The sequence below is a fragment of the Mesoplodon bidens genome (assembly GCF_964165515.1).
Source record: "Mesoplodon bidens genome assembly, chromosome: 5".
In the NCBI taxonomy this organism is placed as follows: Eukaryota; Metazoa; Chordata; class Mammalia; order Artiodactyla; family Ziphiidae; genus Mesoplodon; species Mesoplodon bidens.
In genome coordinates, this window is record NC_138161.1 from 97897090 (window position 1) to 98041268 (window position 144179).

Consider the following 144179-nt stretch of genomic DNA (forward strand, 5'->3'; position numbering starts at 1 on the left):
TTTCTTTCCTTTCTTTCCTCAATTTACCCCAGGCAGTAAGCTGCACAGCCTGTGTTTTTAAATTAATACATCACATGAGAGTAATGTTGAAATTGAGAAGAACCAGTTAATAATTAAAGTTGGCTCACTCCTTCAATGAAAAATGAAGAACGTAGACAGGACTCTGCCTAAATAAAAATATTTTATATGTGTACATGTATTTGTGGGTGTACACATCGGCATGTTTTTTTATGTACGTGTGTATGTGATAACATTCTAGGATACATAAGATAGAAAAGTAGAACATGATGCAAAGAAGCAAAACTACAAATGCATGATGATACTCATCAAAAGCTCAGATTAAATGTGATTTAAAGAACAACTGCAAGGGTACAATCTGTTTGGTAATCGTGTGTAAGGAAATAAAACATAGAGAAAGATTTGTGGGATTTAAGACATAACCCCCTCCCAGAATGTGCAAGTGCATGCACATTCACAATTAAAGAATTACTGGAATTAATATTAATCTTTTGGTTTCCTTTTCTCTTTAGTACTAACCCAATTCTATCTTGAGATTTTTATTCATGAAGAAAAAAATATCTCCATGTTTATGGACCATACTCCTCCCACCGAAGCACAATATGAGATTGGTCCAAAAATAAAGTTGCAGATTTGCATTCTGTAGTAATTAAAAAAGAAACTTCCTGTATACTAGTAGCATTTCCCAGTAGGTATAGTCAATTTCCCACAGCAATAGAAGATATAATTATACTGATGTAAATCACAGCCAGATGCCTGGGAGGGATTGGCCTTTCACCTTCTTTAATTCATTGAAAGATCTTATCTTTTTGACAGGTACTGTCAGGCAGAGCAAGGGGCTGGGAGGCAGGATATTTTTCTGGTAACTAATTTGCTTGGAGGAAAAAAAAAGTATTTATTGCAAACACTCAAAAGCAGTGAGATAATCCAGGTTTAGCAGAAAATTCTCTACCTCGTTTTTTTGGCCGCCTAGTAATTGTCCTCGTGTGTTCTGCCCTCCCTCTCTCTCTGTCCCTAGGTCCTCTCATTCTCTTTCTCCCCCCTAAACCACTAGCCATTCCTTTGGACCTCATGTTTCCAAAATATTTGTGAAGAAATATGTATATATTTACACACACATGTATTTTTTCACCTTTCCTTAGAATGAATCCTTGTTGCCAGCTTTTGTGCTTTACATTGTTTGTACAGAAACATCAACACTGGGAAAAGCCAGCATTCTGGGAAGGACGTTCTACCCCAGCAGGTCTGACTTATTTTCACAGTTGCTTCCTGGTTTGCTGCTTTTGTTCAAGAGTCATTTCCTTTTGGACAAAACCACCTAGAGTATAAGGTTGGATCTAGGATTGCGTGAGAGTCAAAGCAGCTCCAGTGACTGATGGGAGTTGGTGCTGAGAACCCAAGAAGCAGAAGGAGATGTAACACCCAACTGGAAATGAAAAGATGCCTGAAGTTTGGTAGTTTCTCTTACCCTCCCCTACATTCCTTTTATTTTTGTGGCAAAACTTGAAACAAAGCTATAGTAAAAGTGCTTTTCATTTGGTGGGTGGTGGAGATTCTGACTCAGGCTTTGCAAACATGACATTGCTTGAACCCCAACATGAATGCTCCCACAGGATTCTGGAAAAACAAAGCTGCTTGCTCCATCGTGTAGCATTGGTCCCCTCGGGAATTCCAGTAGAGCTGGGGAGGCGGCCGCACAGGTGCAGGTCTTCTGAGGCACTTGAATGGAATCGCCAGAGTTCAAAGGGGTTTTGAACTTTAGATCTAAGCTTTCTTGGTTGCATTTAGCCTATTTGGATCTCAGGTTTAGGTTTGGACCTACTAAAGTAGAAATTTCCAACTCTCTCATTAATATTTTTAAATTATTTTTAGAAACTAGATTATGTTAGTAAAAAATTGGAAGCATCTAGTACCCAATATAGGGGATTATTAAATAAATTATAATATGTCCATACAATGGAATAGTTCATAGCTATTAAAAATGATGCAGTAGGGCTTCCCTGGTGGCACAGTGGTTGAGAGTCTGCCTGCCGATGCAGGGGACACGGGTTCGTGCCCCGGTCCGGGAAGATCCCACATGCCGCAGAGTGGCTGGGCCTGTGAGCCATGGCCGCTGAGCCTGCGCGTCCGGAGCCTGTGCTCTGCAACGGGAGAGGCCACAACAGTGAGAGGCCTGTGTACCACAAACACACACACACACACACACACACAAAAGATGCAGTAAAAAAAAAATGATGCAGTAGAAGATAATGGAAAAGTTTCATATGTTGTTATGTGAAAAAAAGATTATAAAACTGTGGTACAATATTATCCCGTTTTGGGGAAAAATGGAAAGATAAAGTAGAGAAAAAAGTAGATACATATAGAAGAATTGGAAGATCAATTCCAAAACGTTAAAATGCTAGCATTAGTTACCTATGGGTTGTGGGATAGCAGGAAATTTAATTTTCTTCTTTCTTTTAATCTAAATTAAAAAATATATATATTTATTTATTTAGGCTGCGCTGGGTCTTAGTTGCGGCACTCGGGATCTTTGCTGAAGCATGTGGACTTCTTAGTTGCAGCATGCAGGCTCTTAGTTGTGGCATCTAGTTCCCCGACCAGGGATCGAACCCGAGCCCCCTGCATTGGGAGCATGGAGTCTTACCCACTGGACCACCAGGGAAGTCCCCTGTTTATCTGAATTTTAAGATACAGAGAATATGTGTTACTTTGGTAGTAATAATAATGATAATAATATAATTTAAGAAAAGAAACTGATTATTTGGTGCTCTTAGAGCTTCTCATTTTTGTGTTTGGCACTTGGCACCAATTGAACAAAAATAACAAACCTTGTGGCATAATTGTGGAAAGATCAAATGACAGGAAGTACCCAGAAATTCCCTTAGAAAGCCATAGCCTTTGGGCCTGAATATGTTGAGCATCCATGCTCCTTCCCAGTCCCAAGTCCACATGATGGTAAATGAATACATTGGCTGGGTACTGGCATATACATGGGGGTTTGAAGTTTCATAAGCCAGGGTGAAACTGACTTTATCACAGAAAGAAAATATTTTAGCCAAATACTTGTTGCTGATGAATGTTCTGAGGATGCAAAAATTCTAGCCCAAATGTTCGAGGTTAAATAGGTCACTTATTCCCAGTCAACACGCTAGTCTCTTTTAGTGTTCAGAGGCATTGTGTAGAGACTTTGACAACTCTTTGCTCTACAGATGGCAGCAGGTGAATGGACAGTTGGGCTGCAGATCCTATGGCTGAGTGGCAATGTTTTAGGTAAGCCATGGAACCGTGAATGCAGGGCTCCCTAGTGCCCAATGGCCAAGTGAGCTCTCATCTGACATCTTTGGTCAGCAAGGCCTTTGGCCTCACTAGACTAAGAGGCAGGCTATTATTTACTCATGGATCTCTGTGGGCCAGGCATCCCACATGCCCTGTCTCATCTCTGCACAAACTCTGCAAGGTGGGCGTGATTATCCTTCCTCTTACAGATGAGGAAACTGAGGCTCAGAGATCATAAGTCATTAGGCCTGAAACTTGCAGTGCATAAGAACCCAGATCTGTCTGACTGAAAACCTGTTGCCCATTCAATCTCCAAGACCATGATTTCATTGTATACACAGTTCCCCAGCCTTACTTGATTATTTTCAAGTGACCTATTCAAATCCAGATACTAGTTTATATTATAATGTTATGCCGACCCTTTCATGTTCTTCCTTCTTTCCTCTTTCCTTTCATCCATGCCATTTTCTTTATTTCTCTCTTTTTTAATCTTTTAAACACAGAGAAACAACATTTAAATTTAAGGAAAAGCAACAGGAGATTTCATTCATTGTGCTCTACTCTGTAGCCTACCAAAGCTATCTTTTGCTCTACATATTTAAAAAGTTATGCAGCTATAGCTTTTCTCTTTAAACCCAGGTTATCGTATTAAACTTTCACTCTACTAATGGGAGAAGTGGAAGAGGGAAAGTAGCATATATTGATACCATTTATCAAAAAAAAACCCCTCTTATTAAGGAAGATTTTAAAACAAATACAAATAGAATAGTATAATGAATGCCCATGTACCCATCACCACACAGCTTCAACTCATGAACACTCTTATTTCACCTAAATCCTCCATTCCCCCCTCCCATATTATTTTGAAGCAAATCCCAGGCATCATACTATTTCATCCATAAATAATTAAGCATGTATCTCAAAAAAATAAAGCCTCAAAACACACAGTACCATTATCATACCTTTAAAAATTAACAATAATTCTTTAATATCATCAAATACCTAGTCAGTATAATTTGCAATTTTCTCACAAATTTCCTATCATTTTTATAGCTTATTGAAATCAGTGACCAAATGCAGTTCACACATGATTTTTTGATATGTTTTTTGTCTCTTTAATCTATATGTCTCCCTCTCTTTCTCTCTCTCTTCACATGATATGCTTTATTTGTTGAAGAAATAAGACTGTTTGGCCTGTGGAATTTTTCACAGTCTGAATTTTGTGGATTGTATCCCTGTCATGTACCTAACATATTCCTCTACCTTCTGTCTGTATTTCTTATGAATTGGTATTTGGATCTAGAGGCTTGGTCAGATTCAAGGACTTTGGGGACAGGTCACTGGAGTAAGGGTCAGGAGACAGGCTTGGTTCAAGCCCTGGCTCAGCCACTTTCCAAGAGGGACTCCAGACAAAACTGGAATCTCTCTGAGCCTTAGGTACTCCATTTGTCAAGTGGCGTTGGCTACACCCTCGCCATGTCTCCAGGACTGTTGTGAAAATCAAATAAGATAATGCCAGTGTTTTTATATCTTTACAGCTCTATTCAAATGAAAAATATTTCAGTTGATATTTATTTCTTTTACTTGTGAAAGATAGCATAGTTAAGAAAAATTTAAAAATTATGTATCATACCTTCTTAACATCTTATTTTTTATTTTTGCATAATTTTCTGGTCATTCTTCACATAACAAAATTTTACAGACTTGAAATCATGTTAGGATACCATTTTATATTTTGTATTTGTAGTTTAATAATTTTTAAATTAATATGGTTCTGGGTCGCTGCATTATCTTTATAATTACTGTTTGTTACAACCATGGTTGAACATTTAAGTGATTTCACGTTTACATATGAAACTGCCACAAACAACTTTGTGTATGAATTATTTCCTTAGAATAAACCCCTGGGGTGTGATGACTGGGTGAAAATATATGGGCATTTTTATGGCTCTTAATAGATTTTGCCATATTGCTTTCCAAAGGCTAGTAACAACAAACCTGACACCGGCAATGTATGTGTATTGTTTAAAGTGATTATTTTATTTTATTTTATTTTTTTTGTGGTACGCGGGCCTCTCACTGCTGTGACCTCTCCCGTTGCAGAGCACAGGCTCCGGACGCGCAGGCTCAGCGGCCATGGCTCACGGGCCCAGCCGCTCCGCGGCATGTGGGATCTTCCCCAACCGGGGCACGAACCCGTGTCCTCTGCATCGGCAGGCGGACTCTCAACCATTGCGCCACCAGGGAAGCCCAAAGTGATTATTTTAAATAAATTATTCACCAGCCATATGTGAAGGCATGTCCCAGCATCCTTGTCTGCAAGGACCTTCCATTTCTGACTCATTCATTCATAAGAAATAAGTAAATAAAACAAGAAGACTGTGTATGATGAATAAACAAGAGTTCTATTAATTAAGATTCTAGAAAAGCCAGTGTGTTTTTGTTGCATGTAATGCTTGTTGGCCTGTTTGATTTTATAGATTTGTTGGTATTTTTGCAAATTTTCTGGAACATACAGAGAACCAATATATTCTACATTATCTGAATCTTTTATAAAAACATATATAGAAATAGGACTTTTTTCTCATCCTATTTTTCAGGAACTTTTTTTTTTTTTTTACACCAATCAAAATATTTTTTTATTTTGTTTTGTTTTGGGGCTGTCCGTTAGGTAGGTTATGTTTCAAAAGCAAGACTGAACTCTGAGTAGATATTAATATGTATGTATACTTTCAAATTATGGAATTATAATAGCATCCATCTACTGTTCATCTATAGATTGTTTAGCTTTCAAAGCTCTTTTATGTGTTTTTCTCATTTGACCCTCACAACATTGCCTGGGGTAGGTCAGGATGGCCTTATCATTTCAGTTTGACTGATGAGGAGACTGAGGTACAAGGAAACTTTCCTGAGATTGTTCCCCTTCTCAGGGCTGCCACCGCCTCCTGGCTCTTTTTTTTTTTTTTGCAGTACGCGGGCCTCTCACTGTTGTGGAGCGCAAGCTCCGGACGCGCAGGCTCAGCGGCCATGGCTCACGGGCCCAGCTGCTCCGCAGCACGTGGGATCTTCCCAGACCGGGGCACGAACCCATGTCCCCTGCATTGGCAGGCGGACTCTCAACCACTGCGCCACCAGGGAAACCCCCTCCTGGCTCTTTTTACCCAATTGTACAGTCTTTAAAAATGCTCTTTCATATCAGTACTGTGCTTTTCAACTAGCATTTAAAAGATATATGGCTATATAGAATTAGCTTGTCTTTTTTTTTTGGCTGCATTGGGTCTTCATTGCTTAGCACGGGCTGTCTCTAGTTGTGTCAAGTGGGGGCTATTCTTCGTTGCGGTGCACCAGCTTCTCATAGCGGTGGCTTCTCTTATTGTGGAGCACAGGCTCTATACATGCAGGCTTCAGTAGTTGTGGCATGTGGGCTCAGTAGTTGTGGCTCGTGGGCTCTAGAGCGCAGGCTCAGTAGTTGTGGCGCACTGGCTTAGCTGCTCTGTGGAACATGGGATCTTCTTGGACCAGGGATGGAACCCGTATCCCCTGCACTGGCAGGTGGATTCTTAACCACTGCACCACCAGGGAAGTCCCTAGCTTGTCTTTTAAAAATGCTCTCTTGCAAAATGGCGTTGGCTTTTTCTTTACAACAGTAGTGGGATGAAGGGAGTTCTTTAGTTAATGTCATAGCCATAGCTGTCATGTGCTGAGTGGCTGGTAAGTGTTAGGCACTTTTTACTGTTTTAATCCCCATCACAACTCTGTGAAGAGGGTGGTGTTATCACTCATGATGTTACAGGGGAGAAAACAGCAATTCACAGAAGTAAAGAACTTTTCCAATTTCGTGGAGCTAGGAGGTGACAGAGCTAGAACTTGAACCCAAACTCATTCAATTTGAATCAAAGGATCTTTCATCTGTTCCACACAATTTTCCTGAAGGATCACTTTTCAAATAGTTAATAAAGCATACTTTAATTTTTTCATATTATAAAAGAAATATATCTTTACAAAACAGCATTTGGAAACATAGAAAATTCTATTTACACAGTGCCAGGCTATGCTTCTTCATGCAGAGTACCAAATCTAAGATATTGTAAAGACATATTTAATTAGCTGTCATCCCAGAGATGAAAGCATGGAGTTTAAGCCTCCAGTCAGCAATTTTTTGTCCCCTAAAAGTCTAACTTTCTGTAAAGCTTAAAGGTTTAACTCATTAAATCCCACCTACCTGGCTTATGTACTCTCCAGTTTCCGGTCTTGTACTTTTAAAATTTGTTCACTTGGGAAGGAAGCAAACACAACAAAAAGAAATCAAGCCCTGACTTGGTACAGTAGCTAACAGAGCGTCTTAAATCAACACAGCCGGCGTAACTTGTACCGCTTCAAGTAACTATTTTTGTCTCTAGCATTTCACATTGTCTCTACTACCAAAACTTCCTGATACTCAGAGGTGAAACAATGGGAGGGTCAGATGTTTATTGGTATAAGGCTCACCTTCAGCTTATGAAAAGAAGATGCAATTTACAGTGCTGTCTCTTAGACCTCCAGTGTCACATCCTTTCTTTTGACTACATTAAAGTCGTAGCAGAAAGCATTCCTCGAGACACAACAGAGCAACTTAGCAGCCGCCCCAGAGTTGGAGTTGGTATTAGGTTACCGTTCTGCATTTTTTCCATCTCTTGACCTGTGTACAGGAAAGTTGGGACAAGGTCAGGGAAAGTGTGGAATTGTTATCAGCTCTACTGAGGCCACACCTGAATGAAAAGTTTGGTGCTGAAACAAGATCGAACTTGAGTGCTATTTGGAACTTAAAACAGTAAACGTCACCATAGAAAGGAGACTGCCTCATAGAGTTGTTTTAAAGGGGACCAAAGCCCAACCTGAGCAATTAATTTCAGTTTGGCTGACATCACTTGCAGGCCCAGTGCGTGCAGTTTTTGTGCTGCACACTCCAGGGTGTGCCTGCACAGCCCAGACTGTGGCCACAACTGAGCATCCCTGAACTTAGCAGCTCGTGTCCTGGCCACACACACTCTGGTAGAATACTACTTGTTATCACCCAGATTCCCATCAGAAAGAGATCGCTCCTGTTCTAGGAAACAAATTCCATACGGCAAAAGCTTGAGACAGCATAATTAACCTATATCCTGTTCTGTCCCCTGACCCTGGCGATATACAGATCTTCTTTAACATTTTGCTCATGTTCTAGCTGCTGGCATGCTGACTCGTTTAATGAAATTCATATCTGGTCTAAGGAGCTGTCATTAGATGAAAATTATTACTGAGCCTGCAAGCAACTCTCAGATGATTTCGAGAACCTCCAGAATTAATTATGTTTAGAGACACTGCCAGCTACATTTAGGGGTCAATCTGTTTCTTCTCATTTCAATTAAATTGAATTTAGCAAACATTCATTGCATTCCTACTGTGTGCCAAGCACTGTGGTTACAGAAATGAATGGGATGTGGTTTGTGCCCTAAGGAGTTCTTGACCTAGCAAGTTTTGGAGTCTCTCATTCTCCCTGGCTTCTCTTACAGCCATATTCTATTTCCTCCACCCCCAACCCCTCATTGCTTTTTGGGGGAGGGGGGTGGTGCTGTTTCTCTTCTTTACACCACATGTGGGTGTGTTTTCTTCCTTCTGCTGAGGATAAACTCTCCCAGACCCTGTTCCTAACTCTGCTGTAGTCTTCCTAGTTTGAGGGCTATAACCACTTTGGAAGGATGAGCCTGTGCATCTGGATTGGAAAATGAGGTCAGTTGTCATTATCAGAGAAGTGGAGCCAATAGCTTGGTGAACCACGGGTTTGTCAGGGGAAATAATCCTTATGCTGCGTTTTTTGAGTTATGGGAAAAAAGTGGCTGTGATTTGAATTCCTCTCAAGCATTTGTAGGAAAGGAAGAAAATATGCAGAAGACTCTAGTCTTTTCATTCCTGTCTCCCATTTAGAAGATTCCCCAAGTCATCTCAAACCATTCTCTGGCCTGGCTAAAGATGGCTCTTTAGAAGTTTTAATTGAAAATTTGTCTTGGGTTTTTCAGTTTAGACCTATAGATGAGAGTCTACATTTTAAGGCACAATTCAAAATGAACAATTTGCCTTGTAAACAGGCATATTTTTCAGCTTCATATGACTAATGGCACATGAAGGGAGTCTAGTAATCACATAATTAGTTCCCCATTACTAAGAAATCATTTTCGGAGTCCATGAGATGTGGTTTGCAATAACTTCTGTGGTTCTGCACCAACAACCTAAACTTTGGATGCCCACATTTGAAGACAAAGGCGCAATTTTCAATGATAGAGCTGCGGGGAATTCTTCTCACTAGGAGACAAAGTTTGGTTTAACTCATTTTCTTTGTGTTTTGTTTAGAATCCAACACTTGGATCAGATTCATGAAAAAACTTCCTAGAGGATTTGTAAACTTTTCAGAGATCTTACATTCTTCTGGAGTTCATATACTTGTCTAGATTCCATGCTGAGTTTGAGAATTTGATGGATCATATATCATTTGTAAAGTTTCCTCTGCTTGTAAACCATGATTCCAAAAATCATGGGCTACATTTATTTTCTTAAAACAAACGAAAAGGAAGTAACTGTGAGCAGTATTTTTACATTTGAAAATAATTCCTGGAATGTTTGAGATTTTAGTAAGAGAAACTCAAGTGATTCTATATAACAAGTAAACTGAAAAGGATTTTTCCTACCTAGTGTTAACCTTTAGATGATTAGCAAAAAGTTGATAATTTTTGAAGCTGAGTGATGGATATTTGAGTTTCTAATCTCTAATTTATGCTTGAAATTTTCTACAATAAAAAGTTACATATAAAATTTCAAAGAAAAAAAGCTAATAAAAAATCAAAAGTAAATTAGAAAGAAAGAGAGAGAGAAGGAGAGAGAGAGGGTTATTAACCCTTTGCAATGATGTGGTTAAAATACCATATCTCTGGAGTCATTAAGTCAGTGAAAAATAATAATAGTTAATAATAATGGTCCCTTATAGAATACTTAATATGTACTCAGACCTTAAGAACATTATCACATCTAATCTCCACAACCACCCTTTGACATACATATTTATAAATCATATAAAATATTTATATTTAAAAAAATGTAAGTACCAAGGCTTAAAGAATTTATTCGACTTGCTCCGGGTCATACATTAATAAATGTCAGATTATCTGCCACCAGAGCCCAGGCCCCAAAGCACAGGGCTATTTGATAATTGCCTCCTAAAGGGTGAAGAAGCTTGGGTGGGAAATAACTTCATTTAGAGTTGTAAAGGTACATTTCTGTAAAGCTATCCACCAAAGTGCAGTGGAAACACTTTGGGGCTAGACTGACCTCACCTTGAATCCCACCTCTGTAGTTTATGGCTGTGTGACCTCAGGCAGGACTGAGCATCTCTGGGCCCTAGTTTCCTAACCTGTAAAACAGAGCACATAGTAGGCACTCAGTACAGCAGAGCTGTATCATTTTCGTTTGTCTGCTCTCTTCATATCTGGCTCTGTTCTAGTGAGTGTCCAACTGATCCAGCTTTTCTTAGAAGAGGCCGTATTAGATGGACTTCAGAATAGTTTTTAGCAATAAGAAGAGGCTGAAAGCTGACCTCGTTTTGCAGTAATAGAATATGGAGTTTAGGTCTACATGAAATTTACTTCATCAGCCTGACCTCTGAACTTTTTTTTTAAACCACACACACAGGGATATTTTTATAATTGCCTGTGGCCACAATGGTGAATCATCTTATGACTGAGTCATCTCTCCAGGACTGGGAGAAAGATGAGTAAGGGCTCATCAGGGCTGATTCCAGCATTCCTCAGAAGTCTGGAAGTTCTTTGGGTTGATTTGATTATTTTCCTATTCTCCCTATGAGGCAGAGATAATCTTGGGGACAGAATTGCGTAGTCTGGGTTACCTACTCAGAGGCTAAGTGTGCTTAGGCTTACTGTTCCAATGGGGAAAAAAATTTAAAATTGCTTAAGTCAATGAAACACTAGATTAGCTATACAAGTTGTTTGAAAGAAATAACTAATTTAATCAAAACAATAACTCAGTAACCCCTATAGTCCAGACAAGGGATAGTAAAAATTAACTTAATATTCTTAAGTGTGTCATAATATGCTGAATGGATAAGAGCACACACAAAAAGAGCATACAAAAGACAGAGGATGAAAGTTTCTAAGTGCACCCTGCATGTATCTACAGCATCATGAATCACTTGACTTTTCTTCCTCTACCACTATCCCTCCTCCTCCCCATTTAGGACTGTGTTATTTGACTATGAGCTCTTAAATATCTAACTATACAAGGGTTCTCCTCAAACTCAGCCTTAGAGGCATAGAAGAACTCATTATTATGAAACAAAAAAATTTTCATGCACTTTGTTGGGCAGGCTTTCTTCCCATATAAAGAAAGCAAGACCATTTCCAAGTGCTGAAGTTAATTTCAGCTCCAAAGGTTGGTTTATCATACTGTGGATATAGCTGATGGTAATAGGTCAAGTACTCAATTAAGTTTGGGATGTCCCAGATAAAGAAGCTGGTGAAAGAATTTTTTCATTTAAAACTTTTTTTTCCATTAGGAAGCCTTTCCTATGCTGTCATTATACTATAAAACAGCTTCTTATGCACACCTTCACTGTTAGACATTGACAGGGTAAGAAAGGAGACAAAATATTATCAAGTACAAGCAAATGGTGCCTCAATTTTTATTCAGCATTTTAAAAATTTCAATCTTTCTGAGAAGGGAAACTTTAGCTACTTTGCAGAAACTGCTCTAGTTTGTAAATTAACTACCTAATATATTTTGTGTTTGAAGCGTGGTTTAGTAATTTTTTTCCTTGATCAAATTCCCTTTAACATCACTGGGAGTTATATCTGAATAATTACTTTAGAACTGGGCCCAACATAGATTTCTGAATTGGCAAATTCTAGATACCGGGTGAATAGTTTTGGTGTCTGTGTGTCAGGTGGGGGGAGGGAGAGGTGAAACCTCATAGCTTCAGGAACTAACACACATTTTATTTCTGTCCTCCATTCGGTGGGACTTCCACAGAATACAAGGAAACTACCTTGTGGAGGCTACATGTTGTTATACGGAAAAGTGACATTGATGTGTGCAAAATCCTGAGAACTATCCTGAAAATCTATTTTCAGAATAAACAGCCCTTTAGTCAGCTGTCCTTCCGATACAGGTGGTCTCCCAGGCAGCTTTTTCTGTGTGAACAAATGAACAAGTGGAGGAATCTGACTGTTCCATTAGTGAATAAGCTGCTTTTGCGGAAAAATGCAAACTGGATTAAGGCTGGATTTTCTAAGAAAGAGGATAGGATCTAAGACCTGGAGACTGGTATTTGGTTTTGACGTTCACAATCCCCTTTTAGCGATTGGCCCAATAGATGACAGTAGATCTGGAAAGGAAGTCTAGCCAGTTCTAGCCCCCTTGAGAGGAGGCCCTGAACCTGGTACCAGGGAAGCCTGGATGGGCTTGAGGGTTAAGTGTTGGGCAGGGCTGGACCAGGGCAAAATTGTGAAGAAAAGAAAGCTTGATTTTTCAGATGCACTATCACCCCCATTGCAGGCATCCTGTAACGTGGGGTTACCACAGCTCTCATTTCCTACCTGAGCCTAGATTACTTGGTTGGGATCCAGATGTCAAAAGAAACAAGAAAATAGTAAAACAATAAAACCCAACAATTTATGTGTTCACTTGTGATTATAAAGATAATAGATACTAATTGCAGAATACTTGGAATATTCATTAAGGAATAAAGACAATGAATTACTCTCCATCCATCACTCAGAGATAAATGACTTATTAGATTTTCTGATTATTGTATTTCAATTATATGTCCTACACATTTTCGGTAGGAGTGGGGGCATTACAGTTGACCATTAAGATTATTTTCTACTCTTCTCCCCATCAAGATTTATTCGTTGTATATCACATTCCTTTAAGATCTTGTTGAACGCCAGAGGTACAGTCAGTTCTGTTGTAATGTGATCTATGTGCACTCCTGAGAGTATCCATGCTCTGCGTAATTGCACAATAAAAACCATAGAACTTATGGGAAAATGGGATTAAAGGGACAGCATTCAAAAGCTGTCAGTGATACATAAAAAGATAAGAACTTAATAAAAGTTTTACCATGTCAAATGGTTATGAAATTCATAAATACTACAATACATATGGCACTTTATTTTGAAAAAGAGCTGGTGTCTACTTGAGGAAGTGGACACTGGAAGGGTTGCCTCTTGTGAGTTACTGTGAAGTGCCAGAAGGAGGGTTTTCTGAAGTCAACAAAAAGTTGTAATACTAGGATGTGAATGGGTGTAGCTCACTGTCCTCAGTTTGTGATCCAAAGATGACAGTTAAGTGATCATTCATGGCTTTAAATCTTGGAGCATGGTTTTCTACCTTTGACATGCAGATCTTTCCAGGCATTTGTTTATAATAAAAACTTTCATCAAAATTAATAATCTAACGTATAACTTCCTTCAATTAATTTTTGTATGATGGCTAAAAATTCTTTTGTAGCTTTCTCATTTCCTTGTAGTTTCACTGGACAGCTAAAAGCTTTGGAACATTGTACTGATGTTTAAAACAACTGAAACAGCCACTACTAGCATAAAAAGGAACCACTTTTGCAGGGTTTGGTGATTTCCATTTGAGGTCTTCAAATGTATGTGGTACTTTCCTTTGTGTGTGCACTGCTTGGCATTTTGAATCAGGACTCTTAGACAGGTTTGGGATGTTGAATGGGTGTTTGTATAGAAAAGCTCATAAGTGTGAAAGAATAGTAAACAACCTCATAGGATAACACATGTGATGAATTCAGGTAGTCGATAGTTTGAGATGTGTGTATTTTGTGTATTCCTACCTTGTTGGTTCAGTGGGATGCAGTTTTCTGTGTTCACCTAGTGTTTCTTGCAGAAAAAACTGTGTGAAAACAAATGTGAAATTTGATTATGCTCAAACTATTCCCTAACATAACAATGGTATAGGAATAAATTTGTGTTGTCAAAACAAATGTTATAGCAAATTTAACTGTAGTCTGACAAACACATTCCATGGCAAGCCATGACCAGGTGGCAGAGATCCATGAAATTTTATCTACATTTCCGAAATCCATAAAGCTCTGAGAACTAAAAGGTCTTTTGTTTGTTTGTTTTTGGCCACACGTCATAGCACCCGGGATCTTAGTTCCCTGACCAGGGATCGAACCCATGCCCCCTGCAGTGGAAGCACAGAGTCTTAACCACCGGACCACCAGGGAAGTCTCTATTTGCTTGCTTTTGTGATTCAGTTTAGGAAAAACTTGATCCGACTTAGCTTCATTTGTCACCTGGCTTAAACTGATGTGAGTCTCTTCATTTATTTCACTTAGTATAAATATTTATACATTTTGTTGCAGAAATATTTTTGCATCTGATAATTAGATGCTATCTTAGACCCCGCTGGAGATTTAAATAATACATGGAATAAGCAGCCTTCTAATATCCCCCAAATTCGTTTTTTTTTTTTTTTTTTTTTGCTTTTTGTTTTAGTTTTGCTTTTTTGGCCACACCGCTCGGCACGCAGGATCTTAGTTCCCCGACCAGGGATCAAACATGTGCCCCTTGTAGTGGAAGCTCGGAGTCCTAACCACTGGACCGCCAGGGAATTCCAATATCCCCCAAATTCTGAATTCTTAAACACATATGGACCCAAGACTGTGGATCTGCAAGGGCCAAAATTGTGTGACTCATTTTAGGTGACACATTCCCTTTTTAACAGGGACCTTCAGGGCTGTTACCCTTAGGGGTGACCGACGCAGGCAGGCTGGTGGGGAGCCGCTGAGACGGACCACTTCCTCCCTCGTTGGAGCTGTCTTCTTGGCTCCACGACCAGTCGTTCTCCTAGTCCTCTTCTTCCACTGCCACTGCTCTTTCCTTAGATTTCCCTGAGCGTCTCTCTTCCTCTGCCCGTCAACGAAATCAGCGTTTCTAAGGGCGTGGTCCACAGTCCATCCACATCTAAATTGTCCAGCAAAATGCGAACCCCCAGGCCTCAAGTCAGACTTTCTAAATGAGAAACTCATAGGATGGGGCCCTGTACGTTTTAACAGTTTCCCCCATTATTCAGATGTACTTTTAAGTTTGGAGTCAGCTAAGTGAAATAAATGTATTCCTCAATATCCTTCCCTATATTCACCTCCTAGTCTCACTTTGGTTTCACTCAATCAATGGCCACACATATGCTTGCAACGTGACCGTATATCGCACAGTAGCGCATAATGTCTTTATTTCTACTTCTGGGCTTGAGACTCTAATATGCAGCTGCTAACTCATATATCCAAGGGGCATTACGAAATCAGCATATTTAAAACTGGGCTCATCCGGACTTCCCTGGTGGCGCAGTGGTTGAGAGTCCGCCTGCCGATGCAGGAGACACGGGTTCGTGCCCCGGTCCGGGAAGATCCCACATGCCGCGGAGTGGCTAAGCCCGTGAGCCATGGCCGCTGAGCCTGCGCGTCCGGAGCCTGTGCTCCGCAACGGGAGAGGCCACAACAGTGAGAGGCCCGCGTACCGCAAAAAAACAAACAAAAAAACCCAACTGGGCTCATCCTCTTACATTTCAATGAAAGGAGCCACAATCATCTGGGTTTCCCTGTCAAAACTCACAGCTCATCTTTGATTGTTCTCTCACTCTCGTCTTCCACACCTTATCTCCACTTTCAAAGTAGATGTCCAGTCTTTCCACTTTTCTCCTCCCCTTAGCCTAGTCCACCATCATTTCTTGCCTAGACTCCTGGAGCAGCGTGATTGTTCCCATCCCTGCCTAATCCAGTCTCCATAACGGAGCCCGATGGAGCTTTCTAAAATACAAATGGAACATGTTGCTCCCAGCTTAAAAACATTGAAGAACGTCCCATTATCACTCACCAGAACTCAAACTCTATCCAGGCCTGCAAGACTCGGCAAGGCCTTCCAGCTTCATCTCCACGGGCCCTGTGTCCTGTGATACCCTCTCTCCCCACTCTTTTATTTAGGTCTCCCTGACACGTGCTCCTGGGGTTACCCCCTACTTCCCTCTCTGAGCACTCTTCCTGCTGAACATAATTACTTACTTAATTATCCATTTCCTCCATCATCAGACTCTAAGCTCCATGATAGCAGGACCCTGCCTGTCTTGCTTATTGTTGAGCACTCCCATGGAAAGCACTGATGAACAAATGAATAAATGAGTTATTTTGGCATGTGTGGTTGTGAAGGCAGAGGTGGGGCCTTTTATGCTTCTCAAGCAATACCAGTGAGGATGGCTGGCTAGTTCAATTTAGTTCAAGACAACTCAATTTAACAAACAGTTATTATTGAGTATTTATTATGCTCTATTGGGCATGTCAGAGTTAGAGAAGACAAGGCCTCTGCCCTCAAAGACCACTGCCCTAACCTAACCTGTCACTTGCTGGCATCCTGCTGTTTGTGGACAGATGGCCCAGGATCACAATGCCACTGATGCCCTGACTTCAGAAGCTGCCTGATGCCTCTACTCCTCCCTTGGTCCCCTATCTGACTCCACTTCAGGTGTTTGCCCAAACTATGCCTGAATTTGCCACATTCATTAGCATGAGAAAAGAACTGTATAATGACTGAGTCCTCTAAAGGAATTCCGGTCCCCCACTGCTATATGCCCTTGGCCACGGGGAGACAAGCAATTTCTACAAAAGACTGCATTTTATAACAGAAGTTACAGCAGAAGGCAGAGTCAGGCAGAAATCTCAATTCCATCATTTGCCAGTTGACCTTGGGCAAATCTTGATTTTTTTCATGCATAAATAGAGATAATAATAGTCACCTTATAAGTTTTTGTGATTATTCATGCTATTAAAAAATAACAATGTCTAAGATTGAGGGCTGACTACATGCTGGGCATTGTCCTAAGGGCTGACCTCACTTAATCTTTGCAATAATCCTAAGAGGTAGATACTAATATATTCATGCTACAGGTGAGGGTGGTGAGGCTTAAGTAACTTTCCTGTGCTAACAGTGAGCAAGTAGAAGGGCTAGAATTTCATCCAGGCAGCCTGGCCCCAGAGTTCATGCCCTTACGCACTACACTACCTCCTCAGGTTGAGGTTAATTGAAGATATGGATAAAATTTCTATTCTCTTATTGGGGAAAAAATAGCAAAATATTTTAAAAAGGGATTTAATTTATCTTTAATTTTCTTGTTTTCCAAGGTCCTGAGAGAATGCCATGAAAAGCACATTTTCTTATTCCATGGAATAAATAGGTTCTATTAAAAATAACATACCATCCTTCATGTTATTTTTCACTTTAGCTTTTTCTCCCTGCTTCACTGATATATAACTGTTGTGTGTAGTTGGACCACATGTGTCCTGATCTCACAGATGCCCAGCCATTTTGACAGTTGGGTGGAGTAATGGGCATACTGGGGAGAGGTGGGGGGGCAAACATACATCCTTTAGTTACTTGTTAAAGGAGCTGGCTAGTTTAGCAGTCATGATAATTCTAAAGCCTAGTGGCTGTCTTCAATCCAAACTTTTGCTCTATTTAATATATTATCATTTTGATTACATGGTATAACTGAAGTAATTTTACACCATGATAAGAGTTTTGTCTAAGTACTTGCAGGCAGTTACTATAAAGGAACATGATAGTTTACAGTGTGGTCACAGGGAAGTTATACTGTTTTTTAAAAAAATCATTTTATTCGTTCACAAACACACAGTATCTACTATTTGCTAATAATATCTAGATTCTAAGAATTTGAGGATGCAAAGGGTATATTACTGATGGAAAGTGGCTAATATCCATTAATCTAAGGTGTTCCTGTAGCCTTACTTCTGTGGGCTTTGAGCTTTTTTGTACAACTATAGGGCTTCACTGTGATGAGACACATTTAAGGGAGATAAATATTTGGGCCAATGGTCTATCTATAGCATATATTTGACCTCACTGGAGGTCAAATAACCAAATTTCTTAGTGACACCTGGGTCAAGGTAACTGAGGCCACCTACCTACATATTTATATTGTATTCTTTCAAGGAAAGATTGGGTATAGTAGCAGAAATATAAGTAAATATGCTGTAAGTTTATAAAATTATGTGTATTTACATATTGATGCTCATTAAAGCCTAGATTAAAATATGATTTATTGTGAATAGGTCCATCAGCAAGAGGTACCTTTTGTGAAATAGCTGCAGCATCTAAAGAGGTTAAACACTTTAAGATTCATATTTAGGCATCAACCTATTCGAAGGCAGATTCTTTTTTTTTTTAACATCTTTATTGGAGTATAATTGCTTTACTCTTTTTTTTTTAATATTTATTTATTTGGCTGTGCTGGGTCTTAGTTGTGGCATGTGGGATCTAGTTCCCTGACCAGGGATCAAACGCAGACCCCCTGCATTCGGAGCACAGAGTCTTAACCACTGGACCACCAGGAAAGTCCCTAAAGGCAGATGTTGAAGTATAGATATAAGTCCTTAAAAAGGAATGTGAAAACACATGTGCATTAAATAAATAAGATTGCAAATCTAGTGAGATTAGACTGAGCATTTAGAGAAACTGACATTAAAGGAACATAGGCAATCTATTAACTCAGAATATGGATAGAAATATCTCTTAAGTGGTGTTATGGGCTGATTGTGTTCCCCCCAAATTCATATGTTTAACTCCTAACTCCCAGTACATCAGAATATGACTGTATTTGGAGATATGGGCTTTAAAAAGGTAGCTAAGTTAAAATAAGTTCGTTAGGGCTATGACTAGTGTCCTCATAAGAGGAGATCATAATACAGACATGTACAGAGGCGAGACCATGTGAAGACAAAGGGAGAAGGCCATCTACAAGCCAAGGAGAGCGGCCTCAGAAGAAACCAACCCTTGATCTCAGACTTCTAGCCTCCAGAATTCTGAGAAATAAATTTCTATTTTTTAAGCTACCCAGTCTGTAGTACTTTGTAATGGCAGCCCTAGCAAATTAATACAAATAGTTTTACCACTTCTGACTCTTTGACACTCTTGCTTTTGTTTTTGAAGACACAAGCATTGTTTCAACTTCTTGTACTTGATTTGTCTCTGAATATGACACGACTCAGAATAACTGACAAGCCACAAGAGTTTCATTTCTGTATGAGTCAGGTTTGTTACTGAGAGACCTTGTATGTATCTTCAAGTTTATCTTTAAATGGGAACAGAGAAAGTATGCTTATTATGTTTGAATATGGCGAGAGATCAGAGAGCACAGTCAATCCAAATCATCTTGATTGGTTGAATGAGGAGCTGAACTGAAGTAAAGTTCAAAAGAGATAAATATAAGTTCTTGAACTTGGACTTTAAAATGTCAATTTCACAAGTATAAGGGAGGGGAAATGTTGTTAAACAGTAGTGTGTATTGAAAGCTCATTATGAGTCAACTGAATAATGAGAATGTCTCCAAATCCAGTGTGCTTATAAGCCATCATTTATGGGATCCTTATTTTCAGGGGTGCCTGGTGAGCTGCCTCATGAAGTAGTGAGTTTCCCATTGCTGAAGGTGTCCAAGGAATGGCCCACTGACCAATTCTCAGGGATATGGTAGAGGACACATAGTTAACATGAAGACACACCCGTGGTTGAAGTTAAACACACTAATTGTTGCCTGAGGAATTGAAGACTACATGCCTCCACATAATTCTGAGTTTTTACTATAACTATCTTTTAAATATTAGTACTTAGGAAGACTCACGGAAGGAAATAGAGATAGCCCTGAAAGCCAATGACACCAATATTAATTTGTTTTTATCTCCATTTATTTACATCTTCCCTTGAGAGAAATCATTTCTTTAAACATGGGTTTGGAAATAGTGGTCTTTGGCTGTATTGAGAGCCTGTCCAGTTTGACAACTTCAGATATTGATTGAATTTGATTTATTCTGAAGTTAATATCTTAAATGGGGATATGTTAATCTTGGTTTTATCTCTAACCTCTGTTGCTTTTAAGATAACCAGAAAGAGATTAGTCTATAAAACATGAGTTTACCTGTGTAGACTAGTGAAATCTTATGCTGGGAAAAGTCCCCATTTTAATAAGCTTTAAACAAAAAATTCCACCTTAGGTGCTAATTAGAATCTAAATTCAGGTGTTAACCGCTTTGACTGAAAGTGCATGTTGAGTAATTGCAGGAAAGGGGCCAATTTCAGGCACAGCAGTAATTACTGAATTAGTAGAAAAGTTCAAGTAGGGCTTCAGATTTCAGATCATTACTGAGCTTTTTGAGGAACAGCTAATCCTGGAGTGATTGGGCTTCTCACACCTGTGTGTGTGCGCTTGTGTATGTGTGTGTGTGTCTGTGAGTGTGAGTGAGTGTGAAGGGAGTCCACTTAAATTTCAAAGAAATAACCTTACAAATGACCACAGAATTAGGTATTAATATTTCTTGATACTTAAAAATATAATTTTAAAAACCTCTGAATGACCTTTGATACTTTTCCTTTTTACTTCAAATAAAGGGAAAAGGAAAGCAGAATCTGGTTTATCTGATAAAATGGCTTCATTTTTAAAGTTTAGTTTCTTGCATTATTTACTTCTTACAGTCCTGGGAATTAGCCTTTAATATGCCAGAGAGTATCCACCTCTGATATGTACTGTACATATGGGGCCTCATTGAATTTGGTTCTTGCTGAGGGTTGAGTAAGCTCTCAAACCAACAGCAGTGACAGTTTCCAATGACATAGAAGAGGAAAACATATGTGAGACTGCAGCTGCCTTGTGTGTTGGTACACAGTGTGCTGTGCAGTCATGATGTTGTCTTCCCAACAAAATCTAATGGCCCTAAGGAGAAACAAGATCCATACAGAGAAATCAACCCAAATCTTCAGGGCATAAAGTAGCTTATGTTCTCCTTCATTATGGTGACTATTTCTTCACCTCTGAGTGTAATTTCAAGTGTTAGCTCTGATTTATAAAGTGCTAAATGGTCTATAGTCTTGTAAAGAGCTTCTTGCTTCCTCTAGGAACTATGATGAATTATTAAGCACCTGTTCACTGACCTCAAAAGTAAAACTGTGGAAATCTGGAGTACTGAAATTCCTTATGGGCATTTTTCAAGGAGCCTTTCAAATGGAGAGCCAAGTAGACACCATCGTTGAAGCACACATTATTTTCTAGTGTTTACAGTGTGTGATGTAAAGAAACATGCAGTAGGCTTCATGCCCTAATGAAGGGTTCACAACTGAATACGTTATAAACATGTGTAGAGTGAAATAGGAACACCAAATAGAAAAGATCACATAAAACTCCAATAAGCTTAGCTATTCATCAGTGTAGAACTAGATAAATATATCATGGATACTGTGCACCCATTCAGAAGAATTAGGGAGATCTGGATATACTGGTATGTAAAGAGCCTCAAGATATAGTTTTTTAGATTAAAAAAAAGCAAAATAATAGATATAGAATTATTTTACTTTTATAATTTTTTAGAAGAAAAGGATATCTATAAATATACGTGTATATTTAAATAAGCATACTTTTAAAAAAAGTCCTACAAGAAATAGGATATAAGTTACTTTTTGGGAGATGGACTGGCGATAATTGTAAGAGGTTAGGAATGTGTGAGTAAAGGAAGAACTGGCTTTATTTATACTTTCTGGCTTGTTTTGATTTTTTTTTTTTACCATTTATATATATTCAGTCTACATTTAAGATATAAGTCAATGTTTAAAAAGGCATACAAGATGCAGACTGTGATTGAAAGTAAAATAAGGTGGCGCATTATTCCTTATCAGATGAATGTTATAGGCAGTGAGCATCACAGAAATTCAAGGGAGAAAGAGATCACTAGATGAGTTTCTGAAGTATTACTATAATATTAATTCCATTTATGGAACTGCCAAGACCATATTTGATATATTTCCATCCATTGCAGTTAATGTCCTTACTGAAGCTCAATTTATCCTGTCTTCAGCCAGTAGAAACCTCTTCAAGTTGGCTCCTGAGTCCTTCTGATAAAACCTCAGTAATCTTTGATAGCATCTGTGTTTTCTGGTATGACAAGATATTTCAGGATCATCTTATATATTTTCTACACCAGTCAAGGAATTGAGAATCTCCAGAGAGCATTGGTCCATTTTAGTGGGACATGGTATTTAGAGAGCATGGTCTAGACACTAGTGGTGCTTATTGCTACTGGGTCAGTCATTTTTTCTAGGCCTTTTCAGGATATGTATATTTGAGATAAAATATACATGTGTTCATACTGATACTTGCAATTCAGATGTTTTTCTCAACCATATTGATCTTACATATTTATCTCTTTATTCATACTGAAAATTCCAGTTTTCAAATACACCAGCATAATCATACAAATAGTCTCAGAATAACAATAGCACCAGTGCTATTACTATTGTAATATAATTGGTGAAAACCACTGTCCTTAGAGTAGATCCTGCTAAGAACATATAGTCAAACAATTGTGCTGTAAGAGTCATTTGGAATAGTTTCTCTCTGTGAGGTTATTCCTTCAACTGTCTATACACTGAAGTTCATTTGTTTCATTTTACTTTTGAGTTTTTTAGAGATTGCATTTTAAAATTTAATTTGGTTGGTGATTGTATAAAATGTTAACTTGGTTCCAAAGTCAAGTCTATAAAACAATATATATTCAAAAAATGTCTAGCTATTATATCCCTTGCCCTAAAGGTAATCTTAAAAAATTTTTAAGTTATGATTTTTCTTTCCCTTTGTTTTATTTTTAATATAATAAAATAGGTATTCTCAGAGAAATGTAAGCATTTAACTTATATCATGGAGATCACAAGTAGTAAGATCATAGTAGTAAGTAAAGATATCCTTTATCTCTTTTCATAGCATCTTTCATGACTTTTTGTCTTCTCTGAAGTTGATAATAATCAATTTCCATTTAACTGTTTTTTTTTTTTTAGTTGGTTTACTTTTCTATATTTTTAACACTAATTTATCTTCACACACTCCCCGGTTGTCTAAATCTTTTGTCAATATATTTAAGCACATCAGGTACTCAGTCAAGTTCATAGTCTTGGATTCATTCTCCCAGAGTCTGCTGCCTGCTCTAATTTACATGGATAATTCCCCTGGCCTTCTGCACAACTGCCATCTCACAATCTCCCTTCACCATCATCCTGGGAATTTTCTCCTTTTATTGAGCAAAATCACCTGCTTACTTGTTCATCTGTCACCTTCTTTCTTGCTTTACTCCCTCATTTTAACTCATAGTTAAACTCCTTTAGCTTGATAGCATGATGAGGTTCATAATTCTTATTTACTCTGATTCATCTACCATCACCCAAAGATGGGGATGTCACTGGAGCATCATTCAGATGACTTGTTCTTACCCAGTGTGTCCCATAATATGCTTTCATATGGCTCTTAAATCATGTAATGTATAAATGTGCCACAACCTGATTTGGATTCTATCCTTACTCAAGAAGGCCATGACTTAAGGCTGTCTCCATGACAATTAACTAGAGAATCATCTTCTCCAAGTTCAGATAGCTCCTTTGCCTACTACAGAGCAGCTTCTGATATAACAGAAGCAAAGTCTTTCAACAGACTGAAAAAACTTGAAAACTGTTTTATGTACATAGTCGAAGCATGAAACACAGCCTAAACAAAGGCTTGACTTTGTCCGAAGACCTCAGAGCCTGATGGTTTGCATTAGATTATATAGGTAAAATAAAATTCCCAGGATGAATTTAAAATAATGAGGGGTATAAGCTACTTATGATTAAAGCAAGCAAGCAAACAAACAAACAAATAACACTAACAAAATCATTGTTAAATGAGAGACGCATGCATGCATGGATACAGCAGAAAAAAGAGAAAAGCAATTCACTGGCAGGCTTTTGGTTATGTATTTCAGTAATGTACAGGGTTTGTGGTTTATAACATCATCAGAGTTGTACAATAGCATTATATCCCTGAGAGTTGTGCAGTTATCTCTCCCTTTCTCTTTCTTTTCTTTGCATACAATGGGGGATCTAAGCCTGGATCCATGCCCTACCCAGGACATTTCCTCTTTGTGGCATGTGAGCCGTTACCAACGCTAAGATTTACTGCTTTGGGGATCGGTTCAGAACAAATGTTCCAAACAGCCGTCTGCCTCAGGCAAGGTAATTTTGGACAAATTCAACAAGACTTCAAAGGAAGCCACCTACTACAATGCCTAAGGAGGATAAAGACCTGATTTAAATGAATGTATTGCAATTAGTGGGTATTTACTTTATATGTTGCCAAGTTCTGATAACTTTCTCTAACCCTCAGGGAAATAATATATATGTCTACTTCTGGTGAGCTGAAGAAATGGGATATGTGCATCCCAGAGAGACAGGTGTTGAGAATATACACAGATCTAAAGGAGAGAAAAGACAAAAAGTCCATGAAAGCTGGAGACAAAGAATAGATGCAATGCTTGTTTTGGAGAAAAAAAATAGTGAGTGTAAGTAGTGTTCTCCAGCAACCCCCTCCCTGAAAAAGAGACAGACCTTTTTTTTTTTCAAAATTCTGTCTTCTTTGAAAACAGCTTGAATTAACTAAGGAAAGTAAGAAGGAGGCAACATTTAATACAGATAAATATGGAAAAGCCATGTATCAATTAAAGGAATCTTGGACCACCAAGCTGATTTAGGTACATCCTGAAGTGCTGTGAGTTTAATCCAATCATTCAGCATGAAGCATTCCAGCAGAAGAGGAAATTAAGGATTAAACGGTGGTGGAAGAATGAGAAAGTAAGACGCTGGATGTGGAGTCTGAGTGGACTTTAATCAAATCAAGCCAGAAACAGACCAAAATGGAAACCTGATCGCCCAGTGTTCTCATATTCATGCCTAGAGTTTCATTCCAGATCTTACATTTGAAAGTGAGGTTTAGCGTAAGAATTGTTACAGGGAAAGACCAGAGTGTTCTCTTAGCATTTCTCATAGAAAGAATGAATATTAAGAGAGACAGCCCCAAATTTAGTCAAGAAGTGCTGTCTAGAGACTTCTATATGGGGGTGAGGGGTGAGCAGAGAAGGAGCTACATGCCAAATCCTTCCCTAATCTGACCTCTTTTTGCCCCAAAAAGATCCCAAAGAAAAGGAAAAGCAAAATACACTCACCCTAATCTGTGTTCCTGTGTATTTCAACAGTACACAACTGAGCAAATAATCTTTCACTGAAAAATCGAATCCAAGGACACAGGTTAAAAGCAGGTCTAAAATTAGTAGAAATCCGTTAATCAATAAGACTGCCTTACTCAGATTTAAAAACCTGATTTATCTGGATAATTGACAATCTTCCCTTCTATTTAGAGTCATAGCCATATACCCCCATTGTGTATAACACCAATCTCTACCTGAATTTTGGACTCAAACAAAATCATATTTTGATATTGAAAACTTATCTGACAGATGAAAACACTTTCTAAAACTAGCCTGTACAAAAAAACCCCTCAAATATCCTTTTGATAATGTTATCTTTTGCTATCTAAAACACATTTCCCCATCTTTCTCACTGTATTTGATATTCTGTGAACCAGCAGAATGTTTTATGGTCGGTGGCATATTTTCTTCTTGCTGTCCTTCAGCATTCTAGTCGGGATGCTTTGCCATTGCCCCTGTATTCCTGAGATTTTAGAGACAATTACTATCTGATTACCAGTGTTTTGAGGAAGGGGGGAAAGAAAGAGAAACTCATTTAGGGATGGCAAGTGAGACTTCTGATGGCCTTGAGACTATTTTAATCAATCTTAAACCTTCCTGACGTGCTAATGTTTGAAATGAAGGTATCTTTTAGGTGTGTGGCCTGGCGTGTTTCTCCCCTGCTATTTACTTTAGCGGCTTGTCTGTCTGAAAGTTATGATACCACAAAGCCTCCTCAGGGTCTCGGGGCAAGATGCAGCGTGCAGACTATGAGAAATAGCCCCCCAGGGCTGGCCTTCTAAGCCACTGCAGCTAGAACTGTGGTGGTGCCAGCAGGTAAGCCTTCAAGGGAACAAGGAGGGGGGTGGCTCAGGTGAACGCAGCCTGGCTTCACATGGATGTCTGGAGCAATTAGACAACTTCCATCCTAAAAGGCTGTCCTTAGGAAAGATAAAGGGAACTCCGTTGTTAAGTGACTACTGTCATGTTCTGAAATGCCGTGGGATGCAAATTTTTCATTTCCTGGACCTGCTGTTCCACCTAAATCAGATTTTGCTCAACAAGCTTGTTAACGTCAATCCCAGTGATTGGTGGCTTTTAAGTAAGGAAACTTTCTAATTTTTAAAAACACATTAGCAAAGGAATTTATTCTCAGATAAGACAGAGTGAAGTGGCAGTGTAAACAGAGTGACCTAAAGGGAACCAGCCTTTAAACCGCACACACACACACAGGAAAATAAGAGATTTGAAATAACCAATTTCTTTACTCTGGTGGTCATACTTTGGCAAAAATATTTTTGCCTGCATCATTCCTAAAACAATTACTTCTAACAAAATTTAAATTGTTTATTTCCCTTTGACAGTCTATATTTTTTATTTTATACACAATACACAAATATAGTATTACTGTGAAAGATTCAGCAAATACTTCCATTCCCACCCTTCCCAATTCTCCCACTTCACACACAATCGTGCACTCTGTCTTTCCTTCTCTAAGAAGTAAGTGGCTACTGTCAGAAGTTTTCTCTGTATTTTATGAATTTCCTTTCACATTTACCTACAAATATAAATTCTTTGGAGGTATTAGAAATAAACATAAATAGAAATAAAATATGTCTCTGTGTAGTTTTCCTTAGCGTGGGGTTATCACAGCTCCCCTACCTATTCCTCTATTGATGGACACTGAGGCTGTCTCATTTTTCTTTTTTTCTATCACAGTTAAACTTCAAACTTTTTTTTCCCTTACATAAGGGGTAATGTATTTCTAGCTAAAATTTCTAACAAGTTAGAAATATTGAGTCAAAGATGTCAATTTTGCTATCCATTTCAAATAAAACCCATCTTTTAATTAATAAATCAATTACTAGCATATATTGTATATCTATTATGTGCATGGGGCTTTAGGCAAGACATAAACTTGAGGCAAATCTTAGTAGGACATAGAATGATTCCCATTTAGGGCCTAAGCCTTTTCAGACAAAACTTCTTTTTAACTAATCTTGATTTCTTTGGTCACAAAACTAACCTCTAAAGTAATTAAAGGATATAGGTCTTTGCCGTAAAGCTGACTGAGGCTACTTCATTATAATATAACAATTTTCAATTTAGGACTTTGTGCTATGTTTGCACTGCAAGTTTGTGACTGACTTTTTAAAAAAAGATTTATTATTTATTTATTCATTTATTTTATTTATTTTTGGCTGCGTCATATCTTAGTTGAAGCATGCAGGATCTTTTGTTGTGGCGCACGGGCTTCTCCCTAGTTGCGGTGCGCAGGTTTTCTCTCTCTAGTTGTGGCGTGCAGGCTCCAGGGTGCGTAGGCTCTGTAGTTTGTGGCGTGTGGGCTCTAGCTGAGGCACACGAACTCAGCAGTTGTGGCACGCAGGTTTATCTGCCCTGCGGCATGGGGGATCCCAGTTCCCTGACCAGGGATCAAACCCATGTCCTCAGCATTGTAAGGCGGACTCTTTACCACTGGACCACCAGGGAAATCCCCTGTGATTGACTTTTGATGATGTGATTTCAAAGGACTGGTGTCTGTTTTTGCCTGGGGATTCCCAGCCCCTAAATATCTAGCTATCCCTGATATATCCAGGTAGCCCAATTCCGAAAAAATACCTGGTGATGCACTTCAGGGCTGGGGGACAGGACTCGGACAGCCCAGCCACAATGCCCAGCAGGCTCTGAGGTGAGGTTAGCAGGGCAGGCATGAGTCTGATGGCTTCTCTCCAAGACAGCCCAATGTGACAGGACACTAACTCTGGGTGACATAACTTGCCTGTAGCTAGTGAGCAGTAGAGCTGGGACTTGAATTCAGGTACTTTGACACCTGAGCCTTAGCATTTAACCACTAGGTTATCCTGCAACTCTTACTACAACATTGCTGTCAGTACAAAAAGGATTCAGAGGAGAGAGTGTTTGCTGTGGGCTAGGATTGCCTGTAGGGCTTTCAGGTAGAATCTGAGAATTAAATGGTTTAGGTTTGGGTTATGAGGAGGAAGAAAAAACAGTATAAATGAAGATATGGGAAGAGAAAAGCAAAAAGCAAAAGATTAACAACAGTAACAACCATAATAATAGCAATAAATTAACATTACAGATCATTTTACTATGGGCTGGGACTTTGCTAAGTGATCCGTAGGAAACATTTTATTTAACTCTTAGTAAATTCTGATGAGATACAATTCCATTTTATAAATGGGGAAATGCAATTTAATGATATTAACTAAGCTGATCAAAGCCATGGAGCTGATAAAAAGATGTAGCTCAGTAAGTGGACTGATGGAGGGATAAGGTACTCATAGATGGGAGGGCACCATGGGATGGGAGGGGAAGAGCATAGGGACAGTCAGTGGAGGGCCTTGAATGATCATTCCTGTAGGCAGTGGGGAACCCTTGAACACATTCTGAGCACTGGAGTGACATGATGAAAATGGATGTATAATAAAATTCTATTTTTTTTTTTTTTTTTTTTTGCGGTACGTGGGCCTCTCACTGTTGTGGCCTCTCCCATTGCAGAGCACAGGCTCCGGACACGCAGGCTCAGCGGCCGTGGCTCACGGGCTTAGCCACTCCGTGGCATGTGGGATCTTCCCGGACCGGGGCACGAACCCGTGTCCCCTGCATCAGCAGGCGGACTCTCAACCACTGCGCCACCAGGGAAGCTCCCAGGCAATTTTTATACAGTACGAACTTCAGTTTCAAGCTCTGGCTGGATTAGAGAAATATATGTATTTAACATATATTATCTTTACAGCAACTTAAACTGTAAAAAAAGGGGCATCTCCAAGAAAGTGTAAACATACTGCTGTTGCATGAGTCAGGTTGAAACTGCTTTGCAAGTTTGGTCTCCGTCCTTGCACGCTTTAATGTCTCATTGCTATTTTGTTTCTCCTGGCAGAGGCTCCATCCTCTACCTGCTGAACTCTTCTTCCTCTTTGAAAGCCTAGTTTAAACGCCCCTTCCTCTAAGGAGACTTTTCCTGTTTCCCCTTCAGTGTCTCCAAACTGGCCAGAATCAGTCCTTCTCATCTTTTGCTCCCATAATGCTTTGTTCATACCTCTGTTTTAATACATCATTGTGCTCTTTTTGTTTGTTTGTTTTTTGGTCACGCTGCTCAGCTCGTGGGATTTTAGTTCCCCAAGCAGGGATTGAACCTGGGCCCTGCCAGTGAAAGCACCGAGTCCTAACCATTGGACCACCAGGGAATTTCTCATCATTGAGCTTTTCTGGTGAAACATATGGCTTAAACCATTTGGGCTGCTATAACAAAATACCATAGACCGGGTGGCTTGTAAACAACAAACATTTATTTCTCATAGTTCTGGAGGCTGGAAGTCCAAGATCAGGTTGCCAGCATGGTTGAGGGAGGACCCTCTTCCAGGATGCAGACTTCTTATTTTACCCTCACATGGTGGAAAGGAGGAAGGCAGCTCTCTGTGGCTCTTTTATAAGGGCACCAATTCCATTCATAAGGGTTCTACCATCATGACCTAAACACCACTCAAATGCCCCACCTCCTAATACTATCAGCTTGAGGGTTAGAATTCAGCACGTGAATTTGGCAGGACACGAACATTGAATCTATAGCAGTGTATATGGGTCTATCTTGGCTGCAAGGTGGAGTTTCCCAAGGCCTGGGGAGGGTTATTATTTATCTTTGTATCCTCAGTATCTGGTACAATCCATGATGTAGAGTAGGGACTCCTGAACTTTGACATTTTCAGGCCCTTCTATTCAGCATCACCAGCTGTAAATACATTTAAGTCCTTTTTGTTCTCAGTGGCTGCTAAGCTGAATCTGCGATGATTCATAGCAAACAGGTTGTCCTTTGTGAATGGACTCTATTGGCTGGGTGGTTTCCCAGCATCCTCAGCCCATTGTTAAACCCATGAGAAGGCACTGTGGGTGGGGTGGGAAGAGACTCTTGAGGCAGATGCAGTACTCAAACTCTCTCTCTCTCCATACTGTTACTAAGCAGAGTGGCTTTCTTCTCACCCCATTGGTCTTCCAAACCCAAATGTGTTTAATCACCTACAAGTACCACTCATTAACTGCCCCTAAAAACAATAATTAGGTACCACATTTTAATGTGAAGTGATCCATGTTACTATTGTTTCCTCCGTATAGTGACTCTCCCACTGCTGGTATTGTGACAGCTAAATAAAAGGCCAGTAATATATGGGTTTCTGTTTTTTGTTTTTTTTACCTTGAGGAAACAAAGACTCCCCTGATGAAATGAGATACTAGGAATCTCAAAAGAGCCAAACAGAACAATACGTATTCTTTTAAAAATATTATTATTATAAAGCCACCAAGAAGGAATTATTCAGCAATAATAAATGGGAGACTGGTTATTGTTAGAGCTTATATCCCATCATGGGAAGAGAAACCAAGCTGTTCAAGGCAACCCGTAAGGGGTGGGTGACCACAAATGCACACAGTTTGCTGGAGTCGACACAGTCTCCCAAAGAAGACAGACATTAAAAAGCCACAAAGATGCTAATAAGACTTGGCCAATGCACCTTTTCAACAAAGCTCTTTGGTATTGAACTGAATTCTTTAAAACTTTTCTTTAATATGGCTTTTTTAAGCTATTTTTAATTTTTATATGTTTTTTAAGGTTACTTTCCATTTACAGTTATTATTACAAAATATTGGCCATATTCCCTGTGTTGTACAATATATCCTTGAGCCTATCTTACATCCAATAGTTTGTACCTCCTACTCCCCCATCCCTATATTCCCCCCTCCCCCCACTGTTAACCACTAGATTGGGCTCTGTATCTGGGAGTCTGCTTCTTTTTTGTTATAGTCACTACTTTGTTGTATTTTTTAGATTCCACGCATAAGTGATATCATACAATATTTGTCTTTCTCTGTCTGACTTATTTCACTTGGCATAATGCCCTCCAAGTCCATCCATGTAGCTGCAAATGGCAAAGTTTTCTTCTTTTTCATGGCTGAGTAGTATTCCATCATATATATATATATATCACATCTTCCTTATCCATTCCTCTGTTGATGGACACTTAGGTTGTTTCCATGTCTTGGCTATTGTACATAATGCTGCTGTGAACATTGGGGTGCATGTATCTTTTTGAATTAGTGTCATTGTTTTTTTCAAATATATACCCAGGAGTGGAATTGCTGGGACATATGGTAGTTCTATTTTTAGTTAAACTGAATTTTTTAAAAGAAGTAAACCTCATTATTAAAAAAGTGTTCTGTCAAGTGTTGCTCTGTACAATGTGACTTTAGGAGCCCTCACTGAAGACCTGTCTACCCTAGTTTCCCAGGAACTTCTCCATTTCTTGGTTGGAAGGTGTGCAATATGTCAGCACCAAGATTCTAATTCATTGGCCTGAGGGATACTCCCCCCCACTCCCCACCCAATGGTCTTCCTCCTAACTGCCATGGAAAGCTCAGGGCAACACAACAGACCTCTCACCATCTGATTGGCCTGGTGCCCAGGAGCACCATGGGAGAGAATTTGAATGCTCTTGGCACTTGAGATACAGACCTTGACAGTTGTAACTGATGGACTGGCTGCGGCACTGCTGAGGAACGTCACATTCCTGAGAGTAAAATCACCCAAAGTAAGGAGTTTTGCATGATAGACTGGACTGAGCAGCAGGGATTGTTGCTGGAAAGGTGGTGTTTCTGAGGATGGGCCTTTGAACCCACCTGGTCCCCATCCCCTGAGAGGGCTGTGTGCTTTGTGAATGAGAAGATTATGGAATAAAACTGAAAACCAAGACAGAACAAATATTGTTTGGGGTCCCAGCCACTTGAGAGAGTTGGGCACTAGTAAAGAAAATGTTTCCTTGTTGGGTAGAGAGAGGTGTTAGGACTGGAGATTAGGAGGCAGGGGATGAGGAAGGAGAGGTGGTGGTGGGGAGAACAGATCCAACAGGGTCACTGGAGGTCACAGGTGGGTAAGTGCTCCCCCATGGGTCTCTCTCAGGTTCTGAGCATCACATAATCAGGCACTGCTCTGAGATCTGTGGGCATCTTTCAGAATCAAGAGAAGGTTCTTAATTTTAAAGAGAGAATAACCCACGCAAAAGATGGGACATAATGACCAACAGTACAGGACAGTGACATCTTGAAACTGTACCAACAATGAAAGCACTAGGAATTCAGAGGAAGAAGGGATTTCTGGGAAGGTGATTAGAGGAGGCTTAGTAGAAAAGTTTAAAAGAGAGACAACATTCAGGTAAGTTGGAGGAAGAAATAACTGGGGCAAGAAACCTTCCTAAGAGCTGAGATGTACCTTGAGTCTGTCAGCAACTTCGAGTACCTTTGGTATCCCATCTACTGTAACTATACATTGCGCTTACTTTCGGTTTTTCAGTATCTTCTCCAGCTTTCTAGATATTATTATGAGGGGCCCTGACTAACTGGAGAGACTCATACAGAAACCCCTGTCCCCAGCACAGCTACTTCATTACCATGTTCCCCCCACCCCTGAGGAGAATCATCACTAGGCCTTAGAAAAAAGAGAAAACCAAAAGGCCATCAACAACAAATTGAAAATTGAAGTTGAAAGGCAAGTCTTCAGATTTGGAGGAAGAGTTGTATCTAGTCCTTAAAGGGAATGAACTGTCTGAGGCAGCAAACACCAGTTAATAAATGAATTTTGTCAATGTGGCTATATGAATAATTCACATGAGCACATATTTTACTACCCGAGATGAACACCTTTACCCTGGTTCGCTTTTGGCTCAAGGTACAAGGTTGCAGTAAAATGGAAAATACAAAATAATTACAAGGTTAAGAGAATTTTCAGATAGGTGCTCACCCCGACCCTGACCCCACTGCAAAAGAGGATGAGTGCAACGTGCCCTGGAGAGCTGATGCTGCAGGCAGGCTAACTCTGTTCTTCCACTCAACCCGGGAGAAGGGTTTACTATGCAATGAAAATAATTTTCTCCCAATGCCTTCATTGCCCTTTGGCACCAAGTGAAGGGGTAAGAAGGAAGGGGCCAGGTACATGGCTTGACAGGTCCCCTGTTCCCAGGCAGCCCGAGTGGGTGGCCACATTGTCTTGTGCTGGAAGTCTGCTTTCTCCTGAATGATCCTAGCTCGCTCTCAGTTCAACATGAACTCACTGCTCTTTGCCAGTCTTTTTTTTTTTTTTTTTGCGGTACGCGGGCCTCTCACTATTGTGGCCTCTCCTGTTGCGGAGCACAGGCTCCGGACGCGTGCAGGCCCAGCGGCCATGGCTCACGGGCCTAGCCACTCCGTGGCACGTGGAATCTTCCCGGACCGGGGCACGAACCCGTGTCCCCTGCATCGGCAGGCGGACTCTCAACCACTGCGCCACCAGGGAAGCCCCTCTTTGCCAGTCTTTCAGTTCCCTTGAAGGGGCAGGTGGATAGAAGCCTGCCCTGCTAAGGCAAATCCTGACTTCTAATAGTGCCCCCTTCTTGGCTGTGCTTCTGAATCTGGAGATGCTGTTAGGTGGGATTTTTAAATTTTGGCTTCATGTTTGGTCCAAATGTCATTTTTGAAAGGAAAGTGTTTCTTCGGTGTTATTATTTATAATACCACTACCACTATCCCAACTCTATCTCTCCCTACTAAAGATCAGCCCCAAGCAGGCTTCTGGGGTTTCAGGCCACTAGTTTATTAACACCAGTGACACTGCCAATATTAAACTTCAAGTTATGTTCATTTATTTCATACTCTTCTTTCCTTCCTTTTCTTTTCCTCCTCCCTCCCTCCCTCCCTTCCTTCCCTTCTTCCTTTTTTTTTTTTTTTTTTCTTTTTTTACAGCCCATAGTTACCTCATGCCTGCATTCTCCTGAGCATTTTCCTGTGACACTCAGCCTGAGGGGAGTATGTTCCTATGAGATCAAGACATTTAGAGGTAGATGTGGCCTGTCACCTGGACCTCCTGGCCCTGAGTCATTTCAGGTGGGCTACCATATGAACTGTAGGTTTTAGGAGGATCTTTGCTTTTCTACTCTAGTTGCTCCATGACCTAGCTTCTCATCCTCACTTTACAGCCCTTCAGCCTTTTACGTCCATTGCCTGATGGTCAGATGTAGAACCCCAGGGATCAGAGAGGAATTAAACCCTTCTCCCCCTACGCCCCTCTCCTCCAGGGAGATCATCAAAAGCCAATGGAGAACTGTGTCCTAGGAATAACCTTAGACTTTCTGAAAATCGTGGGGTTCAAGGACTTTAAGAGGGGTGGCTAGTGATTTTTCTGGAACTCTTTTCCCCTCAGGGCTTTTAGGAGATAGGCTGAGTGAAATGTGTGCTTGTCTCTGCGAGTGCATGGAGCCTACTGCCACAGACTTCAGGCTCTGTAGAGAACCATTGGCCAGGGGATAGGTTGTTAAAATGTTAAGTGAAACAGGCAGTTGAACATGCAGTGAGTTCACTTACAAAAGGAGGAATATGTGTAGGTAAAAGATCTGAAGTACACTGAAATATTCACATCTGCGTGTGAGGTTATAGTTGATAGTTTTCTTCTTTGTTTTTTTTACACTTCCCAACCCACAAAGAGCATGTGTTAATTTTTATCAATAGAAGGTTAAAGAAAAAGCCTTTAAGAAGAAATAATGTAGGGGTAGGAATAGTGCTTCTTTCATTTCATCCTTGTGGTTAATGAATCCTACAATGGACACCTGGCCTTGCACCTGGGTCGTGATTTTTTTTTTTTTAATGTTGAGCCTTCTTTTAATTTATTTATTTTTATTTCTGGCTGTGTTGGGTCTTCGTTTCTGCGCAAGGGCCTTCTCTAGTTGTGGCAAGCGGGGGCCACTCTTCATCGCGGTGCGCGGGCCCCTCACTGTCGTGGCCTCTCTTGTTGCGGAGCGCAGGCTCCAGACACGCAGGCTCAGTAGTTGTGGCTCACGGGCCCAGCTGCTCCGTGGCATGTGGGATCTTCCCAGACCAGGACTCAAACCCGTGTCCCCTGCATTAGCAGGCAGACTCCCAACCACCGTGCCACCAGGGAAGCCCCTGGGTCATGATTTACCAACGTGGAGTCTGAGGTCTGCTCTAGTGCTCCTGGGGCAACAGAAACAGTGGTGTCTTGGAGATCTGGAAATGAATCCCTAACTTATGGAGTCCTGGGGCTTGTCATGGCAATCAAGTTATGCGGCCCTCTTAGTCATTTCAATAACAGAATCATAAAGTTTTTTATTTTATTTTATTTTATTTTTTAAATTTATTTATGGCTGCGTTGGGTCTTTGTTGCTGTGCGCGGACTTCTCTAGTTGCGGCGAGCGGGGGCTGCTCTTCCTTGTGGTGCCGGCTTCTCACTGTGGTGGTTTCTCTTGTTGCGGAGCATGGGCTCTAGGCGCGCGGGCTTCAGTAGTTGTGGCAAACAGGCTTAGTTGCTCTGCGGCATGTGGAATCTTCCCAGACCAGGGCTCGAACCCAAGTCCCCTGCATTGGCAGGCGGATTCTCAACCACTGCGCCACCAGGGAAGTCCCAGAATCATAAAGTTTTAGACCTAGAAGGATCTTAAGGAAACATCTGATTTTTTCATTTTTGTGGGAGAACCCAGATGAGAGTTTGATAGTAATAATATCTACTTTTTAGTAATCATTTATTATGTGCCAGGAATTATACTAGGTACTTTTCATAAATGAATCTTTAATCACACCATCAAAGTAAGTATTATCACTACCTTGATTTTATAGACAAAGAAGTTGAGACATATAGATTATTCCAAATTATCTAATTGGAGTCCAAGGCTGATTTTGAACTCATGTTTGTCTGGTTCTAAAATGGGCTCTTACTATGCACAATTCTGCCTCTTTATTTCTAGCATGGGCTACGTGATTTCCAGTCGTAGAGCTTTGCCTCTTGTCTCCACATTGAAAACTCAGGTCTGCTTTAACCTGTGTGGGCTGAGCAGATCAACCCCCAAATGGCATTCCCGCTGCTGGGGTAGCCTGTGTGGTCACGAAGAAGCCCACTCTGTAGTTTAAAGGCCCATGTTTGCTCTTCTTCAAAGCTATGTGGCCACAGGCCTTCAGCTTGAGCTTAGACTTGCTTTCCTTTACTCACTCACTTCCCTTTCACTGTGAGAGCTTCCATTCACGTGCTGTGGGAAGGCCCAGGTAGAGTGAGGGTGTGGTGGACAGGAGCTTGTAAACATCGGCCCAGCCACAGGAGGAAGATGGGAGGGAAGCCTCAGGCTGTAGCACCTGAGGCCTCTGCTAGTGGTGGCTCAAGCTACCCCCTCCTGACCCCTTCTGCCCTCCAGCTGTGGGAAGGCTGGGCTGACCTGATCTTTGGGGAAGAGAGGATTGAGGGCAGAGAGGTACCTTCTCTTTTAGAGAGAAGTAAAGACTCTCAAATCATGAATGGGACCAATTTAAGAGTAAGTTCTCCACGTTTCAGCCTGGCCAGAGGCATCTGGTTAATCAACTACAGTATTCAAAACAAGGGTGATGGTGTGTGCTATATGTGGCTGAAGACTTTTCCAGGGATTATAACACAATAACGTATGGATAAAACACCAACTGCACTAAATATAATTAAACCTTTCTTTGATGATTCAGAAAGCCTTTAGAATCCTATAGTGCCTCAGGGTCACCATTAGGCTTATCATCACCCTTGATGAGGCAGGCAGCTGAATAAAAATGCCAGAATTAAAGTTAGAGGCTTCATTCCCACTCTGCCTACCTGGGTGGCCTTGGGCAGGTGACTTGACCTCTTGAGCTTCACAGTCCCCTCAGAATAGGGGTGGCAACATTACATCATAGAGTTGTCATAGTAGAAACCCGTGTGTAAAGAATACTGCTGCCATTGTTATCATTACTAGTAAGCTACCAGGATGCCTAACTGCTGGCCAAGAGAGAATTCTATCGAATGTTTTCTTCTAACACATTTCAAAGTAATTTACTCTCGTCTCCTTTTAAGAAAAAAATGGCTTCCCAACAGCAGGGATTGCTGAGAAGTTATATTTACTCAAGGGCTAGTAAGAACATTTAAACAGTGTTTTTAAACTGTAAAAATGGTATATAAGAAAGCTGAGATAAACCCACACATATACGGTCACCTTATTTTTGATAAAGGAGGCAAGAATATACAATGGAGAAAAGACAGCCTCTTCAATAAGTGGCGTTGGGAAAACTGGACAGCTACATGTAAAAGAATGAAATTAGAACACTCCCTAACACCATACACAAAAATAAACTCAAAATGGATTAGAGACCTAAATGTAAGGCCAGACACCATCAAACTCTTAGAGGAAAACATAGGCAGAACACTCTATGACATAAATTACAGCAAGATCCTTTTTGACCCACCTCCTAGAGAATGGAAATAAAAACAAAAATAAACAAATGGGACCTAATGAAACTTAAAAGCTTTTGCACAGCAAAGAAACTATAAATAAGATGAAAAACCAACCCTCATAATGGGAGAAAATATTTGCAAACGAAGCAACTGAAGAAGGATTAATCTCCAAAATATATAAGCAGCTCATGCAGCTCCATATCACAAAAACAAACAACCCAATCCAAAAATAAGCAGAAGACCTAAATAGACATTTCTCCAAAGAAGCTATATAGATTGCCAACAAACACATGAAAGGATGCTCAACATCACTAATCATTAGAGAAATGCAAATCAAAACTACAATGAGATATCATCTCACACCGGCCAGAGTGGCCATCATCAAAATATCTAGAAACAATAAATGCTGGAGAGGGTGTGGAGAAAAGGGAACACTCTTGCACTGCTGGTGGGAATGTAAATTGATACAGCCACTATGGAGAACAGTACGGAGGTACCTTAAAAAACTAAAACTAGAGCTACCATATGACCCAGCACTCCCACTACTGGGCATATACCCTGAGAAAACCATAATTCAAAAAGAGTCATGTACCACAATGTTCATTGCAGCTCTATTTACAATAGCCAGGACATGGAAGCAACCTAAGTGTCCATCAACGGATGAATGGATAAAGAAGATGTGGCACATATATACAATGGAATATTACTCAGCCATAAAATGAAATGAAATTGAGTTATTTGTAGTGAGGTGGGTGGACCTAGAGACTCATACAGAGTGAAGTAAGTGAGAAAGAGAAAAACAAAAGCCATATGCTAACACATATACATGGAATCTAAAAAAAAAAAAAAAAGGTTCTGAAGAACGTAGGGGCAGGACAGGAATAAACACACAGATGTAGAGAATGGACTTGAGGACACGGGGAGGGGGAAGGGTAAGCTGGGATGAAGTGAGAGAGTGGCATAGGCTTATATATACTACCAAATGTAAAATAGATAGCTAGTGGAAGCAGCCACAGAGCACAGGGATATCAGCTTGGTGCTTTGTGACCACCTAGAGGGGTGGGATAGGGAGGGTAGGAGGGAGATGCAAGAGGGAGGAGATATGGGGATGTATGTATATGTATAGCTGATTCACTTTGTTATAAAGCAGAAACTAACACACCATTGTAAAGCAATTATACTCCAATGAAGATGTTAAAAAAATTACATATTTTGAAATAAAAATGAAAAAGTTACAATATTACAGAAGAGAACTTATTAAAAAAATAAAAGTCCCCTTCTACCCTTATTGTCTCAGTCTCCCCAGGGCTCAGCCTGATGTAGCTTAGTGTGTGTGTGCATGTGTGTATGTGTGTTAGATTTAAATTACACTAGTCATTATCATTCTATGACTTTGTTTTTTTTCCACTTAACATATTTTTGAGATCTTTTTATTCTTTTTTATAGCTGCATCTGCATGGCCTTTTGTAATATGGATGAGTTTTATCTTGTTTAACCATTGCCCTGTTGATGAACATTAAGTTATTCCTAGTTTTTCTATGGCAAACAATGCTGCAGTAAGCACAGGATGGCAAGTTTATGGATCGACTCAGATATGGCCACTGAGTAATTTTTTATTACCTCAGATTGTCTTAACCCATACTTCCTAAAGCATATTTTTCCTGAGCAAAGTCTCATGAAAGAGATAACACTGAATATGAACAAAGCAAGTGATTTGCTGATTTCTAAAGAAATCTATACACTTGTGTACCTATCACCACAACTGAGATTTACAGCATTTACATTAACCCCCAAAAGTTCCTTCTTGAACTTCTTTGTGGTACATACTTACTCCAGCTCTAGGAAACCACTGATATGATTTCTGTCTCTAAAGTTTTGCCTTATCCAGAAATTTCATATAAATGGAATCCGAATATGTAGCCTTTTGTGTCTGGCTTCTTTCACTTAACAAAATATTTTTTGAGGTTCAGGCATGTTGGTGGACCTATCAGTTGTTGCTGTGTAGTGTTCCATTACATAGATGTACCCATTTTTTTTGTTCATTTAGATTATTTCCAGCTGGAGGCTATTTTCAGATTTTGCCTGTTATGAATAATGATACTGTGATCATTTGTGTAAAAGTTTTTGTATGGACATATATTTTTATTTCTCTTGGGTAAATACCTAGGAGTGGAATTACTGGGTCTTATGATAGGTATATGTTTAACTTTTTTTTTTTTTTTTGCAGTACACGGGCCTCTCACTGTTGTCGCCTCTCCCGTTGCGGAGCACAGGCTCCAGACGCGCAGGCTCAGCAGCCAAGGCTCACGGGCCCAGCCGCTCCACGGCATGTGGAATCTTCCCGGACCAGGGCACGGACCTGTGTCCCCTGCATCGTCAGGCGGACTCTCAACCACTGTGCCACCAGGCAAGCCCTGTTAAACTTTTTAAAAAAACTGTCAAATTATTTCCAGAAGTGGTTATTTCATTTTACGTTCCTACCAGCAGTGTATGAGGGTTCCTTTTCCTCCACTTCCTCACCAACACTTGGTATTATCAGTCTTTTTTTGTTATAGCTATTCTAGTGGTTGTATAGTGGTAGCATACTGTCATTTTAATTTGCATTTTCCTAGTAACTAATGATGTTGGGCACAATAAAGCCACTCATATGTGTTCTAAATGCCTAATTAAATCTTTTGTCAATTTTTTTTACCAGGCCATTTCATTTGCCTTTTATTGTTGTAATCTTTCTAGATTCTGACTATAAACCTTATATATATATATATATATATATATATATATATATATATGTTCATATATTTATATATATATGATTTGCAAATAGTTTCTCCCAATCTGTGGCTTATCTTTTCATGTTTTTTAGTTGTGATTTTTTTCTTTTTTTAATAAATTTATTTATTTATTTATTTGTTTTTGGCTGTGTTGGGTCTCCGTTGCTGCGTGTGGGCTTTCCCTAGTTGTGGCGAGCAGGGGCTACTCTTCATTGAAGTGCACAGGCTTCTCACTGTGGTGGCTTCTCTTGTTACGGAGCACCGGCTCTGGGCACGTGGGGCTCAGTATTTGTGGCTCACAGGCTCTAGAGTGCAGGCTCAGTAGTTGTGGCACACGGGCTTAGTTTCTCCACGGCATGTGGGATCTTCCCAGACCAGGGATCGAACCATGTCCCCTGCATTGGCAGGCAGATTCTTAACCACTGCGCCACCAGGGAAGTCCCTAGTTGTGATTTTTGAAGAACAAAAGTATTTAATTTTGATGAAGTCTAAATTAGTTAAGCTTTTCTATTATGGATTATGCTTTGGGTGTCATATCTAAGATACCTTTGCTTAACTCACAGTCACAAAGATTTTAGATTATGTTTTCTTCTAGAAGTTTTATAAAAACAAGGTGATTTTTAAGGTATTTCAAAGATTTAGATGAAGTTATGTTCTCTATAGGCCCTTCCTAAGCTAAAATCAATGGGTCCATGGAGTTAAGTCTACACAGGAGGTCTTTCGTACCTTTTCCAGGGTAGTTTTCACAGGTTGGCTAGATTGTATACCCACAGAATCAACTAATGTGTCCCTAGTTACTGACCCCGCAAAATCTTTTCCCAAGGAAAAATGTGAGATCATGCTCATTTAGAAGGATATGGAAAGGTTTCCTTTGAGGAGGTCATATTTATTTCCTTTACCATAAATAGAATGTTCTTGGTGTGTCATTTCATTTAGTAAGTGTAGGGCACTATCTCTTAAAACCGAAGCAGTAGGGCAATATCTCTTAAAATCAAAGCAGTAAAGAGTCATTTCTGGGCTTCCCTGGTGGTGCAGTGGTTGAGAGTCCGCCTGCCGATGCAGGGGACACGGGTTCATGCCCCGGTCTGGGAAGATCCCACATGCCGCGGAGCGGCTAGGCCCGTGAGCCATGGCCGCTGAGCCTGCGCGTCCAGAGCCTGTGCTCCGCAACAGGAGAGGCCACAACAGTGAGAGGCCCGCGTACCACAAAAAAAAAAAATAGTCATTTCGTATTACTAATGGTTTTGACATGGGCATATTTCTTCTTGCTTCTCTTTATTCCTAGTTACTCATTTTATTTCTCAAGTAATCAGGCAATTATTGATTAGATTTTAACAAAGTTCTTTGATCATGTCTCTGTGTGTGTGTGTGAGTGTGTGTGTGCGCACATGCACACATGTGCACACTGAAGGATTGCATTGCTCTTGATTATTGGGAGAACTTAAATCTCATTTCTTTCAAACCTTCATTGATCATAGCATATATAGGTCCTCATTCCTTACTTGAAACACTCAGAGCCAGGAATGGTTTAAAATGTGTAGTTTTTTTTTAATCTTAAAGAGATACTACAATGAATATTCTGAATGAATAGAATTTCTCCAGTCAAGATGACTAGTAATATTTTATAATATGGACATATTAATATTTTGAAACATACTGAATATTTACAATATGTGAAATAATAAAGACCATAAATAGCTTCAATCAGTTCAGGTTTTCTACCACTTGAATTCACGTCTGGTTAGTTTTGGGGGCAAATGAGTTGTAAGCCTTTCCATTTAGAGCATTTGTGGATTCTGAACTGAGAGTAAGGGCTAGTAGATTTGTATTGCCTTTCCTGGGAGCTCGCTACAGCAGCTGGTCCTGTGGACCCCCGAGTTCCTTAGCCTCAGTTGACCACTCCTGGTTCTGCATTTGGGGCTGCTGTGAGTGGCTGTCCCATTCCAGGAGACACAGGGAAGCATGGACTTTGGTGAGTTTTGGTGAGGCTTTCAGCCTGAAAGAGTTTTCAAAATGAACATTTTAAAGAGAGCTAATTTCCATCGTATACAATGCTTTGGTTTAGATTGCTTTCTAGGTGTAAGGTATTTTGCCATTCAAAATCAATATATGCTTTAAAAATGCTTCCTCATCCCCACTAATTCTAGGGCACTAATTCTATCTGCCTCAGTGCACAGGGTCTCAGAGGCAGATGCCCAATAAGGATCCGTTATCTAGGGGGCCCAGATTCCTGGCTTGGGGTGAAAGTATATTCTATAAAATGGAATTAAATCAAGCTGTGATATACTTGAATCCCACTGAGAGCTAGATTATATGGTCAATGGCAGCTCAGAGGCACGTTTTAATCACTGAGCACTGTGGTGCTGACCTGACGGCGCTTGTGGAAACTGTTGGCCCACGTTCCTGGGGAAAATGAGAACCTCCTTGGTACCCACAACTTCTTTTTTCATGAAGAGGAAGCAGCTTAGCCATTTGTCTAATGGTACTTTATGAAAAATTACAGAAGTAGTACACACTCGTCATAAAATATTTACACAAGTAATTATATGTTCCCTAAGCATATAGAGTAAAAACGTGAAAGCCCTTCAATGCCACATTCCCACCCCATTCCTGCCACCCTCTTCAAGAGGTCACCGCTGACAGTAATTGGGTGTGTGTCACTCTAGGCCTTTTCCTTTCTAACAAAGTATGTGCACATGCAAACACACTTGCACAGTCATATTTAGAAACAAATGGATTGTACTCTTCAAATTGTCCTGTAACTTGCTTTTCTTAACCATCTATCAGAGACATCTTCTCTTGACACTACTATCCTTTTGATGGCTGCAGAGCATTACCAAGAAGATATTTAATTGGTCCCATAGTGAAAAACAAGTAGGCAATCTTTTGGGGTGTTACAAACTGTGTTTCAGTGACATTTCTTATTCATATATTTTTGTGCATATATGTATTTTTATAAAATAGATAGTGAAACTTTCATGGTTTTTGGTTTATCTCCAAGGTTTTCCTCCCAACAATTGCTTTAAGTCTGAATTTCAGCATTCTCCTCTGTCCGTCTACTGTTTATGGAGAAAGCCATTGGGGCACTGCTTTGCCATTGGGCAAAGTCATCTTTGCTGGACACATGGGTGTTTCTTGGGATGAGGATGTGGGAGGTTCAAAGAGGAGGATTGCTTATGTTACAACTTTGGATACTTTTGATTTTGCCTGCTAGTTTAATGTCATTTAAAAAAATCTTCTCCCAGATATAGGACAGGTCAGATAAGATAAGCGCTTACCTTCACCTGTGTAAATTGTTACAAACTTTTTGCAGAGCTCTTGACAATATCTACTGAAATGTAAAATTTCTCAAAGTAAAAAATCTTTCTTCCACGCATTTCCTCCAGTCACCTGGCTTCTAGAGGAGCATTTTGTATCTCTCAATACAAATTAACCTCAGATTGGAGTCAAAGAGAAGGTATAGAGAAACTTAAAAAGTTTTTAGTCCTTTAGGTAAGGTCAAAGCTGACTGACTTGTTTAGGAAAAAAATCTGTAATCTTGGTCTCATTAGTCTTATGTTCTAAATGCTGAGCTTATTAGCCTGGACAGGAGCTTCTGATTGTTCACAAACCAGCAAACCTTCAGAGGTCTTGCCCTCTGCTTTAAAATATTTGAGCAGCATTTGAATCTGGTGGTTGGGTTCTGAGGAGGCTGTGACTGTGCTGGGGACCTCCCCAAGGTAGTCCAGAAGCAAGTCAGAGCCAAAGGCCAGGAGGGAGAGGGGGACTGAAGTATCAGGAGACCAGACACAAACAGCCTGGGCTCCAGGCAGGTAAGTGGACAAGTGTGCATGTCCAGGTTAGCTTAAAGGATCAGAGGTCCATGGGGAAAATATACTCCCAACATTTAACTCAACCAGTGAAAAAGCTAAGAGAACTCAAGTCACTCCCAAGCAATAGAACACCTGGGTATTTCTGTGTGACCAAAAAAACCTTTCAGGCTTTAATAAAGCTTTTGGCTGATTTTATGTTGTAGTGTAGAAAAATGATCAATTAGAAGAAGGATTGACAGAGAAAAGTGAGTTATATCCATGTTTTTCTTTCAGTGAACACTTTGTTTTTCCTCTTTCTCCATGACGTGATATTTTATTAATTGCTGTTTGCCCTGTGTTTATTTATTTATTTTATTTTATTTTTTGGCTGCCTTGGGTCTTCCTTGCTGCTTGAGGGCTTCTCTAGTTGCCGTGAGTGGTAGCTACTCTTCGTTGTGGTGCATGGCTTCTCATAGTGGTTTCTTCTCTTGTTGTGGAGTATGGGATCTAGGCATGTGGGCTTCAGTAGTTGTGGTGTGTAGGCTCAGCAGTTGTGGCTCGTGGGCTCTAGAGCACAGGCTCAGTAGTTATGGCGCACAGGCTTAATTGCTCTGCGGCCTCTGGGATCTTCCCGGACCAGGGCTTGAACCCGTGTCCCCTGCATTGGCAGGCGGATTCTTAACCACTGCACCACCAGGGAAGCCCCTGCCCTGGGTTTATTTATATATACAGTACAAGCACAAATTAATTTATATATATAGTAACCTGATTACATTTTAATTTTTCAATTACTTCAATTAAAAAAATTTACTTCAATTTACTTTATTTTTTAAATTCTTTTCAAATTAAAGGTAGTGTACATGGTCTCTGCAGAATTTTAAGACAGCACAGGAAGGTATTAAAAAGCAAAAGAGATCATTTATAATCCCACCACTCTATTTCAAACACTGTTGCCATTTTTTATTATTCCCTTACAATCTTCTCCATGTATTTTAACTGAGTTGAGAAGAGAACAAATGAGTGATTATAGGCTCTGCTTTTGCACATACAGAGAATTGGCTCTAGCATCTGTCCCTGCATTAATCACCCAGGTTGATTTGGCTGATCTAATTGGCTAGACCCCTTTCCTCCCTCATGGCTCCCTGGGTGTTTCTCCATATGGAGTAATTTAATTAGACAGAGATAAAACTTCTCATTCATTCATTCAACAAATATTTATTAGTTGTCTGCCACGTGCACTGTGTTAGGTGCTGAAGGATGGAGCAGTGAAGCAGACAGACACTTATCATCTTCTCATGTTCGAATGGTGTAATTTGCATAGGGACTTGACTTCATACCAGGGTAACAGGCACTCACCTGCTAGACCTTCAGACAAGCTTTCAATTTCATTTGCATAACTTTCTCACTTGATAATTCCTCCAGCATTATAACTCTTCAGAAGTGTTACTTTCAATGGCTGATGTTAAATATTTAGTTTTTCTTTTCCTATTTTCCCCCATAACAATGCTGCCAGAAATATCTTTGAAATTAGGCTAGGTCCATATGTTGTACTATTTTCCTAGAACTGATTCCTAGAAGAGGAATTTACCCGGTCAAAAGATCTGAACCTTTTTAAGGCACTTAGATACCTTTTGCCAAATTGCCTTTCAGAAAGCACCTACTAATTTAAACAGTACAAAGACATCTTTTTCACCTGAGAGAGGGTTCATTTGTTTATAGGCTGCTTTGGCTGAACCAGCATGAAGAGACAGGTTGAAGATAAAGAAGATGGAACAAGGTCCCTGAGAAGCAGTATTGGTGAGATCTGGAGAAGGTGCTAGAAAGTAGTTTTGAAAAAGAAGAGAGAAAGCTCTCCTGTTGGGACAGGAGTTAAGGAGGATGCAGCTACAAGGAGTGTTTACTATGTGTTGAGAGAGGGGGATCTGGTGGCCTCTATTTTCTTCACATGCCAGGAGGCAAGATCATTTTGGCAGGAGGCGGGAAGATAAGGGGAGGTAGGCTGATAGCTTGGGGAGAATGAAGATGTTTCGGAAGGGCTGTGCAGAAAATGGAACACCATCTAAAAGGTGCAGATGCCCAGATAATGTAATGTCACATTTTGTTTATAGTTGTAAGTGAAAACTTGATCATTGATACTGGGACCCTGTTTACCAGAGTATAGTGAAATTGAGGATTGGCAATTATTTGATTAATTTGATGAATGTTCCAAATTAGAAGCACCAGGTCAGGGTATGTTTCCGACCTAAATTGTACAGTGCAGTTGTCTGCACTGATCAAATTAACCAGCTGATTGCCAAATCTCTATTTCTCCCTGTCCCCTGTGGACATAGCTTAAAGAACTAATAAGTGAACTGGACTCTGCCCCAATCTATTTTGGGATAATTGATGTCTTTGTACTCGTATCCCAGCAGCTTGGAATTAAACACTGAAGCTTTGTGGAGACTATGTCAGGAGGCGACTTACTACCTCAGAAAGCAGTCTTTCTCTTATCAATCAGAAGTTTGGAGGAAATTTTCCAAACTCCCTAAGGAAAATTGTATTTTATTGCTATGGAAAAATATTTTATGCCGTGCATTTTGCTTTATAAAATGAATTTGTTTCAGCTTCTGAATACTTATGATTTTTGTTTGTCTTCACGAATTACTTTAAAGCAATTTTCAGTTTTACATTTAAATGGTTTTGGTTCTTAAAACACTTATGTTGACTGAAATTTGGCTTTTTTTTCTTTTCTAAATGAACAGTGTCAGTGATTCTAACCTCTTAAAAGATAAGGAAAATCACTTATGGTGAAGAAATATTTCATTCCATACTGTTTAAATATTTCCATCCTAAACTGATGGTTGATGTAAAGTAGGCTGCAAAATGAACGGAGGCAGCTACTGGGGTAACTTGGGCTCTGAAACCTATTTTGTGAAATAGCAATGTAATTTGAATAATTTAGGAGCTGACCTCAAGGCTTTCAGCTTCCTTTGTATGTTCTTAAACAATGCCCTGACATGTCATTTACTTATATATGAAAGCGAAGGTAACCGTTGCTTTACTCCAGTTTTGACTCTTGCCTTCAGAGACTCAGCCCACTTCTCTTACACTCAAGTATTCATCAACCTGCAGGGCTGTGATGGTGTAAGATGATGGCGTCAGAGGTCCTGGCACAAGAGTTCCCTCCTCTCGAAGAACTTACAAGCTGTTGAGGTTTGCTAGCAGACCAAATTCTAACAAACAGTAACCCTGTTTCAATCTGAATACTGTTCAAATACAAATGCAGATTGAAATGCTAAGCACAGCTTTTGGCATTAGAGATTTGTCATGTGCTCTTACTAACTGTAAAATGGACAAACAAGCAGAAGTTCAAAATGACAGAATTACATCATTTGCATCTAGATTTTAGTCTGTTCCAAATCTCTGAATTGGCAAGAAAGACAAATTGGACTCAGCCTAGTTACTTCCAAGCAGCTCAAAGGGAAGGTGTGCAAAGGAGGATCCCTGGGGTCACTGTGGCTTCTTTGGCTCCAATCTCCCACCCAGAGGGAGGAACCTCCCAAGTCAGAGGATCCCAGAACCCAGGTTTTTGGAGAAACTAGAAATCTAGATTTTTACACAAAATCCATGATTTCTAAACGTTAGTATTTCATATATACATGTTTGCCTGTGACACTGGACTGGATTCAGCCTGAGGCTGTTGTTCTGTGACCTCTGACTGAAAGGTTTCCAAGCCCTGATTTCTAGGTAAAAAGCCAGACTTCACCACTTGTTTTAGAGGTCATTGCTTATGTCACATGATAACAAAGTTGATCCTTTTCATACCTTAATCTGCTCAGCCTTCTTTTTACATTTCAAAGAAATAAGAAGAAACTCATATTTGAATAAAAGGAAGGCAGAACTAAAATTAGACTTACTACCTTGTTTTCCTCAGAACTGTCCATTTCAACTTTTCTGGCTAGATCATTCTTTAAGAAAGCTTTTACTGCACATTCTATAGCATTTTCTTTCCAGTGAAAATATGCTGTGATTTTTATTTGCTAATTTCAAGAGTCAAATTTTGTCTATTTGTTTAGTTAAAAAAAGAAAGGAAATATCTTATTTTGGGTAGTGTCTATTGAAGGAGTAGTTAACTTGGAGAAATGTCACAAGTTGAGGTCTTGATTTACCCTGGGAGGTGTAACACCTGCTGTAGGAGGGAAAGGCTCTCTGATATAGGTGTGAGTAAAACGATTGTAACAGTAGGACCAAATCATGCTGGAATGGAGTTTGGTGTGACTGTTCTTTCTGAACCATTCAGTTTCATGACTCATCTTGTCAGGGACACAGTAACATACGTATTTGTTTCAGGTGGCGAATACCTTATGATGTTTGTTTCTCTCCTCATGAAGTAATATAAAGCAATTATGGTGCATGCAATAAACTTCCATTTATGTTAGAATGATATGAGATTAGATCTGCTGATGAGTAAAATCTGCTTTACTGACTTTCATTCATCTATAAAAATAAACATTTATTGAGAACCTATTATATTGAAATGCAAAGATAAATCAACAAAATACTTAAAAGTTGTTCAATTTATCGCACATATGTAACAATTAAAATAACATTTTTCTCCCCTTTCCCCTCTTGCTGATAGGAAACTATAGCTTTGAGTTGCATAATTTGGGAGTAAGAGAGATAGAAAAACATTTTTTCCAGGAAGCTCTTCTTTTCTTTCTAAAAGAAAGAAAGACCTGCCAAGGTCTGTAAATAACGTTTTCCACCGTCAGTGGGGGCTCATTACAGACTTGCAAGGGTGTCCTGAGGAAACTTCACAAGAGGTTTGGGGAGGGTTACTGCAAAGTGTCGAATGAGTTCATTCTGGGTGCAGAAATTCACATTACATGGATAAGAAGGAAAAGAAGAGCAGTAAATAAATTTTTATAATTAAGGTTCAAAAAAATCTTAATGTTCTATTGATTGAATTTTGAGTATTTGCCTAGAATACTATGTGCTTTTTGATTTTCCAGTTAGCATTTCAGTGTGGATACAGAAGACAAGATTAGTGCAGATCAATTACATGGAAAGAGAAAAAGGAGACAATGCTGGATGACACAGGGGCAGACAGCAGAAGGAGAAATCCAGACCTTGGCAAAAGCCGTGTTATCCAAAGAGGACTGTAAGTCTTGCCCATGATACTCTTTCTGTGTTATAATAGTGAACTCTTATATGGCACTTACTATGTGCTTGGCCGTTCTAAACATTTATATATAATAAATCATAGATGGATGTATAGAAAATAGATGCACAGATAGATGAGAGAAATTAATTTTACAAGGGTTATTTTTTTCCCAATAACTTCCATTTTAGGCATGGGTTAAAGACCCCATTTAAATTTCATTGAGAAGAGAAACCTCAGGCCTCGGGAACCAATGGACATTTGGTCTTGAAACCATTGCCTGGATGGAGTTAGCTAGGTAAGCATCCTCAGGCAGGAGTTGCCAACTTTGACCTGGTTCAAATTCATCCAAATCCATTCATTACTAAAACTGTCCAGAAATTATTAATCTTTGCTATATCATAAGGGACATTAATGACTTGCAATGCCTTAGGGTCACTGACATGAATAATAATGAACACAATGCTGTGACATAAAAAAAAAAGGTCAGTTAAGATTTTTAGACATCTGATACTAGAGATCTAGTTTTATTACCAGCTTTCATTACCTGGGTATGCAAGGTGTAGGTGTGTGTGTTTCTGTATGTGTCTGTGCGTGTTAGCATGTACACTCATGCATATGCCCATGTGTGCATGTTTACGTGTAGTTGAAGACTTTGACAAAGAGACAAAGATGAGAAAACTGCTATGTGGCCTTGAAAACTGGCTGTTAGCTTATAGACAGAGCATTGAGAAGAGAGCTCCTGGAATTTCTCACGCCTAAGGTCACTGGGACAGGAAGAGGGAGCCAAGCCTGCACGAGGGGATCAAAAAGTTCTAGGTGGGGTGGCAGGAGAATTGAAGAGACAAAACCAGCAAGGTGCGACACTTTGGTTGTTAGAATGAATGACAGGACAGAGTAGCATGAGTTGGCAAAGGGTCTGAAAGTTGGAGGGGTAATGTTAGGCAAGGAGGGGAAAAGACGATGGGCATGACCTTCCCATGAGTCAGATTTTCTTTGTGTTCTTGGCTCTTTTCTCATTCTATTCCTGGTCTCGTCGGGGCTTGATTAAGTAGATACTGGCCTAGGTGATCCTAAGAACTCTCATGTGTACAGTTTTAAACAAAACATTATCAGACAGATAACTTTTATTAAGTAGACATTCACTACACGTTGGATCGGACTTTTGGACATTTTGATGTGCCTTCAACAATCCCATTTTCCTTCTTTTCCTCTTTGCCCTTACTTATGGACTGCTTTTTTTTTTTTTAAAGAACTTTAAATACATTTTTTTAAGATGCCAAAGACTAGATGCTTCCAATAAAAAATACATGTGTACCAGGAAAATTTATACATTACTTTATTGATTCAATAAATATTTTCCCAGACTTTGTGCTAAGCATGAGGGGCATGCTGTGAACAAGCCAAAGGGCCTGCCCTCCTGGGGGTTACAGTCTAGGGGAGAAGAGCTAAGTCTCTGTTTCCACTCTTTCACAGGTCCTATCAAGCAAACTATTGGAATCAACCTTGCATATTTTAGATTCACTCATCCAATATGGAAAGTTCAGATATTCAGTTGGGAGTAACAACATTTGAATTTGTCTCTAGGTCTAGTCAATTATGGAATTCCCAAATGTAGTGTTTCTTTTTAACAGTGCAATAGGTTTTCACGACCAGATGTCAGTGTTGATGGGCCAATAGGCAGTGGCTCAAAACAGTGTCCTTCATATTTATAGGGGAACATAAATGTTAATTTATTCCTCATCTTTAACACACTCCATAGAATGTGGGGATACCTTAATAGCTTAAACACAAAGTTATTTTCCTGCTTCCCTCAGCTCTCATAAAAAGTTTGGGTCATTTTTATCAAACAACTACACTTCTCAATGATAATGAAAGTGAAGTATAGAAAATTTAATTCCAAAGCAGGATAAGAAAGAAATACTGTACAATTTCTGAAATCAAAGGAGATTTTCTTGTCTCCAGCTAGCCACAGCCTTTTATCCAAGTCCTTATTTTAAAAAATCCTAGAGGAAGACATGACCAGCTTTGTATGAATTAGTGGAAGATTGTTTCTATCTTCCCTCAGTTAAAAATCTACATGGGATTATTAATAATGATTTTTAGTCATAAAGTGAATTTTTCTGATAGTTCAAAGTGCTTTTGAGACAGGTATATTTCCAATCCCTGGAAAGTCCCTTATTAGAAAAGATTATAAGAGACCAACCTGCCTTACCCTAATTGCGCCACATTTTCTCTTTATGTCCATGCCTGATTTTTAAGGCATGATATATCTTCAAGGCCCCTAAATATAACATGCATTATGATGATTTTTTTCATCATAATTTGGGCCATATGACCCTTCTGCATTCATTGAGTTAATAGTTAACTTATCATTTGGCTTAAGAATTTTATTTAAAATAGCTTTGAAGAGAGAAGGAATAGAAGGAGCTGTTACTTGGCGTTTTTGTCAGGTTCCTCCATTTATTTCAGAAGTGCTCTTTCAGGGAACGGCCCCAGCAGTGTGCGGAAATGTATACTGAACACTGGTGGACAGAACACTGTGTGAGGGGTCAAGGGCGGCACGCCCTGACTCTGTACCCTGCTTCTGCCACAACCTGGTCAGGCAGCCTTGGTCATACCTAACTTTTTTTCTAGCAACACTTTTTGTTTATCTTATAACTGTAGGTTTGTAAACTGGGGTCTATCTATGGCTGTTAGTATGGTTCAAGGATGGGTTTTTGGGGAGAGGAGTGTCTGTAAACCCCCATAAATAGTTTCATAATCCTGTTTATGGACATTATTTTTTTTCTTAGATCCATAACTTTGTTTGGATTCTCTAAAAGATCTGTGATCGTCAAAGAAACCTCTTCTAGAGGATCATTCAGTTGTAACATTCTATAAACACTGGCTGTCTTTATGTGTGTGCATGTTTTCTTCTAGACCATAAGAATGTGTTCAGATTGTCACTTGTCACCAGAAGGAGAGATTCTGACCAGGATATTTAAGAACATTGCTTAGAGATCCTTACTAGAAGGCAAAAATTTCTAATGCTAAGGAGACTTGGCTGGAGCTTTTAGTTTACTTTTTTGCACCCTGCTTCTTCCATCTGTATTAATTTCTTTTTTTTTTTTTAGTAGTTCTTTCAGATTCCTTTAGAATTTCTTTCAGTGATGATGTCTGCATATTATGATCTCTCTAATCCTTATTTGTCTTTCATTTTCAAATGACACTTTAGTTGGTTATAGAATTCTAGATTGACAGCTATTTTCTTTCAACACTTTGAAGATTCAATGATTTTTTGGGTCTCTTTTGTTACTGCTGAGGTATCTATGTAGTTCTTTGTAGAAAAGATGTCTATTTCCTCTGATTGCTCTTGATATTTGATCTTTTTCTTTGAGATCTTGCTGTTTTACTCTGAACTGTTCTGGGTGTAGATTTGATTATGTATTTATATTTTCAATAAAGTGCTATGGCATATTAACTGTTTTGAAATCTCTCCCATCAATAAATATTGATATGAAATATATTTCCATGTCAATAAATATGCATCTGTTATGTCAGTTTAAATGATTGCATTTCTGTATAGTTGGCAATTAAAGCATTTAATCTCACATTTTATTTGAATAAAATCATATGCATACACAATCACAGAAAAGGGGTCATAGCCTACATGTAAGTATTGAATACTTCTGATGTGCTGACTAGCTCACTGGTGCTCTGAAGCTGCTCATACTGTCTCAGGGAGAGCTGACTGTGTGCATCTCTTCCCAACTCCACAATCAGTCATGCCACTTTGGCAATAGTGGGAGTATTTACACTATGAAAATAGACTAAGGAGGGATTTTTATTTCCTTCCAAATTGGTTCTTAGACATTTACCAGCACACCACCTTCTTTTGGACACTTGTTACCTCTTGCCAGCATCCGCAGTACCCATGTTCTGTAAGCTTAGGCTCTCCTGGGTCCAGAAACATTCCTGACTTTAGCAATAAGCCACTTGACAGTCTCAAGTCCATTAACAAGTGGTCCATAGAGTCATTCCTTCCTTCCTTCATTCATTCATCTATTAGGACACTTCTATAAAGAATATTTATGAAGATCTTCTATGGGTGAAGCAGCATGTTGGACAGCAAGAACACACAGTTGACCAAGGATAGGACATCTACCAAGCCAAGGGTCAGCTTTAGTTCCCATTGTACATTCTTCCTACCACTTGGCATGATCATTAGTTGGGCTATATTCCTGAGGCCTTTCATGTATCAGTCTAATCTTTCTGCATTAGGACATCCATGTCAACTTAATGGGGAGATGTGGTCAGAAGCATGGTATGAGTTTGTTGTTTTGTTTATAGCAAATACTGCTTCAGGCTTCTGAAGAGTAGCAGAACCCACTGTTTATCTGTAAGTTCTTAACCTCACCAAGTGTCTCTAAGTAAGCAATTTTAATAAGGTTTTCATCTTTAGAATTATACATTTTGGAATTAATTTTAGATGTTTGGGAGTTGATTCCTACTTATTGTAATTCCTAGAAATAACTTAAAAATTTAAATTCTGAAGACATCAAGTAGTTCTTCCAGTGTTATATTTTGATGAGTTCAGGATAAATTAATAAAAAACAGATGAATGAAATCCTTTTTAGAGTGCACATGGGTTTAAAAATTAAGGCTAGATATATTGACAAAGCATGTTTTGGCTTTTGCTAAGCCCTGAAATTTTTAAAGAGCTTGGAACATTTGGAATTGAAAATGTGACTGAAACTACTAATATACTATTTAATCAGTATAGTGTCTGTTAAAACAATATAAAATTTTTAGCTGAATTGATTATTCTCTCTTTATGTAAATCTGATAAAGTTAACATCTTAGATTCACTAAATTAAAAATAACCACAAAGAATTATGTATTTCATAGATTAGTTATAGGTATCTCATAAGTAAAGCAATGTGTTAATAACATGAAAACATCTAAAAATAAGATCCAAATTCAGTTATTGATGAGATCTAGTAAGCTCTTCAAAAATTCAGTGCTTATGTAAATTATTGCATAAATTAAGAAAACATGCAAATTCAAGTATATGTGTTACAATAGTTCCGAAACATCTGTACCTGTGAGGCAAATATATACTTTGTATCCAATGAGGTTTGAGACAAAAGCACAAGATTTTGGCCCAGAACCTTGAAAGAGTCATTCAAAATATTATGGGAAGCGTCTAAAGAGAGAGATGTGATTACCCAGGAGTTCTTTGATGAGCTCAGATGTTAAGGAGCCATGGGAGAATGGTGACAGAAATGAGGATTCATATTTAAAGGGTGTAAGAAAGGTTATTATTATTATTTTTTTAAGAAGATGTTGGGGGTAGGAGTTAATTAATTAATTAATTAATTTTTTGCTGTGTTGGGGCTTCGTTTCTGTGTGAGGGCTTTCTCTAGTTGTGGCAAGCGGGAACCACTCTTCATCATGGTGCGCGAGCCTCTCACTATCGCGGCCTCTCCTATTGCGGAGCACAGGCTCAGCAGCTGTGGCTCACGGGCCCAGTTGCTCTGCGGCATGTGGGATCCTCCCAGACCAGGGCTCGAACCCGTGTCCCCTGCATTAGCAGGCAGATTCTCAACCACAGCGCCACCAGGGAAGCCCCAGAAAGGTTAATTTTAGTATTCAATAGTCCACATGAAACACCAAACACCACAAAAAGGACATTCAGAGCAAGAAGAAAAAGATGTACAAATTTGGGAAAGAAAATGTTATAATAATAGATGGTGGAAAGAAGACAGATATATTCAGTTCTTTTCATCTGTTAAGGAACATGGTCTCCAGACTCTAAAATGTAGGGTAAACATTGTAGACAAGGGTACCTTAACTAGGATAAAATAAGAACTTTAAATCTAAATAAGTCCATGCCTTCAAATAGATTCCTGCCTCCATTTTTTTTTTTTTTTTTTTTTTTTTTTTGCTGTACGTGGGCCTCTCACTGCTGTGGCCTCTCCCGTTGCGGAGCACAGGCTCCGGACACACAGGCTCCGCGGCCATGGCTCGCGGGCCCAGCCGCTCCGCGGCACGCGGGATCTTCCGGGATAGGGGCACGAACCCGTGTCCCCTGCATCGGCAGGCGGACTCTCAACCACTGCGCCACCAGGGAAGCCCCTGCCTCCATTTTTGAATGACATATGCAAGGTGCTTATAGAGTCTACAGATGTGACCACCAATCCACCGCTGATAAAACTTAATGAGACATTGCTGACAATGTGAGCAGGGCCAGTAGGTAGGAAGTGAACACATGTTACTGCTGTTAACAAAAGAAAAAACTGTTGGACTACTAAATTGTAATGAAGATCCTGGGCAATAATTGAAAACAAATTATAAATCTAATGATTTCTAAGTACCTAAAAGAAAATGCATCGACAAGCTGTATCATACACTCAGCAAGATTATAGCCTCTCATGAAAATCTAGATGATAGGAGAGTTGGATGGATTAACAGCATGCCTCTGTGATCAGAGAAGGATTCTTTAGAAGAAGGAAGTGTCCTAAACGTAATCTTGTTCTGTTCAGTGTCTTTATTAATGACTTAAATGGGGACATATATAATATTCATCAAATTGGCAGAGAGGTCCAGGCTGTGAGGGAGAGTTAATAGAAAGATGACAGGTGCAAAAAGATAACCAACACCTGGAATAATGGGCTTAAACTGACATAATGAAAATTAACAGAGATTACTATTAAGTTTTGGATTTAGGTAAACAAAATAAAATCAGAGCATAAAGGAAGAGGTTGGAAGTCCAGCATGGCAGCAGTTTATATGAAACGTTGATGGACCACCTCAGCTGCTCTATTTTCTGTCTCATGAGAAATAAAAAGTCATCACACATTATGATGGTCAGAAAGCACATTTGATTAGAGTGTTCGCTTTTGGGAGCAAAGTAGTGAGGATGGTGATGATTCTTAAAGTTAACTATCAAAACCGGTGACTGGTTGAATGGGCCGACCTAAATCTAACAGGCCAGCTTATCTGTGAAGTGTGGAACAGGCAAAGGTTTTTGAACACTATAGTAAGATCCAGGAACAAATCCTGGCCACACTGTTGGGTGCCTGTGTGTTTTCAAAGAAGTCCCACAAATTCTATGAGCCTCAGTTTCCTTGGCTGAAAAGTGAGGATAAAAATACTTCTTTTGCAGAGTTGTCATGAGGATTATAGATGTTTAAGGGACTTAGCCCAGGGCCTATCACCTAGTATCTGCTTGGTAAATGGTAGCTATTAGAATGATAATTATCACCTAACCAGTGCTTGGAGATAGAAGTATGTGTGCATTTTAGCAGTTAGGATACTGGTTCCCAGGAACTGGGTACTCATAACAAAATTAGGGAGAGTATGAGGACACCGTCTTTATGAAGACCAAACTCAGGATCAGATTATTAAATTTTGATGAAAATGGTCTCTATTAGAAGCAAATGTTATTTGATACGTACATCTTGAAGGAAGATGACTACCAAGCTCTGAGGTTTAAGGCTGCAAATGTGGGAGACTGATTTGAGGCTAAGTGCTAATGCCGTTAGAGGATTTTTTAGGACTGTTAATGTTTTTATTAGTGCTCTATTCCAAAGGTCTACAGCTCTTGAGTGGGCTGCCTAACCCTATTTTCCCCACAAGCTCTTATTTTTCATGTGCAATTTTGCAGAAGGCAAGGGTTTTTACAGTTACACATATGTTGCATTATAGCAGAAATGCTGTAGATGGAACATAGGAATGTAAATGAAACCTTACATTTATTTGATACCTTACTCTTAAAGTAATTCCACAAACAACACATAGCTAGGAATAAACATGGACGGAAAGGTACAATGGACGAGAGCCTTGGATTAGGCCTCTGGGGTGCTGGGCTCTAGTCCGAGCCCTTCACTTGTTAATTGTGTATTATGGGCTTAATTGTGTCCCCCAGATTGTAGTCCTAACCCCCAGTACCACAGAATGACTGTATTTGGAGATAGGGTCTTTAAAGAAGTTATTAAGGCTAAATGAGGTCATTGGAGTGGGGCGGGGGGGCCCCTGATTCAATGTGACTGATATCTTCAGAAAAGATTAGTACATATAGGCACAGGAGGAGGATGGCCATCTGCAAGCCACGGAAGGAGGTCTCAGAAGAAACCAACCCTGCCAAGACCTCAATCTCAGACTTCAAGCCTCCAGAATTGTAAGAAAATAAATTTCTGTTGTTTAAGCTGCCCAGCCTGTGGTACTTTGTGATGGCAGCTCTAGCAAATGAATACACTATTTAACTCTGATATTTAACCCCTCTGAATTTTCACCTTACCTGTAAAATGGAGATTATGATATAAAAGTGGGTGATATTTTAAAATAAACAGGTAAAATAACCTATTTTGTATTGAGGGAAAAGATGACACGAAAGCAGATTGGATCACAGTAACTTTAAATTTTTATTTATTTCTCTAGAAGTCTGAGAGAGAAAATATACGTATATCCTGCCTTGAAAAGATCAAAAACTCTATGTTAAAACTAACTAACTAAATAAATAGATAATTACTTACAGGAAAAATCCCCAGTAGCATAATGCCATCGATTAGAGAGTGTTCCAAGAGAATTTCAAATATAATTTGATCCCCTCTACCCCCCAATTTTAATTTGCATCGTCTTTCCAGAAACATACCTATTTCATAAATTAGGACGTACCTGTACGTCTTAAATACTTAAGGTTTGACTTAGTAAAAGATTTCAGGTTGCTGAGAGCAGCCTAGCCCTTCTGTTATTGTAATGCATGCAAAGGCTGCAGATGATAATCAGAGCTGTGTTGGGCATTCCACTTTGCACCTCCTAGGGCATCAATTTTCAGAAGCTGTTAGAACCCAATAGAAAAATCTCACCTAAGATTCATCTGTGAGCTAAATTACAGGGGAAGCCATTATCATTCATTTTACATGCAGTATTGGTCCAGGTTGTCAGCCAAGCACCTCTGGATCACAGGGAAGGGTTTTGTTAGCTTTGAGAATCCTGAGAGTTGAAATGGTCACCTGAGGTATTTCTGATCAACAAATGATTCCTAACTGAGTCCCATGCCTATGTTCTAGAGTGCGAATGGAGGAGTGGAAATTTAAAATCTGGTTAGAAGGGACCAAATACTAAACAATTAGTAATCAGTGACATGTTAAGCCAAATGGAATTAAGTGAAAAGGGATTTCAGAGAAGGTCAAGAACAGTGTGAGTTTGAGGAAGCCGATGAGGCTAAGGTAGGAGGTGGAAAGGATCTGGAAACGGAAGCTTAAAGGAGAGGATACATTGGAAGTTATTTTGGGGTGGATGCAGCCTGAGAGGAATGCTGAGTGTGTGTGTTTTGTGCATACATGCTCGGCACCCTTTTCTTGGGGAGAGCGTTGAGAGGAGAGATAGCATGAGCAAAGATGTGAGCGACAGAACCTAGATGCTGTGTATGCGTAATGCACGGAGGGAAGTCAGGCTGTGAGAAAAAGATGTGCAATTCCTTCACATGTACTCTCACGATTAGGAATGTGATATTTCTCAATTCTGAGAATAACCTACAAGATTAAGTATAACCAACCTCATTTTGCAGATAAAGGAATTGAAGTTTAGAAAAATTAACTGACTTGTCTTCAGTCACACATAGTAAATGCACAAGCTTCCAAAGTCTTCATGAGTTTGTCCAGGCATAGTGGGACATACAGGGGTCCACATGGGTATCACAAATTAATGGATGCTCTTGGTGCCCACAACAGCATCCACTTTATCCCCTCAGCTGCATTCATTCCCAAGGAGGATGCACCCTCCAGACCTTGGCCAATGACCATTACACATGGAGCATAAAAGTCCAGCCCTCTTGCTCACGTGGGGTCTCACTTCGTGGTGCTTTGTGCTCCAGAGCTCCTCCTTGGGATCAGATCGAAACTCGTCTGAAGCTGAGCTCACATTCTTGCTTCACTTCTCCTCCGTCCCCATACACTCTCTCCTGAGAGCACTCCCCCAATAAATCAAGCCCTACGTAAAACACAAACAGTCCCCAGCTATACCTCCAAATTGTGATCAAAGTGCACAGTGCATCATTGCTACAAGTGCGGACGCTGTGCTGGGGAACTACCTGTCCGACAACATTGTGCGGAGCGGGCTGCGGGAGTGGTGATGACGGCCTCTGCCATTAGCCATCGTGTGGATGTTAAGCACTTTACCTGCATCTTCATACCTAAAGCTTATGACTAACCCTTAAGTTAGGTTCTATGACCATCCATATATTTACAGGTGAGGAAACTCAGTTTGGAAGAGGATATATTATTTGCTCATGACCACATAATTTGTAAGTTGCACAGTCAGGATTCCAACACGCCTATGTTTAACTTCATATTCAGCTCAAAAAATAGATTCTGCATACCGGAACATGTAACTACTAAATGCGTAACATACTGGAATATTTAAGAACCATGGCTCACAACATGCAGGGCAGTAAATATCTCTACTTAGTGCTGAAGGGAGAAACAGGTCATAATGGTGGATCCAATCCCTTAAATGGGTCACCATGAACACAAAATGATTTGAGAACTATTGAACATAAAAGACATAACAAGTTGGGCAGAGGAGTTTGAAGTAGGTAGAAGATACAGTGACCACACATTAATTATCCAAATTGGAACACTATTGAGGATAATAGGAGATGCCGTTAGTAGTTACACAAGGATAACAAGTGTAAACCAAGACTATCTAGCAAATCAGGATGTATGATCACCATAGCAAGAGGAGGCAACAGGGAGCTATAGAAGGTTCTTGAGTAGGGGTGTGAAATAATTCTGTCAGTGGTATGCAACATGATTTAGAAGAAACCTTGAGCTGAGAGAACAGCAGACAGGAGATTGTGATAGAGATACTAGTGTGATTTGTCTAGGTTTCTGTCCTGACCTCTGGTTTTTTTCTCTAGTTCACTGCTTGAAATGATTGTCATTTCTGGACCTCAGCATGCTTGCCAGAGGCTATCAGCCAATCCTTAAGTCCTGGGGAAACAAAACTCTGTTCAGGTACCCCAACCACTGGTGAGATCCTTTGTTTAATACAGATGGACTCTGCCTTGGAACCAAAATGTTTTCCATCTGCTGGATCTGCTCCCTTGGAATATCTACGTCCCCATGTGGTGTCCCATGCTCCCATAGGGCCTTGTGATTTTCCCCATGGACCCTTCTGGATGAACAAGAGGGAGGGGATGCACATCTGTCAGTAAGATATTCAGGCATTCTGCCTAGATAGATTTGTCCTAAAGGTCATCTCCCTCTGGCTAATGCAAGAAAGTTAATGGAAAAGGTTTGCACGAGAGGTCTAATTTTGTGGGACCTATGTTCCTTGGAGTTTTTAGCAGTTCTGGGTTAAATGATGTGGCCTCCTATCCTCATGTAGGGCCTTATGGCCTCTTGTCTCCTTGAGTTTTAAACACATTTCATTACCTTTACAGAGGTAAGATTAAGGGCAAGAGTTCTAATCATGTGGGTTTCAGAGGGGAAAAGAACAAAGGACCTGGGACTTCCCTGGCGGTCCAGTGGGTAAGACTCCATGCTCCCAATGCAGGAGGCCTGAGATCGATTCCTGGTCGGGGAACTAGATCCCACATGTTGCAACTAAGAAGTCTGTGTGTCAGGCTTCCCTGGTGGCGCAGTGGTTAAGAATCCGCCTACCAATGCAGGGGACATGGGTTCGAGCCCTGGTTGGGGAAGATCCCACATGCTGGGGAGCAACTAAGCCCGTGCACCACAACTACTGAGCGTACGCTCTAGAGCCCACGAGCCACAGTTACTGAAGCCTACGTGCCACAACTACGGAAGCCTGTGCGCCTAGAGCCCATGGTCCACAACAAGAGAAGTCACCACAATGAGAAGCCCGCGCACTGCATCTCTGCAACTAGAAAAAGCCTGCGCCAGCCACGAATACCCAACCCAGCCAAAATTAATTAATTAATTAATTAAAAAGAGAAAAAGAATGTAGGAACAGAGCTAGATGATGGGGTACAAGAGGGGTCTGAGGGAGGGAGAGGCCAGTTCTACTAAAAAAAAAAAAAGGTCTGTGTGCTGCAATGGAGATCCCATGTGCCACAACAAAGACCCAGCACAGCTTAAATAAATAAATAAATATTTAAATATTTAAATTTTTTTAAAAAGAGGAGCTTTTTTTTTGGCTCTTTTTTCTTTTATTGAAGCATAGTTGCTATACAATATTATATAAGTTACACAGGTGTACAATATAAATATGAACAATTTTTAAGGTTATACTCCATTTATATAGTTACTATAAAACATTGGCTATATTCCCTGTGTTGCACGAAAAATCCTTGTAGCTTAGTTATTTTATACATAGTAGTTTATACCTCAGTTCCCTACTGCTATATTGCCCCTCCCCCTTCCCTCTCCTCACTGGTAACCACTAGTTTGTTCTCTATACTGTGAGTCTGCTGCTTTTTTGTTATATATTCACTAGTTTGTTGTATTTTTTAGATTTCACATATAAGTGGTATACAGTATTGTTCATCCTCTGTCTGACTTATTTCAATTAGCATAATGCCCTTCAAGTCCATCCACGTTGTTGCAAATGGCAAAATTTGCTGAGTAGCATTCCATTGTATGAAATCTTCTTTATCCATTCATCTGTTGATGGACACTTAGGTTGTTTCCATGTCTCGGCAATTGTAAATAGTGCTGCTATGAACATCATGGTGCCTGTATCTTCTCAAATTAGTCTTTGTTATTTTTGGATATGTATCCAAGAGTGGAATTGCTGGGTCACATGGTAGTTCTATTTTTCTTTTTTTGAGATTCCTGCATAATGTTTTCCACAGTGGTTGTACCAATTTACATTCCCAGCAACATTGTAGCAGGGTTCCCTTTTCTCCACACCCTCGCCAACATTTGTTACTTATGTTCTTTTTGATGAGAGCCATTTTGACAGGTGTGAGGTGATATCCCATTGATTTGCATTTCCCTGATGATTACAATGTTGAGCATCTTTTCATGTACCTGTTGGTCCATCCTTCTGAGGACCTATTATTATTGATGGAGAGCTCCTTTGTAAAAAGATAGACTATGGACTTGCAGTGTTGAAAAAAGTGAGAGACAGAGAAAGAATATTGTCTCCAGCAAATCACCAGGGTCTGGAGACATCCAAAGAAAAATTAAGCGTGTAGCTTATATCTTTTGGAATTGAAACACAGGTCCTTTCTTATTTGTTTGTTTGTTTGTTTTCCAACAGCATTATTTTTTATTTTATTTTATTTTTTAAATAGATCTCTATTGGAGTATAATTGCTTCACAATACTGTGTTAGTGCCCTGGTCCTGGAAAATACTGCTTATGTGGAAGAATGAAGAAAACAAGGAAGCTGGGGAATAAGTGAAACAAATTTAGGGAAGAACCCTTCACTGTGTGAATGTGGGAATTCGTTTCTGAATTCATGTTGCTTGTACTGTCATAGTAAAGAACTGATGCCTGTGAAATGGGCATACAGTGTATTTTTTTGTGATTTATGATGCAGTGAAAAACAGTCAAACTTTGGAATCACAAAGACCTGGGCTCAAATCCTAGAGCTATCATGTAATAATTGTGGGACTTTGGATAAACTCCCTACCTCTGACCTCTATCTTTCACATCTATAAAATGGCAGGGTAAAATAACACCCCCCCCCACGCCGAGACTGTCACAGGCTGAAATGAAGTATGTACATTTGTCAAGCCTCAAGCATGGAGCCTGGTACTCATTGAGGTGAGCTGTTGCTGTAATGGTTCTTGCTCAGACAAGGTGCATATGGGCTGACTTGTGCCTCCTCTTTGCATGGCCCACTCTTTTTTGTCTTTTATTGAAATATAGTTGATTTACAATGTTGTGTTAATTTCTGCTGTACAGCAAAACGATTCAGTTATACATATGTATACGTTCTCTTTTGTATTCTTTTCCATTATGTTTTTTCACAGAATATTGAATATTTAGCATAGCCCACTCTTTTTTTAATATTTATTTATTTGTTTATCTATCTATCTATCTATCTAATTTATTTATTTTGGCTGAGCCCGGTCTTAGTTGCTGCATGTGGGATCTTTGTTGCAGCATGTGGGATCTTTAGTTGCAGCATGAGGGCTTCTTAGCTGCGGCATGCATGCAGGATCTAGTTCCCCAACCAGGGATCTAACCTGGGCTTCCTGCATTGGGAGGGTGGAGTCTTACCCACTGGACCACCAGGGAAGTCCCAGCATAGTCCACCCTTAAGGCATGTATCACACAATCTTAGATGCAGTTTTTTGTGTGTCTCCCCCATCAGATCACCTGCTTCTCCTTGTATTCCAGAGCTTGGTACACAGTGCTCAGAATATGGGCAATGGATAGAATTTCCTTTTTTATATTTTTGGTAGTAGCAGTAATAGCCTCCAGGCAATAGTCTCTTTAAAGTGTTGAATTGACGGTTTGTGTTATTTTTTTTTTAAAGAAGAGGCTATCTGAAACTACAATTGCATTTGTAAATTTCTTAAAGACATAAACTTCCAAGTTTGTTTCCTCATCAAGAAAATAGAGAAACTCATAGAACCCCTTTCTTATGGGGTCGCTGTGAGAAAACAAATGACTCAGGGTCCGAGGAGGACTTGGCACAGGCCTGGTACTGAGCAGGTGCTTAGTAAGCACTTGTGATGGTTATGTGTCCAACTTGCTGTGCTTTTGCTATTATAGAGACATAGCATTCAGGGTTATTTATTTTGCAATTTTTATTTAAAAAACATGTTTATATTACAAAACCTAACATGCTCACTGCTGAAAATTTGGAAAATATAGAAAATACCAACTGCTCAGCTTAATGATTGGCACCTCTCTTGGGCTTTTGTGGATTGAGTTTGTGGTGGGTGATACTCTTCTTGGAAGATGTGAGAGAATTGGAGACCAGAACTGGGATCCCCCGACAGACCAGTAGGTGTAGAAATCCTCTGGCCCAGGGCCTTGGCCCAGGCCTGGAGCACATTTGCTTGGGGTTCCCGAATGGGTTTGAAGAACATTATCAATGATGGGCTCGGCTATGTGGCCTCTTTCTTTGCAGTCTGCGTTTCTGAAGACATCTTAATGGAACCAGAGTACTGCTCTGGAACCTCTGGCATGGGCCAGTTGTCTTACCACTGCTAGAGTCCACATCTGGACTCAGACTGCCTTGGCTGGGGGTCCAGCCTTCCAGAACCTGACCCCTGGTTTTGGTGAGGTTTGTTTAATGTTGGTTTATAGGAGCTTGTAGGTCAAGTAAGCTACACCTACATTTATGACCACACAGTTTTCTCATCAGCTGTTTAAAATACATTCTCTCATTTTAAACCTCTCAACCACACAGGGACCCTACCCTTTCTCCCACTCAGCAAACTGACCCTTTAGTAGTGGATCCAGTGACTACACATGGAAATGGTCCATATTAGCTGTGTGGCTGCAACACAAGCTGTCTTCCCATTCTTTCCATATATGAGGAGCATCACCAAGGGTACATCAACAATTACATTCTCTTGATTCAATCTGAGAAAGAGCTCCCAAGTTGGCCCTTCCTGTCCATCCGCATTGTCTAGTCTTCTTGAAGTCCTGAAAATGTGTTCATGCCATCCTACAAAGGACTGTCAACTTAGTCCCAACCCACATTTCCAGTCTCATTTCCTGGAAGAAGGTGTGGCCAAGACCCAGCTGCTCCAGATATTTTGCTGCCTGGGAATCTATCACAAATGACACAGATGTAGAGAACAAACATATGGACACCAAGTGGGGAAAGTGGTGGGGGCGGGGGCGATTGTGGTGGGATGAATTGGGAGATTGGGTTTGACATATATACACTAATATGTATAAAATGGATAACTAATAAGAACCTGCTGTATAAAAAAATAACATAAAATTCAAAAACCAAAACAAAAATCAAATGTCCGTAAGCATCTTTCCAATGCTATTCTCTTTGCCTAGAATATTCTCCTATGTTGGAAAAGTCCTGCTCATCCATCTTTTTGCCTAATCTGAATGTCATTGCAGTGACATCCTTTGTTGATTCTGGAAAATAGACAGTTATCCACTTCCTTCCAGTGCTCTCAGAGCTCTCTGAATTGTCTCTCTCGTGGCCTTTATGGTGTGTTGTAATTATCTATTTACACATCTGTCTCCTCCCACTGGCCTGTGAGATTGTGGAAGGCATAGATAGCTCGTATTCAGTGGTGTGTCCCTAGAGCCTAACACACAGTAGGTGTGCAGAACTGGTAGGAGGAATAACTAGTGACAGGATAAAATTTTTTCTGCTCTTGTGAAATGGGCTTTAGGCTGCTGTGCTATTGTGATCTAATGTAAAATGATAAAGTTTAAAGGGGAAAACTTTCCTGACCTGTTGCGACATACAGCAAGAGATTTTATTGCTTATTTCTGTTCTCGTCTGCCATATGGCTTTCCATTCACAAACTGCTCTAGTGAGAATTACTTTTGCAGGTAATTTTCTAATGATTGTCTTGGGATAAACAAATTTATCAGACTTGTTTGGCTAATGTATTCAAGGAGGTTCACAGGGGAAAAGATTAATCATCTAAGAAGCAAGCCGGTGTCTGTCATTAGGCGGAAGGGTCCAGAGATGATCAGAGCTGAGCGGGTGGTTGCTATGACTGCAGATACTTTTCTCTCCCTTTGTGAGGTCAACGGCAGCTCCCAAGCTGATTGGCTAAAATTAGATTATCCTGCTGACCAACCATGGGGAGTTAATTTCATCAGAAAGAGAAAAATGGTGGGAAATCCTGCCGTGATGCTACAAAGGAATTTTCTTTAGAAACCAAGAGAGTCCAAGTTTGCTTTCATTATAATTAATATGTTCCTTCTAATAAAATAATTTAAGGGAAGCAGACAATAGCATTAGTCTATTACTTTGTATATCCATATAAGCTTTAATCGGGTTTGTCCTCAAATCAACTCTCAAAGTTAAAGTAACCTTTATTTTCCTGTAGTAGCTCCATAACCGAAGACAGTCATCATGTACGACGTGTTTATATAATTGGAGATAAGCTAATTGTGAAAAACACAAAAGGAGCTGGCAAAATTAAAGGTATTTGCTTTCAGGGGTCCTGCTCTAGGGAAATAATGGGCATAAAAAACTTTGAGTCGAACCACTTGCCTTTGGATTGGGAGCGTCATTCGAGTTGAATTTGAGAGGGCTCCTGCCTTCCAAAGCATTCTTTTGTAAAAGTCATATATGACCTATCCTCTGGCTTTCCACTTGGTACATCTTTTTTTTTCCCCCCTAGGAATTAATTACCACTGACCTCGATTATGACATTTATTTCTGTACAGGAAAGATACAGAATTAGTTAATCTGCAGGCTCTGCTGAGTAGTTAAAACTAAGTCGATGTGAAATACAAACCAAGGAAAACAGGATTTATTTGTTTCTTTAGTGTATATATGACTATGGAAATAAAATATGCATAAGAGGAAGAAATGGACAAGAAGAGCTAATGTTGACTGAATTATGTACAATCTATATACTTTTTTTAAAAAGTGAATATACAATTTATTTAACACTCAAACTTCTCTATATACTTCTTCTCTCTGTATGATCGCCAAATTAATGTATTTTAAAAATCAAAATAACTTGTGGTGGTGCATTTGGTTGCGTGCTAAAGGGCCCATGAAGAGGGACCCCAAATGCCCCTTTCCTGAGAGCTATGTAGGCGGATTCAGGGATCAATACATACATATAAAAGGCAATAATGAACTCCAGGCAGCATGAATGCAGTGTCAAGCCACAGTCCAGCAGAAGCACTACCGGGAGTCCCAGGAGGAAGAGAACAGGAGCACCATGGGCGGAAGTGATCCACACCCAGGCATTTCTCCCAGAGGAGGGGGAGAAAGGTGAGGAGAACACATCATGATGTGTGTGCTATTAGCTCATCACTGAGGATTTAGGATATGAAGACAAAACTCTGTAGTTCAGTCACTCTCATAGTTACACTACAGTCAGCATGTCTGCTGAGTGCTTATCCTCTTAAGTCACAGCACTCATTCCCCCCCCACTACACTCCTAAGAAATCAGTGATTTTCTTATTATTATCATCACATTATAGTTAATATGAGGAAATTGGACGATAAAGATTAACCCACCTAAATGTACACAATTTATGAACTGGGCAGACAGAATTTAAATCTAGTTCCCCTTGTTAGCGTTTTCTGCATGAGTCTCTGCATATTTTACATAGGTATTATCACAGTGCATGTTTTGTTACTTTTTCCACTTATTATGCTATTATGTAAATTTAATAATCATTTTTGATAACTACATACTATTTCATTGAGTGGATGTACCACCATTAACTTTACATTTTATTGTTGCTGAACTTTAAATATTTTCAAATTTTGGAAATATTTTCTATATGACTTTTTTTTCCTGTTCTTATGTAAGTTATTTTCTTAGAATTAATTCCTAGAAGTGAAAGGATATGAAGTGTCTTTAAAAAACTATGTTGTCAAATTCTTTTTGTCAAGAATATGAGGATGCTTAATTTATCACACTCCTGTCAGCACTTGGGAAGAATTATTAAAACAAACAAATAAACACCCCAAAGCAAAAAAATGTAGATTTATAGGCAACAATAAGCTTCCTTTTTTAATATGCTTTTCTTGATCATTAACTAATTCATTTATTTGTTAATAACATATTTATTGAACACCTGTTAGTCTTGGGATATATCAGTGTGCAAAATAAAGTGATGATATATCTGTTTAATAATTCTACTCAAATATTTGTATTAGAACTACCACTATTGCAGCATGTGGAAGGGAGATTGATTAGAGGGGAGAAAGATTTGAGGAAGGGAGACCAGGTTCAGATGCTATACTAATTGAATGACTCAGATAAGTATTCAGCAACTTAGCCATTTAAAAAAAGTGGCAATGAGGTGCATAGAATATATAGTATCACAAGATCCATGAGTTGTTTGGATCTTTAGTTCTAGTGGAACTTCCTTATAGTGAAGATGTCCATCCCAGGGAATTTCCTAGCAGTCCAGTGGTTAGGACTCCTCGTTCTCACTGGTGATGCCCAGGGGATCAATCCCTGGTTGGGGAACTAAGATCCCACAAGCTGTGTGGTGCGGCCAAAAAAAAAAAAGTGCCCATCCCAAACAGTTAAAGTTGATAAGAACTTTGTAAGTAGAAGTGAGAGATTTTTCAGAGCTCACTTTCACATATACTTCTCTTACAAATTTTAATCCTGTGGCTGTTGGGTTGTCATGTTGTATAGCTTCAATTTAAGGCAGCATTTCAAGCAGGAGGGATTTGGTTGTGGTGAGAGATGTTGCAATTTGAGTTTGGTAGCATAAGAATAAAACACTGAGACAGTGTTGTTCCATGGCACCCTGAGGTGGGAGGGGAGATGGCCATCCATCCACTCATTTCTGGCTACAGTGCAAGCATCATATAGCCAGAGAGTTGGTTCTTTTTTTTTTTTTTTTATAAATTTATTTGTTTTTTTTTTTTTAATTTTTCGCTGTGTTGGACCGTCATTGCTGTGGGCAGGCTTTCTCTAGCTGTGGTGACCGGAGGCTACTCTTCATTGCGGTGCATGGGCTTCTCATTGCGGTGGCTTCTCTTGTCGTGGAGCACGGGCTCTAGGCGCGCAGGCTTCAGTAGTTGTGGCACGTGGGCTCAGTAGTTGTTGCTCGCAGGCTCTAGAGCGCAGGCTCAGTAGTTGTGGTGCACGGGCTTAGTTGCTCCACGGCATGTGGGATCTTCCCGGGCCAGGGCTCGAACCCGTGTCCCTTGCATTGACAGGCAGATTCTTAACCACTGTGCCACCAGGAAGGCCCAGAGAGTTGGTTCTTGAGTGTGGCTATCACACAGTTAAAGGCTCCTTGAAAGCAGCCATGTGGTAACACAGTTGATTATTGTCATCTTAGAGGGTGGACTGTGATGAAACCAATCATAATCTATGTTTCCACAGACCATTTATTATTTGAGACAAAAATAGCTTGCAAAACAGAAAAGGTGTTTATTCTGAAGTCACACATGCTAGGTATTTAGCTTGGTCCCAGGTACAAAGTAAGTGCTCAATAAATATTTGCCACTTGTGTTATTTACATTATTCCTCTTTTATTATTAAATTTGCTGAGGTGTGATTTTTTTTCTCTCTCATATTCCAAAGGCACCTAGACGTGAAAGGGAAAAAGGCATAGCACCACAGATGAAAGAGCAGGCAGGATCAAGGGGGAGCTATTTTTAGGAACAGGCTGCAGAGTGCAGACTGTAAAGTGCAGAGGAAGGAGCAGGAAGAATAAAGAGGCTGATGAGGAGGGCAGAGGGGAGCTCCGCGGCTAAGTGTGAGGAGTTGCGGGAGCAAACGAAAGGTCCTGGACAGGAAGAGCAGCTCCGGGGAGAAACTGAAGACGCGTGAGCAAGTCAGGGCTCTGAAATCCCTGAGGAGTTTAGCTGCCTCACGCTAAGCCCCAGGTCCGTTTCTAAAGCTGCAAGGGTACTGAAGGCCGGGCCCCCGTGCTGCAGGCAGCGGTGTGGGGATTCGCAAATGAGAACAAATTGCTCTATTGCTGTAGAGAAATTAAAGGCTGAAGCGCTTTCTTTTGTTTCCTTTAGAGCAAGAGGAATAACTAAATGTTGAGATTTCCGCTGGTTCACTCCACAGAGGGGCTGGTATGCACAAGAACCAAACCGAAAGTTCCAAGATGGGGCTTCTGGCCCGACACGGTGGCAAGGACCAAGTGAATCAGGTGACTGCTGAGCACCTCCTTAGAAGTCTGCCTCAGCCGACGGTGGAGGCGGCGGCATCTGAATCGTTCTTGGGTGCACAGGTTGCTCAGGGCCTCCAGAGAGGATAGGCCCATGGAGTCTCCACAGCCACTGGGGCACAGCCAGTCCAGAGCACTGCTGAGGTCACCGGGTCTGTGCCAGTGGAAGGGACACCGTGGTGGGTTCAGACTTGGGGCACTGCCACCCACCCACGTGGCTTGAGGCAAGTCCCTGCACCTTGCTGCACCTCAGTTCCTCAGCTGCCACACCTGTAAAGCAAGGGGAAGAGTCCCCTGGCTGCTAAATCGTGATCTAACTACGCCTGCCTGCGGAACAGGGGCCTGATGAACCATTGGTTCCACAGAAATCTGGGCTGAAGTAGGAGGAATAGAATCTCTCTCAGATCTATCTTCTCTGGCCCATGACCAAGTCTTTGTTTAACCCCTTCCTTGCCTTTGTGCTGTAACTTACAAGATTGTTCCAGTGAACTCTTGCCCGTTGTACGGGTGTTTGTCTGTGTTGGCTGTGAGCTAGTCAAGGACAGGGACTACTTCTCCCATCTACTCGTTTCCCCTTCCTATTGGCAGCCAAATATCATTGTTCTCTTGTGTCTCTCTCCAGAGTTCTTTTATGCACACACAAAGAAACACGTATATATTTCCCTTTTCCTGATCCCAACATCTTCTGTGGGGAAACGGTAGTGCAGTACACTCCCTGTTCTGCATTTTCCACTTAATACTGTATCTTTTTTAACTCAGTATATCATGAGTTTTCCTAGCCTTTTTTTTTATAGCTTCATGGTATTTCATTTTATAATATGCCATCATTTATTTAAACAGTCCCACATTGATAAATATTTAGGTTGTTTTCAATCTATGGTATTATAACTATTGCTGCAATGAATAATCTTACCTATAAGTGATTCTGCAGGTGTGTGGGTGTTTGATTTTGTGCCAATAAGAACAGTGGTGGATGTCATTTAGTGGGATTTGGGAAATTCCAGTGGGGTGTCTCCCACTCAGATATTTATCCCACCAATTTAATTTGATCTTTCCAAATTCTACATCCGGATGCATTCCTTTGCTTAAGATTTTGTGTTATCAAAACACCAACCGATTAAGTCTTATCAATCCTTTGCACTCTATCATGAATGCTTAACCCCCTGAGCCATCTTGCTGTGGAAGAAGTCAGGGAGGAGATGGCAAGTAAAAGACTGTGAAAAGGGAGACCAGAGGGAAATAGTCAAATGTCACCTATTCATTAATTTTAGCTACTTCTACTCTCTTATCAGAGAGACCTCTCTAAAGCTCAGAGTTGGTCATATCACGCTCCTGCTTAGTACATTTCTGTGTCCTTGCCACCTTCAGGGTCAAAGACACGTTTGGCAGCATATGCAGGGCCTTTCACACCCTGGCCCTGCTCATGCTGAGAGCATCTTCTCTCTCAGCCTTCTCCCTTCAAATCACAGTCATTCTTTACTTCTGTGGCTTCTCACGTGGGCGATGCTTTCTCGTCTCCGGGCCTTTGCTCACGGTGCCCCTCTACTTGTGCACTCCCTCTAGACCACAGAGGGCCTTAGCTCAGTCATCACCTGCCCTGGGTGTCCTTTGCCATCTTGCCTCGTTTCAGCTCTGAGGGCCATGCTGTGCACTCCCTAAGGCATTTGTGCTTACTTCCACCAAGCAGAAGTTCCTTAATATTGCAATTACCCTTAAAAGTTTGTTGTTGTTGTTTTTGTTTTAAATTCCTGTATCTTAATACACCATAGCTCCTTAGAGGTAGGATTTTTTTTTTCTGGTCTTTTTTTTCTAGTGCCCATAGGCCAGTCAGGACTCAGAATATGTTTTTGGAGTGATAAATAAATGGAATGTCCTTAGCCCAAGGGATGAATTAACAGCTAATTGATCAAAAAGGAATACTGGGGACTTCCCTGGTGGCGCAGTGGTTGAGAGTCTGCCTGCCGATGCGGGGGAACCCGTGTCCTGGTCCGGGAAGATCCCACGTGCTGCGGAGCGGCTAGGCCCGTGAGCCATGGCCGTTGAGCCTGCGCGACCGGAGCCTGTGCTCCGCAGCGGAAGAGACCACAACGGTGAGAGGCCCGCGTACCGCAAAAAAAAAAAAAAAAAAAGGAATATTGGGTAGAAGGAACTAAAAATTGAATTAGATCACCATCTGCGTTATTGGACCCAGAATAGTCAAAATCTGACTTTGTATTTAAAAATAGACACTGGCTGGAATTCCTTACAAAACTAGTGCAAGGAAGTTGTGTTTTGACAGTCCCTGCACAGAATCACCCAGTCACAAGGATGGACTCTGGTTTTCAAACCCCTTTAGTCACAGCTGTTTTGGTTTGCATTGATGTAATGAAGATGAAGATGCAGCCTGATAATTTTTTCCTTTGTGGTCATCTAGGGAATGAGAAGGGAGTGGAGGGCAGACATGAGCCTGCCTCAGCTGGCATGGCAAAGACACGGCTGAATGAGTGATTCTTGTGTCTGGCTCAGTATGTTTGGCTTTGAGATGTGGGTTTAAATTGGGAAAGTTTAATTTTATAGACCTAGGCTATGGAGATATAATGCACAAGTAGGTGTCCCGAAGTCAATTGTTGTAGTAAGATTTGTCATATGTACGTGTCGATGGTTGGGATGCATTTCTGCCTAGGATATGAGAGTGTAAAGTTAAGTAACAAAGCACTGCTTCCAAGTAGGCCCACGGGACCAGCTCATGTTACAATTCTCTAGCCATCTTTTCCTACATATTATTTCCTTTATTCTTGGAAAGTTGATGGATAGTTCCCCACATAAGACTTATGTGCAACTTATTTGGCTTTCAGTTAAAACTAGGCAAGCTAGCCAATCACAAAAGGACAAATATATGTGTAATTCCACTTTGTGAGGTACCGGGAGTAGTCAAATTCATAAAGACAGAAAGTAGAATGGTGGTTGCCAGGACCTGGCAGGGGCGGTATGGGGAATTCGTGTTTTAATGGGTGTGGCATTGCAGTTGGGGAAGATGGTGGCGATGGTTGCATAACAATGTGAATGTTCTCAGTGCTACTGAATTATACACTTAAAAATAGTTAAAATGGTTAATTTATGTTATGAATATTTTACCACAATTAAAAAAACCCACATTCAGAAAAAAAAAAAAAAACTAGGCAAGCTAAGGCCTAAAGCATCTTTAATTTTCAGCATCATAGTTTACATAAGTGCCACAAGACCTCGTATCGTGTTGGTACTAGGATATGTTTTCCTCAATATAATAAAATATTAGTGAAATTTCTCTGTACTGTGTGTATGTGTGGGTATGTGCGTGTGATATATGTGACTTGAGTGGTGACCAGGGTTCCTGATAAAGTTTACAGCAATGTCAGAGTCTGGTTAGGTTGATATATAGTCCAGAATGCTTGGCTTTCAATCTTATCTTCATACTAGTCTTATAACCCTTTGCAAATCGTTTAACATTTTCGTCACTTGTGTTGTCATCTGTAGAATGAGCTGATGATAATTCAGGAGATATTTTGAGGATGAAATAAGTTAATATATGTAAAGTATTTTCGTTGGTGCTTGGCACATAGTAAATGTTCAATACATGATAGTGATTATCATTATCAAGCCCCTCTACATGATATCGGGAGTGCTCAGTGGACAAGAAATAGTGGTGTGTATGAATTCTGGGTTGCAGTTTGGTGTTGAGAATGTGCAGCAGTTCTCACTTTTCTCCTTACCTCCTTATCTCCTCAGGGGAGCCTGAAGGTGGATAGCTAGATCAAGGTAACTTAGCTGTCTTTTGGAGAAGAGCAGGCCGTGGCGGATGAACCCTGGCTGTGGAAGGAAGCTTGGCCAGGCAGCAAGTAGATTTCACGAGAGTTGAGGTACGGGTGGGTCACCATGGGGATGGTCAGGCTGCTGATGCCAGTGCCACCATTGTGGGGCTGGGGTCCTCAGTGGAAACTGACAAGAGAAGACAGATTGTCGGGCCTGTAGAAACTGTGCAACTCAAGTCTCAGACAAAGGTCTAGTTTCCGTACTCAACAAGCCAATTAAAAAAAACCCCAAGCCCGATAAAAAGTGAGCAAAGGCAGTTTGCAGAAAATAAAAGAGAAATAAAGGATCTTAAGCACACGAAAATCTACTCAGCCCCACTCATAGGAAGAGAAATGTAAATTGCAGTGACAGTGAAATTTCATTTTTCACCTATCAGACTGGCCAACATAAAAGAGTCTGATAACACTGGGAGATGGCTCTCTGCCAACTGATACAACTTCCAGAGAGAGATTTGTTAATATCTATCAAAATGAAATGCATATGTCTTTTGACCGAGCAGTTCCACCTGTAGCAGTGAATCCCACATATATTTTCTCAAATGTCTGAAATGATCCATGTAAAAGATTATTCACTGAGGTATTGTTTATAGTAGTACCATTTTCAGAGCATCCTGAAAGTACAGTAATAGGACTGGTTAAATAAATAATGATGCATCAATTTAATAAAATATTAACAGCTGTAAATAAGAATAAGGGAGGACTTTGTTTACAGATGCGAACTCCAAGATTTCTTGTCAAATGAAAAGGAGCAAAGTATGGAAAAGCATGTCTAGTGGGCTACTATTTGTGTCTGAAAGGAAAAAAGACTATATAGGTATATGTGTATATGCATAAAATAGACAATAATTTGCATATTGAGAGGGGAATTTGCCATTGGGGCTTGGAGGATAAGTGTGAGAGAAACTTTCCACTTTGTGCCATTTTGTAGTGTTGGAATTTTGAATCATCTTAATTCATTACCTATTCAGTCTTTTCAAAAAATAGAAATGTGGCATTGGCTCTCTAATACAGCCATTGAATTTAACATGAAAATGCATGTTTTGAAATACTCATCAATGCAATTACTTAATCCCACACCACCCTCCTCCTGTTCCATTTGACGCCCACCAATGTTTGGGTAAATCTGATACCCCAGAAGCTACTACAGATTTCTCCGATAGCTCCCTACATCCCTGGTGTCCACAATCAAATACTGCTGGACAAGCACCAACCCAAAGGCGAGAGAGTTGCAGTGCCATGAGCAAGACTCCGGAAGAGACAGAGCTGAGCTTGGATCCTGCCGACAGTACTCATTGGCTATATTAACCTGGTTGAGTTGCCTTACCTCCGTAAACCTCAGTGTCTCGGTCTGTAAAATAGAAATAATAACTGTTCATCACTGCATCATGAAGTCAGCCTTGGCTACCCTGAGATACCAGAGGATTTCAAATATTTAAGGCTCAAGCTCACGAATGACAACAGCTCTATGGTAGCGCACCGCTTTGATGTCCCAGCTGGCCTCTGTCAGAGTCACATGAGAGCTGGCCAGACGCACCTCTGCACCTTGTTTCACTCACTCAGAAATCACTCAGGCTGCACTGTTTTCTGGTCCCTGCTGTCTCCCTAGAGTTGGTCTCTGTTCTTTCAGGTCAGCCAGCTCTCCCTCTAAGGTACCCTTGACTTAGCCCTAAGGATGCACCTCTTATCCTCTTTCAAATCCAAAGTCCCTGGCAGCTTTTTGGACAGTCTTAGTTATTTTCTCATGGTGGAGAGAAAGGGCGTTCCTTCAATGCTGGAGTGGGACACAGTCTATGGTGTCTGGAGCCTCAGGGACCTGGCAACAATGACACTTATCTTGTGGGGATTTGTGCCAGGGGCACAGGGACATTCACCTGGGGTGAATGTCAAACCCCTATGCTTCCTCTTCATCGGCTTGAGTTTGTGATTTACAATCAACTGTACATAAAATGTGCATGTGTCTTGCCAACTGTTGACTTGAGCAACTACTGGGACCTGTTACCAAGTGACATCAAAGGCTCTGAGGTGGTGGTTTTATAGTCAGCCCAAGAAATGGTAGAAGGTTCAGGTTTATATGTGTTCATATACTTTACTGGGAGAAAAAATGCATATATCGTTAATAGCTTCGTTGCTATGGTGAGATAGAATGCTCTGTGAAAAAGTGTCTCTTTAAAGTCAAAGATTAATCACTTTCAAGGCAGAGGGAAAACAGGAGGAGGAAAAAAACCCAGACTGTGGTAGGCTAGATTTCTCCCAGATATTATTGCTGCTTCTGTCTCTACAGCCGAACATAACAGCTGGTGAGTAGGGAGAAACTGGAGAAAGATCTTTTTTGCCTTTAATCCAGTATGCTGTTTTCCTGTGCCCGTTTTACTGTAATTCTCAGCGGCCACGGGACAAAAGCTGTTGACTGATACGTGCAATTACCTCCTCTAATATTGCTCTCAGCTGTCGGCCCTGACTGACAAAAGTGGATGAGGTTTAGTTAAGGTCTGGGAAAACACTCTTTTAATAAAAGCCAGTCTCATCTCTATGATCACCTCCCCCCCTCAGACCTTTTCATCTGGAAAGATAAGGCCTGGTGATGGAAAGTTAAAAAGTGGTGCTGAACTTGGACGTTCTCAACGCCAGCATTTACCTCACAAAAATACTCCACAGTGTGTGTGTGTGTCTATGTGTGTGTGTCTATGTGTGTGTGTGTGTGTCTGTGTATGTGTCTGTGTGTGTGTCTGTGTGCGAGCAATTTGCATTGGAAATGAGGAAAATCAGGTTGGGTCATTGGGCAGGGTTTTCCCAGAAAGAATGAGAGGTTATCTTAGAAGGTTAAACCAGCCAGTTCCTTATTGGTTTCAGCACACTTTCGGTTTTGGTTGGCAAAGGAAAGCCTTGAGCAGGCATCTCCTTGGTTTCTTCTATTGGTTGCTGGACTCGGGTGCCCTGTTCCTATGGAAGATGCACACAGCAACAGAGGGTAATGAGCTGGAGATGGAAGCCTTCTCCTCCCCATTGGCACAGTGCTGTGTGTGTGCACTCATGGTGGCAAGAGGGGGGCTAAAATCATCGGGGAGAGCACCTGGGCATATCTAGAGTGAGAAGCTCACCACCACCCCGGCCCCTGACCATCTTTTGTTTAGGAGAATTCCTAGTTCACACAGAATGAGGATAAGATCACAGAAGTGAGGATGACGCCCTAATTACAAGTGTGGTTTGGAAGACTGAAGTGGAAACTATGGGAAGATGTCCTTATAAAAACCAACAACTGTGTGGATTGGACTGCGTCCCTGTCTGTTTAAAGGCCTGCTGGTTGTCCTGAATGCAAACTGCTGGCCCTGGTGCAGACGGAGCCAGTTCTTCAGGACGGCTGGGGAGCACTTGGCAGATGGTCCTCACCGAGTCCTTTGGTAGGGGCGAGTTTGCAGAGGAGGTTGGGGCTGAAGAGGTTGCAGTTTATTCACGGGCCCAGGAGGGAGCTGGCTTAGGTCTGAAGGAAGTCAGCTCCCTTATCAACAGTGCAGGTAGCTTTGTCCTATCAGTTTTCCCCTGCGTTGGCACTCAATTTTCATAACACAATTTGTAATGTGATAAGGTCTGCACGTTAGTAATAGTGACAATAGCGGGGCAAGGTTATTCCTATGCAGTTTTAATAAAAAACAAGGGGTGTGCTTTACAGGTGCACAAAGGCCACTGCTTTATGTGTGAAGGCCACTGCTGACGAAGTGAATTTTCTAGGATTTTAGAACAGGACACAACATAATCCTCTCTTTCAAGTATCTGCAGACTCTACTAAAAGAACGTCTTCCCTTAGCGATAAGCCTGCCTTCCACCTCCATCCTGCCCCACTCCCACTGATATGGAGACCAAGTTAACACCTTGTTTGCTTTCTGCAGCGGTCTCAGAGAAAGTCAGCTGAGGAGAGGAATGTATCGAAATCTGGGAGTACGTCACACAGGAGAAGAAAAGAGTCATTGCCGAGGAGCCCCCGCCTAGGAAGAGAAACTGAATTTCAGCCTAAGGTGACAAAACGCTGAAATGCTCTGAGGGAAGTGAATGCATGAGTCCTTGGAGGAAGAGGAGGGAGTCAAGCATGGCTAGGTCAGGAAGAAAGAGGCGCCCGCAGCTGAACCATAGGAAAGGACATACTCAGAAAATGGAACAGGTGGCAACTGAATCATTCTGGAAGGCGAGTAGTATAGCGGTGTGTGTGTGTGTGTGTGTGTGATTGTCTCTACTCAGGGTTTCAAAAAAAGATAGTGAAGAGCTAAAACTTAGCCCTTGTGCATTCTCTAAGAAACACTTGAGATCTAGCTGGCCCCAGAGAAAGGGAGATAGAGGCAAGGTGGTGGCCATTTGAGGGAAATCCCAGTGTCTCCTGCAGTGGGGACAGGCTCTCTACTCCAGGAATTTCCACCCTTACTACTCCTCATAACTTACCCCTATTTGGTCTGGCGCCACTTGCAAGGCGAGCTGGGCTTTTTAACCAAGTGACTCCTTCCTTGGTGTGCTTTACAGGTGCACAAAGGCCACTGCTTTACGTGTGAAGTATAACAAAAAATTAAATGAGACGCAGTACTTCCCTTAGGTCACAAAAGTTCCAGCAATGCAGACAGGAATGTAAACAAATAATGGCATGGTGGTGCGCTTCCACAGGGACAGGAAGAGGGCTCTGCAGGGGCACAGAAGAGGATGACCCGGCTCCCACCTTAATGACAAGGCGCTCACCTGCTTCCCCAGCTTGCACTAATAGCCGGTCATTACACGGTGCTTCCCCCATACCAGGCCTGGCTCTAGGTACTCCGGACATAGCAGCACATGTTATTTTCACACAGTCCTACATGAGGAAACAGGCAGAGAGAAATGCCCCAAAGGCACACAGTGAGGGCCAGGACTTGAGCCTGGGCTGCCTAGCTCCCGACTCTGTGCTCAGCACCCTTCAGTACCTGCGCACCAGTGGGGAACAAATTCCATTCTGGCCTTTCCTTGGGGGAAGGTGATTGTCTGAACCCAAGGTCTGATCTGATTCCTGGGAGGAGAAGGCAGGGGAAATTGCTACATGAGGTGTACTGGGAAGGAGGAATATTTTTATTTTTTTACCTGTGGAGTTTTGCGGCCACCACACACAATCACATATGCACTCACACCTACACAAAGCACACACACGCATGCACACGCACACACACACACACACACACTTCCTCCCCCAGTCCCAACTCTGCCTTTGCATCAAAATCACCCAGAGCTTTAAATAAAATACAGATATGCCGAGGCTTCCTAGATATACTGAATAATCATCTCTGGAAACAGACCTTGAGCATCTGAATTTTTCCATTTCTTTTTTTTTTTTTTTTTTTGCGTGAAAAATAGGGTTACATTTTATTTTATTTATTTTTTATTTTTTTAAGTTGTTTATTTTATTTTATTTTTTTTGCTTTATAACAAATTTAATCAGTTATACATACACATATGTTCCCATATCCCCTCCCTTTTGCGTCTCCCTCCCACCCTCCCCATCCCACCCCTCCAGGCGGTCACAAAGCACCGAGCTGATCTCCCTGTGCTATGCGGCTGCTTCCCACTAGCTATCTACCTTACGTTTGGTAGTGTAGAGCTCAGACCTTGAGCATCTGAATTTTTCCATTTCTTAAAAATTAAGTGACATGCATGCCCAAAGTGAAAATTCAGAGTACAGAAAAGAAAATCTCTGTGTCTCTTCTACCTAACCCTCAGTCCTTCTCCCCAAAGGCAGACGTTCTAATAGAACCTTGAGATCTGTTTCCTTCCAAAAACAGTGTTCGCACATAGCCATCTGTTATTATTTTTAACCTCTGTCAATGATTGTGATGAATAGTCAGGTGAGAATCTCCTACTTGGGCCCTGCTCAGTCCACCTCAGAGGTGCATCTTTTGCAGGAAAGGAGGGTGGAAGAGGGAGGCTTGGGAAGCGGGGAGCTTTCTGAGTGGCCAAGCAGATAGGAGAGCCAAGGACAGAGCCCAGAGAGGAGCTCCTCTGGGCAGCAGAGCGCTTAAGAATGAAAAGAGGCAGCACGTCCTCTTAATACCCATTGAGTCCACATGCGCTAAGAACAGCAGGGTGGAGATAGTCAGAATCCAGTGGGGCTCAGTAAAGGATGCCTTCCAGGGGAAACTTGAAGGGTCCCCAAGATGAGAGGAAAGGGTATTCTGGGTGGAAAGAATGGCATAGGAGGTGACCGCTCATTTTTCCTTTATTCCAGGCACCTTTTTCTTCAGTCCTTTGGGAGGCAGCAGGAGCAGCTGTAAGAGAGTACACTTTGGTGTCAGGCTGCCCTGGATTCCAGGGCTTGAAAACACAGTAGATGTGGTGACAGACATCCAGGAGGCACTGGGGAGAGAAAGGTGAAGGAGACATGCCCTTGAGCTCTGTCTCTTGGGTAGACAGACATGCAGGCCTTCCCGTGCAATGTGATGACCGTTTTCCTAATGGTAGGTCAGGGCGAGGCGTGTTGGGTAGAAGGGGACTAGGACTCCTGGCATTTCTTTTAGGAATTAAATTAGGACCTCGTTAGCCAGAGTCTTGAAATAGGTCATAAGTTTTTGTTGCCAGATTCTGGAAAGGGTCCATACTGATCTGTCACAGACAAAATTGAGGGATAGCTGAGGTTGGGTTGACTTTCGCCAACACTTGGTTATAGTTCTGTGGTCTGTTTGCTTTCCAGGGTTTCCACAAGTTGCTCGAGGGCACAAGTGGTGCCTGCATCCCTGTTTGATAGCCCTTGCTCTTCGAAACGCAGGTGAAGTCTGAGGTAGAAATCAAAGGCTTACTTGAGTTTTATTTGCTTGCAGGACTTTTACAATTGCTTTTCTGTCTTCCTAATAATACAATTACATTTTCTGAAGACAACATGTATCTGGAAAGGAATAGTGTGTACTCATATCAATTTTTTTGAAAAATGGATCAGAAGGAAATTTTCATGTTGTATCACAGACGAGCCCCAGGTTGGGTTCCAGATTTTTTTTTTTTTTGCTGTATGGTCATTTCTGTCATAGGAAGGACTGTGATTTTTTCCCCTTCTTTCTTTTCTTTTCTTTTTTTTTTTTAAACGTGAAAGGCTTCTGACAGCCACCATTTTTCTTCTTCTCTTTCTGTTAAAATTCCTACTGTGTACCAGGTATGGTTGTTAGCGCTGTCTCTGCAGCAGCATTGCAAAGGAAGTATTTTGCTCTTGTCACCATTTTACAGATGAGGGAAATGAAGACACCAATATATTCGGTATCCTACCTGAGCTCCTGTTCTGATACACGGCCAGGCTGGTATTTGAACTTGGTAACTCCACACGAAAGTTAAGCCTCTCATATTGCAGATGAGCCAACTGAAGTCCCAACGTCACCTGCCTCATCGGTTGCAGATTTTGGAGCCATGTCAAATGATTCCTGTCTTTCAGGTCCATTGGAAATGCCACCTCTTTCATGCCATGTCTTTCAGGTTCATCAGAAATGCCACCTCTTTCATGAAGCTTGTGAAGTCCCAGAGTTGTGTAGGACCTGTTGCTCTTGTTGAGGGTTAAGGGATAGGGTGGGGAAGAAAATGGGTGGAACTCAGGACAATAGGTCTGAAGCTTGGAGATAGGTGCCGGCTGCACTGGATGACCCCAAGTCTAATCAACAACCATGAGACCTGTGGCTTTTTGAGTGTTTGCTGTGTCTTGGAACAGTGCCACATCATCTTCTTAAGTCCTCACAGCAAGTCATCACATTTCTGGAGCTGGGATTCCAGCCCAGTCCTGCCTGAAGTCAAAGCTTGTGCTCTCTCTCACCATTGTGTAGTCTCCCAAGACAATTGGTCGTGGGGTGGGAAAAGAATGGAGCAACGCTTAAGTGGAGGATTAAGGAGATGAAACAAAATTGGGGTCATAGATTGAGACAAGGGAGCGAGGGGCCCTGGAATTGGAAGAGATGAGGGGGATGGCTAGGAGTGGAGCTCTCTGAAGACTGTGGCCTTGGGTCCCTGGAACTTCTATCATAACAGTGATCATCTGGGCAGCAGGAATTGCACTCACTGCTTGTGCCTTTTGCTTTGGGTTTTAGGGCTCTGGGTTCTCAAGCTCCCTGAAGGAGGAAATGCGTCTATGCCTTTGTGAGGTGGAGACATAGTCTGACCAAGTGGCCACATGGGAAGCACAGAGGGGCAGGCACCTCGGTCTGCCCAGGGATGTGGGGAGGCTTCACAGAGAGATGAGGGTCCATGCAGAGAAGGGAACAGGGTGAGGGAATCAAGGGAGAGGGCAGGGCACACATTCAGAGAAGAAGGTCAGGAAAGGCAAGGGGGCTGTATTTAGGGATGTGCCCAGACTATAAGTCAAGAGAAAGCAATGGGGGAAATAAGTCTGGAGAGGCGGCCCAAGGCTGGGCATAGATGTAAAAGCTGACTGCCCTCCCCATATACTTTCAACCCACCCTCACAGACCACTCCCCGTGGCCTATGGTGTTTCTGAGCCTTGTGTAGGCCCAGGATACCCTCCTTAGAGGGTATCCTCCTTAGAGGGTATCCTACCCATCTAGAGAATTCTACTCATCTTTCAAGGCACATGAGGCATGCGTTCTGTGAGCCCTGCATTGCACTCTCAAGTAGCATCCCCTGTTTGCTCAGAAGGGTCTTTTCTACCTCTCTGTTCTAGCACTGGTCACACTGTTTTTTCTGTCTTCCCTATTATCGTGAGAGCTCCTTCAAGGGGAGAAACTTTGTCCTGTCTTTGCCTCCCCAGTGCTAGTACATAGTAGACACTCAGCACATTTTGATGATGGAGAGATCTCAGCCTAGCATTCATGTGTTTTTCAGGCAGACAGAGTGAGTGGCCGGCGGGGACTCGCGAGTCTGGGAAGAGCAGAGGGGAATTTGCCAGCTTGCCCTGTGAAGTCTGCTGGGGACTGCTGGCTGTGATGGCAGGCGGCGTCCTGCTCACCCTGACTCCCTTTAGCTTCTGGTAACTGCCAGCCAGGCCCTGTAATGTCTCTGCATTTTCCCCCTTTGTCACTTTTTTTTTCTTCCTTGCAAGGAGTGTAGCAGCCCCTCAGGAGTTTGATTATATTGCAAGATGAATAAGATATTTGAATTATGCTCTTTAAATGAGTCATCTCAACCCTGGTGTAATTGTTCACCCCCCATCACACTCAATGTGACTACATTTCCAAAAGAGTGCTTTGGCCTGAATAGGGAGTTGCTGAAATTGCTCGGTTCCAATTCTCAACGGCTTATCATTTGCATGGCGGGATGCATCTTTTGTTTCACATCTGGGCAGATGTGGACTTTTACACGGTCACTCACCAGAGCTATTGGAACAAGCAGCACATATGTACAGAAAGAAGCTGAACTGATTTTCTAGATGTTTACACATGTGTGCTGGGGGCAGGGTGGGGCTGAGGGAAGAGCAGCAGAGTGCAGAGTGTTGCAGAAGATGATGTCTGATCGTGCCTGAGCAGTTTCTCGACATACAAGAGAGCTTAAGCTGAACAGATTTAGATTTTGGATTTGTGGTCTGAAATCTCCTTGTTTCATATTTCTGTTTTGAGAGTTTTGGTTGCTCTGAAAACTAAGCTGGCGCTGATGGTCTCGGGATGGATGGCCCAGGTGCCCCAGGATGCCTTAGCATTGCCTCGTATTGGAGCTGAGCCGGAGGACAGGATGGTGACCCTGCCCAAATGGACTTGGGCATGTTCCTCTTCATCGTTCATTTCCTTTAATGAATAGAACATGATTCATGGTCAGGTTGTTAAACATAACTGACTCCAAAGCTGCCCCTCCAAGTCTGGGAAGGTCTCAGTTCGGAACTGGTGGTGATGTTGCCTCAGATACTGCAATTGTTCAGACTCTGAATCTGAGTCAGCCCACCGTGCAGGGCCCACACTGAGATCAAAAGGAATTCAACTTTCCAAATTAGGGGTAAGTGGTATCCCAAAAGTGATAAAGTCAGATATTACATTCATCCAGTAGATACTGACTGTGTGCCCATGGAGCTTGCACATGCACAGGGGCGGGTGATATAAGAGAAATAGGCCCTTGAGGCCCTGCCCTCAAGAAGCTCACAGTCTAGTGTGGTTGATGGGTATGCAGATGGTTATAACACAGTAGAGGCATGTAAGAAATGCCCTGGAAAATTAGGACAGCAGAGTCTGCAGGGGAGATTGACCAAATTTTTAAAAAGTAGGAGGTACTTTTGTTGGAACTTGAAGGACGAGTAGTGGATTTATCAGCATATATAATATGCTGAAAGGCAGGGATATTTCAAGAAGGCTGAATTCGGTGGCTCAACTCTGTCATTAAGGACCTAGGTGCTTTCCACTTTTCTGCTCCACCATTCTTGGTATGATGGTTTATCCTCAGACTTGCCCTTTTCCTGATCACAAGATGACTGAAGAGAAGGAGAGGTTCGTTTACTTTTTGTCTTGATGTGTCTCTCTTTAATCAGTGAGGAAAAGCTTTATTAAGAAGCCCCCATCAACTCATCCTCATGTCTCAGTTGTCAAAACTGCATGGCATGCCCAATCCTAAACCGTTCACTGGCAAGGGGAAAGCAACCATCATGACTGGCTCACACTCCCGGAGGTGAGAGACCCACTTCTTCTGAAGTACATGGCCGGGTAGAGGATAGTGGAACAAAATTGGGCTTCTGATAGAAAGTAGGGGAAAGGGGACAAATGGTTGCAGAGTTGACAACCAACAACGTTGGCTACAGTAGGTGAGGAAAAACTATTGTAGACAATTGAGCAGGAGTTGGCATGATCTGCCTTTCATGTTAAAAAAAAAATCACCCTGTCATCAGTGTAGAGTTTAGTGTTGTAGGCAGAAAAACTGAGAACAAATGGGATAGTCTTATGAGACGCCAAGTAACCAATCTATCTATCTATCTATCTATCTATCTATCTATGGGATTGGAGCTAAATATTTTCCTTGAGCCATGCTCTCTACCTTAAGGGTGAAAGGGGAATTGAGGGGTGGGGAGGTTCTAGGGCAGAGTAGAAGCTTTGCATTCTGGATTTGCCAAGAAGTCTTTTATAGTGCTGTGGCAAGCATGCAACCTTTTTTAAGTCCAGATGATTATGCGGTCCACTCAGAAGGGCTAGTGTAATCATACAATCCCAGCATGTTGGAGCTGGACATGTCCTTGTAGTCGTCTAGTTCAAGACTTTTATTTTACAAATGAGGAAACTGGATCCCAGACAAGCGAAGTGACTCAAGTTCCTATGCTTGTACGTGGCTGAGCTGCAGCTAAACCCACAGAGTCTCTTCACTCACAGCCTTGGGTTCTCTGAGCCAGCTTTTCAGGGGGTTTATATGTACATTCAGGGGTACTGGAAAGGCTCCTAGGCCCTCTTCCTATGTTTCTATTATCCTTGACAATAAGCCTATTGTTGGAATTTACAAAAAGTAATGCTTTGGTTTCTATAAAAAGGCAAACAATACCGGTAGGTATAATGTTTAAGCTTTCTTATTCATTTTTAAAATGATCTTAGTGTGAATATACCCCTTTGGTTTTTTCTTTGAAGCAGTTTTAGTGGGGAATGAGGATGAGACCTTCGGGGCACTGGGAGCCTGAGAGAGGGAAGGAGATCCTAACCTGTGGAGCTGGAGACTTGAGGCCTCCTAACTTTGTTGAAGGCTTTTCCTGTCCCACCAAGCCAAAAAGATACCAAATAAGAGCCTTGGTGATGGAGGCATTAGTGAGTGGCAGTTGCTGTGCTCCTGTGAGGTGGAACCTCTGACCCATTTTTCTTGGGGACACAAACATCCATTCCTAGTGACTCATCACACTCTGTCTCCACTCTTTCTTTTGGCCTTCAGTGTATATGTGCCTGGTCCCCCTAGAACATATACACATTTCAGGCAAAACTTTTACCAGAAACTTCTGAAAGTTCACCCTTGTAGACAAAGTAGTGCTTCAAACCATAGGCACCAAAAAGAAAAAAAACAAACTTAGTAAAAACTAGAAATGGTTTTAAAATCAAAATTTTACTCAAGCAGTGCTATGTGCAAATCACCAAGTTAACTAAGGCCTGCTCTATAAAATCCATTTATTTCATCTTCACTTTTGAAAATATTTTTTAAATGTACTAGTTTATTTTTCTGGTAGTAGGCCAAACATTATAAAACTGCTAGTTTTAGGTGTCAAATGGAGATCAAGATTGGGCTGAATCTGAATAACCATTCTTGGATATTGTGTAAAGATTGTTCCACTTCTGTAAAACATATAACGAAAAGAAAAAAAAAACCGTCTATGTATGTATGTGTCTGTATAGGATGACTTCAGCCTGGAGAGCCATATGAATGGACATATATGAAGCTGTTAACAAGGGTTACTTTGCTGGGCAGTGCTGGTGTGCATGGACGAGGAGGGCTGGGGAAAGTCAAACAAAATGTAAGAGGGAAAAAGGGGATTAAAAGGGCATGTATATACATTTATCTTTATGTGTGGATAAATACACAAAAATTTGAATAAAATACTTTCAAAAAGTGATCTGAGAAATGAGAAAACAGAAGTGACTCTAATTCTCCTGTAAATCGGAACATAGAGTATGCTTTGACTGTCTGGCTAGAGTGAATGATCATTGAGGGGCTTTCGTACTTGAAATTTTAGGGTTCTCTACGGTTCTTTAAGTGTGGCTGGGAATGCTGTTCTACTTTAATTTGCATTTGGCTCTACTCTCATCTACATGTTATGTAGTTTTTCATCTCATTTCATTTTTGCCATCTGCGTATCAGTAAAGGCTGAACTATAATTGAAAAATATGTATTATATATGATTATACATAGTTAACTATATACAGAGTTAGATCTAAGTTTATTTCAAAATTGCATAGTTTGTTCTGTGAATTTGGTCCGTCTTAAAAAATCCTCTAGTATTTCTATGGTGTCCTGATTTACAGGAGGCCCTCAAAATATTATGGAGTGATCCCTGAATAAGCTGGTATCTCCTGACATTTCTTTTTTTTTTTTTTTTTTTGCGGTACACGGGTCTCTCACTGTTGTGGCCTCTCCCATTGCGGAGCACAGGCTCCGGACGCGCAGGCTCAGCGGTCATGGGTCGCGGGCCCAGCCACTCCGCGGCATGTGGGATCTTCCCGGACCGAGGCACGAACCTGTGTCCCTTGCATCGGTAGGTGGACTCTCAACCACTGCACCACCAGGGAAGCCCCTCTCCTGACATTTTTAATTGAGATCTTGTATTCTCTTTTGAAGAGTGTGCCTGATGGACTATAACTGCTTTGGGGGTCACTCAGCACATTCCTGTAGCACTTTACCTGTGCAGAGGCTAGCGGCATTCATCCCCGCTGCCACACACACTCAGCACACACAGGAAGGCCAACAGCATTTACTAAGCACTTATCATGCATCAGGTACTTTCCTTACAGTAAATCAGCAAGGGCAATCATTTTATATCCATTTAATAGATCAGGAACCTGAGGCCCACAGGGGCTAAGTAATCTATTCAAGGATGAGTAAACTGAGCCAGTTTTAAAATCTTGGTTCTTTGATTCCACAAAACAAGGGTTTTTGTTTGTTTGTTTGTTTTTGTTTTTCTCTTCCACTACACAAACTCAGGCACATCAAAGGAAAACTGAAAGGGTGTTTTTCCTCTGAGGACTTTCCCTTCCTCTGATTCTCTAACCACTGCTTTCGAGCTGTGAGACAGGAGATGGAAGAAAAGGACAGGAGGGGGAAGACAGGATAGATAGTCTCTATCCACTCAAATGCCAGGTTTCCCAGGAGAAATAACTGTTCTGGAATAGCTCAAATTTGGGATAACCTCCTTCTAAGAACCTCATCTGTTCACTCACTTGGCTATCAGAGTATTCTGATCTTCTTAAGGCCAATTCATTCTTACCACGTTTGGACAGGGAGGAATAAATCTTTGAAGTATTTAAAGATACAAAAATTAGAGTAGAACTGGGGAAGGGGATCTTGATGTGAGCAGACTAACCTTCTTTCTCAAATCTTGACTCGCTAAGGGTAAGCTTCCTTTTGTTAACTAGCAAGAGTTGAAAGAAACTTCCAGTAAAAGAAACACTCACTATAATCTCCTATGGCCAACAATAAAATGGAAACAATGCAGTGTGGATTTGTTTTCTCCGTTACTTTGGACCCTCACCGGCTCTAAGAGTCAACTGAGTGTAAATATATTTGTTGTGTTTATTCCCTCTGATACATGCACTTTAAAATTAAACTTTCCTTTGAGTTCGTTAAGAGGCAAAAATCTAGGGTGCCTATTTGACATTTTAAGTCATTAATTATTGCCTAGGTTTCATGAACTGTTTTAGCAGGAGGCTTTTTCTTCCCATACATATATAAGATTTTTTTTTTTTAACTTTTAAATAGGACAAAATAGCAGAAGACTGACTTTTCTTTTTTTTAAACATCTTTATTGGAGTGTAATTGCTTTACAATGGTGCATTTGTTTCTGCTTTATAACAAAGTGAATCAGTTATACATATACATATATCCCCATATCTCTTCCCTCTTGAGTCTCCCTCCCTCCCACCCTCCCTATCCCACCCCTCTAGGTGGTCACAAAGCACCGAGCTGATCTCCCTGTGCTATGTGGCTGCTTCCCACTAGCCATCTATTTTACATTTGGTAGTGTATAAATGTCCATGCCACTCTCTCACTTCATCCCAGCTTACCCTTCCCCCTCCCCGTGTCCTCAAGTCCATTCTCTAGTAGGTCTGTGTCCTTATTGCTGTCTTGCCCCTAGGTTCTTCATGACCATTTTTTTTTTTTTTGGATTCCATATATGTGTGTTAGCATATGGTATTTGTTTTTCTCTTTCTGACTTACTTCACTCTGTATGACAGACTCTAGGTCCATCCACCTCACTACAAAGAACTCAATTTCGTTTCTTTTTATGGCTGAGTAATATTCCATTGTATATATGTGCCACATCTTCTGTCGATGGACACTTAAGTTGCTTCCATGTCCTGGCTATTGTAAATAGAGCTGCAATGAACACTGTGGTACATGACTCTTTTTGAATTATGGTTTTCTCAGGGTATAGACCCAGTAGTGGGATTGCTGGGTCATATGGTAGTTCTATTTTTAGTTTTTTAAGGAACCTTCATACTGTTCTCCATAGTGGCTGTATCAATTTACATTCCCATCAACAGTGTAAGAGGGTTCCCTTTTCTCCACACCCTCTCCAGCAATTATTGTTTCTAGATTTTTTGATGATGGCCATTCTGACCAGTGTGAAATGACATCTCATTGTAGTTTTGATTTTCATTTCTCTAATGATTAATGATGTTGAGCATTCTTTCATGTGTTTGTTGGCAATCTGTATATCTTCTTTGGAGAAATGCCTATTTAGGCCTTCTGCCCATTTTTGGATTGGGTTGTTTTTTTGTTTTTTTGTTTTTTTTTGCAGTACGCGGGCCTCTCACTGCTGTGGCCTCTCCCGTTGCGGAGCACAGGCTCCGGACGCGCAGGCCCAGTGGCCATGGCTCATGGGCCCAGCCGCTCCACGGCACGTGGGATCCTCCCGGACCGGGGCACGAACCCGTGCCCCCTGCATCAGCAGGCGGACTGTCAACCACTGCGCCACCAGGGAAGCCCGGGTTGTTTGTTTTTGTGATGTGGAGCTGCATGAGCTGCTTGTAAATTTTGAATATTAATCCTTTGTCAGTTGCTTCATTTGCAAGTATTTTCTCCCATGCTGAGGGTTGTCTTCTCGTCTTGTTTATGGTTTCCTTTGCTGTGCAAAAGCTTTGAAGTTTCATTAGGTCCCATTTGTTTATTTTTGCTTTTATTTCCATTTCTCTAGGAGGTGGGTCAAAAAGGATCTTGCCATGATTTATGTCATGGAGTGTTCTGCCTTTGGTTTCCTCTAAGAGTTTGATAGTGTCTGGCCTTAGGTCTTTAATCCATTTTGAGTTTATTTTTGTGTATGGTGTTAGAGTGTTCTAATTTCATTCTTTTACATGTAGCTGTCCAGTTTTCCCAACACCACTTATTGAAGAGGCTGTCTTTTCTCCACTGTATATTCTTGCCTCCTTTATCAAAGATAAGGTGACCATATGTGCATGGGTTTATCTCTGGGCTTTCTAGCCTGTCCCATTGATCTATGTTTCTGTTTTTGTGCCAGTACCATACTGTCTTGATTACTGTAGCTTTGTACTATAGTCTGAAGTCAGGGAGCCTGATTCCTCCAGCTCCGTTTTTCTTTCTCAAGATTGCTTTGGCTATTCGGGGTCTTTTGTGTTTCCATACAAACTGTGAAATTTTTTGTTCTAGTTCTGTGAAAAATGCCAGTAGTAGTTTGATAGGGATTGCATTGAATCTGTAGATTGCTTTGGATAGTATAGTCATTTTCACAATATTGAGCCTTCCAATCCAAGAATATGGTATATCTCTCCATCTATTTGTATCATCTTTAATTTCTTTCATCAGTGTCTTATAGTTTTCTGCATACAGGTCTTTTGTCTCCTTAGGTAGGTTTATTCCTAGATATTTTATTCAAAAGACTGACTTTTACTTCTTGTTGGCTCAAGCAGGAAACATGAGACAGGCTTTGATTCCTCCATGTTTGATTGATAACTTTGAGAGCATCTAGCCAGGTATTCTGAGTGTGATCCAGCAGGTAACAGCTGGAGAGCGTGTGGCAAAAGAAGACACACAGCAAGGGACCAAATCACATTTTTCATTGATTACTGGACAATTTTAGAATAAGTTGATTCTTAACACACTGCAATCTGATGTTTGACACAGTGTGCAATATACATTACTGTGTATAGTCACACAATTATGTCCTGCATGTGATTGCTCACATAATCTATTATAAATTTGGAATATATATCATTAAAATGTATCACTTTTGAATTTTTAGCAGAAAAATTATATTTGACACAAGTTAATACAGATTATATATAAGATTAAACTGCCTGTAGTTGTTTGGGGTGTATGATCCTAAGGGTCCTGCACCCAGTTCCAAAGCGTGGGTTTCTCCCTGACATCAAGCAATGCTCCGACAACAGCTGGGTGTCCTTCAATTCAGCTCAGTAAATGCTGTCTACCCAGAGGTAGCATCAGATTCCACAGATTAAAAGTCCCACAAGACTACCCTCCACTTCAGAGCAGCCAGCCAGCCCAGGTCGATACCTTTGCTTCTGACTGACTGGTTACTATAAATCAGAGGTTCCCATGACCTCCTCCTTGGGTTCAATTAATTTGCTAAAGGGGCTCACAGAGCTCAGAGAAACCTTTTTCTTATTAGATTTCCAGTTTATTGTGAAAGGATATAACTCAGGAACAGCCAGATGGAAGACACATATAGGACAAGAGGGGAAAAGAGGCACAGAGCTTCCGTGCCCTTTCAGAGTGGGTGACCCTCCCCAAATGTCCCCGTGTTCACCCAGAAGCTCCCTGAACCCCATCCTTTTGGGTTTTTACAGAGGCTTCCTGGGCTAGGCGCTATTGATTAAATTATTTGCCATTGGCGATTGACCTCAATCTCCAGCCCCTCTCTCTTCCCCAGGGCAGAGCTCCAACCACTCTAATCACGTGGTTCCTTCCCCCAACCAACCCTCCCTGCCATGGAGCCCCATCCCATCCTTAGGTGTGGTCCAAAAGTCATTAACCTAACAAAACACAAAAGACACCTTTATTGCTCTTACCACTTAGGAAATTCCAAGGGTTTTGGAGCTACAAAACCAGAAACTGGACAAAGATCAAATATGTATTTTTTTTATTATAAATCACAATATAACAGATACCCACTCTCTGCCCATTTCATATTGAAATAATTAAATCCTGCAATAATGAATTATTAGTTCAGGCATCTTGAAGGACAAGAGAAAAATCGTCTAAGACATTTCAAAGGGTAGCACCAGAAGAAACAAGAGGAATTATAAAGTAGAAACAGACACAGTTTAACTGGTGGTGTTTCCACTTTCCATTGCCGCCTTTTGCCTTTTGGCTGGTTGGCCCTCCTGTGAGTAATAGCCAGGCTTTGTGATCTGCTGCTTACTAGTTATGAGTATGCTCTCAACAGCTGCTAAAACACTGTTAAGCGTTAAACAGACCCATGATAATTGAAAGCAGTAATTTTTATACTCTTCAAGGAAACTAACTAATAGCTAATTTAGGGTAGGAAGGGGTAACGAGATGTTCACATTTTCTTCCTGATAATAGAGGCAACTGATACCAAAGTTTATTCAACCAATCCTGTAATTTCTGAATTGGGGCTCAATCACATGCAAAAATGGAATATTGGAGACTTTGAAAGAACTCCTTATTTAATCTTGCCTCAAAATTTCTTTAATTAGCAGGGATTCTAAATTATGAGCCACAGAAAATAACGTACTTCCTATTTTTTTTAGTTAGGTGTAATTTATACACCATAAAATTCACCTTTTTAAAATGTACAATTTAGTGATTTTTAGTATATTTACAAAGTTGTGCAACCATCACTATTATAAAATTTTAGAACATTTTTATCACCCCCAAAAGAAACCCCATTCTCATTAGCAGTAACTTCCAATTCCTCCCGTCCCCAGGGCCTGACAATCATTAACATACTTTCTATCTCTATAGATTTGTCTGTTCTAGACACCCCTGCCTTAATCACATGAGCTAAGTCATAGTGATTATTTTTGTCCCATGTCTTCTGTCAAGAGTCCTTTGCACTCTCTTAATATGTACTATTTCTTTTCCTCTTTATAAATGTATTTATTTATTTTTTTGGCTGCGATGGGTCTTCACTGCTGTGCGCGGGCTTTCTCTAGTTGCTGTAAGCGGGGGCTACTCTTCAATGCAGTGCCGGCTTCTCATTGTGGTGGCTTTTCTTGTTGCGGAGCATGGGCTGTAGGCATGCAGGCCTCAGTAGCTGTGGCACATGGGCTTAGTTGCTCCACTGCACGTGGGATCTTCCCGGACCAAGGATCGAACCCGTGTCCCCTGCGTTGGCAGGCAGATTCTTAACCACTGTGCTACCAGGGAAGTCCCTGTGCTATTTCTATATCAAAAGCCTCCCATGTGCACATACCCATATAAAGAACTTACTATGGTTTATCATCATGTCTTTTTGTCTTGTCCGGGTTATTAGTTTCAGAAGATCAGGGAAAATATCTTAAAATTTACCATTAATTGAGCACTGCTTGTGTTATTGGGACTTGATTGAGGTCACGTATTTATTGGGCACCTACTGCATACTAGGCACTGTGCTATGTGCTAGGAATACAATCTCTACCTCAGAATTATTTAATTTTCACTATACCCTTGAGTGCTTCATATCATTATTACAATCTTATAGACATTGAACTTAAGGTTCAGGTTTTCTCAGCTGGTAAGAGGAAGAAGGAGGATATGAACCCAAGTCTGGACAGCCTTTCCAACTCATAGTCCCCCCAGTATGGTCCCCATCATAACCTTCACACGAATGTTCCCACATACAGCTAATTCAGTACCCAGCACTCACTGTGTGCTTGGTCCATGTTTAGTTTTGGTGTTGATACTCTTCACACACCCTTATTGTAGATAATTTAAGAGTAGTAAGCATGTTTTAAAAAGTAGGAGAAAATGTTTAACTTCACAAGTTATCAGAGAAATGGAAAGCTGAAAGAAAAAGGAGGCATTGTTTTATATCTGCTAATAAGCATTTATAAAGTGACAGTATTCAAGTGTTTGCAAAGTTTTGGTGAAGTTGGTGTATCTTATATTTCAGATGAAAGTGTGAATTCTTAAAGTACTTTGGAATGTAATAGCTGTCCAAAAAATGTTCAGTCCCCTGACTTATTGAAGGAATTTAATGTAAAGAAATAATCCAAAGGAAGAGAAGAGCTTTCTGTACAAAAATGTTCATTACAGCATTATTTCCAATGCCAATGCCTTATTTAAATGCCCAAGAATAGTTTAATGAATATTACAGTGTAGCAGATATTCTTTTTTTGTTTTAAACTTCTTTATTGGAGTATAATTGCTTTACAATAGTGTGTTAGTTTCTGCTTTATAACAAAGTGAGTCAGCTATACATATACATATATCCCCATATCTCCTCCCTCTTGCGTCTCCCTCCTACCCTCCCTATCCCACCCCTCTAGGTGGTCACAAAGCACTGAGTTGATCTCCCTGTGTGTAGCAGATATTCTTAAATGGAACATTATGCAGCAACCAAAAGTGTTAATTATGAAAATCTAAAAAATGTTTGAAAACAATGAAAAAATTTGAATGTCGGCTTATATTTAAGCCTTGAATATAACTATGTAACAATTACATGTGAAAACAAGTTTTAAAAACTTAGGACAGGGCTTCCCTGGTGGCGCAGTGGTAGAGTCCGCCTGCCGATGCAGGGGACATGGGTTCGTGCCCCGGTCTGGGAAGATCCCACATACCGTGGAGTGGCTAGGCCCGTGAGCCATGGCCGCTGAGCCTGCGCGTCCGGAGCCTGTGATCTGCAATGGGAGAGGCCACAACAGTGAGAGTCCCGCGTACCGCAAAAAAAAAAAAAAAAAACTTAAGACAACATCTGGCACATAGTAGACAGTATTGGTTGAATGAATGGGTGACAATGGAAATAGAAAGCACCTTACCTGGTATGTAATCTCATCCCCAGAAGTTATAAGATTTAAATAATGTATTAAGGTTGAAGCAAGATATTTTTAATAATGCTAAAGTTTACATGGTGACCCAGGAAATGTCAGTTGTTATAAAAGATCATTGCAGGTCTAGAAAAATTCAATTTTTTAACTAATTAATTAATTAATTTGGCTACGTTGGGTCTTAGTTGTGGTACGCAGGATCTTTGTTGCAGCGCATGGGCTTCTCTCTAGCTGTGGCGTGTGGGCTCCAGAGCACTTGAGCTCAGTAGTTGCGACGCGTGGGCTTAGTTGCTCCGTGGCATGTGGGATCTTAGTTCCCTCACCAGGGATCGAACCAACATCCCCTGCACTGGAAGGTGGATTCTTAACCACCGGACCACCAGGGTAGCCCCCGAAAAATTTAATATTATTGATGATACATGCATGCAAATGATTTATAACAAAACTTTAGAACATTTAGAGAATGGTAGTGCTTATATCAACAATCATAATAGCCTTATTAGGGCCCTGGAGCTTAAGCTTCATTGGCTTCAAGCCCAATGCGCCTTTGAGTGTCACATTCCCAGTGTAAAGGTTAACAATGACTTTTCACTTTCTATCTCCTCATTAAGTAGTCAGTGCTTAAATGTGAGATATTGTGATGGTTATATTATAGTGTAAAAGAGCTTACATATATATTTACATAGGAATTATATACAAGACATATAAAAATAATACTTGTAACTCTGAATGGTATAACCTATAAATATTTTGTTATATATATAAGAAGACATGTACATGTAATGCACATTCCAAGAAAATTGCCTTATTTTCAGGGTACTGGAATGGTTGTAGCACATTAACTAGCTCTGGCAGGAGGGGAAACTTAGTGGTGATCACAGCCTCTGGTTCTTCTTTTATCTTACATCTTGGAGGTCCACTCCTGAGCCCCTCCCCACTGTCACCATTGAGGAACATGTCTCCACATCTCTTCAGTTCTTCAGCTGCCACTGCTGGGATGCTCATCACCCAGCAGTGCCTCGGTCACTGGAAACAACCACGAAGAGATTCTGCCTTGCTTCGCCATTGCACTTTTACCTACCCAATTCTATCTCAATCCATAGCTTTACCTTAGCTCCTTTGCTTCATTTTTTCAGAGTAGAAATTAACTCGAGTTGTTAGAGGGGGAAGAACTGCAAATTGTAACACAAAAATCAGCTGTCAAAGAAAAAGGAAGCTGTTCTAATTTTGGGCACTGCAAATACATTAAACCACTTATTGAAGTTTTCTTGGTGCCTTAATATTACATGGCCTCATGGCCTTCACTCCAGGCACCTGAGATTAATCAGCTTTTAAGGAAGACAGTCTTAAACAACTAAACAGGAAATAGGACACCCCAAATCTGAGGACAGTCACTGTGAGACTAGAACATAACAGAGCATATCTGAATTTTATAAGGTCACAGAATAAACGTTTCTATTCAGGAACCCTTTAGTGACAAAAGAAGGCTGTTCCTGGCAAGTGGAGGAGGAGGATAAAGTGGGTAAGACTCTTTGCTTACATTAATTGGCAAGATATATGGACTCTGGGAGTAAGATATAGCTGCAGTAGCATTTTGAGGGGGATAGATACCTCTCTAAAGTTATGGCTTTGGAAAGAGATAAGTAGAAAGTTTTGGCTTAGTTTTAACCATCTAAATAATATGAATAAATGATAACCCCCAGGGCTTCCCTGGTGGCACAGTGGTTGGGAGTCCGCCTGCCGATGCAGGGGACACGGGTTCGTGCCCCGGTCCAGGAAGATCCCACATGCCGCAGAGCGGATGGGCCCGTGAGCCATGGCCGCTGAGCCTGCGTGCCCGGAGCCTGTGCTCCGCAACGGAAGAGGCCACAACAGTGAGAGGCCTGCGTACCGCAAAAAAAAAAAAAGATAACCCCCAGACATAAAAAAAAAAGAAAAAGAAAAAGAAAGTTTTGGCTTAGTTATTGATGACCAGGTGGCAGTTAATTATGGCATTTCTTACATCCAAATAGTTGTTTGAGACTGATAGTCTAACATCTGGATAGTCATTTTAGTCTGAATTTTATCTGTGCTTAGTAATTCTTAAATGCATTCTTGTGCCCTTCTCAATCCTGGAAGTAGAAAGAAAAATTAGATATCAATTACCTCTATTTTTAATTTTAATCACACATTTGAAAAATCAGGGTGAAAATGTCACTCATCGAAATAATGAGTTTTTCTGATCACAGTATAACATTTCACCCTAGCTCTCACCACCCTCAGGATTTTACTACAGTATGAAAGCCCTGGATTTGGGAAAAGGAAACAGAAGTTCCTCATAGCAGAGCTAAGGCAAGGGTTGCTGCACTGACAAAGAAGAAACCATGTGTGGGAGTATGGAGAAAGGAGGACAGTTATCCCAGTAATATGTGTTCAAACCCAGGAAGGAAAGCACATAATTCCTGTCTGGGACTGAATTTATAGCACGTTTAGTAGAAAGAACATAGGCTCAAATCAGACCGAATCTTGGTTTCATTACTTAAAAGCTGTATAACATTGGGCAAATTGATTTATCTAGTTCTTCTCAAACTTTTGCATGCATTAGAACCCCCTAGAGGGCTATATATACACAGATTGCAGAGGCCTGTCCTGAAGTTTCTGATTCAGTAAGTGCTGGGTGGGGCTCAAGAATTTTCCTTCCTAGCAAGTTCACAGGAACCAGACTTCAAGAACCATCAGATTAACCCAATTTGTCTCAATCTTTTCACCTATGAAATGCTGCTAATGTTACCTACCTTGCAGGATTGTGTGACAATAATATCCAACTCATACTGAGCACTTAACCCATGTGTCAGCCAAATACTATACTAAGCATGTTACAATCATTTAACTCTCACAGATGGGACTTCCTTGGTGGTCCAGTGGTTAAGACTCTGGGTTTCCACTGCAGGGGCATGGGTTCCATCCCTGGTTGAGAAACTAAGATCCCTGCATTCCGCGTGGCATGGCAAAAAAAAAAAAAAGGAAAAAGAAAAGTTCTCACAGAAACCTCAGGAGGAAGGATTTGCTATCACAGAAGAGGTAACAGAGACATGGGAAGTTTCTTAAGGTCAAAGAGCTAAGAAGCAGTAGAGCAGAACTTTAACCCAGGCAGTCTTCAGACCAGACCCATGCTCTTAACCATGCCCTGATGCCATCTTTTGAAATTAAAGGAGATCATGTGTAAGGTATCTGTTATGGTGTCTGGCACATGGCTGCTTAATATGCGCAGCAACTGGTAGTAATTTTGAGTTGTTCTTTCTCAAAAGGACCCAGGAGCAAAAAAAAAAAAAAAAAAAAAAAAAAAAGGAACATGTACAGGAGGGTGACATGCTTGGGTTCCTAGTAGCTTCTTCTGTCAAATGGTCCCAGGCTGGTGGTTTGGCTCCCTGAGCCTCTTTGCTTCCTCATCTTAATAGAAACAGATACATGGAGAAAAGGGATAGTCACGGGAGTCTTAGTTTTCAAAGGTTTCACCCAAACACTTTGTTTGGTGTGGTTTGCCATGGTTAAAACCCTAGATTTGACTCTCTCAGGTTGAGACAAACCCTCAACCCCGAAGCACATTTACACATCATCCGTGTTGGCTCAGGGCTTGGCCAGGGGTGAGTGTGTTATCCAGAGCCAAACTTTAGCATTCTCATTGGAACTTGAAACCACTCAAGTTCATATATGTCCCCCAGGCCTACTTTGACTATTTGGCGAATATGATAACAACACTACACAAATATCACAAGATAGGGTATATAACTACCCTGAAGAGAAAAATAGGAAGAGGACATGAGAAGATCCTGGTTATTTGCTGCATCCTTCTATCTTTAATGAAAGTCTGTGAAATGATTTTTTGGAGGAGTGGAAATCACTTCCAGGACAGCTGCCTCGCGTTGTCACTAACTTGTCCTAAGAAGAAGTCAGAGCCTTTAAGTTTATAAGCTCATCAAACCCTAAACTAAACCTTGAATTAAAAAAAAAAAATTCCCCTGGTTCAATGCTTTAGTAAGTATCAGCAGCAGCAGGAAAAATGGTGACATTTTGTAAGATATTGTGATGGATATCTTTTGTATTTGGCTCTATTTGGAAAATAATGTCTTTAAACTCAAACAAAGCCTTCTACTTTGTCTTTCCGATATTTCTTCTTTTACACCTTGAAAAACAGTCACATAGCTTGAACAAATTCAGTGAAATTTATATTGCAAAAATCTGACACTTAGAGAAATTAGAGGGAATTTTTCTCCAAAGAAGGAAATAAACCAAAATCCAGTTATTTACGGTTGTAACTGGAACTATTCGAGTTACTCAGGATTTAACTATTATTCCCTTGAGGAGGCAATATTACCAAAGGTACTGAGAATGCGGGTAATGTGATGAATGGGGACGTGGCTTTACTTCTGTGATTATGATCATTAATAAGACAAATATGTACATGTATACATCCATACTTATATTTATGTATATCTACAGCATTCATTTTCTATTAGTTATTACATATTGAAAGCTAAGACATGGTAGAAATTCAGAACAGAAAACATAATTGACAAAATCGGACCTTTTTCATCAGGAAGAACAGATGTATTTTTCTGACCTTGCTGTAATGCTCCAAGCAAGTTCTCCTAGCCCTGCATGAGCTGCATTTTTCCATCCACACACCCCTTACCTCCGGAAGGGAATGCCATGAGGATTATCAGGAAAATGTTAGCAAGTGTGTCTAGAACTCATTAGTAGGAGGCAGCTCTGACAAATACAGCACGATTATGTTTGGCACTTTTGATAATCTAAGGTCTAACTTCTCTGACTAAAGCTTACTATGCATAGAAACACAAATACCAAATCCTAGTACCTGTAAAAATTCCATTGCCAGTTACTGCTCTGTACTCATTAGCTGGGGACCTTTGATGTTTTCCATCTACAAAGTTTCTAATCTTTCTGAGAAGTAGAGGAAGCACTCATTCCTTTACATTTACATTTACATTTGGAGTTTTAATTTTGTAATTCCACCTTCCCCTCCCCCCCTTTCCTTCCCACTTTGCAGATCTCACAGGTGTCTGGTCCAACCTGTCAGGTGGGTCTCTGTTTGCCTGTCATTTGGGAAGCTGATGGTCTTACCTGGGCATGGCTGATTGCACAAAGCGGAACAGGGGTTAGTTTGAATTGCAGGTGTGAGCAATCAGCGTAGATCAGCACTAATCCGTCAGATATTAGAACTGCCAAGCTGCAGCAGACACGGCAGAAAGAGCTAAATGCTGAGTGTGACAGTAGGGGCGTGTGTGTGTAGGCAGTGGTTCCAGTGCTGAGGGATGTTGTGTTTGCAGAACATAGACTCCCTGACTCTGACCATGACACCTCCTTATGGAGACCCCTCTCTGGTTGTGGTTGTTCAAAAACGCATGGTGATAAGAGACAAACAAAAAACCAACCATATCTTCAGGTAGCTTATACGCCAGAAGAGAGACAATGATGTACAGCCCAAGGTACGTAGAGCTCACATGATACCATGATATACAGCTACGGCTGCAGAATCCTGGGTTCATATAGACATTCTGTCATTTATTGTCTGTCTGATCTTGGGTAAGTTTCTAATTTTCACTGAGTTTCACATTTCCTCATAAATGTGGAAATATATAAAACAGAGATAATACCTACTTAGAAGAATTATTGTCTCTGGTACACAGTAGGAGATAAATACATGTTAATTGTTATTATTATTATTTGTTTTTACTATTATCATTAGAAAGTAGTAAATGCCCTGAGTGGTACACTTGGAGTGAGAACCAGAAGACACCACTTGTGGTCCAGGAGGCCAAGGAAGCTATCAGGAATGGTCAGGATGTGAGGAAGCTGAGCCTTGAAGATTCAGACGGATTCACAAGGAAATGGCATAAATGAAGGCTGGCGCGTGGGCTCTGGGACAGCAAGTTCATTTGGGTTGATGTGACAGAGATAAAGGTCCAAAGGGTCCAGTTTGTCAAGGACTGTGCTCTTAAGGGGTTTGTCCTTTCAAAACAGATTCTGAGATCTGAAGCTCTACCGGCCATTTATCAAGTTTCCGTGGTAAATACTACCACTATCATACGTTTGTCACGCAAAAACCAGGGCACACAGGAGGCACGCTTTTTCTTCTCGTCAGTGAGTAAGAATGACTGCACGTACATTCCTCAGTCAAAGAATGTCTTAGTAGTGACTGCTACATCTGGGAGCATTGACCTTTGATTAGTACCACAAACACAAGGGAGGAGTCTCCAAGCTACGGGGAGGTTGCCCTTGGGATCCCCTTGTGCATTTATGCTTCGTATCAAAATGTGGCGCCATAAGCCTGTGAGGTCCAAGTGACTGGAGGCAGCCTAGGACTGAGGTTATGGCTGTTAACTGTGGTGATCGTTTCACGGTATGGGTAAGTCAAGTTGTTATGCTTTCCACCTTACACTTACCTATACAGTGCTGTATGTAGGTCCATTTATCTCAATAATACTGGAAAAAATTTAAAAACATTTTAAAAAAGATTGAGGTACACAGAAATGTGACTTGTGAGCAAAATAATTGGTCGTACTAGCAGGTGAAAAGTAATAGATGAAATCAGGAAACCTCTTTCGTTTGTTAGTGGGGAGACCCTGGAACAAGTCACCTCATCTCCCAGGGCCTCAGTTGCCCCACGTATAAAACTGGGATGTCGCACTAATCGTGAGTGGAAATCAAATTTTTCATTCTAAGGCTTTCTTGGGGGACAGCAAAAGCCCTTCTACACCAATAAATCCAATGCAGAATCACAACCTGTAAATGAAATAAAAGCAGCGCAGTTCTGGCTGCTGGGTGGAGGGTCCCGCCAGGGCCTCGGGGTCCTCTCCCTCCTGATCCACCCTCAGAGTCAGGCACAGGAGGTCACCTAGTCCTCTGCAGGGTGTGATGGGCAAGTTGATGGACCGCAAGTTCGCTGAGATTCCTCATGCTTCCAGCAAGCTCCAGCTTAAATTAATGCGACAGCAGAGGGTTTGTAGTTTTCAACTTTTCCATGAACTTGACTGAAAAGTTTTAGAAAATAAACTCATTTCCACAGGCCTCTCTTTTAGCAGGTTGCATAATATTTACTTCTGCAATGGTTTTTATTCACAAGACAAATCTCATTTTACTAATGAATGCCAGTGCTCCAACACCAAGAGCCCTGATAGAAAGGGCATTGAAAGATCATATCTCATTCTGAGTCAGAGATATTCTTATTCATATGGGAAGCTATCTTTGTTAGGAATGACACCTAAGTATTCAGAGCAAAAAAATCTTGCCTGGCATTGAAACAGAGGTGAGGAAACTTAAAGAAAGAGAACTTTCTCAGCAGCAGAAGAAGCTTCACCTGGAGTTGGTTGATGCTTGTCTGTTGATGTCTAGCCAAGTGAGAGCAGCACAATCAGATTAAAGGGCAAATGCTCTGGCCCTGAGAAGTTTGAGCAAAAAAGAAAGCAGCTGAAAGATGCTGACATCCTAACCCTTCAAAAGTTTCCCAGCTCACTTCTGCCCCTGTTAGAGCAGTCAATGCTACGCTGGAGAAGATGCCATCAAAAGTGGTCTTTATGTGTCTCCTAGCACTATCATTCCCCTGCAAGCAGACTGTCAGTAGAGAAGAAAGTCAAGGCCTTGGCTTGTCTCTAATGTTACAAAAACTTGGACCACACTATAAGCAGAATGACTATGCATATACCCCAGGATGAATGCGTCATAAACTTAGAAATCATATCCTATACATAGTTACCGACTGCAGTCATGGAATACCTGTGACCAGTTGGCATGCTCCATCCCAGAGGAGCAGAGGCACAGACCAGAGGATTCCGAGGACCTTCTTGAGCCCCTCAAACTTCACCTTTGCAGCTGGGGAGCCCCCATGGCTAGCAAAGGGTGTGCATTCTCCTCTGTGCCTCATTTCTGTCATGTAGTCAATCAGTGGGTTTTGTCCTGAAGCTTAATCTGAAGAAAGTTCCAGGTTCATCAATAATTCCTTGAGAGTTATGCTTGAAATTCTATGCTAATTTCAAATTCTATACTAAGATTGAATTACTATGCTAATTTTTTCATGCATCTAAATGCACATTATTATACACATTATAAAAGGAAAACAAAGAAGCAAGCCCTGACAAACAGAAAAACCAATAGCAAGCTAAATTCCATGTGTTGGCTCTACCAGAAGGGATAGCTGTATAGCTATATTATTCCTGCTGTGTAAGGATATTCTAATTCAAAGCATAATACTTTGGAAAGTCCCTTAACCTCTCCAACCCTCAATTTCTTCTTCTGTAAAATCAGTTTAGTAAAACTTACCTTGCAGAGTGGTTATGAGAAATAGAAAGTATATTTTTTACCTTCTTAGCATAGTGCCTGGCCCAAAGGAAGGGATAAATGGTAACTTCACTGTTGTCATTCTTAGTCTCCATTTGTTAATTGGTTGATCTTGTTGATGACTGTGTCTGAACCATGAATTCATCAAACACAAATTACTTATTTTAAATCCTCTAAAAGACTTCACCCGTCTAAGACTGGGGATTAAACAACTGTGTTCATACCAAGAGCACACGTGAGGGATGGCCCATGCTCAACAATCCAATGATACATTGACATTCTGTAACTGGGAATTATAAATTCATTATAAATGAATTCATTATAAATCTTAAATAGTAAATAAATTATTATGATAAATAGTTTAAGATGTTCCTGAGGCATAGCTTAGTCTTTCTGGAGGCAATTCCAATACACTTTGGTTCAGAGCAATTCCTAAAACACATGGGATTAATATTAAGTAAACAAACTGGCAAAGAGATATGAATTAAGTCACTCTCCAGCCTTGCTAACTTAATGCTAATGTGGACAAAGCTTAAATGGCTAATTCTACCTAGAAAGGAAGGTTTGAAGAGATATCTCCTCTCCATTCTTTTGACCCCTTTGCTGGCTAAGGTGTTTTTCTTAGCTTGTATGGTAAAAATATTACCCACAAAAAGATTGCTAGGTATTTCTTTCCTTTGGTTTATTTTTTTCAGCCAAAGTATAAGACCTTACTTAGATGACTAGCAATTAAGGAATTTTTGTGGTTTATTTCCTGATCTAACTGCTTACTACTGAAGAAAGCAATTCTGACAAGCTTGTGTTAACCTGGATCTTACCAAAACTGTAGAGCCAGAAACATTTTTGAAGGATTTAGATAGAAAAGTCAGGCTGGAATTTTAACAATAAGTGTTTCTTAAGGTCGTTTTTCCTGGATCACATGGACTTAATTTTTTCCCCTTGGATACTGATTTTGTAGAAAATAAACCATTTTTTTATGCATTAACTTCATATTTCAATAACATTGCAGACTCGCAGCTGTACTAGAAGGAAGGTGAATAATCAAATCAATGCTGGTAACTCCACTTACAGTAATACTTTGAATTAATAAAACCCTTTACTTATAAAGATCTCAACATTTGTTTTTATGAATTTGATCTCATTGCTCTGTAAGCATTAGTTGAAAATGGAGTTAAATTTTATTTTTCAAAGCATTATTATAACAAAGAAAAGAACTTTAAAGATCTATTTTCTAGGAGGAGAGACCGAGAGATGTCACACGCAGTGTTAAGATACACAATTGCCTCTTCCTGATTATCCTTACTGCTGGGTAGTGCTAGTGTCAAGCGTGGCATGAACCAGCAGTTCGAGAATGCCCCAAGGACCAGATATTTTCATGTCTCTCTTTGCCATGGGTTTGTTGGCTTCATCCTAAGAGGCTTTGCTTATTGTAACAATATGAGTGCTGGCACCTCCTAGGGCTGTTTGCTTCCTGGCTGGCCCAGCAGAGGAGTGTGGCTATCTTTGCTCCAGTCTTCCCTGCAGAAGTCCTGAGGTTCTCTCTGTTGCCTTGGCTGAATCATGGCTTAGGGAGGCCCGGGGACCATGTCCATTGGCTGGGAGAACACAGGGTGATCACTGGCCTGGTTAGGCTCTCTGTTTGGGGTCCTGGGGCAGAATCCACTTCACCCAAAGCACATGGTCCAAGATAGGGGGGAGGAGATGTTCCCCTGGAGCAGAATTGGAGTGGCTTCCAGGCAGAAACCCTCCAACCGAAACACAGAAATGTCGATGAGACTGATCATCAATTCACATAGCCACGCTTTGGGAAACATTGTTGAAGGTGGAAGAAGGCTGGGAGTGGGTTGGTGGGTGAGAGCGTGGAGGTTTTTGAGCTGGAATGTGACAGAGTTAAAACAGCAGTTTAGGCATTTAATAATAACGATAATGATAATATCTTGCATGACTAGTTCTTTATATTTTCCAAAGTGCTTTCACTTAACAGAGCCCTTTGGATCTATCCTCCTGTTGAAGTAGGAGGAGTAGGTCTTATACCTATTTTGCAGATTAAATTGGGGTGCAGAGAAATTATTTAGAGCTAATGACAGAACTAGGATGATAATTCAGGTCTCTTAACTTTTGGTATATTTCTTTTTTCACTATTATCATTTATAATATAAACTATTATCAGATCAGCTTCACCAAAGAAGATTGCTCAGTTTTTGAAGGTTTTCCTAATTCATTCACAGGGTGTTTATTTAATGCCGGCTATGTGCCAGGCATCATGTTAGGTGTTGAGAACACAAGGAATTTATTAAGAAGTAATAACAAATAAGCCACGATTTTGAGTCATTAGCTAAATGAAAGCACAGAGTGACACAATACTAATCTAGTCTTGACAGAGGAGGAGGGGCTGTTAGGGAAGATTCAGTGAGTATATAATGTCTCTGCTAAAACCTTAAAGACAAGTAGGAGTAAGCCAGATCAAAGGATAGGAGGCCAAGAGTTGGGAGGGGGGAAATCTTTCCAACAGGAGGGACAGCATGCACAAAGGTCCTGAGGTGAGCGCGTGGCATGTAGAAAAACTGCAGAGTTGAATATGGCAGGAGCAGTAAGTGCCAGAGGTCTACGTTGTAGAGATGGATGAGGCTGGGGAGACTGGCTGTGGGCACACCTTGAAGTATCCTGATGCTTTGGGCTTTATCCTGAGGGAATGCGGGGATATGGAAAGGTTTCAGAACGGTCATTCAGCTTATAGAGTGGAAAGTGGATGGGAGCAGGAGGGAGGAAGGGGAGGAAGAAATGGGACAGGAAGCCCATTATGCCTGTTTCAGTCACTGAGAAGTGAGGTGATGATGGCCTGAATTAAAAGCATCAGTGGAAAGAAGAAATAAGCGTTTGGATTTGCATGATATTAAAATCACAAACTTACATAGCAGTATTTTGCCCCAAAGAAATAATAACCAGTGATAATTGTTAATTTTATCTCTTCATTCAAGTTTCACTTCAAAAAACTTCCACTGGACTTGCTTCACTCAGCAAGCGTTTATTGAGAACCTATTACAAGTCAGATGTTCTAATATTGCCCAGATGTTAATATTCTGTTCAGTTTAAATTGCTTAAAATTTACATTTTCATCTTTTAGATATACCACAAATTCAGTCTGTTTCCATCCTGTTTTACTTCATATGGAGTTATTCTGAAATCATGTTATTTTGAGTGTAAGCGAAAATGTTTTCAAATACAGGTGTGGAATAACTTGTTTTTTAGCACATTTTCCTAGCCAAAAAAAAAAAAAAACTTGTTTATTTTTCTGATGGTATCTGGGAAAAAGGTTAAGAAGTATATTGAACATATCACTTTACTGATTTCTATAACTGTGTAAAATCGCTACCGAAATCACTCCCAGTGCATTCTGTGGGGCTTGCTCAGATTTCAAAATTAGGACAATTCAATATTCCCACAGATGCAAATGAGGAAAGGTATTTAGCTCCTGTGGGGAATGAAAGGATTTGGGCAAACATGCAGTATGTGTTTACTAATTAATTCAGCTAAATTTTGATGAAGTCTGATGCTTAAAAACATTCTATTTATTTATGGAATTAAAAGTCTGTACACTCCTTCATTATCACAGACTGGGTAAATTCTTCACCCAGGTATCAGCTTTTCTAGTAATCTCTAGGCTGTTACAGCACTTTACGACTCTGGCTGATAAAGGCAATTCTAATCTATTGCTCACGTGAATTATCAGTAATATTAAATGAATATATTGGAGGTATTTACATGTGTCATTCATTGTTGCTGTATTCTAAAGAAATGATTATAATTGTTCTTATTAGTTATCATATTTCATGCTTCTGCAGTGAAATTCTTTGTTTTTTTTTTGGTTTTGTTTTGGGAATATCTTAATGAGGAAAAAGGCTTACAGTATTTTGAAATGTTCACAAGGCACTGAATAGCACTTTCTAATTCATTAGTCATATTTTATTGGAAAATTCTTTTGTGTTGCTTTATTTTTTTTCTGAGCACATGTAAACCAGATGAAGAAGGAAACATGGGGCAGCCAGTCAGTCTTCTTTAACTGATAGTTACAAAGAGATTATAATACAGAATGAAAACCAGAATAACTCTGAGATTTGAAAAAGTTTGCGTTTCTTTGCTTTTGCTCTTAGTTCTGTTAGGGACTGAAATACGAAAACGTGAACTTTTGTTGAATTAGAATCCTGACTCATTGTAAGCCTGTAGGATACGTGTTTTTTTTTTTTTTTCCTTTGGTAGGAGTTGATTAATTAATTAATTTATTTTTGCTGGGTTGGGTCTTCGTTTCTGTGCGAGGGCTTTCTCTAGTTGTGGCAAGCGGGGGCCACTCTTCATCGCGGTGCGCGGGCCTCTCACTATCGCGGCCTCTCTTGTTGCGGAGCACGGGCTCCAGACGCGCAGGCTCAGTAGTTGTGGCTCACGGGCCTAGTTGCTCCGCGGCATGTGGGATCCTCCCAGACCAGGGCTCGAACCCGTGTCCCCTGCATTAGCAGGCAGATTCTCAACCACTGCACCACCAGGGAAGCCCCTGGATAACGTATTTTTTGTAGTACCTTTTCCCTAAGCTGAAAACATTTCCCTCTACCCTACATTGAATAAAAACTTACATTCCTAATATGTGGATTACCACCAGCCTGCTATACATACCTGATTAAGTTTCAGAGTTGATTCAAAATTCAAAACTTTACTAAGACGATAAAAGCTGCCAGATGTCCATTTGAATTGACTTATATAGAATAATGTCTGTTATTTCGTGCAATGGGCGAACAAGGTGTTTCCAAAAATGGATTGTTTGCAAGTAGGTGAAATTCAAATTTTTAAATCATTTTCACTCTGAATACTCCTCTTCATTATCCAAGGTTCAACTCAACATTGACTTTTCTGGAAATTCTTCCCTGATCTCTGTGCCAGTCCTGGTCAGAGTTTATGCTCTCTTTTTCGTTTGGCCACCCCGTTTCGTATTATAAGCATCGTTTTACTCATTTGTCCTTATCAGCACTGCCCTACTCCCCTTCCCCAACTGTAAACTCACTGGGAGTTGGGACTGCCATGCTCATCTTTGTATTTTCAATGCCTTAACTAACTTTGTGCCTCATACATAGTAGGTAGAGAAGCCATCTGAAAATAGACCATACATTTCCCTACCGTTTAAAATAAAGTGTACCAAAAATAATAAAAATATTGATCACTTAGACTTGTCACTATGAGCCACAAAGGTTTTTAAACCCTCTGAATATGTGTGTCTGTTGGTCTCCTTGTACATGGCCGAGGTGCCTAGGGTTTGTGTGCCCTTTAACAAGCTCCTGGGAGGAGGTGGGTTCTTGGTGTCAGATTCTGGAGCTATTGCAGAATCCTGTGGGATCCTCTGAGCTGACTCCTAACATCAGGTGTCTGCTCCTCAGTGCTTTAATTGACCTTCATCTCTGTGCTGTCTCAGTATATTAATAGTGATGCTATCAGCTAGAGATGCCTGGGGCAATCCCCCGTCCCACATTACTTGTAGTGGGCCTTCCAAACATTTCCACAATGCGTCAATGTTGTGGCTGGACCGGCCCTTGTGGTTCTTATTACGATTGCAGGAAGTACTTCAGCAAAATCCATCAGAAAATTTTGAGGAACAAGATTTATTACTCACAGATTCTGGAGAGTACCAGGCACACCCAAGGGCCACACAGCTAGGTTGTGGGTAGAGAGAGAGAGGTATCAGCTCTGGGGCTCTGCCTTTGTGGCCCGAGGGTGGCGTGCCTAGGGTTTCACAGTTCACTCTTTATTGGCTAGTTTTAAGCATAAGAGTGGAAATTAGGGTGCAGGAAGGGAGAAGAGTGGTCACTCAAGCCATCCATTATCTAGATTACCCAGAGCTTCTGAAAGAGGCACCTTCATGGGTGGGGACAGCCTAATTCCTTATCTGGTTTTTGCTAGTAGCTGGCACTTGCGCTATACTCTGCCACTTCCAATGGACCCCATCTCTTTTCTCTTCTCGTTTCCTTTTAGTTTAGGCAACAGTTGGCTCTTAAACAAAATGCCCTGGTATTCAGAGCTATCACTATCTTTTTCTCCCAATACGTAAGCCAACTGCACCCAACACTTCTTATGGCATTTTTTTGGCTAGTTACATTACTGCTTGTTTTTCTACTGTTCAGTTACTTTTTTCCTTCTTTCTCTCTACTGACAGAAAAGTCTTAAGTTAAAAGACAAACAAAAAAGAAAAACCATAGACTCAATTTCATTTTAAATGCTCAAGCTGAATGTTTAATGTTTACAGAAAACCGCTTTCTGGAAGATAGACATGCTACTCTGATTCTCATGTCAAATGATTCCTTAAAATTTAATTTTTTGCCTAAGGGAAAAATACAAGTCAACTTTGCAAAGAGAAAAATAGAATGTTGTAAAGGTACCAAATTCATTGCAGGTAATTCTACAGATTTTTTACTTTAAATCATCCTAGGATGAGATCTTTGTCCATTTCCTTTAAATTCTTCCAAGAATCTCAATACTCTTTATTTTAGTTTCTCATGCCTCTTACATTAGAACATGTTTCTGATGGTTAACACAGATATCTCCTATTTTTGCCTCTTCTTAACTGCACAATTTGCAGTGAAAAATGAAGATTCTTCACTTACTACCAATTATAGTTCATCACTTCAAAAACTTGGTGACTCCTGTAGTTTATTATTCTTTGAGCCAAAAAACTCATTAGTTTTTTAACCTTCACTTTTGGGACTTACATACAAACCTGCTATTTTCCCTTTTAATTGTTGCTCCTTTCCAAGATGCACATTAGAGAAGCCTTTCTTAAAATAAGATTCTTGGACCACTTGCATCAGAATCGACTTATTCAGTATTTACTGAAAAAGAGAAGTGCCACAAAATTACACTTCATGTATTCATTTATCCAGTATCTCACTTTGTATAAAAATAAAAGTAACATCAACAATAAGGTGAGTATCTATTAATAATTAAATTTAGACTATGGTCCACTCAGCCCCTGATTTTTCCCCCTTTACCTGTTCAAAGTCAGTCTGTTTCACTATGAGTTGTTGTATTGAAAAGGCCCTACAGAGGTCAAATAATACTTCTCAGTTACTTTTGAGGAATTCTCCTGCTTTTCAAATCTGAGTTTGGATTCTCTTTGTTCTCCGTACTCTCTCTGGATAGATGCATCTAGTCTCATGGATTTATATAGGTTGATGGCTTCCAAATTTATAACGCTGGCCTGGCCTCTCCTTTGGATTCAGATCTGTTACCCAGTTATCTACTTGTCTTCTCCATTTGAACATCTAATGGGCATCTCACATTCAACATGACTGAAATTTAATTTTTTATTTCCATCCCAACATCCAAAACCCATACTTCTTCAAGTCTTCCCCATCCCAATGAGTGGAATTACATTTGTTCATTCTCTCAGCCAGAAGCCTAAGAGTCATTTCAGATTCTTCTCTTTCTCTCTTCCATTATATCTAGCCCATTAGCAAGTCCTGTTGGTACAACATCCAATATATATTCTGAATCTGACCACTTCTCACCCCCTTCACTACTACCAGTGGTCCAAGCCACCATTACCCCTTGGTTAGTTCTACAACAGCCTCATCCCTCTTCTTGTGGCTTTTGTTTCTATCCTCCACCCAGCAGCAGTCACCTTTTTGTAACTTTAGTCAGATTGTACTATACTACTGCTCAACCTCCTCCTCCCCTTCAGGGGCTTCCAGTCATACTTAGAACAAAACCTAACATTTCTACCATGGCCTAGAAAGCCTGCATGATATAGCCTGCCTCCTTCTCCCACCTTATCTCCTTCCACTCTGTCCAAGCATGTTCCTTCCTCAGGGTCCTTGAACTTGATGCTGTTTCTGTCTGGAATGCCATCCCCCACATATACACCTCACTTTCTCCATCACTTCTTTCAGGTCTCTGCCCACATACTACCTGATTTGAGGGATTTCCTATCCAAACAGCCCCCTTTCCATTACTCTCTATGTCCTTACCCTGCATGACTTTTCATCAAAATGTCCATACTATCTGGCATTATATTTTTGATATGTTTGTTGTCTGCATTGTTCCTGCCTGTGTTGTTCCACTGGAAGCACCACTTCTTGTTCACTATTGTTCTCCAGGGCCTAGAGCAGCACCAGTATCTGTTGAATGAATAAATTTAATCCGGGCCCCTTCTTCATACAATCCTTTATTTAAACTATGGCTGAGAGTGTGAAAGAAACGATGTTGAAAATTTTCCATGACGTAAAATGACAATGAGAGGACTCAGCTTTGGACGATCACTAAAACAGCATGTTAGCCTTTCTTCTCTTGTTTGAAAGTGCTTCCTTAAGTCTGATGAGCTTTATTCTCTTACAGAGACTCCTCTCTTCAAATTGGCTGAGTGTTTCTACAGTCTCTGAGCTGGGCCCTCTGCCAATCTAGCCCCAAAGCTAAAGTATAACCCAGTCATAACTGTTTTCATTATTTGATATCCCTGTGAATCTGTGGATACAAGTTATCTACAGAATTTCCTCTAAGGCATTTCTTGATCTTGTCTTCTGATTTATAGGTTGGACATATTTTGGACATGTTTAGTCATATTTTTACTCCCTGAGTAACAAGGAAGTTTGTTAACTTGGATATCAGGAGCGATGTAAAAGCCCCTTCTTCTTAGTTCATCATTATCAGCCGTGCTTATGTAGGTAGTTGAATATATTATGCCCAGAATTTAGTATATGCATTAAATATGATAGAGTTCACCAGGAAATGTAAAAATAGAACAAAATACAACACTTTACTTGCAGATTGGAGGTGAGGTGATTGGTATGTTAATTAAAGGTGACCTCAGCACTCTTAATATTAACCTCCTGATTTTCTCCAGTGTTTCAGGTAGGAAAAAAAAATTTTTCTTCAATATTCCTAAGAATGAGATTGGATAAAGGACACAAATGAAGTCCAGACCAAGTACAAAAACATGAGCTCCTTCTCCTGGCTGCTCAACTAATGCAGACTTAGTCTGGGGATGAGATAACTATCTCAGCCATTCCATCGCTCAGACTTCAAATTATAGCAATTATGACAATTTGTACCAATAGCCATGAGGTGAGATTTTTGAGGTGGTTAAAAATAACATCTGTAAAATCCAATAAAAATTACATTTTGCTAATTTTCTGATAAGATACTGTTTTAACTATACTGTGTCTTCTGCCACTGCCAGTTTTCAATTAGAGCATTCCTTTAAAAAAATTTTTTTTAACCCATTTTGTCTCCTGGATCCAATTCCATCCTCAGCAATGCATTTGTTTTAATGCTCCTAATTAATTGTTTTGTATGAATTTTGCCTTTCAAGCTGATGCTAATCTTCGAGACTTTATTAACTTGCTGATTGCTAAATCTTGATACAAAAGCAATAGTATTACTCAGTCTGTTCTTTCTGGCTTAGAAAACAGAGTTCCCATACAGGCCTGCTCAGCCAAGTCATGCAGAAAAGGACAACTATGACATGAATAATGGGGCTACTAAAAGAAGTCGGGTCTGCAGTTCTGTCCAGCTTGGAAATTGCTAGCTCACCGTAGGGACACAGTCATTGGTGATAGCTCACAGAGTTCCCCTAAGTGCGTTTTAACAGTGCCTCATATGTCTTCCAATGCTGTGTTTCCTTAAATCCCTTTCATTTTGGTTCATTTCTGATGAAACAAATTACATATTTTCATATGTTTTTACTGCAGAGGTCATTAAATTGATGTTCAGAGCGCTCAAGTGGCCTACCCAAGCTCTCTCAGGTAGTGAATGAGGACCAAAGGTAGGGCAAGCACGAGGGCCTTTGATTCTCCTTCCATCGCTCTTTCAATCAAATCATGTAGCCTCTAAGCCAGTACAACTGTGTGTGGGTACGACCCACCCCTGGCTCCTCAGGAATCTTTCTCCTTTATTTTTGCCCTTCTGTCTTCTCCTTTTTCCCTCTAAACAAATAAAGTCTCCCTTGATCCAGGAGGCCCCTCCAGTCACTGCCTCATCTCTTTCCTTTCCTTTCCCTCAAATCTATAGCTTTTGAAAGAATTGACTACTCATATTGAGTCCCCATTCTCACATTCACTCTGCAACACTCTCCTGCTCAACTGAGACTAGTTGGTCATGATATTTCTCAATTCCAATATTTCCTTCCCATTCTTATCTTCACTGCTCAGTTTCTTACTCACATCATCCCTCCTCTGATCAAGAGAAGATTGGGTGAGATATAAAAGAGTAGTTTATATCCATCAATTGTTGACAGCATGAAAGTTAGCAAGGCAAACATGATTCCTTTCCTCACAGAACTTACAGTATCTTGGGCCTGTTCTGTCTGAGGTGAATGATTAAATCTCCTTCTCACTTCCTGGATTTCCTCTGTCTCTCTACCTCAGTTATGAGTACGTAATCCTCTCACTCAAAAATAAAATTTTATTTTACTATAAAGACTATAGGTCAATAATTGTATCCTTTTACTTACATGAACTTCTGAAACACAACAGCTAAAATAATAGCCTAGTTATTAAGTATCAAAATACTATTCATATTCTCTAGCAGTATTTTTTGACCTCCAAGACTGGTGTTTTCTTGGCGAGCATGCATGGTCAGAGTGTACATGTAATATTTTATGTGATATTTCTCTGGTTGATATTTATCTATGAAGACATTTTCTTACTTTGCCATTATTGACTAGTTTCAAACACTCACAAGCTTGTTTAAAAAAATTAACATTCAGGGATTCAACGTTTGATCCATTTTCTCACATTTGCAATAAATAATCTCTTACTTGCTGGGTAAAACATTGATTTGTTGCATTATCATCTAATTCCTCAGCAATGCTTTTCTGTCAGCTAGTCCATTCCCCCAATTATCTCAAACTTTCTTGTTGGAAACAGACTAAACATTTCCAGTTTATTTTGGTTTAGGTCAAAAATACAAACATTCCCTTTAGAGTTTTGTGTTTTTTTTGTTTTTTGTTTTTCCACTTATGCTTTTGCTCACTCTTCTTAGAGCTTGAAGACTCAGACATGCTAAGAAATCAGCCTTCCTGAACGTTTGAATGACTTGTTAGGAAACCCAGCTCTGTCTGTATCTGGAACATGAATAAATATGGCATGGACAGTTCTGGGAATCTTAGGAACCACCACAGAGACCTAAATTATACTTCCATATCAATCATAAAGAGATCTGGAAAAAAATAGCCATCTTCAGTTATTATCTTGATGACCTGTCACACAGAGATTTGATTTCAGGAGGAACAGTGGACAAGGCTCATGCTTTTCAACTTCATTCAAGCCATGGCTCACCTGACCTTATAGGAGCAGAGCTGCGTGGATGGAAGGAGACAGAGAAGGGCAGCGGGAAGAGTGCTGAGACTTTCACTCTGTTTTCCCTACATCTACCTGGGAGATCCACACTTAAGGTCTCAGATCTGTGAGGGCAAGGCCTTGTCTGTTTTGCTTACCATCATGACAGCTTCACTTGGTGAACCCTCAACGTTGAGAGTGGTTTTAGATGAACATTTTTGCTCCAATTGCTTTGAGTTGCAAAGTAAATGGGAATTGAAAAGTGAAGATAAGTGTGGCCTTTTCTTTAAAGAAGTTTGGTTGAGTAAGCATGGAGTGATGGCTAGAGGAACTGTGGAATCAGATGAAGTGGGTGTTTTAGCAGGGGCTGGGGTTGGCAGCATCTGAAACATGTTTATAAAAATAGCAAATAGGTGGGGGAGAGTTTGAAGATAAGGAGACAGTACTGATAGATTGAGATCCAGGAGGAACGACGTAGGACATACACACACTTTCCCACACACCTCAACAGACATATGAGTCTCTTTCCTACATGATGTAAGAGCATCAGACTCTGGAATCTTTTGACCCTCATAGGAAAGTCTTTTCTCTTGCTTTTATTTCTCAAAACTTCCCTGTATAAAATTCTTAATTCTGGAAAAATGAAAGTAAAGAAAAAGGGAGTTCCATTAAAAGCACCAAACAATAGATATATGCACATATATAACACATATGAATTATTTATGAATATATATGTGGTTTATATATAAGTATACTTTATATATAATATATTATACATATAAAATATATATCTATAGGCATGAATCTCTATGTGCAGAGATACATGCTAAAATATGATGTGTGTGAATTTTTTTAAAAAATTACCTAGGTTGGGAGAGATTGAAGAGTATAGATGAAACAAGATTGACCATGAGTCCTCTTTACTTCTGTATATACTTGAAATTTTACGTAATAAAAAATATTTTATAAAGCACTGAAGCGTTTTGTTTTTAAGATACGCATATTTTCCTGAAGAAAGTGAAATGTGTTAGATGGTAAGACCTTGGCCAGGCTACAGCAATAGTTGACTGGGTGCCTTAATGTCTTTGGTGAAAATTGCACCAGAGGACTTTTTAAAAACTTCTCAATCTCTTTAATTTTTGTGATCTGATAGGCAACAAATAAGTGAACTAATTTTTTTAATTGACAGTTTTAAAAATTATTACTAACGTTGAACATCTCTCATATGCTTACTGGCTGTTTATATTTCTTCTTCTGTCATTTGCTCTTTTATATTCTCTGCCAATTGTATTAGTTTCCTGTGGCTGCTAAAACAAATTACCACAAACTTGATGGTTTAGAACAGAAATTTATACTGTCACCTTCTGGAGACCAGAAGTTAAAATCAGTATCACTGGACAGAAATCGAGGTGTCAGCAGGGCGGCACTCCCTCTGGAGCCTCTAAGGGTAAATGCATTCCTTGTCTCTTCAGCTTCTGATGGCACCAGCTGGATCATTCCAACCTTCAAAACTAGCATCTTCAAATATCTCTCTGCTCTGTCTTCATATTATCTTCTCCTCTCTGTGTGTAAAATTCCTCTGCCTCCCTTTTGTAAGGCTACATATGAGCACATCTAGGGTCCACTCAGATAATCCTGAATAATCTCCCCATTTCAATATCCTTAATTTTTATTCTTGTCTTCTAAGAGCTCCCTGCCCAACATCCCTGCTGCAAATAAAGTAATATTCACAAATTCCAGAGATTAGGCTGTGGATATCTTTTGGAGGGCCATTTTTCCATCTACCACGCTCATTCTTTATTGTTCTTTTCTTTTAAAAAAATGGGTTACATTGGAATAATTTTAGATTTAGGAAATGATGCAGAAGTAGTACAGAATGCTTCCATATACTCTTCCCCCAGTTCCCCTAGGATGATTTTTTAAATGTTTTATTTCTTAACGATATTGTTTCAGGATTTCAGGAGCTAATAAGATTGGATATAGTGTTTACTTTTAGGCCAAAATATGTTGAAAAAAACCTATGTTGTACTTTTTTGTTTAAAATGAGATCTCCATTATCTATATCCTACTTTTCTAAAGCAAGGAGAGAGAAGAGGACCATGATTGTGTCTAACAAATGAATTGACTGATACAAGCATGGGGTTCACACATTTCCAGTTGAAACAACAACTGGAAAGAGTCAAGACTGACAAACATGGGTAAGAGTGTTCTAGTAATTTTAATATGATAATGCTCCAAATTTATTTTTTACCTTGCCAATAAATTTCCATATACTAGATTCTGTTTCATATATACTCAAGAACAGCTTGGGTTACAGCAGAAATTAATACAACATTGTAAATCAACTGTACTTCAATAAAAGAAAAAAAACAGCTTGGGATACTTTAAGATTTTTATCAGAAGAAGGAATCAAAAGTAACAAGTTCATTTTGTGAGTCAGGGTACACTGAGAAAAGGTACAGCTTGGGTGCCCCATTTACTAGTCACATGCTGTACCATTAAATTACACATCGAACATACTGAATTACTTATACATTGTTTATTGAAAATTATCCAATGTGATTTGATCCAAACTCTAAAGAATGTCAGTACATCTAGGGATTCATCTAAGTCAGTCTAAATTGCGTTCAGATTTCAGGCATTTGATGGTGTGGGCAAATGATCAATTGGCTTGACATTCATTTTCATTTGATTTCTGAGACCAGACACTTATCACTATATAGATTTGACTATAGAGATCTGTGGACAGATTTGATAGTATCAGGTAAACAGAAGATGGCATTCTATCTGAAGGCTGGAATTTGGGGGTGATGATACATTTGGCTTCTTTATGACCATGGAGACCATGGAGTGTAGGTAGCAGAAAAAACATGTTTCCCACTGGGCCATCTGGAGAAAGCTACTGGTTGAATGGTATTATATATGATGTACAAGAGACAAATAGAAAAGCAAACATTTTATTCAAGTTTGAGATCTCAGAGCTCCTTGGGCCACCACCATCTTCAAATACTGTTTTCTCAATGGCTTTGGGCCAATTACTTAGCCCCTTTACCTCAGCTTCTCAACTGGTGAAATGGGAACTGTTATAGTATGATTAATTTATCTCCTAAGGGGGTTGCTCATATTAATTAACTGCTGTTAAGAGCTTTGAAGATGAAAAGTGCTAACTGCTTATGCCATGATTAGCCATGGAATAGTGGAATATGATAACTGCTTCACTAGATAAATGACTAAACCTGATATATACAAACTGTGAAATCTGTGGGAGGAGTAAAGACCCAGGGCAACGAGACAGCTGAGGAATCAATCTCATCAAGAAATACATTAGTTACACTTGAGCCTTGGTTTAAGCTGTTTAAACTACCTTCTGAAATACATGTTTGAAATGTCATAACACTGGCACCACATTTTACTTTGTCAATACCTATAACGACATTTCTTTCCTGTACATATTTTCCCCATAAATCTAACTAATCTACCTTGACTCATATTCTAAAAAGTTATCAATTATTCTCAATTACCCTTTGCATGTGCACTTACATGCACCCACAGACAGCACACAAATTGCTATGGTTGACAGGGCAGAACATTCTGCTTTTTATTTGTATTGTTTGAAACAAACCAAACACTTTAGTGGAACATAAACGGCCACTGCTTTGAGCCAATGAATATTTAAGGATATTAATTTACTTCCTCTAATAGTCTTTAAGAAATTAAAAAAAAACATATAGAACAAAGGAATAAAATGTCAGACTTTAAGCTTGGGCTCTTGCTAAGGGCTATGTTTTACAGTTGAGTGTATCATTACCTACCTAGTTATGAGGTCGTATTTCTGCACAGTTCATTAGAATTTATCTTTAATTTTATAGCAAACCATAAGTGAAAAGCCAACATGTCTTGGTCAACATTTATTGCACTGGCATATTTATTTCAAGGGCACATGTTAAAGAAAACTAAAGAGACGAAGTATCTCCAAAGTTCTTTGAATTAGGATTCTTGGTGATACTTTAAAGTGATATTTCGGTCAGGGTATCATTTTGGGAAACTCCTCTAGCATTCTAATGATTCACAGATAATATGCAATTTCATTTTGCTTTGAGACAATTCACAAACTTAAAAAAAATTTTTTTTTCAATTTTTGTTTCTATGTTTTTTATATATATGCCTCTTTATTTTAAAAGAAGATTTAAGGCACACTCCTTTATTAGGGAAAACACCTTCTGTATATTGCAATTTAATTCTTAAAGCTTTTATTTGGAGTGGGATATGAGAAAGCACAAATTTAAATCAATTCTCATTTCAAAAACAGTCACTGAATACTTAATATTCATGCTTAAGAAGTGTCGCAATGTAGTGAAGAGAATGTCGAATTTTGAGTCCAGAAAACCTGATTTTACATTCACACTCTAGCACTTCCTTGGCAGTGCAACTCTGACAAATCATTCGACCTCAGTGTTTCCATCTATAAACTGGGAATAATAATGCCTTCATCACAGATTTACTCTAAGGATAAATGACCAAACTTTATGAAAGAGTGCCTGGTATATGGTAGGCACTACATGACATTTTTATACTTTTCGGCCAGTAGAATCCAGTAGAGATCCCTGCCAAAGGGCCGTTATAGATTATCTAAAATCTCAGGTTTGCATCACTTCTATGTTTCTGAGAATAGTTCATTCTTGAATAATTTCCACAGCTATAATGTGCCTGTATCTTTTTCGTGCTGTGAGTCATGATACTCATATTAAAAGCTAATTTGCTCTTAAAGAATTTAATCTTAAGAAAAAAAGATTATCCCAAATGATTCATCAATTGAGAATTCAATGATATAAAATCTCACCAGGTATTTTATTACTGTCTTTTAAAAAAAAGGTAAGTTTGCAGAGTGGTGAGCTGAGGATATGACTCTATGACTTGGGCTTGTTTCACGACTTAGATTTTTAAAACCTTTAATCTATGTGTCCCTGAATCCACCGTTTTCAGGCTCCAGCTACTATTTCAAGGAAGAAAACATCAGTCCTGTAGCACAAATGACAAAGAAATCCTCGTCTAACCTTAAAAAGAGAGAGAAAGGAATGGGGAAGTGCATAAACCTAACAGAGGAATAAGTCTTTTCGGAATTCAAGCGCAAATAAATATTTGAACAGGAATGGTATCCTCATGTGTGTGGTGAAAAATAGGTCCGTTTCAGGCCGCACATTTGGGCTGCCTGGCCTGTTGACTTTATCACCTCGGGATCACTGGGCTTTCAGACGTCTTCCGGCGGGTGTCGCCCTGCGCATGCGCACACCCCTGCCCCGGTGCCGAGGCTGCAGGCCCAGGCGCGTGAACTGCGCCCAGGAGCATCCCCTGGCCCAGCCTCATCCCCTGGTCCAGCCCGCCCTTGCTCAGACGCCTTTCTTGGACACCCGCTTCAACTCCCCCACCCTGTTTTTGAAACACTCTCCATTAAATGCCATTTTAGTCGCCTCTACTTAATCACACCCCTGGAAGTCAGAGTTCTCTGCACAGCACATAGAACTGACAATGTTTCTATTCCAGATTGAATTCTGCTTTCCTTATTTCAGTTGTATGGTAAAACTCCACACATTTTGATTGAGGGGAGACACAAGAGGCCAATTCAAGTTTTTGAGAGTTTGAATTGCAGGCTATATGGAAAAGAAACGTAGACCATAGCAGCCTGGTAAGTACAGATATTTAGCAAGTTCAGTTTATTCATATACTGCGGGGTGGGAGGGCAGGTTAAAATGCCATTTTGGGGGTAACTTAACAATCATAAATGTGGACACTGCCCAGGTTGCCCTCTCATTGGTTGGTGAGTTCAAGAAGGAAGGAGGTGGGTTCAAGAGTTTATTTCTGAGGGCAGAAGATTCTGCTTGGTACCAGTATGAAGAGTCCTAATACCAGTGGTCCCAATCCCATGACCTGATATGACAAATTCCCAAAAGTCGGTTTGAAAAATGTCATTATACTCTCATATGAAATAAAAATGCCAGAAACAAATTGCTGTCTCAAGGGGAACCGTCTGTTGTTTATAAGTATTTTTAGGTATCTGCAATGTTTTCAGAAAATAAGTAATTTTCTTTGCTTTTTGAAAGCCACTCCATGATGAAAATGGTTATGTCATATGTTTCTTTTTAGCTCACTTCAGCCTTTAGCTTTTAGAGATTAATAATTCTAATTATTATTATTTTTTAAGTAAAGTAACAAATCATTGTGTGTTATTCACACTTTGATCTGTTTGCCTTCTTGAACTGGATCCCTATACTCACCATATACTTTGTTCTTCCAGGTTGACTCTGGGAGATTTGGAAAGGCCTAGGTTTTCAACGGTCAAATAGTTGTAAAGGCAGTGAATATGATATTTTTTTTACTAATAACCAGTACCCAGGTTATTAGAGTAGAGGCTGGAATAATAACCAATTTTAAAATAAGAAGAATAGTTTAATTCTTGCAAAGCATTCACCCAAATTTGCAAAGCTAGGGTCTAATGAACCTGTCCTTGACTTCATGGATGAATTGTGAGCTTTTTATCCGGGTTGGTGGGATAAAATGAGATAATGTCTGTAAAGTGCTGGCACAGAGTCTGGCACACAGAAAGCACTAAATAAATACAAACAGTTATAACACTGTTAAAACAAGCCTCCAGATTTTGTTCAAATCAAAGAGAAGGGAGACATGGAAGACCATGTCAACCACTGCTCCTGTAGCTCTTTTGCCGTGCTCCAGTGTGTGAGATACGTATTACTCTGGAACTTCTTGGATCACTATGAAAAGATCTCCCTCCTTAATACTCAGATTTACTCTGGAGGGACAGTCCAGCACAGCACATCTCAGAGGGCATTGACTTGTCCTGTTCTGGCACCAACTATATGCCAGTAAGAATAGTGTGAGTTTAACTGACAGAAAGGTGAAGTTTTGGGGGCACGTCATCACTTGTGTCCCCCTAAAGTCAATATCAGTCTTAGCTGGCAACTTCCCTCCATCCAGGCTTAAGGGTTTCCCAGGATATTGTCATCAGTTCACAACTCACTTCACTGCCCTGACCCCATTCTTGACTAACCTGCTATGTAAGAACCACAGCTTCCAGTGGTTGCCCAAGACTGGGAGATGGGCTGGACTCTGAAAGGTGTTTTACGAGAGGGGAGCTCTTGCTCTGGCTGGATTTATATGCAGAAGCTTCATTGGGGAGGCAAACTGTTCAAACGTGTGAGGGGGAGGGGTAGAGAGCAGGCAGGAATATGGCTGCCCAGCCTGAAACTGGCCCATATCCTAGACTGCCATTAACTTCTCCAAAAGTGAACTCCAATGACCAAAAACCTCAAGCTGACCTTTAGGACTTAGCAGCGATGTCAAATTACTAGGTTCCATCAGGACCTAAAACATCTCCGGAGGCATTTGGTCTGCAAACTCAGTGAGTAGCCATCCATCCCACTTTTGTGGCCATTGTGATTTCAGGAAGGTGGTTCTCTTGATAGCAGCAAGAGGACCATCTTCTGTCATTTGTATGTTCTGTTTTTCTGTCTTCATGGGTTGATATGGGGCAGTCATAGGTGAGTGTGTGTAGAATGGGGGTGCAAATGGGGGGGTGGGAGAGCAGAGATTAGATGGGGAGAAAATGAGCTCAAATGGAGAGTATGGATTTCATGAGCCTAAACCAAGACAACAGGGGCAGTGAGGCTGACCTAGGGGAAACTGAAATCTCAGCCTTCCAGAGGATAATTCAGCATCCTGATTATAGCCTCAGGCTAAGGCTGAGAGCAAGTTGGTAGGCATGGCTTTCCCACCCGTTTTCCTGAACCTTAATTCTTTCCTTCCTGCCTCACTTCCTCCACTTCCACCATTCTCAATATATTACTTCTGTGGCTTTAAAAAGACCCAAAAGATATGCACCAGGCCGTTAATACCGGCTAGTCTAGGAGGGAGGGAGCGGATATTATTCACTTTTAAAACTCTATATGTTTTTGGATTATATTACTTGTTGCCTTAAGCATTCATTACTTTTGAAATTAAAAAAAAAAAAAAGTTGATAAACACATTGTCTTTCCCCTACTGCTTCCTTCCCCCAAGTCTTCTGGTTCTTTCCATTCCAGCCAATAAAAATGTCTATTTCCCAAATACTGCCTTCTCAGCAAGATAGTAATCAAACTATTTGGTTAAACTAATTCCACTAATGCATGTGTGAGAAGTGTTGTTGGGTGATGTTGACATTGACGATTACCCAAAAAGTGGCTGGAGGGCATTTGAAGAGCAGTTGGCCTGGGTGGTAATCCCGCTATCACTGTTAGCTTCATTCAGGACTTTGAGCATGTCACTTCAAATGCCTGTATCTTTGCCCTAATTCTTTATCTTACATGCAAAACTAAGAAAATACTGCTACCACTCTTGCTAACCTCACAGGACTCTGAAAGTTTTTGAAATTTTCAAAAGCTTCTTCGTCTGTAATTATTCACTACATTTTCTCCTAGGTCTGATGGCAATGATGCTGATGGCAATGAGGTGCAGGAAGATGGAGAGAAGGGAACACAATTTTTCTTTACAAAGGGAAAAGATATGTCCCCATTGACCTAGGTGTCATGAGTACTTTTTCTTAAAAGGGTCTGCAGCTTCAAGAAGTACCTTGTTGTTGGTACCCACTAAAACCTGAAACACAAGCTACTTTGCTTTGTAATCTTTATAGAGTGATATAACCTAAAAATGGTTCCCTGACTGTCATTCCACTTTCCATAGAGCACTATGATGGAGAATTGGCTTCTTCAAGGACACTCTTTGTCACACCAAGTACCTACCATGTCCTTTTTCTCCACTATTCTTGTACTGGACTCTTAGAATGAGAAAAATTAAATGCTCATTTAAGAAGTGAAATGAGAATGAAATTTCAGTCACAAGCAAAGCCTATATTATTTTAAAGAGCAATGGATAAAACAAAGAAAATTAAAACATAACCTTTACCTGAACCAGTTCCTCCTCCCCCCTTTTTTTTTTAAACTTTATTCCCCTCGGAGGAAAATAATTCATCCAGCCTGGCTGTGTTCATTACCACATAGCTGGCATGGTTGTCTCACGCAAGCACCAAGAAGATATGAAACTAAATCAACAGACCCTGATTTGTTGGCTCAACCAAGTATAAACTAGCCACTGGAAAATCAAGTTGAAAACATAGGACAAATATATGAAAGAGACAAGCCACTGCTTGCAGGAAAGAAAATGTTTGCAGAAAACTCCAGCGCTTCAGGTTTATCTAAGGTGTGGTCTCAAGTAAGCCGCAGTAATTACCCAGGATACCACAGCTAGTGGCTGAAAACTGAGGTGCTTCACGGGCTTAACCCTTTCATCCCACCCCTAGACAAATTCTTAGAGGAAATCACACTCTAGCCAGGTTAGATTAAACCAGAATTGTTTTTATTGTACAGTAATTGAAATTATTTTAAATTTATTTCTACCACTGTCTACCAAAGATATTTCTTAACTGTGGCTTTTAGTGTGTTCTTTCTAAATGTAGGTTTCTGAATGGATAGGCCTTCATTTTATGATGCATCATAGCTGAAGATCTTACACCACTTGGGGGCTTTGAGGTTTAGGGATGCTGTGCTTTAGGAAACTAAAAGAGCTAAAGATTGCGTTCTGGTTTTATCTCTGGCCTGAGGCAAGTCCCCTCACAACTTGCATCTCAGTTTCCTCATCCTACACATGGGGTGACATTGTATGAGCTCTGAAGACCATTTTAGCTCCAAGTCTCCATTTTTCAATTCTGTGTAAGTGTGACATTAAGAAGCAGTTCTTTCCAATTATATCCACACACACACAAATACGTCTAAATTATTGATTAATTATAGCATGTGAATTCAGAAAAACTGTAGTATTTCGAGGTTGCTTAATTTTTGTTAAGTAATGAGAAAATATATAAAGCACTTGTTTTAGTTGAAATTGCACCCAAGCAAAAAAATCTTCCACCTACTTTACTTCCCTTGAAAATGACCTGATTATGTTTGTCTTACTTCGTGTTTTAGAATTTCACATCGTATTAGCATTCCTATTTCCTCTGAATATATTTTTATGCTTTATTTTCAAATGGTTTTAGCTTCACATTAAGTTTAGAGTTTGAGAGAGAAGATCCCTATCCCTACATCTATATTCCTTATAGAATCTATGACTTCACTTTGCCTTACTGCCATAAGTAGCCCCTTTCCAGCAGAAACTATGCAAATACCAATAGATAGTGGTCCATCAAATCCTAAATTTTGGGAGAAAATTTAAGCATAATCTTATCTAGCCTCTCACTTTTAAAAGTGATGCTAATAATAGTATGATAATTAATAACTATCATTGTTTGAGTACTTACTATAAAACCAGATACTGTGCTGGGCAAGTTGTATTCTGTTCATTACTCATTCAGTACTTAAAACAGCCTTGTGAGGTAGGATTTATTATCCCCATTTTGCATGTTAGAAAACCAGAGCAACAGAGTTTAAGTAACTTGCCCCCAAGTCCATATACTTAGGAACTATTGGAACTGCAGCTCAAACTCAGGCCTGTCAGACACTAAAATCCTTTCATTTCCTTATTTTTTGTCCTTATAAGATGCTTCAGGTTCATCTTGTATATTTCCTGCCCCAGCCCTGGAATGAGCTATTTCTCTAAGGAGCCCTGGTTCCTTTTATTGGAAAGTGGCATTAGAAATCAAGATCTGAGCACTAGTGTTCTCATCGCTTCTGGGGTGTCATTGTTCTAGGTCCTCTCGTTGGACAGAGCTAGGAAATGTGTCTATGCTAACCTATGTGTACACACATATCTGTAATTATTTCTCTGTATATCCATCTGCATCTATATAAGCTAAAGATGAGTTTATACTGATGTCTCTGAATCTAATCCAGTACCACATGGTTCATTCTAGACTTTCCTCTTTGTTTATCTGTAACTTCCTACTCCAACCATGAGAAATCTGGTTCCCATCGTGCACTAAACATTTACTTACTTGTTCGGTCTTGTATACAAGTATAACAATTTCAGAATTGTAAACAAATACTCCCATGATTATTGCAATAGAGTCTACCATTTATTCATTAATACTTCTTGCTGAGAACTTCACTGAGACATTCAATTGCTATGATATATTTCATACATCTATCGATACCTGTCACTTAAAAAATTCTTTCACATACACAATCTTATTTAATCCCCACAAGACCCTGTGATGTGGGCAGGATAGAATGCTGGTAGATGAGAAATTGAGGTTCAGAGAAATTAAATAATGTGTATTAAATCACACAGTTTACCAGCGATGGAGTTGGGTTTCTCCTCTTAGCCACTGTGTCTCCCTGTGGATGAGCAAAATATATCTGGAATTCGTGGGGTACCGGTGAGAATGCACCAAGCGAGTGAAGTTAGACATAGCAACCAGGACCCTGAGGAACCTTCCCCCCTCAACACACACACACATACACACACACATGCACACACTCACCCAGGAGAATCCCAGTTACTAGGACAGAATGAGCATGACTTCATGTCTTTGATATAATTCATCTCTCATCAGTGGCAAATATGGTTGTGATCAGAAAAGAAACAAGTGTAAAAAATTCCATGTCTCTTAGCCATTACCACTGGGGAAACACTCTAGAGCAGTTCTCCATAAACCCACACAACTTAGCCATCTTCTAGGCAGATGAGAGAGTACAATCTGGGCCCATATAATAACTTTAGGGGGCTATCATGAGGGATATTTGTGCAGGGAGGGCATGGAGAGAAGGGAAGGGAGGAGATCAAGTGACCTTAAGGGGGCTTTACTTTCAAAGACCATATGAGCTGTTTTGTTGGAGAGCAGCATCAAGGAGTAATTGATGGGATGTTGCATGGCAGTATATATTCAAATATGTGTCATGATAGATTATCTTGCCTGTTTTAAGGCAAATTTAGATCTAGTGTGGTCAAGCACGTTAATTAATAAATACAACTTTGTTCAGACTTCCAATATGTAAATACTTGAATGATATTTGAATCAACTCCAATAAGAATATGTTGTCTTTAAAAGCCCCGACTGCAAATTAAGATGGTATCTCTCTAACTTCCACAACACCCCTTGCCCTCCCACCATCAATGCCTTTAAATAGGTTTTAAAATATTTTATGTTAAAAAAATTTTTCAAAGGATTCCCTGGGGCACCTAGGCTTGGCCCAGAAACTACTGTGGTCTTGACAAAGATTGGGCAGTTAACTTTGACAGAAATAAGCTGCCTAGTTTCTTGAGTAGTCTCCTTTGGTTTTCTTCTCTTCAAGATGATGTGAATGGTAATTATTTACCTGCTAGAAGAGGCTGTAGTGAGAGAAAACTGGAATAATATTGAGCACACATTACACATTGTATTCTGGTCTATATTAACTACACACATACCCCAAGTTTCTTTGACAGAAGGCAGGAAGGCTGGGGTTGGAGTTAAAGAAGGGGAAAGATGAGAAAGAGATGAAGAATTGCCATTTCTCTCTGAGTCTTGGAATATTAGCTGTCTATTGTTGCAAAACAAATTGCCCCAAAACTTAGCAGCTTAAGATGATAAACATTTATTATCTCGGGGTCTGTAAGTCAAGAATTCAGGAACAGCATATCTGGTTGGTCTCTTATGAGGTTGTAGCCAAGATGTTGTCCCGGGCTGCAGTCATCTGAAGGCTTGATTGTGGCTGGAGAATCTGCTTTCAAGACTGTTCACTTCTGTGGCTCATATGTTGGCCTGAGCTGGTGGCAGGTGGCCTCAGTTCCTCCCACGCGCTTCACGGGGCTGCTTGAGTGTCCTTGCAAAGTGGCCATTGGTTTCCTCCAATGTGAGTGATCCAAGAATGTGAGGCAAAGCCTAAATATCTTTTATAATATGGCCTTGGAAGTTACACTCGTCATTTTGGCATTGTTCGATTTTTTTTACATGTCAGCACTCTTTGATGGGGGAGGAGACTACACCAGGATGGGAATTCCAGGAGCCTGATTATCTCACTTCATTTCTCTCTTCATAAACATAAGGTAATATTTGCCCAGCCTATCTCAGGGTGTTATTGTGAGAATCACATGGCATAGTGGATATAAAAGCCAGACATGAAAGAACATAGAAGTATAACGCATATTATAAATGTTATTTTAAAATTATTATGAAAAAATATTTACTGGACACCTGCCATATCCCATACCCTGGAAGACAGTAGTGAAGAAGATGGACATGGCCCTGCCTTTAGACCTTATCTTCTAGTAGAAACAAAGAGACCATAAGAAGTAGAACAAATAGTGAAGAATTATGGAATTGTGTTAAGTTTCCATGTAAGAAAAAACAGCATCCTCTGATGGAGAGAAATAGGCACAGAAGCTAAGAGGAGGACTATGAAATGCCCCTCTCAGAATGTGACTTCTCAGGTGAGATCTGAAGGATGAGATGGACACAGTCACATGATGAGACTCAGACCGCACTGGACCAGGGCTCACCACTGAACAGATTGGTAGAGCTCCACAAACACCAAACTACGTATTGTAAAAGCCCAAAGGAGCACGGCTCTCCTGTGATTCAGGGTGTCCATCATCATCTCAAACACTAGAATTATAAAGTGTGCTCATTGTGCTTCCCATTCAGGGAAAACTATCTATTGACCTTCAACTAGAGGGGTGGTACCTGAAAGAAACAGCCCAAAAGATAGTATTTACAGGGCTTAAGATGCATCTGAGGATCCACAAAGCCCCTACCCGCTACCTGCCCCACCACAATGCGGCCAGCCTTGGGGTTTGCCAGAAAAATAGATCAAGCCCTGGAGGGGCCTGAGGAAAAAACAATGAAGGCTTTTCTGCTCCTCTCACTTCTGTTTCAGGTCTTCACGGAGCCAGCTGAGGATTGGGTGAAGGAGATTGGAAGATGGGAAATGGAAATTAAACTCCATGGCAGGCTTCCTGGCCTATCTATTCCAGGCCAGCCTCTTTCTTAGATTTTTATACCTCATAGTACATTTAAAAACTCTTTCAGATCCAACAGAATCATTGGACACAGGGCAGGCTTACCCTAGCAGTGTTGGTTTCTGGGCTCGTTTTTAGTTAAGTTTTAAAAACCATGCTCTAGCTTTTTAATTATTTTGTTACTTTGAATCAGAGCAATAGAAGTAATTCTTCCAGTTCTCAGTCTCGCTAAGTAAGCATAGACCTGAATGGAGAGAGATAGGCCACCCGTAGTTTGGGGGAAGAATAAAAGATAAAGTGAAGTATCTCCTTCAAATCCTGGCTCAGAATCCTTTTGTCTGAAGTCTAGCAGAAGTGTCCTTCACTTGAGAAGTTTTTACAAATGGATCATTGAAAGCAGAAGACAGTTCTGGTTCCCTCGGGAACGTGTATCCCTTCCCATTCACCCCACCTGTATCAGAACAAGCAGAATGATAATATAATACAACACCTGAGCAGCTGGCAAAGGCAGGTTTGGGCCCACAGAGGCTTTAAAAGGAAACCCCAAAGCCCACAAACTCCCCCCAACAATTTTGTTTTTTGTGTTAATCTCTGTCACAATAGATGATCTAAATCAAAGGAGCACACTATGGAAAATTACTGTAAAGCACAACTCGCACGACAAGGTGCCACTTGACCAAGAAACATACCTGACAAATTGCTGCAGGATCATGCTGGATGAAGCCTCATTGTGGTTATTAGATGTACGACTTAGGGCCATGTACCTCTTCTGATGTAGCCCACTGCTGTCAGTGTTGGCAAACACAAAGCCAGGTTACTGCCACATAGATCCTGGGAGCTCACTCTCTTGAGAACCCTGGCAGTCCAGCATCACGGTTCTGGCTATGGACATTGATGTCAAATGGGTCTGAATCTTAGCTTTGCTGTTTCCTAACTTCAGAACTTTGGGCAACTCACATCTCTCAGAGACTCACTTTCCTGTGGGAACAAAAATAATGTATACCTCCCAGGCATGTCAAGGATTCAATAAGACAATGTTGATAAAACATCTTTCCTTGTAAGTGCTCAATAAATATTAGTTATTTTTATTATTTGTTATGTAATAGTATTAATATTACATGTTTATTGTGTCTTTTTGCTCACCTTTCAAAGGGTCAGTTATGGCCTGTAGGCAGGTAGATTCTACATCTATTATCAATTGCATCTCTTACACTCCTTTTCCATATGGGTTTCATGGTTTCCTTTTTGGGGTTGGTAATAACAAATCTCACTCAATAGTACAGCAAGAGACTGTACTATTGCCTCAAACCTGTTCTGTATAAGCCAGAGTTCTGGGATTATACTGTTACTGTATATTTGGACAACCTCAATAATACTGTTAATAGATGAACATGGATCAATGTTGAAGTTAAGTTCCAAGAGTTCCAGTTAGGTGGAATGTTTTTCAGGCAACTGGTGTACAATTTGGGAAGTCATTTCAGCCATGTGACAACCTTCCTATGAGCGATTGTATTGGTCTAGGCATCCCTTTCAGAGACATTAGCTAAAGGTTTTGTACTATTAAAATTCACCTTAGAAGATCTGGGAATAGTTGAGCTGATTGGAAAAGGCAGTGGGCACTTCGAGTTCAATGTAAATTATCAATGTGGTTTAGACAAATTAAAGACCTCTTTAACTCCCAGTGCTTAATATGGAAAGCATCCAGACTAACACAATAGGTCACACTTAAATGATTCTCTCCTTAAGAATTAAACTGTCTTTGCACCTTGCATTGGTGGCAGAAGATAATAAGATGCAGCTCCCCTAACTGAATCTTTCTTAAAGGAAATGACCAGGTAAAAGAATGGAGTTACTGTGCATGAAAAAAGAAAAATACAAAAATAATTTGACCTGCAAAAAGAATCAATTTTTCTGTGTACTGAAGCAAGACGCTAACAAGCATGACAGTGAGCCCTTCGGCTATTGAAACACTGTAAAGGCTTTGCTTCAGCACGGAAGGCATCCGTGGTCGAGGTTTCAATATAGGGTGAGTCTAGCTGCCTAGGTCTGAATTCATAACGAGTTTTAGATAGGATATGTCTGTAACTACTGGGGGTTGGGATTAGTCACAAGACTGTATGCGTGGGGGTGGTGGGATTAATAGGATACTGAGGATTTAACCCTCTAGAGAAACTAAGTGTTACTTCTGTCTGAGACTGCCAACCACCACTGAACACTTCCCTATGGCTGAACTTTCGTGTTTGTAAAAAGTGGGCACTTTTGTTAGTACTGGCATAGAAAGGGCAGAGGACTAAATGGGGTTAAAACATTCAATTTCTTCTGAATAAGGTGATAGCCAGTGAAGATGGAGTTGGGAAGGAGCTCCATTTTTGTAGTGAGATTGCATAAAGCTGTCTGAAAAGTTCTGTCATATTCTTTGGTGAATAGGCCTTTTAAGTTCTTCATAAATTTGAAATTCTTTCATCCCAGCAAGTGAATTATAGCTCTAAGTTTGCACTGACTGTGTGAGAGACACTGTTCTTTATATCCATTTTCTTATTCTATGTCTATAATAACCCCCTAAGGCACAGGTAGGTATTCCCAATTAAGAGATCCACAAACTAAGTCTTAGAGAGTAAGTAACAAGGTCAAGTTCACACAATAGTTGGTGGAAAAGCGGAGATTTGAACCCAGGTCTGTCCAATTCTAACATGCTTTTATGATTCTCCTAAGCATTATGTGATCATCCTTGCTTCCATCTGGGCTTCCTTGTCCCATGGGGAACAGCAGGACCCGCACAGAAGGACTGGCAACAAGTCCTCATTTGTTTCTCTAGGGAGAGTACTTTTTCATGTTATAACACTATTCAATTTCAAGAGCTAAAGTGTGTCTATTTTTTGTGTTTTGAAATGTTAGTCATAAATGTACTTATGGAGACACAGAATAAAATATTTTAAATTGGAACTATCAGACAATACCAAATGCCTGGTCACCCTAATTACAAGACATACAACACAATGAACAGTACTGCAATTCTTAGGCCCTGACACAGCAGCCCAGGTGGGATGGGCCGTTAAGGATATGTTAACTATCTAGATCAGGGGTCCGCAACCCCTGAGCCGGAGACCAGTATTGGTCCGCAGCCTGTTAGGAACTGGGCTGCACAGCAGGAGGTGAGCAGTGGGCGAGCGAAGCTTCATCACTCCCCGTAGCTCCCCACCGCTCCCTGTCACTCCCCATGGCTCCCTGTCACTCCCCATGGCTCCCTATGGCTCCCCATCGCTCCCCACCTCTCCCCGTCGCTCCCCGTCACTTCCCATCACTCCCCATCACCCCCCACTGCTCCCGATTGCTTCCTATGACTCCCCACGGCTCCCCATCACTCCCCATCACTCCACATCGCTCCCCATCACTCCCCATCGCTCCCCATTGCTTGCGTTACTGCCTGAACCATCCCCCTCCTCCCCCCCTACCCCTGTCCGTGCAAAAATTGTCTGCCACAAAACTGGTCTCTGGTGCCAAAAAGGTTGGGGACCGCTGATCAAGATGACTCTCTTTTCTTTCATAAGGCAAAAGTATGCAAGCTCCACTTAAAACTCCATTATGAGAACAAGTGACTCTGATCTTTAGTCAGTTCCCATCTACCCTCCAAGACCTTTTGACAGGCTCATCCATCCCTCTGGCTTCTTGATTAGTGTTGAGCTTGGCTGTAATGGCAGTGTGTGAGGGAAACCTGGTGATGTGAAAATGCTAAAACACACAATAAATAATGTGAGCAGAACAGAGAAACTGCCAGGGCCACAAAGTGACTGAGGCTACTGAAAAAGTGCTAGTGCCCTGCCTTCTGTCTCTGGATCCTCCCCATCACCATCTATGGGCCTCTGCTCTCTGGGCAAAGTTCTCCTCCCATTCCCCATCCTTGGATGAAACATCCTAGATGTTTCCTCGATCTGGCTAGTTAGACTCCATCTGAAAAATAAATTCCTGCCAGGTATATTCTATTTCATGCTTTTAGTTCTAGTTTTATTGAGATACAACTGATGTAACAGCACGGTATAAGTTTGAGGTGCACAGCATAAGGATTTGACTTACATACATCATGGAGTGATTATCACAGTAAGTTTAGTGAACATTTATCATCTCATAGAGATACAAAAGGAAAGAAATAGAAAAAATGTTTTCCTTGTGATGAGAACTCTTAGGGTTTACTCTCTTAACAACTTTCATATATAACACACAACAGCATTATTTACATTTATCATGTTGTAATCCCATGTTATCATCCCTAGTACTTATTTATCTTATAATGGGAAGTTTGTACCTTTTGACCACCTTCATCCAATACCCCCTCCCCTCACCAGAAATTGTGGTTTCTGGTAACCACAATTCTGTCTTTTTCTATGAGTTTGTTTTTGAAATATCAGTGACCTACAACACTGTGTCAGTTCCTGTTATACAATACTGTATAGTGATTTGATATTTCCATACATTTCAAAATGATTACCACAATAAGTCTAGTCACGATATGTCAGTATACAAAGATATTACACACTTATGGACTATATTCCCCACATTGTACATTTCATACCTGTGACTCATTTATTTTGTAACTGGAAGTTTGTACCTCTTAACCTTCCTCACTTATTTCTTTCCTCCCCCCACCCCCTCCCTTCTCTGCCAAGGATATTTTAAATCCAACAAGTTCAGATGGACCCAAAGTCACCTTGCAAAAAGACTGTATGAAAAGCATATGTTTATATAAAATTTTTCATATCAGTGCTGAGTGCCAGAAAACAGAGAAATCAGAGACCAAAGTGACTACTATTGGGCCCAGTTCTTTAACATAACATTTGTTCTGAAAAGCACAGACTATTACAAGAAAAGTCTAGACAGGGATAATGACCTTTTACTAAGAGTTGCAAAAAAGCAGGGCAGGGGGAGCGAGGAGAGGAAGGAAGGAAGCATAGAAGGGAGGAAGGGAGGAAGGGAAGGAGAAAGAAGAAATGTTAACATGATGGGTGCCTGAGCCAAATACTTTCAGCCAGTCTATACAGAATGTGTACTGGGTTAGATCTAGGTTGGTAGCTAAAGATGCAGTATCACAATACATTCAAATGCCTTCAGAATTTGTGAGCTTCATGGCAGAATCTTGGAGGGAGAAGGAAATTAATGAAAGTTGTTATTGTCATTTATAGTAAGTCAGATGTTAGAGACCAGCACAAATCTCTCCAAATAGACTGGATTTGCTTAAAAGCAAATGGTTTTTGTTAGGGGTTTATTTTTCTCGTGTCAAAAACATAAGGTTACACTGTAAAAGGAAGTGGTAAAACCTACATCACTCAAAGCCTTGGGAATGGATCCACATGTTACCACATGCTCAACAGTTATTGAAAGTGTGATTCTCATTTTACCTGTTAATCCAATACTTGGATATATTCAACAAGGAGCTTAGCCTTCTTCCCAGTTATGATTTCTCAGCAATTGCAGAGAACACATGCTACTGGAAAAAAACCTAAACAAACCTGAAATGTTTACAATTCCAGAATTCATTTTATGACCAACAGTATTTTACATGGTTTATTAAACAGTATTTATTGTCAGAGTGAAGCACCAATTTCTGATTAATGTACATTATCCAACTTAAGATTTCTCTGAAGGACATTCAGGAAATACCTAATGAATGTATTCATTTTACCTATATATTTTTTGAGAGGCTCTGTGATATATAATAATAAAGAAAACAGGTTTTTCTAGATTAAATATATATAATGGGAAGAGTTCTGAGAACTGAGAGAAAAGCAACTTTAGCCTGAACTTTTCCAGATAACTGGTTCAGTTATGTCATTCTCCTTCTGCTGTAATCTCACACAGTTTTAAGTTTGAGAGGAGAAACATGTACATTTTCATTGCAGTATAAATGATCTCAAAATAGAAGTTCATTTTTAATTTTGTATGATACTCTTTAAAAAGTTTAAATGTCATAGAGTTTTTAAAATATTTATTTTTTTATTCTATTAATTTTGTAGTATTTATTTATTTATTATTGGGATATAGTTGCTTTACAATGTTGTGCTAGCTTCTGCTACACAGTGAAGTGAACCAGCCATATGTATACACATATCCCCTCCCTTTTGGATTTCCCTCTCATCCAGGTCACCACAGAGCACAGAGTAGAGTTCCCCATTGCTACACAGCAGGTCCTCACTAGTTATCTGTTTCATACCCAGCGACATATATATATGTCAATCCCAATCTCCCAACTCATCCTACCCCTTTCCCCCCGCCCAGTGTTCACATTTTTGTTCTTTACATCTATGTCTCTATTTCTGCTTTGCAAATAGGTTCATCTGTACCATTTTTCTAGATTCAACATATATGAGTTAATATACGATATTTGTTTTTCTCTTTCTGGCTTACTTCACTTTGTATGACAGTCTCTAGGTCCATCCACGTCTCTACAAATGGCCCAATTTCATTCCTTTTTATGGCTGAGTAATATTCCATTGTATAAATGTACCATATTTTCTTTATCCATTCCTCTGTCGATGGACACTTAGGTTGCTTTCATGACCTGGTTATTCTAAATAGTGCTGCAATGAACATTGGGTTGCATGTGTCTTTTTGAATTATGGTTTTCTCAGGGTATATGCCCAGTAGTGGGATAGCTGTGTCTAATGGTAGTTCTATTTTTAGTTTTTTAAGGAACCTCCATATAGAGTTTTAAAAATATTTAAACAAAATATGATATTATATAACTTGTGAGTGTAAGAAGAGGAATAACATTAAGTCACTTTTTATTAAGCCACTTTTAACATTATTTACACACACACACACACATATAATTTTTAGCACAGTGTCAGGGAGCAGTTGTCCTCTGAAATTTGTGTACAGGTGAAACTTATTGACTTTGATGGTCACAGTTGTCCCTTACTTGCTGACTTCCTGGGTCCAAGATTTTAGGGCTAAGTGGAGCAAAGGATCATTTTACCTTGGGGGAACCAGGAAGACAGGGCTGACCTGGCTCTTAACATGACTCTTCTACTGACCTGAAAGTGTACATCAGGTCTCTTGAGAGATATCAATGATACTAATAAATTATTAGTCATAATAAAAGGCATTAGTTATGCTTGACATGGATATAGCACTCAGAATTTCTGTGGGCTTACATTTGTGTGATCTAATTTCTGAATTCAAGTGACAGTAGTGTGCCTTAAACTGTCTATATAGCTGCAAGACTAAAATAGAAAGAAAAGAGTAATAATCTGCCAATTTTCTTGAACCAAATAACCATCCTAACCGAATTTGAGTTTTCTTTTGGTACTATGAAGCACTGGTGAATGGATCATGTTTTTTGCTTATCATTTCCTTAAGAGGTAAAGATAGTCATGTCTTCCTATTTACAGATTTTGTCATGGAAACACACTATAAAAATCGGCCCTAACCACTTGGGACCAAGCTTCCCAAATGGATGTACAGAGCACACTGCTGATTCAGATTGAAGCATTCACTCAGCTTAGTGATTATCCAGCATTATCTCAGTGGATAATGATTTTAATACTTCATAACACTCATTATGGCATTAGTGGTTTCATATTAATAAGATATTAGTTTTGTTATTCAGGGAATCTAATACATGAGAGTAAAATAAACCCCCAAAATCAACCTTAAGGCCTTTGTTACCCAACAGAGTTTTTGTTCGTTTATTATTATCAAAATGCCTTTCCTTATTGAAATAATTATTTGAGCTTTCCATGATTCTATCTCATTATTCTTAGTGTTAAAATATGTTGTCCTTTGAGAGTTTGATCCTTGTGACTGCCATACTTTGCATTTGGCTATAGCTGATCTAAAGAAAAATGTCAGATTATCTTATTTTAACTTCTTACTTAGTCTTTTGTATGCAAAATGACTTGATCATAATGCTTATCTTTCATTCTGTGAAGATTCATTATAAAATATACTGTAGATCAAAAAGCAAAATTTTAGCAATAATATCATTATACTTGGGGCCCAATGGCTTTCAAAGCTTATGAACTAACAGAAAGTCCTTTAATAACATCACCCATCCTGTTCTCATGATGAAGCATGAAAATTGACACAGGAGAGTGCCATGTCAGGGTTTTTAAAAGGTCTGGTAATGTCTGGATGAAAACTTTTACTGTAAAGACTTGGGAAATTGCCCGAGGAGAAGTCTTCCTTTAAAACCATAGTATTTTCTAACAATTTTTAGCCTTCTGAATTTAGTCCCAAATCAAGAAAATGTGAAATCTGTGTAAAATCTTGGAGGAAAAATATAAATATACATAGCTCAACTAAGAGGATAGCTCTAATAATTAGGTTAAGATGTCTAATACCCAGTTATAAATAAAAACAAGACTGATTCATTCTTTCAACAAATACCTATTGAGGGCCTGCTATGAGTCTGGTACTGGGCTAAAAGTTAGGAGTAGGGACACATTTATGAATAAAACGCAGTTCCTCCTCCAAGGAGATGTTTATTCATAAAGTTACTTGTCAGATCTCATAAGTATAGACCTAATTTTTTAAATATAAATAGTAATTGCAGGCTCTAAGTCTTCTTCATTCAAGATATACTGTCATCCCACAATGAGCACGAAGTAAAGAATATGGATGGCAGAAAGTCTAATGTAGAAAACAATATTGTTAATAACACCTTCAAATTGGGAAGGCATGTGAAGAATATTTTAGATCCACTCTTTCTCAGAAAATTGAAAAGTGAAGAATTGATGCTTCTTGCAAAGTTTTTGGAAATACATTCTAAAAATTATGGTTTCATAAAGCTAATTTTAGTTATTTTGCTTTCCCTCTCCAATTTCTTATTTTATCCATTTCTCCCTATAACAATGGAAAAATACCCTCTCAGGGAAATTTGATTCTGTTTCAAGTGACTCATAATCGAGCCCAAGGGGACTTATAAAAAGGATTTATTTTTTCAATGCATTTTTTTGGCAACGGAACCAAAAGCTTTGAAAATGCAGAGTGAGCAACAAATTGAAAACTATGAGAGTTGAAGGGAATGCCACCAATTCAGAAATTATGGTTTTCAATCTTGCATTTGGGGAAGTACTGATTTTTAGGAGACTTTAATGTGTGTAAATGGCAAAACCATTACTGATAGTGTTTTTACTGAAGAACATAAGATAGATTTTAAAATCTTGAACTTTGTGGAAAACAATGGTTTAAGATTTAAATTTTAAGTGTCAAACATGTGGAAATGAGGGATGGGGCTTGGAAGAATCTGGTAAGAAGAACCCATGTCATGAAAGCTTTAAAAAAAGGACGAGGATTCTAAACGTACAAGACAGCTCTTAATGTTATATTAAATGCACTTCGGAGTTCACACTATAGCACACTAAATAAAGTAAAAAGGTGAGTATTAAATATTTTCTGTAGCATTTTTGGTGGTTTTCTCAGTCTAGTCACTGAAGACTTTATAAAATCATGCTGATTCAAGAGCATATGAAAGCATTTATATACCCCAAGGTGAGCCCCAGAATGAATACAATTCACTTCTTTTGCAAGTTTAAAGTTACTTATATCAGATGTTGACTTCTAGACCTTTTGCTACTAGACACAAGTGATCTTTGAGATGAACTGATGTTACTCAGTACTTCAAAGAATACTGGAAAGATTCTCAGAATCCTCAAACAAAGCATCCTAGTAACACCAACAAAAGTGCACCATGTTCTCCAACGTCTAATGGACCAAACAACAAGATATGACAATTCTGTGTGAGTCGTGGAGATCGCAACTCAGCTTCATTTCTATTTGGAACTTAGCCTCTAATTTTAAGTTTATTTTTTCCAGATTTTAATGTGAATCTGCTGGCAGAGAAGAGATGCATATATATTTCAGCAACATTAACTCATTTAGTGATCTCCAAACTTCTGTGTACTCGTACACACACACTAATGCCTCATAATTCTTGCCACCTGGAAGTCCTCCTGAAGCTTCTCTCTTAACACCAAAGTAAATTTGAAAAACAACACCCTTTTATGGCAATTTGACAAAAATCATCTTTGCAAGTATTATAACAGGCTCTTGTCTATGGCACTTAATACAAAACTTTTCCGTATATCACAGGATGATGTAATGGCATGTTGAAACTCTACATTACTGCCAAATCATCCCTTTGCCTAAAATTATCATACCAAAGCCTCAGAATTAAATATGTGAAGATTCATATAGTTTTCCATTTTTGGAAGAAGCAAAAACATCCCAAGGGGCAATTTGGAGGACACATGGATGAACAAATATTCGCTTGTTTCCTTGTAGTTATTTTTCAAATAAGTCTTCCACATTAGGAGTAATAAACATATGTAAGTGAGCTCTAAAATCTAAAAATTAGGTTGCCGTTCGCTATTGGAAATCAGTGATGATGATGTGGGAATTATGCCACAGGAAGTTAAAGTTCCAGTGAGCAACCCTGGCTGTCGAATTCTGATCTCGTTGCTACCTGAGCCCAATAGCTCGGAAAATAGCAAACCAGTAATTGTGTGAATCCAATCAGGGAACAAAATCACAGAATTTTTCAGTAAGTAAGAAAATGGAATTGTAAATATCAGACTTGTTTATTTCCCATTACCACAGTTGGAGGCAAGAAAAGAACATGGTTTAGTACAATACAGTCAGGTAGGAATTATCACATACAATGAGGTTGAAAACTCTAGAGAAATATTGGAAAAAGAAAGCACAGCACCTTCACAAAATTTCCTTGGGTGTGGCTCCCCTGTCCCCATTTAGACAAAACAACTTTGAAGTGTTTATCAGTAGCAAACCTGCCCCCTTTTGCCAAGAGTAAATTATCAGAACATTTCTGTGATCTGATATTAGTTTTTAAAGAAGGGTATCTTTTTCACAATAAATGCCTTGATGATAATTTTTTCAGAACATTCTAATGGCTGGATTGTTATTAACAAACAGCAATAGCTGTTGCTCAGAGTACTTTTATATTACTCCATGATTATCTTGGGAACAAATTTGTGTAACGATCCATTATGTGTGTGTCATTCACGAATGCTGAACTGAGGTAGGCTGCCTCAGCTAATACTGGCAGCTACACGTTGTCTGTAAGGACAATGAGTGTCCCCTCTGTGAATTCAGACCCTCAGGCATCTCAGCATATGCATGGGGCCTGTGAACTTCACTTTCCTGAGAACCTCCCTAAAAAGCCTCTGTTTCTCATACTTTTCCTCTTCCTTATTTCTCCCACTGAAATGACTCTCTCATTTCCTTTGTGACTCTCCCAACATTGATATGTTACACTTCTTATGAAAAAAGTCCGACTTCCATCTTCCTATAAATAATGGCAGTTAGAAGCCAGTTCCTAAGATATTTAAAAATCTTAATCAGTGTGGCACCAAGTGTTAATCTTTTACTTAAAAATAAATAAGGATTTCCCTGGTGGCGCAGTGGTTGAGAGTCCGCCTGCCGATGCAGGGGACACGGGTTCGTGCCCCTATCCCGGAAGATCCCACATGCCGCGCAGCGGCTGGGCCCGCGAGCCATGGCCGCGGAGCCTGTGTGTCCGGAGCCTGTGCTCCGCAACGGGAGAGGCCACAGCAGTGAGAGGCCCGCGTACAGCAAAAAAAATAAAAAATAAAAAAAATAAAATAAATAAATAAATAAATAAATAAATAAGGATAACAATTGGAGGAATAATAGGGTCATGTGAAGATGACAATAGGACATTTGCTATAGAGAGTCTAAATTCATCTTATGAAAAGCTTAGCAAAAAGTTTCACACACTTACTTCACCTATACCAGGGTTCCTGGCATTATCTATTCATTGTAGTAAAGACTAGAAACCTGAGGAAAGAGTGATCATGTCCAAGGGGTAGTTTGTTCATAGTTTGATTACAGCCTTTTTATTCCAGAGGATATAAATTGGCTCACACAATTACACAGAATGCAGTAAGTTATATTAAATGTAGGTGAGAAGAAATAAAATAAAACAAAGATAAGGACATATCAAAAACACAAAACAGGAATCAGGCCAGGATAAAAGTATAGATCTCTATACTTGCTAAGGGTGGGGTGTATTAGTGAAGGTTCTCCAGCGAAATAGAACCAATGGGTTGAGTGTGTGTGTGTGTGTGTGTGTGTGTGTGTGTGTGTGTGTTGGCTAACATGACTATGGAGTCTGGCAAGTCCAAAATCTGCAGAGTGGTCTGGCAGGAGATGTGGGGAAGAGCTGATGTTGCAGTTCAAGTCCAACAACCTTCCTTCATTTTGTCCCGTCTCTGTCACCTTTAGTACAAACTGGCAGTGTTTCTGCTGTGCATTCCATCTCTGTTCCTGGATTCTGCTGACATGGCTGAGTGGATGCATGAGTCACACCCTTAGTCTCTTTATGGAGTGATTGTCCAGTAACAACCTTGCTGTTCTCTCCAAAACACACTTTCTCAGATTTTTGCAATAGAGATAGGCTAATTTTCCAAATCTTCAAGTTCTGGCTCCTTTTTGCTTAACAATTCCTTCAATCTATCTCTCTTCTTTCGCATTTTACTGTGAACAGTAACCATGAAGCTGGCCACACCTTCGATACTTTGCTTAGAGGTGTCTCCAGCTAAATATACAGGTTCATCACTCACAAATCCTACTTTCCACAATTCAGCCAAGTTCTCTGCCACTGTATAATAAGAATCACCTTCCTTCCAGTGTGCAATACCATGTCCCTCATTTCTGTCTGAGACCTCACCTCAATCACCTTTAATGTCTGTGTCTGCCTACAATCTCTTCAAGGCAATCTTGACTTTTCTCACATGTGCCTCAAAACTCTTCCAGCTTCTATCCATTAACCAGTTCTAAAGCCACTTCCACATTTTTAGGTGCTTGTTAGAGCAGTGCCCCACTTTTTGGAACCAAAATTTATATCAATATGCTAAAGCTGCCATAACAAATACAACACACTGTGTGGCTTAAACAATAGAAATGTATTATCTTAACAATTCTGGAGGCTGGAAGTTCAAGATCAATGTGTCAGCGAGGTTGGTTTCCTCTGAGGCCCCTCTCATTGGCTTGCAGATGGTGACCTCTTGCTGTGTCTTCACATGGTCCTTCCTCTGCCCATGCACATCCCTGGTGTCTCCCTATGTGTCCTAATCTCTTCTTGTAAGGACAGCAGTCAGATTGGATTGAGACCAACTCCAATGGACTTATTAGAACTTAATCATCTCTTTAGCAGCCCTATTTCCAAGTACAATCACATTCTAAGCCTGAAGGTTAAGCTTCGGCATATGATTTTGTGGGAGGACCCAATTCAGTCAATAACATGGAGGTTGGGAGAAAGTTTGGTCTAAGGTTTCCTGCCACTAAAATGAATAAGAAACATTGATTAATGGCACAATTCATGTGTCCCTAAGACAGAAACAAAACAATTCCTGAGGAGAGCACAACCCTTCCTTTATGTTAAGACTTGGCCGTCATAAAGGCTTGTGAACAAGAAATCTGAGGGGCTGCCTCAGTGGACAGAAGACGGGAGCAAACTGAGGCAGTATTACTAAGGGTATGTGTCTGCAGCAAACTCTCCAAAAATCAGTGTGGTGTCTGGGTGTGTTCAGGAAACTTGAGGCAGAGAAAAGTGGAATTTTAATTATATGCAGATGTGCTGATATTCTAGCTAATGTCCTCTGAGAAGAAATTTCGGCAAAGAAACGGGTCTCTGTGAGAAAGGGGGACAGAGGAGACCTCCCAGGGGAGCAACACCTCTGCCTCTAGGAGAGGAGACAGATTTCAAAGACAGGGGCTTTTCAAGGATGAGTGAGGAACCTTGGAGGTGCTGACTGAGACCAGAGATTCAGCTCTAAGAGCTGAGTGAGATACCTAAGCAGGAAATTTCTGCAGATGGAATCTGGGGCCAGCAGGTGAGGTGGTGGTTCACGAGACTGGAGGGCAAGCAAGCATGGCTGAAGCTGAAGGGAAAGTCCTTTAAATCTGAAAAATATTCTTCCTTCCCTCCAGCCCCAGGGAAATGGTGTGTGTGTGTGTGTGTGAGAGAGAGAGAGAGAGAAAGGGGGGTGAGGCAGAGGAGAGAGAGAGAGACCCCACAAAAGAGAGGCCCTGAATGATTGGTTGGGTCTGGGATCATCTTTCAGATAACAGAATCCAGAGTATTGAATGGCAGGTGACTGGGAGATTGATTAAAATACTTCAGTTTAGAATTCCTAAACAAAACCCCAGAAATGATGACAACAGTACATTGGGTTTACCAATTTTGAGCATGCAGAATGCACATTGGCTCATTTGGCCAAAGTTTTTGAGGTCTGCCAAGCGAGACTGTTCTCTTCAATTCACATCTGAGGAGACTGAAGCTCAGAGGAGCAATGCCTTGCTCAAGATCATAAGGTTGATCTCCACACAGACTAGGTCCTCCAAGGCCACGCCCAGAGCTCTCCGGCCAGTGCTCAGCGCCAATGGACCATGGGCCGTCTTGTGCCTTACATCGCAGCACTGGAGAGACAGTGTATGTGGTTTTTGGAGGAGAAACAGCTACTTTACCATGGATTCCCCCCCAACCTTCTACCCATACATTCTTTTAAAAACTTGGTGGGGACAGCAGAAAATAACCCAAAGTGAGTAGCATTTGGAGAATGGCTCGAGGGTGACTGTCTGAGAAGGCCTTGCCTCACCACAATGACCGCACTGGAAAAGAAAGGAAACTAATCAAAAGGTTTTTTTTTTTTTTTTTTTTTTTTTTTGCCTGAAGAAAGCCAGAAGTAACCAGAAGCTGATTCAACTGTTCAATAGTGATTTACATGAGATGTATGTAAGAGTAAATTCCCCTCTTGCCTTAACAATATAACAAAGTAGAAGTGAATAGCCTTAGGGATATTTTAAATTCAGCGTTCTATTTTCAAATGGAACTCTTCTCTTCTCAGAGCCCAAGGCTCAGCCCTATCATGAGAAAAGTTCAGTGTCAGGCAATAAGAAGACAGGATTAAAAGTACAGAGTATTTTTTTTAATTATTAGAACTTTTAAAACCCACAATCATAATTATCTTGTGTCTTTGGAGAAGAGGGGAAAAAAGGCAGATTTTTAAACTATTAATTAATTTAGTCCAAACTCAGATAAACTTATTCCCATTTAAAAGATAAGTAGAGATAAGGAGTAGTAAAATCATCCAGAATGTCAGACATAGAGCATAGATTAGATTAATTTCATGGAACTAATCCCAGGTTCTACTATTCCTTTTAAAGGGATGGTCTTTGTACATTCAGTGGAGACTTAACAAACCAGGAAGGAAATGAAATATGTGAATGAGGAACACACCATCTTCAGTTTGCCCATTCTTGCTGACATGAATGTAAATTACTATACTAATTATAAACAAAATTCTAATGGTAATAAAAAAATATTAGAAATATATATGCTTTATCTCTATTACAGGCATATCTTCCCTCACATTCTGCTACAAAATCATGGCAGGTTAAGTAAGTCCGGGAGCTTGAGACCACGTCCAAGCTGGTTTTAAGAACACTTAACTTCTTCAGGGTTCTCTTGCCTGGTTTATCAGTGACTGTCCCAAAAGGAAACAGATGACTAACTCAAATGGGATAATTAAGGAGAATGTAATGAAGGGAATATTCACAAACATTTGACGGGGTTTAGGGAGATCAAGAAACGATGGTGAAGAATCCTGGGGCTAGCAACCTCAGGGAGGTCTTAACACCACCAAGTGCGAAGGAGCAAGCAGAGGAAGCAATCCCAGGACTCCAGAAAGTTGTGGCTGTAACACTAGCCTATACAGACAACTCAGGCAAAGGAAACACAGCACTTTTATACTTAATGCATTCTTAAAACATGCATGCAAATTAAATGTGTAAAATCCAAACAACAGACTTAAATGTTATAAGAAGGTTTCCATTCTCAGAGAACTAAAAAATAAATGTGGACACAAATTTTAGTGGTATAATTTCCAACATTTTTGTTTGTTTGTTTTTAATTTTTCTTTATTTTTTATTTTTATTTTTTGCTTTATAACAAATTTAATCAGTTATACATATACATATGTTCCCATATCCCCTCCCTTTTGCGTCTCCCTCCCACCCTCCCTATCCCACCCCTCTAGGTGGTCACAAAGCACCGAGCTGATC